Here is a 144179-nt window from a genome sequence, read left to right as displayed (position 1 = left end):
CCCTAAAGTACTCTTAATGGCATCGATTATTTTCGATTTCGAAGGAAACCCACCCATATTAAACCCGCTCAAATATGGTGAGGGAGTAGTCGCTGAAAATTAGTTTAAAACGCATTTATTGACATGTAACATGCAGATTTTAATATGACTGCGAACGATTCACAAATACAACATTAGTGTATTAGTAAACGAATAATAAGTAATGTAATGTAACACAAAACTTACTCGTTGTAGGAGTTGTGATGGGACCAGAGGTTGTGGTTATACCAATGGAATTTCCTAAGACTTTGGCAGAGTTTACGGCCGTTGAGGCAATAGCAGTTGCAGCCGTGCTCGCAGCTCCGAACACTTTTCCAGAGTGCCTCAAAGTATGCTTACGAATGACCCCTGAAAAAATAATGTTGATAATCTTAGCCAAATCGACTTAGTCTAAAAGTCCAATAAGGCTTCATAATTATCTTGTGACAGCGCCCGTGTTATTTGGTCACCGTCTCGTCAACTATCAGCTCCAAGACTTGACAGATAGACGTAAATTTAATTGATGCTCTGAATATAAAAAATCCTGTCATAATTAAAATATAGGCACCTATTTCGGTTCTCCATCAACCAATTTCACTTTAGATTTTCGTAAATTTACTTAAAACATCCGTGCTCATTAAACAAACAGAAAATACTCTACTGGGCTTTAAACTACTAGCTTCGTATGCAATATCATAATAAATAACCCAAGAAGGCTAAAGGAGATTATCGATTATTTGATCGCTATATTTTTAAAACTAATATCTAAAGCAATATCTTACCTCCAAGAACTGTCTCGCCGGACACTCCATTGGGATACTTCACATGGTAGTCGGTGATTTCTTTTAAAGATTCTAAAACCAATGTTCTTATCCATACACAGATGTTAGTTGCTACGACGTGCATTAATCCAAATCGGGCAATAACTTTGAATCGATGAATGTTTAACTGAAATATTGAGATATGATTTTAAATATTATTATTAGTCCTTATATACTCGTATGTATGTCAATATTTCTCATATTATTGTCTAAAAAAATGTACTCACTCGAGAGTTCATGAAAATAAAATACATTTGCATGAAGGTGAAAACCATCTGCAGTACCGGGTTTACCCCCTTCAAGATAAGATAGCAAGGAGAATCGAGGGGCAGCTCAAAGAAAGTTCCGAATTCTAAGCCGTTGTATATCATGGTACCCAAGCCGAAAGCTAAAACAATAATTATTATAAGTAATTGAATAACCATAAATTATATTAAAAACGGGTCACTCACGTATTTTAAGTCGAAAAACGCTCGATATGTTTCACTTCGTACCTTCGTGTCTGCGCCGGTCCGTCACCGTAAACGCAAGCTCCTGATGACACTTCTCGGTACGAAGTGAAACATGTCGAGCGTTTTTCGACTTAAAATACGTGAGTGACCCGTTTTTAATATATTTAATATGTCTGTCTCTCACGAAAGTTTTGTTATTAAAACCATAAATTATAAATAAGACGGCATTTTATTTGAAAGCCGCAATTTGTATTTAAAAAAAATTAATATATTATTGGCTTACCAATAGCTCCAATTCGTAAGAAAAAGCTACCATGACTATGCTCATTTTGAGAAGTCTTCCGTCTGCGTACTGGTCTGGCCACTGGTCCGGCTTCCATCTCCACAATATCTTGTTGCTGTTTGAAAAGAAAAAAGCATTTTTAAACACAATATATTATTATTCCAAAGATGACCCACCTAAGATACCTCCATCCAATGAAATCACAGTCCTCATAGAGAAGCATAATTTCGGTGAAACAGTGGCGCTGTACAATCGTGATAAAATTGTTGCAAATGTATTAGTATTACTACTCGATTTCGTGCCTACTGTTAATCTTTCTTACACTCGTATGTTATATATATATGTACCTACTATTATCATCGCTGGTTCAAAAGTAGAAACTCCTCAGCTCTGTTGGCTTACCAGGCGTTTTTCAAGAAAGCAAAACCATACAGCAAATAATAGACTTATTGAACACTTGCAGTGTACTACAATAGTTAAATTAATCGTCCATTGAATTCTACAATATTGATATTTGCTAAAATTACAGATTGTATTCCAGCGCAGGCATTTGAAATTATATTCCCATTTAATTCAAAAATTATATTAAAGTACTTATTCGTAGATACAAGCGATTTTAACAGCCAATTAATGATTATTTCCCAATGAATATCAACGCGTTAACTAAACACGTATGGCGTGGTGGCGCCTCATGTCTTCAATAAGCCTATAAAACGTACACTCAACACAAAAAGCACTACTGCCAACCAATGAACTACGACAGCACATCCAAAGCTCTCCGCAATGATATGATACAAGTGTCAAGCGGGATGCGATGATCCTCACCTGGTCTGACGCATACAGCGCCATTTGAATCTGTAATTGTTGTTGACGAACTTTATCACGCATCTTACGGGGATACACCTCCTGCCCAAAATGATATGAAAAAACAAAAAAAGTAGCCGGCGTAAACATAAAGGGGTTCATGCACCTGTTACGTCCATGTCAAGCGGTCACAGTGACGACGTGGTTAAACAAACGAATTGCGAAAATCATGGTGATATTCAAAAAATAATAATTCAAAACGAACATTTATAGGGTTAACCAAACGAAGCGATAACAGTGTGTGTGATACAATTGAACTGATAAAATGGATGTGCTGTTTAGTGATTTTAAGGTTCACGCACCTGGAATTGACTTTGTTTCTTGGCTTCTTTGCTTGGTTTATCTTTCCCGGCGTCCTTGTCCTTGTCTTTGCCTTTGCCTTCTTTCTTGCCATCTTTCTTTCCATCTTTGCCTTCTTTGCCGTCTTTTCCCTCTTTCGCGTCTTTGTCTTTGGTTTTCTTTTCTTTTTCCTTCTTCGGTTTCTTCTCTTTTGGGGGAGGCTTAGGTTTCGGGGGACTTCCACTACAGCAGGCGCTTTCTGTCAAATAAAATCACATGATAATTTATAACTAAAGAAATTTAGGGTATTTTTATAGTTATAGGCCCTAACGAACGTACTTTTATATGTTTTTTCTACTCCCGTACTTTTATTTGTCATTTAAAGGGTCGTGCACACACCTTTAAAACCCTACCTTACAGTTGTCAAGACAAGTCTTTAGTCTATTCCCCAAAAAAGAATTTGTGCATACACGCAGTATCTTTTTGGCGATTTTACGATACTTCGTGTAATGACCACTTAAAAAATATTGAAGAAATACAGTGTTGCCACCCTTATTTTAAATGTCATCTCTGACAAATAAGTGAACCATAGACATGTATTTTTATTTTTATTTCATTCATTCATTCATTATTTTCCCGCCCGTACCCTCCATTTTTGCTACTTCTTGCATTAAAAATATGTGTTAAATTTACAATTTTATTTCAAAGTAAGTGCTTGGTCGTAGAAAAAGTATTGTATGCCATGTTGTTTAACTGAGTCAAAAAATACTCGTGGCGTCTTTATTAACAATTTTCGGCTTCGCCTCAAATTGTTACTCACGCCACTCGCCTTTTTTGATCCCTCTTAAACAACGGTTGCATAAAATACTATTACTCTTTGATTTGCTTATAAGAACTTCTTGTGTAATAAATAACTAAATAAATAAAAAATATAACTTCCTTATTTTATTGGTAGGTACTTGATTTCACTCCTAGTGACGTTATTGTATTCTATATGCCTATCGTATATGCGTATAGGTAAATATGCAATACATTTATTTATTTAAACTTAATTGCACAGTAAAAAATATACAGTGACAAAAGGCGGACTTAATGCTACACGGGATTCTCTACCAGTCAACCTTAAGGCCAAACAGAAACATAGTTGGTGTGGGGTATGTAAAGAACACTAAAACTTGATGCTTAACATTAATAGGCACAAATATAAATGTAAAACATTGTTCAATTCTCTTAAATATAGTTTTCCATGTGTAAGATTGTGGCCTCGAATGTCCAATTTCTCGAATGTACATTTTCCTCGAATGTCCAATTCCTTGAACGTCCATTTACCTTGAAAGTCCAATTCCTTGAATGTCCTGTTGCCACAAATGTAAATGTACAAAGTACATAGTAATTGGCTCATCGCCTCATCAGGCTCCTATAGTCTTGTGTATGTCTCATATAAATGTATAACTGCCCAAAAACTTGAATTTAACAAGAGTATTTTGTCGCTATTAACATACAAAAAAAACCAGCCGACCCTTATTTAATACAAATAACCCCCTCTCATTTGGAACGCTTTCAATGGGCAACCTGAACTACTTCGTCGCTATACGCTTACTCAACCTCATATCTGCAACCATCATTTGATGGGAATGTCGCTTTTCTTTCATTCGGAATACGGGTGTTTTTGTCATCAAATGAGTGTTGCAGATACGAGGTTGAGTAAGTATAGCGGCGTTATATTTGCGCTAATTCCACTAATACTGATACAATAGTGGCACATAACAAAGTCGTTTGAACAAACGGCAAATACCTTCTTAACATAACAAGGTAGACTTAATAATCACTCACCTTGAAGTAGGAAGCAGAAAACGTACAGCAAAAACAATATGCTCATGCCATAGAGGTAGGTGAAGAATCCTTCATAGTAGTAGAGGGGCAGGTTGTGTGTGATGACATCGCTGACCACGTAGGCGATGCAAACCACCACCAGAAGTTTCGCGTAGATGAAACTTGAGATGATGAACAGGGAGGTTCTGTAACAAACAAAGGATCTTTTATGAAATTGGCGCACATGTGTGTTCCTAGAATCCAATCCATCGAACAATTACTGATTTTATTGGTTATCGCAGAAATCAGTGTTAGCGAAATATTTTAATGAGTTATGATTATAATATACAATGTCGCAGTTGTTCACCATCACAGATTAAGAACAAGCGTTGTAAAATTATTAAAAAAAAAACTTATTAATAAAATAAATCATTAACCGTAACAGAATTGTTCGCGATGGGTTAAAATGTCACCGAATCGTTTACACACACTCAACACAATGTAGGTAGTAGGTAGGTGATATGTAGGTACATATCACCATTCTGCGCAGTTGCACCTACAGAACACAAAATATATTCTTCTGTCAGCAAAATTTTTGTAAAAAAAATCTGACGACGATATTTATCTTTCAGTGGGTTTAGATATCGACAATACTTAGAACACTTCGATTTTATAGACCCAATATAAATAAATAATTACTTCTTATATTCGATTTTACATACGAATAGAAGAGTGCATACAGTTAAATCAATGTACATATCAATTTGCATTTATATGTAGAATTTTTTTTAACTATTTTAAGTACAAAGACAAATTACACACACATTTTATTGATTGTACTTAGGGCATAATTTTTATACGGATTTTATGATGAGGTATATCAAGGTTTTTTTTAAATTTCAATTCCTCAACCGATCGACATACTTTTTGGATGGCTTCGGCTGCACGCATTTCAGCTCCATTTCCTTATTAGCCGTGTTGTGTTTCTCGGCGATGGCGATGTCGCTACCCTGCTGTCGGTGCTGGCCCACCGGCAGAGTCGCCATGTTGTCCACCGCCTCCAGCTCCACTGTGGCCACCTTCACCTCAGCCTCCATCGGCTGATGCTTCTCCTTCCCCATCACGACACACTCAACGCACTTAGGCTGTATCCATAAGACTCAGGGTTAAGGATACTAGGGCAGGGCGGACTGTGCTATCAAAGCTCCGGAAGTAAGGTGCGGCGGGACACTGAGAGCCGAGTTGCGCAGTATTGGATGCTGCGCGACTGACTAGGGGTGTCGACCCTCCTGTGCGAACCCTCTTTAAATTGCACTCGGAATGGCGAGAGGGTCGTAATTCCGTTCGACTCGTGATTGCGAAGGGGAGGTGCAGAAATGCATATTTTATGCAGCTAATGCGCTATCGACTTTCAGCGATTTAAATATCTTACTTGACTTTTATTTATGTCTTTATTATACACGACGGGTTTACCAATTTTTCGAATTACATATGTGGTTCCATGCCTCAAAAGGAAAAAAAAAACGGAACCCTTTTGGATCGCTTTCTGCCAAGACCCTTTATCTCCGAAACGCGTGGAGGTATCAAGTTGAAATTAAAACCATAAACTCAGGTCTATAATCCCTTTAGGCTGTGAAAAAATCTTACTTCTACTTTAACGTAAAAAAAAGATACGGCCGTTTATACTGCTATAAAAAGTATATTTCGACACTCAGGGAATCAAAATGTATAAATAGGGTATTGACCTATAACTATGAAATTTGGCAAGTTATATCGTCTTACAGTACAAGTACCTACAGGGAAAAATCTAGAAACTATATACATTTGTAAAAAAAGTAACATTTGTACGGAACCCTCGGTGGGCGAGTCCGACTCGCACTTGTCTGCACGGGCGGTCAATTGTATGAACAACTCAAAGGTCTTTCAACCCTTTATCAGTATAGTTGATTGGGTCCAAAATTTCTCCACTCGACAACCCTAATCCGGTCGCAAGCGGTCGATAGAGACGCGTCCCGGAGCGCCGGGAGGCTGCGCGAGCGACCCACTGACCCGGCCACACACCCTTACCAAAATGCTACGCAACATGCATACTTAACTCTCAGATGCAAGTACGTGCCAACCCTAATATGCATCTACTACTCGGAGCAGTTTTATAAAGGTAAAGTTAAGTACCAATCTGATGGTAATAAAAGGATGAATAAGGTACGCATGCGCGGTCTCGATTGAATAGTGACCTACGAGCGGGGTCGACGATCCCTGCATACACTATGTTTTTGTGTATGTTCCAATGCAATCGAGGTCACTATTACGTTACCACTACTTCTTTATGTTGTATGGAACTTTTTAATGAAATTTGTTAGGATAATAAAGAGCAATTTGATTATTTATGCTTAGTTAGATTTTTCTCACGTTGCTTAAGGGCGGATTAAGACGGCGCGCGAACTCGCATGCGATTTTAGTTACATTGCGGACTGTTAGTTACGTCTAATTCAACCGACCGATCAAAACCCGCAATGTAATGAAACTCGCATTAGAGTTCTCGCATCGTCTAAATGAGCCCTGGCTGGATAATGAATGAGCAAGGTTTGATAACTAACTGTAAGCCAATTAAACGATACTTAATAATATTGTCAGGCATGTCTTACTCCGCGATTTCGTCGCTTTGCTACAGGTAGCTAAAAGTACATCCGTTCCGGCCCCAATTTTGGGGAAAGCCATAAGCCGCGCGTGGCGCTGTCGCCACCTAGCGGCCACAGCGGCCATATCTGTGCTGATCGTAACAGACGTGTTTTGTTAGAGAGTGAGTCTTCTGTACTTAGTACTATTATTTATTCTGTGATATTGTCAAGATTTTTTTGCGGAAAAGCCACTACTATGCGTACTCAGCGTACTCATTGTAGAGCATGTAGGCATCTTAATTAACTAATTGAAAAAAATAATGTGTGAGTGATAATTATTCATAATTACCTCGATGACAGCTAGAACTCGACATTGACCGTAATTTGGACGCTGTTGTCCGCCAGGAAAATGGAAAAGTGATTAATTAGGTCAGGATCACGAACTTTATTTATGCCTTGGCCTTGGATGTCCAGCCACTTTCGGACCAGCGGAGATTCCGTCCTCGCTGGACTATTTATATGTAGTACAAAGTAGAGACGGGAGGGTGTCGAGGTTCCATAATTTTAGACGCAACACTCAAAATAAATGAAAATGGGTCAATTAACATGGAAAATGTAAGTGTATAATAGGTGCTTTAGTTAAATTAGCAGTTGTGCTAGATGCATAGGTATATAATTATATGTATATTGGAGGTCATAAATATGTCTTCTATGTAAACAAGCTTATATATGGCACGCCTCATAAGTAGTCAGTAGCTTTTATAGACGCCTGCAACTGCAACTGATTTAACTTTAGTTCTCGCATCGTCTAAATGAGCCCTGGCTGGATAATGAATGAGCAAGGTTTGATAACTAACTGTAAGCCAATTAAACGATACTTAATAATATTGTCAGGCATGTCTTACTCCGCGATTTCGTCGCTTTGCTACAGGTAGCTAAAAGTACATCCGTTCCGGCCCCAATTTTGGGGAAAGCCATAAGCCGCGCGTGGCGCTGTCGCCACCTAGCGGCCACAGCGGCCATATCTGTGCTGATCGTAACAGACGCGTTTTGTTAGAGAGTGAGTCTTCTGTACTTAGTACTATTATTTATTCTGTGATATTGTCAAGATTTTTTTGCGGAAAAGCCACTACTATGCGTACTCAGCGTACTCATTGTAGAGCATGTAGGCATCTTAATTAACTAATTGAAAAAAAAAATGTGTGAGTGATAATTATTCATAATTACCTCGATGACAGCTAGAACTCGACATTGACCGTAATTTGGACGCTGTTGTCCGCCAGGAAAATGGAAAAGTGATTAATTAGGTCAGGATCACGAACTTTATTTATGCCTTGGCCTTGGATGTCCAGCCACTTTCGGACCAGCGGAGATTCCGTCCTCGCTGGACTATTTATATGTAGTACAAAGTAGAGACGGGAGGGTGTCGAGGTTCCATAATTTTAGACGCAACACTCAAAATAAATGAAAATGGGTCAATTAACATGGAAAATGTAAGTGTATAATAGGTGCTTTAGTTAAATTAGCAGTTGTGCTAGATGCATAGGTATATAATTATATGTATATTGGAGGTCATAAATATGTCTTCTATGTAAACAAGCTTATATATGGCACGCCTCATAAGTAGTCAGTAGCTTTTATAGACGCCTGCAACTGCAACTGATTTAACTTTAGTTCTCGCATCGTCTAAATGAGCCCTGGCTGGATAATGAATGAGCAAGGTTTGATAACTAACTGTAAGCCAATTAAACGATACATAATAATATTGTCAGGCATGTCTTACTCCGCGATTTCGTCGCTTTGCTACAGGTAGCTAAAAGTACATCCGTTCCGGCCCCAATTTTGGGGAAAGCCATAAGCCGCGCGTGGCGCTGTCGCCACCTAGCGGCCACAGCGGCCATATCTGTGCTGATCGTAACAGACGCGTTTTGTTAGAGAGTGAGTCTTCTGTACTTAGTACTATTATTTATTCTGTGATATTGTCAAGATTTTTTTGCGGAAAAGCCACTACTATGCGTACTCAGCGTACTCATTGTAGAGCATGTAGGCATCTTAATTAACTAATTGAAAAAAATAATGTGTGAGTGATAATTATTCATAATTACCTCGATGACAGCTAGAACTCGACATTGACCGTAATTTGGACGCTGTTGTCCGCCAGGAAAATGGAAAAGTGATTAATTAGGTCAGGATCACGAACTTTATTTATGCCTTGGCCTTGGATGTCCAGCCACTTTCGGACCAGCGGAGATTCCGTCCTCGCTGGACTATTTATATGTAGTACAAAGTAGAGACGGGAGGGTGTCGAGGTTCCATAATTTTAGACGCAACACTCAAAATAAATGAAAATGGGTCAATTAACATGGAAAATGTAAGTGTATAATAGGTGCTTTAGTTAAATTAGCAGTTGTGCTAGATGCATAGGTATATAATTATATGTATATTGGAGGTCATAAATATGTCTTCTATGTAAACAAGCTTATATATGGCACGCCTCATAAGTAGTCAGTAGCTTTTATAGACGCCTGCAACTGCAACTGATTTAACTTTAGGTATTACTGATCGGCAATTGGGACTCGTTTCAAGTAGACTACGTTACATATACTTCTAGCACCTATAATTGTAAGTTGAGACACGAGCCAAGTAATTAGTATACTGCGACGTGATCTAGGCTTGCTAGAATCGTCACTTGCATTCTAAATGGTCATTACGCAAGATCCTGCTTTGTCGCTGTCGTCATCTTGTTAGTTCCAAGGGATTAAGAACAGCTGGTGTATGCTCTTTCATTATATCTCCCAAATAAAGAAAAAGGGTAGATAATTAAAAGGGTAATTTCTAAAATATACCTACCTACTTATTTTTAGCAATTTCAGCTGCGCTAATTAGAGAGATTTTATTGTAGGTAGGAATTAATGTACCTACTTTGAAAATAACGAACAATGAAACGAATTAATTACCTACGTAATTATAATTGACTATTTGTGGATTTCCATCCTTGAACTTGAAGCATAAGGACCCTTTTGGCATAGAACGCCACATTAAGTCAGTCGGTAGAGTCGGTACTTTGTCTAAAAGTCTTCTAGAAATCTATTTTCGTACAAGTAAGTAATCTCCTATATGGATAATTTTAAACACAAATATACTTATAATATGAGAAGATAACAAGCGCGAAAATGGTGGGGGTAGTAATTAACTGTGACGTCAAAGTCCGTGGCGGTACAAATAACTTTTTTTTCTTGTAATCGCTATAATTAGCAATAAAATATCCCTCACAATGGTATAAATAATATTACAATCGAATTAATATAGGCAAAGCAGAGTTAACTAATACTTTCTGAGCAGCACACGTGTAACAAAATCCATGGATAGAAAACCACAAGTGCCATTTGCATTACTCAAATTTTTTTGTCAATATCCACTTCAGTCCCCTATTCTATTCAATTATCACACGTTATCAATTTCAATTAAGAGTTAAACTAGTGAATGACATAACGTTCGGCCTTGGTGCACACAATGCACACTTACATAATATTATGGTCGTCTGGGCCGGACCATTAATGGGTTTGCTACGAGACTAGTCTGTCACCAAGTCGATTTATTCGCCTCTTTGTTTGGCAACTATATCTTTAAACTTCAATGGTCTTCATTCAAATATAGACTATAGTAAGTCAACTTAAGGTCTATCGGCATAAACGTTGGGCTGTTATATTTTATGGAGCGTAATTGCGAATGTCTGGAGCATAACCATAGAGGTGAGTGCTCTGGCAAATAGGACTTCAAACGCTTTATAAAGCGCATAGCATTCGCAATGCGTTATTATTATAAATGTAGGTCTGAAGACGATTCGTTATAATGGCTTTGTTCAAAATAATAGCATATTAGCAATGCAACTCGAATCCAGGATTCCAACGCGTCTAGTTATTTACTTTTTAATTTGCGTACTCTTCACATAAATTCTTAAACTGATGGGCAAGTTTAGTCTTCTACACAGCAGCGCCTCCAAATAGTGATCGAGGTTTTTTAACGGTTGCTCATATATTTTGGCCAGTTTTATTTTTCTGAACAATTATTCTTTAGTCTGCCTTGGATCTTTTGCTACTGATTAGTTTCAATAACACTTACTTTTGGGTAAGTATACTGTTGAGCAGAGGCATAGAGAAATATAGTAAGACAAAAGTGCTCACTCCATACATCAGTTTTGCTACCAAAAAGACTATTAATTTCAGTGTCTACATCTAGCATCAAGTAGCAGAACTATCAGTACTGCTACATCTATTGTCAAGTAGCAGTACTGATAGTTCCGTTACTCGATGCTAGCAAAACTGATGTATGGAGTGAGCAATCTATGTATTTTTTCTCTATGGCTGAGAACTCTCTTCGAGTACGCCACTTTAAAAATGGTGGTCGGCGTTTTCGGTCACGTGACATACATATGATAATAAAACTACGATTTTAATTTTGTAATGAAAATGTCATATTTTCATAACAAAATATTATTAAATTCGTATTAATGTTGGTAAAAACTATTAAAATAACATACTTTCATAGTTTAATTTTGATTGGTAAAACTCCACGTCTCCCTCTAAAGGCTGAATTTCAAATTAGTTACGGTTACTTAGTTGATCCTCTAAAAATCAAGTTTATAAGTTTATCTATATGAAGTCAGCTTAGAATATTTTCTCATTATGAAAAATGATAAATGAAAATGACACTAATTGCTGAAAAAGTTCTACTGCTAAAACATTTAAAGTAGATTGCCAGCTGAAGTAGGTACCTAATCATAATAATCATTCTAAGTGAAAGTACAACGTACAACTAAATATTTTAAATGAGTGGTAAACAAAAGGCCCTTAAGCCCTAGGATATTACTCGTACACTATAATATGTACCTATACATTAGCTCAAAGCTTAGTTTTGCATAGGTAGGTGATCATTCATTAAAGCGCTGTCCACATCCCACAACGGATGAACGCCTTTCGACCACGCTCCAGTATTCTGATTCCCACGCTGCTCATTAATTGTAAGCTTTATCACGAAGCCAGTAAATTTAGTTTACAATGCCCAGCCTCAGCACACGTGGTCATTTAGTCACGTCTGTATGCGTAACCATTTAATCGATTGTCCATCCATGCGGCAGGGAAGTGCTTTGATTAAAGCTTCCTCCCCTTTATTTATTTTTAAATTGTCCGTGTTTTTTGTCCGAATGATGTCATTTACGTTCTTTTTAAAAAGAATAAATCAAATGCGATTGTAAAGCCATTTGATATGAACTGGGTCATTGATACATTTCAAAGAGGATTATTTACTGACACAAAAGCTTTTTTTCATCATTACAAATCAAGGGTGAACAGGCACCTTCTGGGCAGACTCGCTCCATCGTAGGCCCCGTCTTCGCCCCGGCTAGTCTGTGGCCATGAGTAAGCCCATTTTTAATAAAAAAAAAAAAAAAAAATTACTTAACGTTGTCGATGCTTTGATGAATTGCGGGTTAAGGTATAAATAATTCAATATTGGACGTTAAGACTCATACCTTATTCATGCTTCAGAGTTTTGTTACAAAGCCGACCTGCTCAGCAAACATGATTCTAGTATTCAACAGAATACAAATGCAAAATATACACGTGTGATTTTATACATGTGTTTCATGCATCCATGTACTCCTAGGTATTAACAACTCGTAGAAGGTATACAATACATTTTGACACCATTAATTTACCAGGTTCGGAAAGGTTTCGATTTTCCCAACATCCAATACATATAATGATTCACTCGTAACAAAAAATGGGGTTTTAACATAGCCCGTGACGTCATTTAAGTTTACTTACCTACCTACTTCTGTAGGTACGCTCTAGCTTTTAACAATTTACGGTACAAAATTAGTTTTGGTTTTAGTTTTGCATTTTAAATATACATAGTATTACCTATAAGTAAGTCATATGTATAACATTTGAAGAAAATAGGTACTATAAGGACCATCATTCGACGCTAAAGGTAAGAGCAAAAGAGAATCAGAGTGGATTCTTCATAAGTTTTATGTCTTTTGTGAGTAGGCAGTATAGTTACTGTCTATCTGAAGATGAATAGACTACAATTTTGGCAGTGGGTACGGCAACGGAATTTTTCTCATAGAAAGCTTAATTGATAATGGTAGAAATGTTCGAAACTTTCCTCGCAGTTGGTGCTATTGCTATCATATAAAACTCACTTGGCATTTTTGGGTTTCTTCTCTGGCTGGCAGCAAGCCCGATACCGCAGAATGGCATCGGTGGGCGACAGTGCGTCGGTCTCCTCCGGCGCGTCGCACTCGTCGGCCACGAGCGGCGCCCGCGCCGGCGACGTGTGCGACCCGTACCCGTCGGAATTCAGCTGGAACAAACTCGGATCTATAGTTCGTGAAATTATTTGAGCCGGTTATCGTTATGACAAAAATTTTCAATATGGCGCTGCTGCCGCGTTATACGAGTACCTACACTACTATTCTATGCTGCCGCGTTATGTGACTATCGGATGTCACCTACAGCTTCGAATGCTTTAATGCAATCAACGCATTTATGCGAATGTAACCGTTTTGTATCCAACTGTTTTTGTAGCGGTTTAATTCAATACAGATAACTATAGGGGAAGTTACAAATAACCAAATACCTAAAGTGTACGTGGTGAAAACATTTTGTAAAGCGCAAACAGGTGTTTTATTATCATACTGTGGCAAACAAGCAGCTCACTTTAATTTAAGTATTCATTAACTTTAATAAATAAAACATTTCGGCCGAGTATGTCGGTTTACCTTAATTAACGAATGAAAATAATTAAATAAAGGCCCACATTAAATAAAGCTATTACGCGTAAAATTTGCTTATAACTAACCGGTTTACATTAAACGACTTAACGTTTAAAATGTGGTATTTATTTCCTTTTATAAAAGTACTAACAAATTGTGTTCGTTTTGAAGTGGGGCACACGTGGTGGCCTGTTTTCGGACTTCGACTTTGAGAAAAGGTTACTTGTGTGCGTTAACTACTATTATTTTGTCATTATCAACCGGTTTTGATTACGGTATCTTATGCAATTGCGTATTGTCATTCCAAGGTAATAGCGGGTTTGGTATTCGCATGATCGATGTACCAGACAAAAGTACGCGACGTGATACTACTGGTATTTTTTTTTTTAAGATTATCAGTTTTATTTATATACCTGTAATATGTATTATGTTTTCTCGAAACCTATATTATTGTACTAAAATAAATAAAATAGTGCTCCTAATTTAAAAAATGTTAAGGCGGATTTCATTCATAACGTAATAGGTATATCATTAATCAAGTCCAAGTAGATACGGAGCTTGTTTTATGCCATTTTTTTGGCATTCAGACGATGTTTGTAACCAAAAGCGGTCATCCACTATCCTCTTAATGTAAAGTAAGGACGATGAGCACGAACAATTTCGTAGATTGACCCGCAATTTCCTAACCCTGTCGCACGCGCAGAATTACATATATTGTTGACGTCTGCATCATGGGATTTTGTCTCAATTGCTCTGAAAATAAACTTCTATTTAAAATGCGATTGTTATGATATTTTCTCCCTACCCAGTAAAAAGTTGCCTCTTTTGCTGTAGGTAAATTATAAACACGAGTTGTGCTAATCTTTCGATTACACAAAAATCGTTTGCTCACTTTGACGATGGTTCCAACTTGGGAGTCTTGAAGTTCAAGGGGGCGCTCGCGGGGAGTGTCGCGGGGGTCGGGGAGGGTGCGGGGGTCCCGAGGGCTCTCCCGCGAGTCGCCGTCGACGGTCAGGAGCCGCTCCTTCATCTCGTGGATGTAGGGGCAACGCTGCATCGCGATGTAGAACTCGCGTACGCGGACCTGTGGAACACGAGTTGTCGTTACAATGTGTCCTATTCATTTATAAGTTTTTGGCAAAAAATAAATTTTTGGTACAAGCTTTTATCACTGACTGTACTTTTCTTACGACAGACAACTAATACTCATCGAGGCAATTCTAAAAACCCCTAACACAATTAGGTTGCGTTCTTTCATCACAGAGTTCCTATAGCCACCTCCTGTCTCCATCATCAGATCAGTTCGACAGTACCATATTATTGTATTGTCATCAGAACTTCATACAGCTGCCAACTTTCATGCCGCTACGATCCTTGGAAGATGGTTAAATAAGTTACCTTAGATTCCATTACATGTTAGTTTGGTACATACAGGTCGAGAGTTCCTATGGCCACCTCCTATCTCCATCATCAGATCAGTTCGACAGTACCATATTATTGTATTGTCATCAGAACTACATACAGCTGCCAATTTTCATGACGCTATGATCCTTGGAAGGTGGTTAAATTAGTTACCTTAGATTCCATTACATAGTTACATACAGGTCGACCTAATAAAAGCTTGTTAAAAACGGCTAATTGCGTGTCACGCTGCGCATACCTAATGGACGATTCCGTGCCTACCTTCATACGATATAAAATAAAAAAAACTTTAGGTAGAGTCACTGACGTCCTTTTTTGGAAACCTTAGCCTTATTTTTAAAGACATTGATATTTACTGAAAAATCTTTTTTTTTTCCATTTTTAGTTTAGGTACATGTATGGAGTGCCTTCCTTAAAAATAGACCTATATCGTGTGTCGTGAATTAACCTATAACGTACCTCAAACCCATCAAACCGTTTAGGTAATAGAAAAAAGATGTGTATCACAAAATTAAAAATTTAAAAACATTTACTATTACTAATTGTAATTGTAATGTAATTTTATTGAGGTTGTTTTATTTTCATTTGGTCAAATTAGGTTTATCTGAGACAAGTATTACCATCACTTGACGTACGACTTACTACCAGCGCGCATTCAAGATTCTAGCAGGATATCAAAATCATGTCACTTCACTACAAGGACAAACAGACATTTTCCCTTCTTTATAAGTCAGCTAAAGTAAAACAGCAAGCAACAAATTAAGGCCAGCTTCTCGGTGCAATAGCATAAGAGAATTAATTCAGAGTTCGCAGAGGCTCAGAAAGCGGCCTGAATTCAGTACATTTTTTGTAAACGTTTCTATTATGTGAAGAATACTGGGATTACTGGGACATCGCCCGCCGTGGTACTCGTTTCGCCATATGGGGAAGCTGCTCTCGGAGACACAGGCAAGTAACGGAGAGCTTCTTGGGTATTTTTACGAGCGTTTAATTCAATTAAATGGGTTTTTAATCTTGATCATGAAGGCAAACGATTATAGCTGTCACATTTCTCTGAGTAAAAAAAACCGAGATCAACAAATCATGTTATTGTTTCAAGTAGGTACTTACACTCAGGCTGTTTCACATGTATGAATTTATTATCGTTTCGGAATTTGGCAATACGAGTAAAACCCGTGGAAATACGAGTATAACTTACCAATCAGTTAATTAATATCTTTTCATTTATTTGCGGTTTATCAGACCTTTTAGAAATTCGGGGGATGTCCTAGCTATTAGAAGCTTAAATAACCCCCAAAGTGTTTTTTCAGCTATCTAAGTTATCTTTATAAATCGTCAAAGTACCTATACCTAGTACCTAGTAGTCGTATTAACTAGTATTTAAAGAATTCTGAGAGTAAAAACTGAATCACACCCGTCAGTTATTTTGGTTTATAATTTAACCACTAAACTTGGGACAAGATTACAGAGAAACATATCTGGGGTCGTTGGGTCAATCCGTGGTGGGTGAATGGTATAAGGGCTACTAGTAAGACTGGGTGAAGACAATTAGGCTATTGAGCAAGTAATAACAATCCTGGCTTTTGTCACCAAATTTGTAGAGCCGTATGATACACCAATGTCTTCGAAATTAAATTGTTGTAAGTCATATACTAACATTTAGTTAACTAAAAATGTAAAATTAGCTTAATAAATGTCTTCCTTTTAAATCAAAATAATATGATTGGTTATTAACAACAGTGGAACTTTTCAAAGATGTATACGGTTACTCACTTTACTTTACGACAGATATACGCATCAAAAAAAATAATACCTACCTAATTGAGTCGGCCTCTTTTTTTAGCAGTCCAAGCTTAGCACATCGGAAAACTGTAATCAGGTTCTACAATCGGGTATTTTGTCAGCGTGAAAGTGTTTGTTGAAACCAATTTTAAATTCCCACCGGACGGATGCGACATCTGGACAATTGGAAAATTTGCAAACTGCGATGAACGAATGATAGCTGATGGAAAAGGTGTAATTTCGATCACTAACCATGCTAGGGCGAGTCAAAGAATATTGTTAACCAGTAGTATAATGTGTGCTCTTTCAATACATCGCTTAGAAACTGGAGGTCAAATTACACTGGGTCACTAGAAAACTTCACCTCGCAAACGCTCGGGCAGCAATCCTACTAGTACCTACTCCGCCAGAACAACTGGTAATGAAACAAAGGCCGTTACCCAGTTGGCGAGCTGCCCGCGTCCCTCGAACACTGGCGAATTGTGGGCTCGACTCAATCCAATTACCTAACTTACGCAACTGATTTGTTTACAAACAAACCGTTAGATTACTAAGGTATTATAGGCCGCTTCATTATTTTTGAGTAGGTAGTTAAAAGGTAGGCGCACTTTGATAGCGGTAGTTTTATGGTACAATCATTTTAGAGTCTGTTCGAAAAGAGAAGAGTCGTGGAATGTATGGGGCCCAATACATTCCACGACTCTTTTCTTTCCGAACAGACTCTATGTTTTGTTACACTCAGAAGTTTTTCTGGCTCTAATTTTCCTTCCGTTTCTTTGCAAGTTATGTAGTAAGTATCATTTTATAACGATGGCGTCTAGCTAGTGGTACCATAGGTATGTGCAAATCCTTACCAAATAGGTAGAGTTGAAAAATGTTTTTGTGATAAAAATGACGGATGATAGCTTTATCTTGATAAAGTCGTGTCGATTATTGTGCAAAGAAATTAGAATTATCATTAAAACATGTCTCATGTATTATACTTTCTAAAGTAACTGTCTATTGCTCTTTTTTAAGCCACTCATGCACATTAAACAGTTATAAAAGCGCTGCAGTGCACGTACTTATGGTTTGGGTCCACGCAATGTATGTGCCTAAGAGCTGCAATCGATTTCAGTAATGAGGCTAATAGGTCAGCGGACTAACTTGACACGCAACGTAACAAAGCAGGCAGTGACATGACATGGCTAATTACTGAATGTTAATCTGTTAACGTAAGGGTACTAAGGGTATTTGCATAAGACGTTTCTTTGTCCGCTTTGTTCTCCAAACCAGAAGTTAAGTAAAAAATTCAGGTCCGCATTCCGGTACAGGCTTTATTGTATATTCGTTTAGTCAGGCACATAGTAGGTGATAATCCTATTAGTACCCCTTTTTGTTTAGGGGCACTAAGTAGGTGATAATCCTATATCAGTAATTACTTATTTTCCATTATTGAGTACATTTAATTATAATCCTGTTTGTCCAAAATTATAATGCCAGCACCAAAACATGAGACTTACATGGCCATTAATTACATCACACGAATTTCTAGGTTGTTTGACCCCTCCCCCCTTCCGTGTCACACTTGGGGCCCGATTCGGATTTTGTAATAGACATCGAATAGATATCTTTTAGACATCGCCAAGATACGATAACGATATGTTTAAGATCTAACCTGTCAAATTTGACATTTCCGCGATTCTGGAGTCACTCTTGAACGATTTCCACAAGATATTACTTAGAGATCTAATTCATATCTAATAGATATCTAACACTAACATTGGGAATCTATATTGAATATCCCTTCGGTCGAGTGTATGTTAGATTTATTCAATACATTGTTAATAACGTTGTTTGATAAGCACGCACCAATAAAATCATTAACAATAAGAAAAAATCGTAACTTGCCCTGGATAACTAATACTATTAAGGTAATGATTGATAAGCGCAATGAGGCTCATTTGAAATATAGGAAGTCCAGAACAGATAGCAGTAAAAAATACTACAATGACTTAAAAAAACTTGTTGTTAAGAGCATTTTTCATGAAAAGCAATCCTATTATAATACCCAGATAAATTCTCAATGTAAGGATTCGAAGTCCCTATGGAAAAATCTTAAAAAAACGGTATTAGATGACTCTAATACCCGACAGGGTCTCTCTGATCGTTTTAATGATCCTAATATGATCAATGACCACTTTCTCAATGTTCCTGGCTGTGATAGGGTTTCGCTATCAACAATAATGGATGGAATGTAACCGATTTGGGGATTCAATTTTCAGTCTTAAACCTGTCGACGAGCAACAGGTTGGAAAATATATATTATCTGTTACAACGAATGCAGTTGGTGTTGACTCTATCTGTAGGGACATGGTTGTGCTCACATTACCCCGTACATTATCTGTGATCACTGCTATTATTAATAGGTCAATTCTTACCGGTGAGGTGCCAGCTATCTGGAAATCTGCTTTGGTTACTCCATTGCCTAAGGTGGATAATGCAAACGAACTTAAAGACCTTAGGCCAATAAGCATATTACCATTCTTATCTAAGATACTAGAAAAAGCTGTTTACGATCAATTATACCAGTATGTAGAGGACACAAATATCCTACCTCAAATGCAATCAGGCTTTCGTAAGGGAATGGGTACCATAACTGCTCTAATTGATGTCGTTGATAATGTTCTTTCTGAACAGGATTCAGGTAAGGGTACCTGTTTGGTACTTTTAGATTTTTCACGCGCTTTTGACTGCATAAATATTGCCTTGCTACTCTCAAAACTGAGTTACTATGGAGTAGACTTAAAGTCATTAGCTTGGTTTAGTAGTTATCTTGGTGAGCGAACGCAGTCTGTCAAACTGTCAAACGAAAATGGTATTCCTTCGGTTTCTGACGCCAGATCTTTAACCCGGGGAGTCCCCCAGGGCTCTATACTTGGTCCACTGTTATTTATTATTTACTGTGCAGATATAATAAAAAGTATTAATTTCTGCAAATACCACCTATATGCTGATGACGTACAACTGTACTTTTCAACCCGTCCTAGTGACCTAGCCGAATCAATTGACAAAATAAATGCGGATCTGGAAAGTATATCTACTTGGGCTGATAAAAATGGATTATTACTGAACCCTCTCAAATCAAAGTTCATAGTATTAGGTTCCAAATCACAAAGATCAAAAATTTTGGATCTTGACCCAAAGATAAAAATAGGAGATTCATTAATAGAACGAGTGGAGGAGGCTAGGAACTTAGGTCTCGTGATCGACAGCCAGTTGCGGTTCGAAAAACATGTGAGAGAGTTGGTCAAGTCGTGCTTTTTTCGCCTGAAAGTCTTATACCAAATTCGTAACCTCTTAAGTGAGGAAGTACGTAAGACTCTATGCGAATCACTAGTTCTCTCCAAACTAAATTACGGGGACATAGTGTATGGGCCACGTCTACAAGACAAAACTCGTCGTCTTATACAGCGAGTTCAGAATGCCTGTTACCGTTTTTGTTATTCAGTCCCGCCTAGGAGTCACATTACACCGCATCTAAATAAGGCTTCAATACTTAATATGACATCTCGCAGACACCTACACCTTGCAAGTCTTTTGTTTAGTGTCCTGAACGACAAAAAACCGGAATATTTATATTCGAAAATACACGTTTCTTCATTCCACAGACGACATGGTACTAGATCCACCAGACGTTGTCTTTTAGAAACACACCCACACAAAACTGTCGCTTTTACAGGCTGCTTCCGGTATCTCGCAACCAAGTGCTGGAATAATATCCCTCCACCATTAAGATGTCTTAAAACAAAACAATCGTTTAAGTTTCATTTTAAAATATACCTTTTAAATAAACAAAATATAGGAATTCCGCACGGGTATTTGGTTGCAGATTACCGGATCTAGTCTGTACCTATGTGTACAATACTTTATGTTATTGTAGGCCGTTTTCTATCCCCCATCTGATATCATACTACATATACACTAACAGGCACCACACTTTTACACAATCCGTAGCTAATTATTATTTAATAGGCAAGTTTCTAAATATTTTTGTATTTTTGTATTATTAATTTTTACTCGATAATCTGTCCGTGATCTGGGTTCTAGCAGAATTATCAGTGCTTCACCCGAAAGAGTGGAGCGTATTACTGAGCCAGAACCCTTTTGTTTTGCTGCAACGCACACAGCACATTTATTGATACATCTTGTTCCTGATTTTAGTTTTAGTTTGATATTGTTATATATTGTTTCTGTTTTTTCTGTCAATGTGTGTATTGTGGCAAGCTAATAAATGGTTTATCTATCTATCTATCTATCTAACACGATCTATCGTAAAAGTGACATTGGTTGCCCGAATTGCGCTGCAAAAGAGAACTAGTTGAAATCTAAACTCTAAAATCTAGAATGGATCTAGTACGTGTCGTCTCTTGTGAATATCTTGAAGTTCGAATACGGCAGTTGGTCACATTTGGCAGACCCCTCCCCCCCTGGTGTGACGTCACATTTTTTCAACGAAATCGTCAAATATTTATGTAATATTTTATCAAAATATTTTTTACAAAAGAAATATTAGTAATTTTACAACCCAAAACTGATTGGGACAGAAATTTAAACGAATAAAAACAATTATCGTTCCAAAAACTTGTTTTATACCGTATTAATCAACGATAAAAAATAAAATAATTTAAATATTTTTTTGTTACTGATGAAGTTAAAGTGACGTCACAAAGTTTGTGACTCACCCCTCCCACTTGTCACAGCATGTCACATTTTCTTTAATAATTTTATAAGGTAACATTTACGATCACTTGAATTCTTTTAACCTATTTTACAGATAAAATTAGTTACATTTTTATTGCTTAAACAAAACATGAGCTTTTTGTGTAGGCCATAAAAACCAAATTCTTTATTGATAGTTCATTTATACTTACTATAATTAAGTTATTAGTACTTAAATTATTTTATAGTTAATAGGTATAATATAACACGAATTATAGGTATATCGGTAAACTTTGTAACACACCATGTAACAACATGTTATTTTAGTGCACATTTATAAAAAAACATCCATTTATCGGGAGCATATGCATTTGTAAACATCCATTTATGGTAGTAATATAAACACAGGCTTTACTTTGTCAAGGCATGTCCAATGTAAAGCACTACTGTACTACATGATTCATTCAACAATCCATGCTCTACACTTATGAACTGAAATGGAAATAATAAGTAGTGTAATTATAATAAAAACAAATTAAGATAAAGTAACGACTATAATTATTTTTGTGCTGACTGCTCTAAGGAACTTACACACATGTCATGCGCATATATGTGAAGTTATCTATGAAAAGGGACCTTATTAATTGTCGATGGCGGTTACGCCATTATTAACGATGCTCCGATATAAATACAATGCCGCGCGACGCTGTGCGGCGTAAGCGCCATCGACAATAAGGTCCCTTTTCATAGATAATGCCCCATATGTGCATATGCCGATATTAGACACAAAAACGAATTTCGTACTATGACGTGTCCGCCCTGTGTTCATGCTTACGACAACTAGGCAAAGCATTTCACGAGCCACAAATGCCACAATCAAAACACGTCAAAGGAAACTGAAAGCCCATTCGGAGCGCGGAGCTCTGAAACGGGGGCCCTTGAGACGCCCTTTGTTGTGTCTCTTGACAGCTCTACAAGTGTGTAGTTATATCACTGGAGTAAACATACGGTTCAGAATAACAACACCATAGCGCGGGTCATACACAGAATTTAAAATAAACGTCACTCCTGTCAATAATTAAATTATTAGTTATAAGATGTTTAACTGTTTTAATAAAAGTCCCGCTCAGTTTCTTGCGTCGGAATTTTCTCTGGTCAGGTGAACGGTTTAAACCTGTGGTAGATTTTATGCGTGTTGCTAGTCGTAAGTACGATGTTTATCTTTTTCTTTTAACATTAAAAAGGTTGTTCTGTGAACAATCTATAAATTAGGGATGTAATGATGCCGATACAGATACGATATATCGGCATCGCCAATTTAAATAGACCCGATTTCATAACAAAATGTAAACAACCCACACACAGTAAGGTATTTTATTGGGCAAGAATATTCTTCACCTCAATTTCAACTTGATGTGTCAAAACTTACGTAATTTTTACTACGATATATCTACTTACTCAACATAACAGTGAAGCTGGTTTAATCGTGCTATTTTGCTAATAGGAATATATTTTTCTTTATTTTTGTTTTTCAGTTTTTCACACTACTTAAAATCGAGTGTCTATTAAACATAAGTATGTTTTATGCATATAAAGGATATAATTCTTTATTTATTTCATTTACTAACTAACTACCAGGCTACCGATAATTATCGGTATCGGTATCGGTATCGCCGATTATTTACTTTAAATATCGGTATCGGTATCGTATCGGCAAAATCATGTATCGTTACATCCCTACTATAAATGTATTGTACCATTAATTGCCATACAATCGTTCCTCTTTTCAAAGAAGAAGAAGTTCTCTAATTATTTAGATCTAAAGTATCTTATAGTGAATACCTCCGGCCGTATGTGTAAGTTACGAGCGCTAATAAAGGACATACCATAAGTACATTGGGGTTGTATGATATTGTTTTTCCTTTGAATCCGTTACTCTGAATCGTTTCCCTACTCCTGTGGTTGTGGCCCATTTCAACTGATCACTTTTATGCCAACCTATCTAACTTATGACGTTGTTTTGATAGTGAGCTTTATGCTATATAACTCAAGGTTGGTTTTGAATATACTATTGAGTAAGATAAGTTGTTAGTAAAGTTAAGAATCCATTTATTGTTGATATATTCACGGGCACGCGCGGAGATAGAATCTAGATACGGTTAGTCTTGTATATATGCCTATATGGTAAGGTTGTTACAAATACACCTATAATTAGAACAATTTAAAAAAATATCTAGGTATGTGTACATCCCTCCGCCCGAGACTTCGTCTGTATAGAATTGGTTAAATACTTGACCCCATTTTAAACATAGGATAGGATATTACGAATAGGTACATCAAACATCAATATCTGAGCTTCGTGGAGCTCTATAATTTTTGAAGAATATATCACAAGGTCCTTCACTGAACGGTTTTGAGCACTGTTTGTCAGTAGTCATCTCTCATCTTATCAGTAGGTATTTAAATTGCAAAGTTGTTACTTTCGTAGTTCGTAGTTTAGTTTCGTTGGTAGTTTCGTAGTTTCGTAGTTGTTGTTTCGTGTTCGAAATAGCATTACAAAATTAAATATCCCATTCCAATAGTTTATTAGCGGGTTATTTCTGAATATAGGTCAGTCATTTAGTAACCGCAAGCCGTAAACCTCCCATTGTAAACATATCGTGGCTTAATAGTATTCGTATCGTTGTAAATACATCGCCGATCGCACGCCCGATGCTTAGCGACTATCATCGACAGGTGGCGTGGTCTTTAAAAATTAAAATAACTTCGTTATTTTAACGGATGTAGAAATTCTGCCGAGGCTTGCTAGCAATAGTTTATCGTTTCGTTTGTTGCAATGCAGAGGTTGATTAAAAATACTGTCTGCTTCTTCTGTTTGGCTTTTCTTCTCAAAGTTAATGTGATCAATCCTCGATATTTACCCGTTATCCTCAAAAGTTCACCATTATTCATAAAACTCAACAAATTCTGTAAAGTTTGTCGCTTTCTAATAAACAAGCACAAACGTTAAAATGACAAATAATGATGAAAGATTGTTATTTGTTAGATTTGCCAGACGTTATGAATAACAACGCTATGCCGCCAATTTACTCTGAGGTCAAAAGAACGCCCGTATAGGTACATGTACACAGGAAATACGATGAAATGGTGACCTTATAAGTTCGAAATGACAAACGTGACTTATTTTCCACTAGTTTCATGCTCCAGCTTCTGCAAGTTATTAAAGTATTACTTATTAATTTTTGTCACGTAACATCCGCGTTAGTTTCCATATACCTACATCCGTTCATGAGTTAAATATTGCTATTCCGTAGTACCTAAACCGGTAAGTACTTTTTTAGGGTTCCGTACCCAAAGGGTAAAAACGGGACCCTTTTACTAAGACTCCGCTGTCCGTCCGTCCGTCCGTCTGTCACCAGGCTGTATCTCACAAACCGTGATAGCTAAACAGTTGAAATTTGCACAGATGATGTATTTCTGTTGCCGCTATAACAACAAATACTAAAAACCGAATAAAATAAAGATTTAAGTGGGGCTCCCATACAACAAACGTGATTTTTGACCGAAGTTAAGCAACGTCGGGCGGGGTCAGTACTTGGATGGGTGACCGTTTTTTTGCTTGTTTTGCTCTATTTTTTATTGATGGTGCGGAACCCTCCGTGCGCGAGTCCGACTCGCACTTGGCCGCTTTTTTACATTAACTCTTAGTAATTTATATTGTTGTATTAAATAGTGAAGATGTACGAATATCTAACATCTTCACTACCTACTTTGTTTATCATCATTTCCATTTTGTCGATAATCGACAGATGACATCAGACCAAAATAATTGATATGCATAAAAGTACGGACGGCTTTGGCGAAAATACCGTCTGTGTCCTTTATCAAAATACCCATATAGGTAGTTGTTTATATTACCTATAGTTTAGAGGAAAGCTTTCTTGTCAGTTGCTCCAAAATCAGTTTCCGCAAATAGCAACGAGAGCGGAAACAAAACTGGGTTTTGTTTTCAATCCATGATGAAAGAGACACCGAGCATGCTCTCTGATGTGTTTGCGTAATCCAAGTCGGTCGCGGTAAATTGGGGAATCGAAAATATGGGCTTAGTTTATTGGTTCAGTGTATGTATGTTTCCTGTTGCAGTTGTTTTACAGTTTAGGAGCACCTGCGAACGTTCAAAATGTGAAATTTATGTTTAATACGTAAAAAATAATGTAAAATGTATGGCAATTGTCGGGATTCGGGATATTTTTACAGATCTACCTTTAAATTACAACTACAGTCTTTTTCACCTTGGCACTTTCCTGGTTACATCGTGAATGATCCCTTAGCCCACATGGCAACTTAATTACCAATAATGTAAACAGGCACTACTTTTTACAAAGGTAATTTACCTTCCAACCAAGAGAGAAAACTAGGCCCTGTTAGAGTATATAGGTAGGTATGTAGTCCGATTTCCTAACGATATTTTCCATTACTGAAGAGTTACCGCAAATATTTAAAAAAAAATCTTTGCACTCGCTATGATATACATATTTACATATCCCACTGCTCATAAAAATTGCTTACGAGCAATTTAGTATACCGGAAAAGTAGGATAATATTTGGTAACACGCTGTTTTTCTCATATTTGACGACAGTTTATAAATAATGTAAAACCTCACCACCGGAAGTGGTGATTTAGGCACTCATATACCTATTTCAGTAAGCAGCGACTGTAAAAATGTCATAAACCTACTAGCTAAAAGCGCGTAATGTGTACAGTAAAATTGCAGCTGCTCTTTTCGGTGGGTTCGTTTGTAATGTACCTAATCCAAATGTGTACCCCGATTGGATATGTACATTTCTAGGGTTTCAATCCGGAAATTTGTCCGACACTGTTCTTAATTTACAATGTAAATAGTTATTCCAATAATTTTTGTGTGTAATTTCTAAGTTATGGATGTTCCCTATATAGTATGTAGGTCTTTATTTATTAAGCATTATAATATCGCCGTCTATGTAGTACTTACACTCACAGTCATCACTTTCAGTTTTCACAAGCAATACTCAGCTTAATATGTGACTAGTTCGATTTGTGTAAATCGTAACTTACTTACAGCTTACAGGTGTTTAAGGTAGGTAGGTACCATCGTAGTCTATGATTAGTACACAGTAAAATACCGCCCTGGGCCAGGGTTAAATAAAGCGGCATGGATGTGCCACAGCGCCCTAAACGATAAAAATAACGCTATAAAAGGTATTGCTCACCGTCTGGAACATACCTTTTACGCGCGCTGTATAACCCGCTTCAAAGGATTGAGCTTAGATAAAATTAACAGCATAATTATAAAAAGCTTGTTCCCAGCTCGCGTTATTACCCCGCTGCCACTGTATGATTTCAAAAGGTATATGAGCTGCAATGCAATGATGAGAGTGTGGTATTCAGAAACTTTTTCATTATTTCACCTGCCTGTTGCTTTTTGAACGTAGGCGGTGCCTATTGACTAAAATTAATATAAACCCAACTGCAATTGCAATAGAGTTGGCTTTTGTATTACGACTGCTGACTATAAGGTGATTTAAATTTCGCTGAAGCGCTAGTGCTATTGTTTCTGCTGTATTAAATCTAGCTTTTCCAGCGTTCTATTCACGAGTTAAATGGCAGAACAGTACGTATGTAGGTAATACATATTTTAATACCTACCTGATTTACTAATAATCCGTTTGGAGTTTGTTATGTAACTTATGTATGACAAGTAGGATTTCATTTTAAGGTCGTAATTTTGACAGTTTCTTCTCTCCGTAATGAACCTACGGTATCTTAATTAAAAATACGATATTTTCCTTGATCACTTGTAAAAAAAAAGATAAAAGCATACCTAAAAGGAACCTTTACTTACAGCTGGAATCAGGGCCATTATCATACCATTATCTTTATTTATCTTCTTAGGTTAGATTATTTATAATATGAATATAAAAGTAAAATATAAAAACACTTACAAAACAATAAAAATACATATAAACACATTATAAAAAAAGCTAACCTAGGGTGCCGCCAGCAGCGGGGCTAGGCCCAAGCTGCCGGTGGTCAGGGCTGCAGAGAGAGGAACCGGCGGACTATCCGCGCCGTGTCCAAGATCACCGCCTTCTGCATCTGGCCCATTATCATTATTATTGCTTATTTAGAAACTGTTAGATACCTACAACTTTGTGCCTTAATCTGTTTTGTGTTGCCCACCACAAAATTCGAAGTAGGTTTAGCCCAATAAAGTTAGGAAGGAGGACGTAGTGCTAAATGATATGAGTGCAAAGTATCCGAAGGCGATGTCGAGGACAGGGCGAAGTGGAAGCGAAAGACACGGGAAGCTGACCCCATCACCATGTGAGATACATAGCTTGGAAGAGAGAGATCATGCTTGAATGCATGTGTTTCTATTATTTATTTGCAGTTTCTCGAATACTGTCGATAGTTATCAATTTTCAAATTTGCAATATAAATAGGTACCGCATTTCTATAATGAGTACCTAATACTATTTATTTAATATAAGTATGTGTCATTTGCATAGGATGATCTCATTTTGTCATCGACGTTTCTAAGCATGATGCTGGCGATATTTCTAATGCGTGACATGGGACCGCTTGGCATGGACTCTTGCCCCAGCGAGCACATTTCGCGGTATAAATTCAATTTAAGACACGAATGTAGGTCACAATTTTCTCTTTATGAGCCGTAGACCGAGATTCGAGACAGCTTGTGGAGAGATTTCCTGGTTTCTTATTCTCGTTTTGTGTTGAACGCTTTCTGGGCGCTGACGTTAGTTTCAGATTTTAAATTAGACTTTGGTGTAGGTAAATAGTGCTATTAACTTTATGGTCATGAATCATTATTACATACTTTCATTTATAATGACGCCCTGTGTGTTTTATGATTGATGATGATATATCGTCGTAACAAGTTTTCGACGAATGTAAAGAAAAAAAAACCGTTTAAGTTTGTTAGGTACAAAAAACCGTTTGAGTTTATCAAACATCGATTTCTTGATACCGATCACAGAACAACAGAACAGAGGACATGCACATCGATAGGAATTAACAAACGATTTCACGTTTGACAGTACCGGGGCACGAGGAAATTACGAGCGCACGCCGTAATAACAGATGTCACCGGGCCCGGCGAGCAAATTTCGTATTTCGGGGGTTAGTTTTAGGTGCACTTTAGGTTCAGGGTTCACCAACCTTTTGACACTGAATTTCGGTTTCGGCGGCAGTGTTGCCTACCTCGGTCGATTCGAGGAAGGTTACGCCGCGTTTCGCGCGGCGCGCGGCGTGCGCCAGGGCGCTTGCGTCGCGGGTTTCGCGCGGCCGGTCGCGCTCGCGGGCCTAGACTGAGCGGACAGCTCCGCGCACGTTTTCCCTCCCGCGCTTTCCCGGCGTGCGCACATCAAGCCTTGCATTGTTCTGCAAATAGTGCGCAGGGTTGCCAGAATGTAGGGCGATGTCGGTTTATTGCGATATTTCGTGGAGGGGTCGACTGTTATGGGACGTGATGTCATCCTTGTTACGTGTTGGTGATCTAAGAATTCTAAGATGTTTCCTAAACATCCGTAATCACTTAATTTAAAAGGCGTTTTTGCTTGTGGCTGGAAGTCTAAAAAGTGTTATTTTTAAAACGATAATTGTAATTAAAGCGACCAAGTTCCTGGTAACCCTATAGTAAGGGTTGGGTGCGTATTCAGGCGAGATGAGCGCTGTCAGCACCGTACTATTTTCTTCACGACTATTACCGTAATAGGAACAAAAAACTCCTATCATCCAAATGCAATGGTGGTAATACTGGTAATTGTACATAAAACAGCACAGGAGAAAAATACTGATCCTTCTACAGAAGTAATCATCAAGTACCTATCACATACGCCTTGCAACAACAATTAAGCAGGTTTTTAGGGTTCCGTAGCTAAATGGCAAAAAACGGAACCCTTATAGATTCGTCATGTCTGTCTGACTGTCCGTCTGTCTGTCCGTCCGTATGTCACAGCCACTTTTCTCCGAAACTACAAGAACTGTACTGTTGAAACTTGGTAAGTAGATGTACTCTGTGAACCGCATTAAGATTTTCACACAAAAATAGAAATAAAACAATAAATTTTTGGGGTTTCGCTATACTTCGAACTGAAACTCAAAATTTTTTTTTCATCAAACCCATACGTGTGGGGTATCTATGGATAGGTCTTCAAAAATGATATTGAGGTTTCTAATATCATTTTTTTCTAAACTGAATAGTTTGCGCGAGAGACACTTCCAAAGTGGTAAAATGTGTCCCCCCCCCCCTGTAACTTCTAAAATAAGAGAATGATAAAACTAAAAAAAATATATGATGTACATTACCATGTAAACTTCCACCGAAAATTGGTTTGAACGAGATCTAGTAAGTAGTTTTTTTTTATACGTCATAAATCGCCTAAATACGGAACCCTTCATGGGCGAGTCCGACTCGCACTTGGCCGCTTTTTAGGGTTCCGTAGCCAAATGGCAAAACACGGAACCCTTATAGATTCGTCATGTCTGTCTGTCTGTCCGTCCGTCTGTCCGTCTGTCTGTCCGTCCGTATGTCACAGCCACTTTTTTCCGAAACTATAAGAACTATACTGTTGAAACTTGGTAAGTAGATGTATTATGTGAACCGCATTAAGATTTTCACACAAAAATAGAAAAAACCAATAAATTTTGGGGGTTCCCCATACTTAGAACTGAAACTCCAAATTATTTTTTTTCATCAAACCCATACGTGTGGGGGATCTATGGATAGGTCTTCAAAAATGATATTGAGGTTTCTAATATCATTTTTTTCTAAACTGAATAGTTTGCGCGAGAGACACTTCCAAAGTGGTAAAATGTGTGTCCCCCCCCCTGTAACTTCTATAATAAGAGAATGATAAAACTAAAAAAAATATATGATGTACATTACCATGCAAACTTCCACCGAAAATTGTTTTGAACGAGATCTAGTAAGTAGTTTTTTTTTTTAATACGTCATAAATTCCCTGAATACGGAACCCTTCATGGGCGAGTCCGACTCGCACTTGGCCGCTTTTTTTAAATAGCGAAACTCCTATTCATTTGGCTTAAAATCCCATGGCGACGTGCACCTGTTATTTTGCAACGGCAGAGTATAACTTCAGCTAAACGCGTGCTAACTTTTCGTTAGCAATGAGATTATGTACCTAGTCATACTCATGTCGAGGAGAGATTATATCACTTGTTGGAGTCAGAAAGAGCTGTTTGTTTGTTTTCCATTGATATTAGTATCTACGGTGTGATATAGCACTTTTTTGCTTTCTGGTTATTTTGTTACTAGCAAAAGCGGTTCATTCACTAACTATTAGGTCAGCGTTTCAACAATTGATGGCTATAGAATGATAACATTGTTTATTGACTAATAACTGTTTATAAACATACTAGGAAATGACATTCAAAAGAAGTCTCGTTTTCGAATGTTTATAAGGAAGTTACAAAAAAGCGCTGGTGGCCTAGCGGTAAGAGCGTGCGACTTTCAATCCGGAGGTCGCGGGTTCGAACCCCGGCTCGTACCAATGAGTTTTTCGGAACTTATGTACGAAATATCATTTGATATTTACCAGTCGCTTTTCGGTGAAGGAAAACATCGTGAGGAAACCGGACTAATCCCAATACGGGCCTAGTTTACCCTCTGGGTTGGAAGGTCAGATGGCAGTCGCTTTCGTAAAAACTAGTGCCCATGCCAATTACTGGGATTAGTTGCCAAGCGGACCCCAGGCTCCCATGAGCCGTGGCAAATGGCCGGGACAACGCGAGGATGATGATGATAAGGAAGTTACAAAATTCCCATTGGCACAATGCGGTATGCATGTAACAAACACGATTACAACAATGGCCTGCTACGAGTATACAAATATGATGGGAAAGCATTCCAAAAATTTGTTAATTGAATGGACAAAATCGCAAACTAGGTACATATGACAGAGGGCTAAAATTCTTGGAAATATTTGAATATATGTAATAAAAAACATACGGTCGAATTGATAACCTCCTCCTTTTTTGAAGTCGGTTAAAAATAAAACACTCTGAAGCACTTGTTCTGAGATCGTACCAAACATTGCCTGGCTTGTAAAAAAACTGATTCTCTGCAGTAGCAGAGAATCAGTTTTTTCCCGCCGCCGTTCTTTTACTATTGAGAACTAGGTTTAGATAGTAATCTAAACCTAGTTCTCAATAGTAAAAGAACGGCGACTATACAATTAATTAGCGTTGTTAAATAATGTAGACCCATTTACAATTAACTGAAGCTGAGTAGAGATGGCTGATCCGTAAACAAAACATCATTAAGCGTACCTTACATTACATTACCCGTAACATTGGGGAATCTACCTAGGTACCTACTAATGCTCTCATTTTTAAGACGGCTGTAAATTTCACTGATTTATGAACATTGGAATACAGTAACTTCTGTTGAGCTGAAATGGGAATAAGTATGACATTATAGTTAGACGAATTACTTGAATAAAAATTATAACTTGATGATGATGATGAAGTTGACATTCGGATGGCAACTGCATTACGGTTTTGGAATTACTGCTGTGGCGTTAAAGGTGATATTCGCACATGCGACTGCAGCAGTCATGTCCCCCGATTGTTGCTGCAACGCTGCAGCAGTAACCTTGCAGCACTAACGCTGACCAAAAGGTGACGTTCGGATATAAACTGCAGTTGTATTCGGTGGTGCCGTCGCTCTATCTGTCCTTTATACTCGTAAAATGAATGACGGATTGAACCTCTAATCGCGACACTAATACGGTAACTAAAAGACGTTAATCTTTTAAAGGAAATTATTGACATGTCAGCTCTCACGTAAAAACTTTTTTGTTTATTTGAGATGGAATATTTGTGTAAAATATTTTATTTTGTAAATTTTGTTATTTTTTGTAAAAGTTATAGGTAGTATTACATTACTTAAATACCTTAAAAATGTACGACTTAATTTGTAGACATAATATTAGGCAGTCATAATTATCAGTTGGGATCAGGAATCAGGATGCGTGATCATAATCCGCGATTTCGGCCCGACGTGCAGCTCTTTATGGGAAGTCTCTTCTCTAGGGATGTGACCTCTCATAAAACCTTGGGGTTTTGTTGGATCACTAAAGAAGATAAAGGCATAACATACGCAACGTAAGATCCCTTACGATTTTCGGAACGAAATAACCTAGCTTTTGGTTGTCCTCTTAAACGATAAACACACACACACAAACTTAAATTTATTGAGTGTAATAATATAATATTTCAGCTTATATATGTCCCACTGCTGGACCCAGTCCATCTCTCATGCGTGAAAGAGCTATATTCCTCGTGAACTTTACATAGGTATTAGATACGTACAGTCGTACACCTTTGAATTTTTTCGCGGATGGAAGTATGCAGATTTCCTCACGGTGTTTTCCTTCACCGGAAAGCTAGTGATAAATATCAAATGATATTCCGTAGAAAATGTAAGTTTTAAAAACAGGCTTTTTCCATCTTCAAATCCACACAAACTTTTTTGACAAAGAACAAAATACAGTCATGTTTGGTTGTAAAAGTTATATAGGCTTAAACTTCGCCTTCCTTTGCACGAATGACACCTTTATTTGCCTTTGATGAATTTCATCTCCCAATATCACAACAATTGATTCTAGGTCACAAGTCAATAACCGTCTTTTGTTATAACAAAAACATCCGCGATAGATAACTTTCACAAAATCTTCTAATCAAACCTTTCTATTTGTACACGGAACCAAACGAAAGCATTAACAGGTTAAACAAAAACAAATCAATAACACTAAAATAATTCAATGCAACAATTATTTGTTAAAATCTACTTACATATTTCTAATTGGAGTAGGCTCTTTTATCTAAAATCTATCTGCAACTATAAAATTAACACCAACCAGCAACGGACTATAAATTAAACAGCACTAGTTTCACAAATAAACCGTAAGCGAACAACTTTGTTCGTATATTTTAATAACATAAACAATATTTATCGACAGAGTTCATAGCACGTTCGACCCATCTATGGCGAGCGACTAAGTGCAACGCTTGCAATCCAAGCATGGCCACCATGTTTTCGTTAAGTGAAAGAGCGAGAGGGAACAAAAAACAACATAAACATTCGGCTAACTTCGGCGTCTTCCGTAGCGCCTGTTGGATTGTAAGGAAAGATCAGAGTGGACATGACAAATATATAAAATATGAATACAGGGTTGCAGGACTTTAGAATGACTAAGTACCTATTTAGGAAAATAATTAAGTTACTGCTTATTTAAAGTTATCTCATTAAAATTATTATTATAAAAAATTTGCGCTAATGTTTAATCTTTACTTTCGTAGTGCAATATTGTTTTTTTTTATCAAAGCTTAGGTCTAGCCATGTGAGTTTGATACATTTGTAACTGATCATAGTAAGAAATATATGTGTACCTATGTATAGTTTAGAAATGAGAAAATTATTAAAGTACCTACCACAGGTTAATAATAAAATATGCCAATATTGCCAATGCAAAGTAAACAAATAAGTGTTCGGTCAATATCTGTTTAATAAAATATTTTGTTTTGATTATAAAAAAAATGAAAAAATAACTACCTATGCACGGATGTACATAGTTATTTTTTGGAATTTTTGATGGACATCCATATACGGACGGATTTATATGGACAATGGATAGATATCCATATAAATCCGTCGTGTCTAGGCGAATGAATGGCCGTAGCGTAGGAAACAGATGGGGGCGTAGTGCGTGGGGTTCGTTCGATCCAATGTCGCCTGCTTGTCGTATCTCACACTTTCATAATGGGTGCCACCAACATCGTCGGCACTATTTATGATGCTGACGATTTAGTTTCGTCGATGAGAGATTCCTTCGACAAAGTTAATGTGTTTAGTACCATAGCGAGCTTTAATTTAAAGTCATCTCATCTTCCTCGCGTTGTCCCGGCATTTTGCCACGGCTCATGGGAGCCTGGGGTCCGCTTGGCAACTAATCCCAGGAATTGGCGTGGGCACTAGTTTTTACGAAAGCGACTGTCATCTGACCTTCCAACCCAGAGGGTAAACTAGGCCCGTATTGGGATTAGTCCGGTTTCCTCACGATGTTTTCCTTCACCGAAAAGCGACTGGTAAATATCAAATGATATTTCGTACATAAGTTCCGAAAAACTCATTGGTACGAGCCAGGGTTCGAATCCGCGACCTCCGGATTGCAAGTCGCACGCTCTTACCGCTAGACCACCAGCGCTTTTTAAATCGGCAGCTTTAATTTAAAATATTACATTTTATTTTACAATTATGTAAGTAAATTGAAAGCTTTTACATTATTTGACTTCATGTGTTAGATATGTCATTATTAATTATATTTTTCATTTGTATGCCTTAAAACTTTAATTTTGCCACCTAAATTTAAATTAGTTATCCTAAATTCCAAGTCCTTGACTGGGCTGGGATACAAACTTCTTACTCGACCTTAGTCTTTATATTTTGCAACGAATATGCCAAAAGGATGTTTAGAATAAAAATTAAATTAAATATGCCTCTTTACGAACCTTTATTTAGTTTTTTTTTTTGGAAACTAACATTTACCTACAAAAATTTATTCTTAAGAAGACACAACTATCATAACCTGAAGCGTTGTAATATAAAGCTTCGCCTTATCTCGATCTTTATTCCCTCCAAGAATGTATTCCCATTCTGAGAAGGCACATTACGCGGCTCGAAACAAACGCGCGCGCGCGCACGCTGTTTACGTGACCGACATCTGTCATAAACTCATAACACTCATAACAGTAGCTGGCCATAACATAACGGCCCCGCATTTTGGTTTGCTTTAGAAAACTTTTCGCAGTTTAGAATCCTTAAAGTTTGTCAAATATAATCTTTTACATAAAAATCTGGGGGGTCCACTGTTAAGTGATCGTGAAATATGTTAATCTTAGTTGATGACGGAACCCTAAAAATACAACTGGTTTTACGAAACATAGAATAGAAATGCCATAATATCATGATCTTCATGTTCTGCCTCACTTCAATAAGTGGTGTTTTCCGACAGAGAGAGCGAATGAGTTACTATAATAGGTACTTAACTTCAACGAAAAATAAACCCACTGTCCCGTGTTCGAAAGAAAATGTACGATATATCTATGTTTATGCATAATACAAGAAAACAAATAATCAAGGTGACAAATATATTAGGTATATAAGAAAGAATAAGAAAAATATAAAATAACAATAACGATGGGCATTTCTTTGATGCAGCCTGCAGGTATCTTTTACAAAGCAAAGAATAAGCCCTCATTTAGACGGCGCGAGAACTCGCATGCGAGTATCATTAAGTACATTGCGTCATTTGATCGGTCGGCCCAATGGTCCGCAATGTAACTAAAATCGTATACGAGTTCGCGCGCCGTCTAAATGCCCTACTATTCATAGTAGAAAAGGTATTATAGACATTATAGTATGTACACCTCTTCTACATACTTACATTAATAACTCTTTGAGACAAAGTGACATATTTTTTGTTCCCAGTGAATGTTTGAATCATAATAAGTACATATAATAACGCTATGAAATCTGTCTCTTCATACGTTTCAGAACTAACTTTCCGAATTCCGAATTTCTTTTCAAACACTTACCAGTAAGTATACCACAATTTATCTAGTGCGTTACGCTGTTTCTATTGTAACAATTGTAACCAATATAATTCTACACTTTTCTTCATAACAAGGTCGTAACAGACTCGGTTATCATACCAAAATACCACATACTGTGAGCAAGACGCGAACCGGAAACGATAAGTTCACTGGCCGGCTGGTGCATTGTGATATAAGTGTTGTAATATTAATCACTTCCTTCGTTTTGTTAAGAAAATAAGTTACTTGCACTGATACATTACATATGGGCATCAAATGTTGTGTTATCGTCTATCATACAAGAGAGACCTACGGGATTCTTGCTTAGGTAACTAAATAACGTTCAGGATTTTCTACATTTCTACCTATTAACATAGAGAAAAAAATACATAGAGTGCTCACTCCATACATCAGTTTTAGTACCAAAAAGACTTTTAGCATCTAGCATCGAGTAGCGGAACTATCAGTACTGCTACTTGACAATAGATGTAGCACCGACCGGAAAGTCTTATGCTGTTGATATAGGACTTTCCGGTCGGTGCTACATCTATTGTCAAGTAGCAGTACTGATAGTTCCGCTACTCGATGCTAGATGTAGACACTGAAATTAATAGTCTGAACTGATGTATGGAGTGAGCACTCTTGTCTTACTATATTTCTCTATGCTATTAATTATAACGACAATAAATGTCTTATAAATATGACATTTTGTAATATACTATATATTAAGAGAATGTTTATTTCTTGTTTTACTTTGGGGACGAAGTACAAAAATAAATAATTCACTTAGTAATAGTTTGTAAAAAATTTAAAAAAAAATGTAATATGGGAAATCTGAAAATGGGGTGACAGCCGACAGCGCCATATTTAAAGTTTACTGGTTCGCTGATTGTACGTGGAATCTGGTCTAAAATAATCGAGATGTGTACGTAAATACCCTTTTCTTTTCAATAGTCGGTTATAAAGTAAATTTCACCTCTCCTACGCAAAAAAAAGCTGTCGTAGATACTCTTTCCTATTGCCATAAAACATGGCGCTTATAAAAGCTATCGCATTAAAACCGAAATAGCAGTTTCAATCGCTCCGTCATTGGACGATCATTATGCAAGTTGTTATGCAAGACATTTCCCTGCATGACTTAGGCCACCGCATGTGTTACTTAAGAGTGACATTGTACGAGCAACCATGAGCCCTTGCTATACAGTTCAGTTTTCGAAAAATCCGCAAATGAAATACGAGATTTAGGAAGAGTAATTCTTCCGTTCGATCGAAGTAGTCAATCTGATGCTCATATCTTACCGGATATTACAAAAACATCCTGCAGTGCCAATGTAATCGAAAATTCGATTTTGAGTTGAATATAGATGTATCTAAAGAATATATGTTTGCCCTTTTGTACACACCTACCTGCACTAGAGTCGGTAGAGAATCGCATTCACGTTAAATTCAACTGTATATTATTTATGTAAGGCTCAAATTGCAATTGAGCTTTTAAATAAGATAAGAGGTTCTGAAAGTTTCGGTTCGTAATGTAGGTATTTCAAACGGATTGTAACATTAGTAACTCTTGCCATTCACGAATGGGCTCTGCTATTCAGACTTTTTAATCGATTTAGTCACTTAAATACCTGAGTAGCTGATAAATATTTGTAAGTTAATCATAAAAAGGCACTGGTTAATGTGGTTAATCCTGATAGAGAAAACTGACTTTGATTGAATACTTCCTGTTGTGCGATACGGTATATTTTATATCGTTCCCTTAATAGTGCGATGACTTTAGGTACAAGTACAACTAGGGTTTGCAATCCGGATCCGAAATGTATGAAATTATCCGGATCTGGATCCGGATCCGCGGATATTCCCATACATTTCGGATCCGTCGTGCAAACCCTAGGTACAACTTAAGTTAATTAATATTATAAACGCTGGTACCAGGTTACTATAATTAAACTAGCCTTACTAAAGCCACAGCTAACGCACAGTAGGTAGATAAAAATGCTTGCGCATGCCCGGACATGCGGTATCCCGCCATTCCGAAACGACCGAAGCGCAGTTTTACGTTGGGTGGCTTAGAACTTTTTATAGCAGCACAGGCAAATCACAAGGGCGCGGCAGACGACCCTCCTGGGTGAATGCCCGCCGCCAAAACAAAGAACACCTGTAGCCACTGCGATCGATAAAGACACAGTAGCCACTATAATTTACTGGTACTTAATCCTAATCATCCGAAGTGCCTAGTATTAATTAGGTAGGTATCTGTATGTAAGACACAAAACCGTTAACTTGGGACAAGGTTATGCTCTTTGCAACCGAGTGGGTGCAATGGCCTAACAGATGTTCGATTCTACGCGTCCTACGTAATCTATGCAACTTTGTTTATAATCATGCACTACATTATGAGATAGCCTTGAGCTGCAACTTGGTATAAAAATCTGGAATAACCTACCTTCATACCTATCATGTCATTAAACACAATTCGATTAAAATACCTATATAAAAATACTTAGTTTCAGATGGCTTGTCTTGAACCTAGTACATATTTAACACTCTGCTTCGGCAACAGCTGCTTAGTATAGTAACCAAATTAATACGTACGTATACGTAGTTAAGTGACACGTATTCATAATAGGTAATATACCTCTTCGAATCCTCAGGCTCAGGTGTAATACTAGCGTCATCGCATCAAATCTTACCTCCGATTAGGGAAAGAGTTTCAACTCTTCGCGTTGCCTTAACACCCTTTCTTTATAAATAAGTGTAATGTGACGGGAAAATTGATAGATTACCTAATAGACGTCGCCACGCACCACGTGACGACAGAGATTGCTTTTGAATAAAAAAACTTAATTATTTCTCTCGTGAACCCTCCACATTTAATTAGATGACTTCCTGCGATACTCACGAGCGATAGCGGCTTGCGCGTAGGGTGGCCAAGCTTTAAAAGTCAAGCTGTACAACATATAAGTATTATATGTATAGTGCATACTTGTACCTAGGTATTGTATACGTAATATCAAGCTACTCAATTAAAATAGCTAATTCGATTACGGCTGCACGAAATTCTGCTACTAAGAGATTTCTCTGTCATTGCCATTAATCCTTGCCATTTAATGTAAGTGTATCAAATTGTATCAGATAAAATCATTGTAATGGTGTCTACATACATCGGCTTATTAGCCCATATTATTCTTTTGTCGCAATAAAAAGATGCAAAGCCATATTTGTGAAGTAATATTACAGAATATTCACTATACAATCGTAGTTGCCATTGGGGTGCTGTTGCATCGCGGTCCGCAGGCATAATATCGCAATTATTATGCTTATTATGTCATTCGAGCCTTGAACTTCTGCTTCGTAATGTAATGGCGTTGGACCTCGCTGTCGCGAAGTCATAAACATGCCTTTGGAAACTCGTACAAATGATTGAGCAAATACATACACATACAGGGTGCCTCTGACCATATAATAATTATTTTACTTAATAATATATATATTTTGTGACATAATTATATGTGTAATGTGATTTTAATACATTTATTTCTCGTAAAGTTTCGTAAATCAAGATATTTTTAAAGTTCAGTTTAAAATATACAGTAATGATTGAATTGCAAACTCCATACAAGCGTATAACTTAACGCTTAAATTCCGCAAAATGGTAAATGACTAAATGTGTCTTGTTTTGTCTCTACGTCCGTGCTACTCCGAAATAAACGAAGACAAAAGATGACATGTCGATTAGAAATAGAGTATATTAGTCTCAGCCGTAACTTGATAGGCATAACCTTGAAGGTTCCAATTCAGTAAATTATACCAATATACATTGATATTACGGGCATTCACTATCTACTAGTATGTAGGTATTAAAAAAAGTACGGAACTTGATTTTTTTGTGATTATTATCTATTCCGGCACATGGTCATGGCATGAATAAAAATTGGTAAAAAAAGTCTTATAAATAATGTCTCAAATGTAAAACGTGGGGGAGCACGGATTGAATCTATCTCTTCATGGAACAGATCCCTTATTAAAATTATTCTTAAAGGTGACATTCCATTTCCAACTGCAGCTGCACTACTGCTCCGGCATTACTGCGGCGGCCTGAACGCGTCGGTGTGATTGTCAATTTCCATAGTAAATTGAATGACAATACCGACTGCATGTAATATGGTAATTTTAACGTATTTCCGACCGCAGCTGCACTACTGCTCCGACACTACTGCGGCGGCCTGAACGCGTCGGTGTGATTGTCAATTTCCATAGTAAATTGAATGACAATACCGACTGCATGTAATATGGTCATTTTAACGTATTTCCGACCGCAGCTGCACTACTGCTCCGACACTACTGCAGCGGCCTGAACGCGTCGGTCTAACTGTCAAATTCCATAGTAAAATGAATGGCAAGCCGGACTGCACGCAGCATGGTGATTTTCGCGCATTTGGTGTATTCTTGCAACTGCGGCTGCAGACCGCACGTCAAATCTGTCACTGCACTGAAATGTCTTGGTCACAGATATCAGTAGTTCTAAGCAAAGAGGATATAACCAACTACGTTCTAAAGAGTTTATAACACCCAAGAATAAACAATCCCGATAGTAGAGTCTGTTCGGAAAGAGAAGAATCGTGGAACGTATTGGGCGACATACATTTCACGACTTCTCTTTCCGCACAGATTACCTACTGTTAATTTTTTGCTAATCTATATTGAGCCATATCACAAAGCAAGGTAGGAAACCAGAAAGAGAGCGTCAAATCCGGAGAGTTAACTATAGTCTGACAAACCCAATTTGCCAGTAAATATGAACAAATAAAACTCTACTCATCGATTTCTTTTGGGTGTTAGTACTAGCCTAAGACAAATATAATATGCTTCTCTCTGTCTATGTTTGAAATGAGACAGTCCCTGGCCAAACTATATTTTGCTAGGTATTAGGGGCAAAGCTTTGTTTAAAACCAAATTGATTCACGAGAGAAGCAAATGGTTGAAAAAATTAAAATATTGACAGTTGCGGTGGTTTCAAGGCTTGAAGGTTAAATAAACTTTGCAGAGTACCTACAACACGGATCATCACACCAACACGAGGAAAATATTTATTATTCAGATTACATAATTTATTAAAAGTTATTTATATCAGCCAAAGTCAACGAAATAGCTCTCTTCATAAAGGATTTCTTGTCTTGCCCGTCAAATTTTACATGGTCTGGTCATTAACTGTTACTGTCAAGAGCGCCATCTCCCATGGTCTCCTGCAACACAAGAGCAATTATAAGATTTCAATTTGTGACTGGACTATAAAATATGAAATGTAAATTGCTCAATTATAGCACTTACAAATGCATTTATTAATTTATACCTTTAGGTACCTGAAGAAAGTAAAATTGCTTTAATATTGAACCTCAGAAAGATAAATCTGTAATATTTTGCTAATACCGAACGACGTGTCACATCGCCTTCTCCGGAACCCACGAATCACTACAGAAACCAATGAAAGACCTGATAAAAGAACCTACCTGAGGACGTTTATCGTAGACTTCTAAATCCAGCCGGCAGTGTCCGTACGTTTCTGACGGCCGAGTACCTAATCTCCACTGACTGACACTGCCGGCTGGATTTGGCTGGATCACGTACCTACGTGATGTAGGTGGATCAAGTGCACACCCCGTATACTTCACAAGCTACATGAGTCCCGCTCACGTCGGGTTGCTGTGTGCTGTTGCGGTCGTCACGCATTTAGCCAAGAAGATGGGGAAGATAATTTCAAAATGTTAGCTTACCTTAAGTAATTTTTCCTCTGCATTAATTTCATTTGGGTAATTTGGGTGTTTAGTCAATTATTAAGCCTCAAACACCGTTGAATTGCTTTTCATTTAATCGGTAATATTCCCTGAATCACAACGACAATTCAATATCAGATTTTATTGGTAGCTGTCTTCGACTGCCTCTGACTCCCGTAGAAAGGCAATCTGGTCTTCTTTTTCGTTAGCATGTAGCATTATTGTAACTTGCTTTTTCTTGTAAAATATACGAAAGTAAATTAGTATTTTTATTTATACGTCTGACACTGACATTGATTGACAAGCAACACGAACGCTGCTGCGACTGCACGACAAAACAGCAGCAGTCACCGCCGCTATCGCCGCTGCAGTAATGTCGCACCAGTAACGCCGCAGCAGTAGTGCAGCTGCAGTTGGAAATGGACTGTCACCTTAAGTATATCGGTTTCTTAAGGGTAGCGCAATCTGAATTATTCATGAAACCCTTTAAGTAAAAACTTAATCATTGTCATCAATCAATACGAATTTATCTTTCCAACATTGCAGAATGTGGGAGTTGAGATTACTCGTATAGAAAACGAAGTTGCCAAGCACAAAAACATGAAACGAAATTTTTAAAACGGCTCGTCAGTGGCCGAAGATTCAAAGAGTTATCAAAAAACTAGGCTCGCCGGTGCTTCTGAGCCCGCCACGAGTAGACATTTCGCGAGCCTCGAAATATTGAACTGTAGGTATCGTAATTGTACGATTTTTTACTCGACAATAAATTTATTAATTAACGGGAGAGGTCTTTGTTTATATATAAATGAAGATGATAGATTATGCTGATAAATAAGGAAGAAATAATGATTTGAAATAAAAATGCCCTTAACTTTGAATATGTCCACAAACATGAACCGAATTGATGTGTAAGTACCTAGTTACACATCAATTCGGTTCATGTTTGTGGACATACGCCCTATGCATTATAATTAGCCCCAAAGCATCTTGGCTTCGGGCCCGGCTTAACAATTAAACGTCCACTTACACATAAGCATGAAACCATAGTAGGTAACAGATTATTTTTTTCAAAAGTCTTACATCATTTTATGATACAATGGTAGTAGTTAGTAGTGTGGGAACATCGGTCAGACCTAGAACCGCCATTAACAATACGACATTATAAAAGCGTAAAACGTAGGCGCTGAAATTTTGAGTCAGTTTCTTGTAAAGTAAGAATTAAATAATTCTTATTGTGCAATTAAATCTTGACTTCTACATTTAAACTATCGGTTAGTAAGGCTTATAACATTATGAATCATATTTTCTAATCTACTAAAAAGCTACTACTAAATCCATCACATCACTCCATACATCAGTTAGACTATTAATTTCAGTGTCTACATCTAGCATCGAGTAGCGGAACTATCAGTACTGCTACATCTATTGTCAAGTAGCAGTACTGATAGTTCCGCTACTCGATGCTAGATGCTAATAGTCTTTTTGGTACTAAAACTGATGTATGGAGTGAGCAATCTAGGTTTTTTTTTCTATGACTGTAGGTACTTTTCTTTCAACAGTCAACTATTAATACTCATCGAGACAATTCTAGCAAACCGAAACACAACGAGGTTGAGGTGTTTTATCAGAGAGTTTCTATGGCCACCTTCGGTTTCCATCATCAGATCAACTCAATGGTAGCGTCGTCACTTTCGTAATTCATTGTCATCCAACTTGTATAAGTATGCGAATAAAGGAAAGTGGCTCTATATAAGTTTACAAGATTTGATTACAGGCATACATTTAAGGGGGCAGGTGAAACTACATAAATACAATCTTCTAAATAATGCAAACAAAACAGAATAAAATTGACCTCATGCCGGCTTTATTACATTACGTACAGTCAACGTCAAAGGTATGTTTAAATATTTCGCCGATGCAAAAGTGTTAACATATATTTGACGTCGACTGTACTTAATGTAATAAAGCCGGCAACGAGTAAGTAATACTTGTCACTTCACCTTCGAATCCCAATAAGTAGAACAACGTCCCCACTGTCTCATTTACAAAGCATTATTTCGCGACTGCTTGTTTCTAGTAAAACTTTAATTTACGAGAGATCTTGTCTGTATTCAAATTTGTAGTAATTGCCTATAAGTAACATGCAAAGATGCTAAGTCAATTTTTCATTTGAGATATGTGACAGCGTAGGTACAACATTCCTTAGTCAAGTATTTACTTCCAGAAGCGGTCTGATGCCAGCATGCGTCTAAGTGTGTAGGTAATTCTGTAATTATATCAACGTGCGGTTAAACCATCGCCGCTGGAGAAACATGCCACCAAGCTAGTTATAAGAAAGTGCGTTTAACATTAAATTCAACAAGTTTTCAATGACTGGAAGCGGCTAGGCTCAGAAAGTAGGTAAATAAAAAGCTCACAATCCTTACTTTCTCATTTTCTTGTGACGAAAATTGCTAGCAGAAAACTTCTATTGTGTCCATTCAGCGTGGTCCTATTGTAGGTAAATACGCGGGCACATAAAACGTATCCTGAGAGCGTCTTTGTCAAAAATTCACACGTCACTAAAGAAAAAACATACACTTTTGTAATAACACTTTGGTTCGATTTTTGTTTTCCCCGCAATAATTTTTTTTTTGTGCTGGATTTCGATATTCAAGCGAACGCGCGATCAAGTTCGCAGTCAGACGCCAACTCGCGAATAGCGCGCCGAGGTATACAAACACGCATAACTACGGTGCACAGTCTTCTATTGTGCGGTGGTGGTTGCCAGACACGCGAACCCTCTCGTCATAGCTATAAGCTATAAAAAGCTATATCAACCTACACCCCTCGTTCATATTTTACAATCATAACGCAGATAGGCAATTTTTAATAAGTTACGGAGGTATTCTATATTTTCCGTGTTTAATAGGTAACCGCTTCAGTATACAAATAAAAATGCGCAGAATATTCATGTTAAATGTTAAATATGGTTGACTGGTAGATAATGTTTTCTGGCATTAAGTCCGTGATTTGTACTTTCATGTAATGGTGTAAAAAATAATGTTCAGGCGGAAGTCTGGTGCACGCAATAAAAACAAGGAGGACGATACACAGCTGACAGATCATTTTCATAACCATTTCATAACACAAAAAACTGAATCGGTGTCAAGAAATATAATACACAAAAGATTTTTTTATTATCCATACCTACCTATTACTGCAACAATTGGTCTAAAGTGAAAAATATGTAGGTACCCATGTCTTTGTCTACATAATAACTAGGAAACAAATAATTTTTTTAACATTCTTTGTACTATTTTAACACTACTTTACACATTAAGCATTATAATTATCAGCCTGGGCGCTAACTAAAGGCTTTTGTCATTGTTTCATTCGTATATTATGACAACTATGTATTTCAGTTTATGTCTTTAGAATCTTCAAATACCCTATTTATCCCTACCCTATTTACCATGTTCATAGTGTTCATACCAATCTGCATTGTTGACTGTAAACAACGAAGTGGCATTCAAAACTTGGGAGTAACAAGCAAGTGGGAGATACGTGCGCGACATTTTTCTCAGTCCTCTGGGTAGTCGCGAAGTGATTCCGAAATGGACATTTGCACAAATATACTTAAACAAGTTTTTTTATTTGTTACGAATTACACATTCCATCAAATCTTTATAGTTTTGGTCATTCTTTGAAAATAAGACGAAATATTAGGTAAAATTTACCTTGAAACCTGACCAATAGGTCAAATCTACTAATAAGGCATTTTAGGTGTATTTGCGACGTAATCATTTCTTATACGGGGACCATGAAGTGACTGACTTAATGGTTGAAAATAAGTCGAATTACTAGGTAAAATTCACTTCGAACCCTGACCAATAGGTCAAATGTACTAATAAGGCATTTTAGGTGTATTTGCGACGTAATTATTTCTTATACGGGGACCATGAAGTCAGGGACTTATAGTTGAAAATAAGTCGAGCTACTAGGTAAAATTAACTTCGAACCCTGACCAATAGGTCAAATGTACTAATAAGGCATTTTAGGTAATATAGTTTAGCAAGAATCATTTGTCAGTAGAGTTTGTCTTTTTCTGATTTGAAACTTTTGTCAAATATGTCGACTGTAATTTATGTTTTGGTATCATTTTATCCTCTGCATTTAAAAGGCAATGAAATCGAATCAGTTTTTATAGAAAGTACGTACAAAAACAACTGTAGGTACCTACATTAAAGATACTACAGTAAAAAGAAATGAAATAGAATTTAAAAAATGCCTACTTATTTTTTACTTGCGTAAATAATATGTGTCTATTTAGATTGTGATAACCTTGGCGACACTACTGACGTCGCGTATCGTCCAACGCTCAAGATACTTTCTTTGCATTGGGTCTAAAAATAAGTCACTGCTGACCGCGAACTAGACATCAATGGCCAGTGAAAGTTATTGTCATATATTGGGAACACTAATGCTTATGTAACTTTTTTATAAACGGCAACATAGCAGGCCTAAGAAGTAGGAAATTACGGGATTGAATTAGTTTTTGGCATATGTTAAAATTTCACATAGCTATAACAACAAAATCTCTGTTATGAAATCTCTAAAGTTTACCAAGGATATTACGAAATTATTCTATAATATTAAAATTATCATAAATATTATGGGAACAGCATAACCATTACCTACTTACCTATTTAAGAACATTTTTTTACCCACGTACCTACCTACGTAAAACTTTCGCGGGAACGACGAAGTCGCAGTCACCCTATCAATCTTTTTCTAAAATACAGAAACGTAGATGCCAATTACGAGTAAATATACCCGTTCAGCATTTGCATTGCAATGAGGGTTGAGGAGACATATACCTAACCCTTAGTATAAATACAACCTTAGCTCAGTGCAATAAAGCCTCAATTAGAACTATAAGACAAGTTTACTTCGTAGCTGATGCACTTAAACAAAACGCACTGAACGGGGGTGATGCATAGAAATACGAGGAGTAATCTGAAAGTTTTTACAATGGTGAATACAGATGGGTAAGATAGATACTTATTTTAACCTTACTATAAAATATAACCGTCTAGTCAACCGACCTTACCTTATGTACTACACTTTGTGAGTACTGAACCCGTACTATGAGTCATTGACAGTGTCAAAACTGACATTTACTCTATCGAGAACGTAATTTACTTTCTATACATCTCATTTGCACAAATATGCAAGTCCGAGCGAGATGTATAATAGAAATTAAATTACGTTCTCGACGGCATTTATGTCAGTGCCAAACTGATGGTAACCGTACAGAGGGCCTACCGCGAACCACGTTCGAAGTGTTGCCTCTCTGTCGCACGTGTAAATTCGTACGTAAGTGTGACAGGGAGGCAACACGTCGAACGTAGTTCGCGGTAGGCCCTCTGGTCTCTGTGATACTCGCTTGCCTAGTGCGGGGTCCACCGATACCGAGGTTGCAAGGCACTTTAAGTTACTTCCTAACATAAGTTAGTAAATAAATAAATAAGTCTTAGGTATAGATTACTTAAGTTTAATTGTAACTATTTGTCTTAAATATATTATATTTATAAATTATTTTCATTTTCTATTTCAATTACTGCTAGGGACCAATCTCATCGATTATTAAATGAAAGTTTATGAAACAAAGCGATTAAAATTCTAATAATAACCTTTATTTTCTAATAACTAGTTAGGTGCCTGTATAGTTAGTGCGTGTTAGAACTACACATGTTTTTAAGATACTTAGTTTTTGTATTTGACATCGCTCGCACCAACGCTGCAATAGTATCGCTGTAACAGCAACGTTGTTGCAGGTGATATCCGAAAGTATGCTGTATGTACATGTGTAGGGTAGCGTGTACTATTCCTAAGAAATTATATTTAACACCACGTATTGTATATATGTACAATAAATACATATACAAATAATGAAAAAAGAATGCTTTACCTACCATACCAAACTCTTAAAATCTACTTCAATCTCTTCAAACGCCTGCTGTGTTCGCTCTCTTGATGACGTTAAAGATATTGCATGACACCCTTTGTTCTTACTAATTGTAGCTTGCATTAAGGGGGCTATGGGGGCACTCGCTTTGTTTTTTCTTTACCCTAATACATAAAAGGACATTCACTACGTTTGCCGAGCGCAAACGATAATTACGGAAACAATAATCGTTCCGAAAAACGCAACACTTATTGAGACGCATTTAATTATGTTATATATATATATATATATATATATATATATATATTTAATTTGTCCATGATCAATCAGGAGACAAATATAAAAATGCCAAAAAAGACCTCGAAGATCAAGATCATCCTTCAGTTGACGTTGACGTTGGTTAAATTAATAACCTATTTTCCTACTAAAGATTCAGTTTAACTGATAGCCAAAAACTACGTTTGGTATTTCGGATAAAAACTTGAGAACTCAAAAGTTTAGCAGTGACTCGAATTTTTAAACTTTGAGAACTTAGAGTTCAAGTTAAATTTTAACGTACAGGGCTCGCAGTCGCGACAAAACAGTTTGTGAATTCGGTTGGTGCAACCCCATACATAATCAGGAGGTAATGATTGACTAACGATCGATAGTCGCTACCCCTCGGGTGTCACACGCAATGTTAATACGGGTAGTTATGTGTTATGTCATACTAGCTACTTTTATTAGATTTAGAAATGTAGTAGGCGTTATAGATGGTTTTATCTACGTGATAAAGTAACCGACACTTTATATATTTTTTACTTTAAAAGATATTATAAACAAGTTTCCATATACGTTATCAGTAAAATAACTTGTCCAATATCCATATAATATATGTGTGATGTATTTTTGGTGCTTCATAATCATAAGCCACGTATTAAACAATTTTGTTTATTTAAGCAGTGTTGGTAAACAGTTTCTGAGAAAGGTATGGTACCTACTCATTACGAAACATTGTTTATAAACCTGGTTACTAAACAAATACCTACGTGGCTATATCCAACCGTTTCATACAAAACTTAGGAGATAAATTCCGGAAAAAAGTATCCTAAGTTCTTTTCCAGGTTATAAACTTATCTGTCTGTCCATCTAAATCCGTTAAGCCGATTTTGCGTGATCGAGGAACAAACATTAAAAAGTACAAACTTTCACATATTAAGTATGAATAAGTAGGATTTGTAATTTATTGAGTCTTTATTTAATGCAGAAATAAGGGCATAGCATTCCCATTCTTCGATCGGTTCTGATATGAATACATTTAGCTTCGGACGTGACGCTTTAGAAACCTCTAAGTGAATATTGTGGCTTAAAGTAGGTACGAAGAGTAAACCATTGTAGCTAAGTTGGTATAATTACTTGGTATGTACTTATAGGAAATAATTACTTCCGACAGTGAAACTGTACGGGAACCCTTCAATTCTATATGCCCTGGCCAGTATATGTCACCGCTCAACCTCAAAAAACATCTATTCTCTAAACATTTAACTAGTAAATAGGTAGCATTATTAATCAAATCACGAATGCATCTTACACATGCATCGTACATATTAACTGTCCTTAATTGTTATGTATAAGAATTATTAGATCTTTCCTGGAATCGATACTCAACATAGGTATATTTTGGACCGAGACATCTATTCACATTGCAATTTTCTTTCTAGTATATAAGTATAAAAGATTATTAAATTAAACCTGTCTTTTAGCATTCTAATGAGGCGTTCTGGATTTTTAAAATAAGTACATCCTGTGCTTCCTAAAACTTTGCGAGCACTCTCCTTAACATTAAAGCATCAGTTATCCCACAGAGACAGATTGAAAATCGTTGCCCATATTGTTTTCACTAATAGTTAGCTAGACATAAAACGAATGCTGGCTTTAAATTGCATCAAGTTTGTCAGACATTGAAGAAATACGAAATCTACGAGTACTCGTACTAGCGAAGAACAGATGAAAGTAAATCGTTTATTAAAGATTAATAAGATACCAAGTAGGTATTTTATCAACAATGAATAAGACACGAGTATAATAATATCAGGGCTTTAAAATGTTTTCATGCAAAATAAATTGACTTTTATTAATTAAATTATGAAATATGTGAATATAATTTTAATGTACTGAAATTTTATTAAGGAATAAACAAGGCTTAAATTAAATTAAATATCAGGGCTTTATACAGTTGCTGGTTAAATTTCTGTTTGTGCTTCCATTAGATTACACAAAATCCAATTAACTTAATCCCATTGGAAAAAATTTCAACGGAGTTTTCAAATAGTAGTTTATGTGACTGCTACATAATGAGAGGCATTAAAATACGAGTGTGGGTTTAAGAAACGAACGTTAGTGAGTTTCTTAAAAGGATCACACGAGTGTTTTAATGCCTAATTATGTACAGTTACATACACTACTTTATCTAAACACATACTTAAAACTAACTAAAAGATAAACTGTAGGTACGTCAAATGGCGGCGAATGAAAACTTTTTTCACGCATGTCACACATCCGTAGTTTTTTTTAATTCCTAGACAAAAGAATGAAGTCCCTATTCTCATGTCACTCGAGATCAAATATCGTGCGGTTTTAATTTAAAAAAACATACTAAATTGACGTTTCGTATCGATAACTGTTTTAATATCTATGGATACTAGAATAGAGACCCACTGCAGTTTTGACTGCTGTTCCAAATTTAAACTCATAACCTTACAAAAATCTATAACGTTACCTATGTACTCGTACATTAAAGTACAAATTTTCCTACTACCACAGATAAGAAAGTTCTCATAGTAAAATTGGTTGTAATAAAGCTTGTCATTTCCTACAGTTTCTGAACGCATTATAGAGCACTAATGACATGTGTGTAGATAAAAACATTTACGTATCATCTTATTCTCGATTTAATACACAATACACATATTTAATACCCACCTAGTCAAGGCCTAGGCTTAATGATAAATGAAGATAACAATATCGTAGCGGGATCCAAAATTTGAAGAGTTTATTTGCTTGTAAACGTTTAACATCCGAAAAGACAATCTTAAAACTATTTAGGTATAATACACAATCTCACCTAAATAAATAAATAATTCATATATATATAAAAGAAACATTAATCTAATATCACTATAATACTGTACACAACTAAGTCAGTAATAATAATAAGAGAGATTCAACAAATATTTGGTTTGAAACTGTAATGATAATGAAGCATTAAAAAGACAACAGTATTTGAGTAAGTATTACAAAATATGGTGTAGGTATATCTTAAAAATGTTATTAATTAACTTTAAAATCATCATAAGGTCGATATACCTAATTATATTTTGGATGGCTATTAGTTTTAAACGAGATGGAGAATGTGACCCTATTTTGTTAACATAAATAAAATAAACTCTGAGCCTTCTTATCTCAGTAACTTTATAACTTTACCTCGACTGCGGTTTTTTTCGTAAAGAATAAATTCTAGAGATGCCACGAATATTCGGCAACTATTCGGTATTCGACCTATTCGGCCATTTTGCCGAATATTCGGTATTCGGCCGAATGTTGCCTACTATTCGGCCGAATACCGAATATCTGTTGCACCTACTTAAAAAGAAAAATTGCACAATAAAAATAACCAAAAACTATGAGGTATATTTAGAATGTATTCTTGGAAAGTTTTTAAATACGAAGACCCTTTTTTGAGTATTTGTTGATTAAAAAACATTTTATTTTTATCATGAGTCTGTTTTTTTTGACTCTATTCATTAATGCTGTTCAGCAACAATTTATATATATCTTAGCTAACGTCATCTAACGTTGAGCTTTGTTATTAGCGATCAGTTTTCATAATAATTGTGACTCAAAATGTTCGCATGTCATACCGAATATTCGGTATTCGGCCGAGAAAGGGGCCGAATATTCGGTATTCGGTATTCGGCCAAAACCACTATTCGGGGCATCTCTAAATTAAATTCCTCCCTGGAGGTTAAACTTGGTCTGGCTACGAAAACGAATCGAATGACACCTCGTTCATTAAAAATAAACTTAGTAGTTTAGACGCTTCGCTGAAAAACATGACACAAATATACCCAGACCGTTATTTAATAGGTACATATCTAAATTCTTACTTTTTGATTTTGGCGAATATTATGTTATGAATATTATTAAATATTATGCGGCTCAGATCATTATTGCACTTAATAACAAACAAAGATAATACGACTTGTAACAGTAATGCATTATTGTGTAAAGGTAAAACACATTTAAAGCGATTGAGCTTAATATTAGTGCTTACTGTTATTTTACATTTATTTCCACTTATACACGGTCGGTACTTCATTCATTCGGGACGAAAATAGATTAGTACGATAAATATTTCATAGTACTCACACAATTTAAAGCTAACATTGTCATGCTTGAGTATTGTTTGAATCTTATATATTATTGTATGTACAACTAAATTAATACAATAAAACTGTATTAAAACTACGTCTACATATGTACCTATGTAGATATAATTAATGTATCCAATAATTTCGTTTTGTGAACTTGCTCAGTGTCAGAGCTCAAATTAACGTTGTTCTTTTATGAGATGCAATCCAATTTTACTGATCACAGTGTTTTTTTAAATTTGTACAAAAATAAAATACCTAACAAACTCTTAAACCTTCGTTTTGAAGCCACATATCAAAATAATACGCTATTGCTAAATTAACATAAATATTATATCAACGAGCTTAGGTGTTCTGAAAATCAATTATAAATATTATAATCCAACGTTATGAATATTAACTTCATAGTTCCAAATGTTTCATAAGTAAATAACCACTTTAGTAGGTTAGCTACATAATCACGGTACTTGAGCAATTAGCCAAAAATAAGATTTGCATAGAATTTCACTTATTCGGGCTAGCTGAATATCTTCCACGGGGAATACAATTGTTATGTTCTCACTGGACGTAATATCTAATTCTATAAATTACCTTTAATTATTCAAAATTAGTGTAGGAATGGAAGTCAATTCTATTATTTCATAGATTCTAAAAAATGTGAAAACACTGGACTGTATACAATACAATTATAAGCTCCAAAAATTACTTACTCCATTAATAGTAATATAAAACTTTGGTGTTACTTTTGCCTACCTACTGGGTCCTCGGTATATACTATACGTATCCCTATGGTTTAAATTTTTTCCAAAATACTGTCACTACATTTATCGCAAAAATATCGCTACAAAATGTATATATCTGATCAGACTATGTTTTTTTGGGGCCCGAAGTAATATGAAACACTTTACGTGCATAATATTGTTAAATCCGTGTTAGATACCATTTTAGATATTCACAATTGCCCCATTCGATAGATCTCAATTTTCTGGTGTCCCATTTTGAGATTGATTGTATGGTAATATTGCAAATGCGAATGAATAAGAATATAAAGTCATAAAAAGTGATCTGTAACCTATTGGAAGACTATTTCATTCTGAATACATTTTTTTGGAAAATATTCCATTGTAGGTATAGTATTTAAGATAAACAAATTGCGAAGTAAATGTATGAATTATGTGCACAATTCGAGAGAAGAAAATATTTATCTCAAACTTGTTTCAATGTTTATATCAATATGAATCTGTTAGTGATATTTAAAGCATCTAATAAAGCTACAAATAAATAACACATTAAAATATTTAAATACAATAACTTAACATTAAAGCAGTCAACTTCAAACTAACACGTATAGTAATAATTAATAAACTTTTAGTGTACACCGGAAATAAGCAATTATAAAATTGGATGAAAGCTTTGGTTGGCATTATAAGGATAGTTTGCTGTCCAAACAGCAAATAACTAACTATGCTAATCCGGTATCCACTGACGTTAAATCTATGGCACAATCTATTTTAATTACGCTTCTTTTCAAACGACTTACATATAGGTATGCGCTTTAAAAAGTGCGATAGCTTATTGTGTAAGCGAGGATCACTTAGTAGAGGGCTCGACGCTACATGTAAGCTGGCTTCATCTTGTATGCTCGCTTCCAAATTTCGCACAAACAAACTGTAGAATGGAACCTGTAGAATATGGCTAGCGGCATAGACACGTGGGTGATGATCGTCCACGCCCATAACCCGTAAAAGTGCAATTGCACCGGATGAGACTCCGCCCTAGACTTTTCAAGCGTATTTATGGCCCACATAGCCAAATTAGTTACAAGAAGGAATGTAACGATTTCTCTCCCGGGTTTTTTCCGCAGCTGATCCGGTGTTTTAGCTGACCGACGACTCGCGTCTAAGATAAACATCGTCTGGCAAGTCGTTTGCACTAGTGACGATAAGGCTGTAATCAAGATTAAAATGGTATTCTTTTCAATAGTAAAATGACCTCCGATGATTGTAAAAGTTCCATAGATAAACATGCCAGTTTGCGCTCCGACAAGCAGGATATTATCCAGCTCCAGGTTTCTGTTCCCATCATATTTGAGGTTTCGTACGCACACCATCCCTGCTAGACTTGCGAAAGTTGTCATGGCATATAACGCTAATTCACATACGTTAACCTCCACCACAGCTAATGTTGCGTAGTCTTTCTTTGAAATCAGAACAAAGAACAATATAAGAGAAATAATTGTGAGTACTAAAACCAAGATCCCAAAGAACAGGCCTTTATGAGCTCTTGCGCAGTCCACGCTATACAAGTGTGGCGATTTCTTATACGCGAGACCTTCCAACAATCGTGCTTTTGCGATGGCAGCTGCGACGTCTTTAGACGGATACTTAGATATATTCTTCCACATGACGTATAAAATAGCAGCGCATATAAGGGAATATTCGATAGTGCACGGAAAGAGGAAAGGCGAAGCGTCTTGCACTAAAGAGCCCATGATATTAGTCCGCCGACACTCGAAGATGTGATGAGGTCCCTTCAAGCCACGAGGCACCCGTAGATGAGCTGCCGCTGGGTGCGATGGAGGTACTTCGGTTGCCAATGATGTAACAAACGCTTTTTGAAACGCTGAAATGTAAAAATGATCATATTGAAATTAAACAATCTGATATTTTTGTAAAAACATAAGGCTTAGATAGAATAAGTATTACAACTATTACAAGACAGAATCCCTAGGTACTAAATAAGTGCAAACTCTGAAATTGCTTGTGAACCGAAGCTTCCAATCAATATATCATTTCATTTATGAGGCAAAGCACGTCAAACCGCCGTTCAGTTTCCAGCTTCGCCAAGAATTTAGGTCGAATACCGGCGGGTTGGAATGGGAACGCAATCGGGACGATGGCGTGGCAAGCGCCTTATTAATTAAGTACAACCCGTCTTTTGTACCGTAAATTTGGAAATAAATAAGTACCTGTAAGTAAAAAGGGATGTCCGCAGTGTTTGAATTTGAACCGATTTTGCTGACAAGTGATAAGGGTGTATTTATTAAGGATCGCCTTAAAGTTTAATGTAATAGTTTAATGTCTAATTTAGATAACGCGATTTATATAAAAAAAAGTCATTGTACCTACCTACAGTTAGTAACTCAAAAACATTGCATACATTTACAGGTAAGATGTCAATAAACTTCCAAGCTTATTCAATAATGGGGAGAAAGCATGTTACTTATTTTTAGCAGACGGGATGTAAAATTCCGTCATATTTAAGGTCAATTAATAATTAGCAACTTAGAACATACAAAGGTATTTATAACGTACCTACATATTTATGATAAAATTTGTAAAGGCTGTTATTAGTATTGTATTTGATGTGAAAACTTTCTTTATTAAAACTATCACGCTCCGCGATTGTTGCACCATTTAGGGTCATAGCTTAATTGGTTATTCAATACTTACGATATAGAATTTCCAATTTAGCAAGAACCCTAAATGGCATAACAATCCGGTGTGGTGAGAAAGCTACATACGTAGACGCAATTGGCGCAAAAAAAACCAGAGACGGCACCGTTTAAAGCCCTGAATATACATATATGTTCAATCATGCAGGAAAAGAATTTAATAATACTTATTTGTGTAAATATTAATAACAAATTAGATGTGATTCTTCAAGGCTTTAACATAGGCATCTTGTATGAATGTATGGATTCAAATCGAGATGTATGTATTATGTACCTAGGTATTAAGTAAGAAAATTACCCAGTCTGTGCGATAAGCCTATGGTCTTATTCTCCGGGTCATAGAAGGTGAGGATCTCGTGCTTGGTCTCCTGCACGAGCACGTTCAGCCACACGCTGAGGTTAGTCCCAACCATGTGCATCAGCCCGAATCTCGCCACTATCTTGTGCTTGTACACTTTCATCTGGAATTACATTGAATTTCTTTAGGTGTTGTAAAGTTCACTGATTTTTGATATCGTAATAATTTTCTTTGACACATTAAAGGCCAGAAATTAAAATAAAAGAAGCTATTAAACTTGTTTAGATATATTATTATTAGTTATCTGACAATATTTAAATTTTAAATTTCAACTAGTACCTAACTATTCAATTTAATAGCACGCACAATATATTACAACCCTTTTTTTTGTAACTCACCTCACAGTCGCTACCCGATTATTGTTCCCAGAGCAAAAGTTAGCGTGATTTAATACATTACAAACTTAATAAGTAGGTAATTCCTAATTTATGAATAGGTACTATTATTGACAAATTTTTGTGTAATCTAGACGCAGAATATAGTGGCATGTTAATTAGCAATATTTAGTTAAATTCCAATGCCAATTAGCATAAGTACATCATAATTCTATTGAAAGAAATGAATGCAAAACTAACCTCATTGTTAAGAAAGATGAAGTACATCTGGATGAAGATGAAGGCCATCCTAGTGGCCGGCGTGAGCGCCAGCAACACGTTGTGGCAGTTGGTGTTTCTCTCCAGCTCCCAATACTGGCCAAACTCCAGGCCGGAGTAGATCATAGAGCCGATGCCGAACGCTGAAAATTGTATAAAAAGGAATTAAATACACTATAAGCCCGTAGGCACAGAACAAGTTAGAATGGCGATGCGAGCAGAGTACGTGTCGCCGCCGGTTTTGAGCAAACGCTCGCATGCTACTTGCCCGCGCTGACCGAAAAACGAAGTAAACATGCCTTTTGCGCCACAATAACCTTCAGATTAAGAAGCCAGACATCAAATTCACCACGCACACAAGTTTTTACTACCGTTGCGCGAGTGTTAGTAAATGTGGAGAGGAACGAGCGGCGACACCGGTTCCGATACTAACTGCGCGCGATAGCCATTCTAACCTCTTTAATATGTTCTGTGCTCGTAGGCCTAGCGATAAGCGTGCTGCTTCCAAACCGTCTGAAACCGGCTTGGACCACTGACATTTTTGGCTCTTATGTAAGTACAAATTATGATTTGCTATTATGTACCAGCTGCTTTCTAATAAAAAAAAGCAACTACGGTTGCACTCCGGGAGTGCCGATAGAAGTGAAAACTCACCTCACTATGTTACCGACGCCCGGTAACACGAACCATACGTTTAACGGAGGTATTCTATTTATTTATTATATATTATTATCATTCTCAAATAAGATCACACTTTTTCATTGACATGTTTATTTACATACTGCCATGATAACGTCAAATTATTTGAACATAGGTAAAGAGTCTTAAAAAGGAGTCCGCAACATAAATGTCAAATAACATTGAGTTTTTCTTTATTGATTTAAATGCCATTTAAATTATGAGTGGCCACCTTACGGGGCTTACGGTCACGTGATCGCCTTACGCCCTTTACGGTCACGTGATCACTGATCGCCTTACGCTGTCTCGACTTTATAATTTTTTCCCCACCTCAAAAAGTGCCCAGCGCCGCTAAAGAAGTTTTCACTTCAAAAAAATATTATTGTGAGAAAGTCGAATTATTGCTAATAAGGTCTAAAAGGAGAATTTGCCGCTATTTTCTACTGAAAAATTTGGTTTTGTCAGACAATTGCAATCTATACTCTTGGTACTTAAGTATAAACTTTTTATTGTTGTTATTGTTTCCTGACAGCCAGACGACGATGATACATACTTTGTTAGAAGAATTATTATACTACGTTCTACTAATGTGTTAAAAAGATGACCCATTATTGAATGAATTTTAAGTGAGAATATTTAAATTTCGTTGAAAGCGCTTGTGGCCTAGCGGTTAGAGCGTGCCACTTTCAATCCGGAGGTCGCGGGTTCAAACCAAGGCTCGTACCAATAAGTTTTACGGAACTTATGTACGAAATATCATTAGATATTTACCAGTTGCTTTTCGGCGAATGAAAATATCGCGAGGAAAGCGGACTAATCCCAAAGAGGCCTAGTTTTCCCTCCGGTTGGGAGGTCAGATGGCAGTCGCTTTACTAAAAACTAGCGCCTACTTCTTGGGATATCCACTAGGGTGGAGCGTCGTTGTATGGGAAAAAATAAAAATTTGATTATCAATGTAGAACCGGTACAAAAAGTTGCAGTTTGTCATGTAGATTATAGTGATTATATCAAGTTTCAAAATAAACACTACTTTTAGCCCTCTACCCAGCCGCTAAAGAAATTAATAAAGGTAAATTTTCATCAATTATTTAAATATACTATTTCACTAATATGTGTACATTTTATTGAAATTATATAATACTTAATAAGCATTTAATAAGTTATTACCAAAATTTTTGTGCCTTTTTCAATATTTATGAAATAATAAAATTTCAAACTTTCATATTAAATAGCAATTTCATGCAAAACAAGGAAAATGCTACAGTATAAAAAAATTATATGAGTTATTTTTTTTTTGCGTTCTTGTGCCAAAGTAACGGTGTTATTGATTACGATAAGTATCATTTTACTGCAAAAAATGGGTTACTTATATGTTTAAATGAGCGTCAAATATTGCCGTTCGGCGTCGCTTACGCCCTTTTTGGGTCATGTTCACACGTATGTTAGGCATATATTTGCTTTTACTAGTAGTATTTTAATTATCTTATCACGTTCAAAATAGTTTTCACGGTTCTGTAATAAGTTGTAAACTGCAATTTGTGCACAATATCCGGGTTAAAGGGCCTTTTCCATAAAACCTCTATTTACGTGGTTTTACCATGTCATAAAAATATACGTTATAAACAAAAATAAGTATAGGAATCGAGTATATCTGTAACAAAAAGATGTTATTTAATGAATAAAACTTGTTATAAAAAAAATAAGCATAAATTAAATTTATTAAAAATATACAAATATTGCTATATATAATCGAATAGTAGAGGGCTAAAAGTATATACCAATATTTTTTTTATTATTTTTCCCTTAAACAATAAAAAATTAGACATCCTTTTAGAGGGGTTCCATTGCTATATTCAAGAATTTTGGATTTCGCTCCACCCTAATATCCACAGGCAACTAATACTCATCGAGACAATAGGGTACATAACTAATTTTTATTTATGGTATCACTCGATCGGGTTTGTTTTTAGGATCAAATGTCTATATTGGACCCATTGCATTAAAGTAACACAAAAGTTAGAAATTGTAGTCAAAGGCCGACAGTCGTACTTCACTCGCGAAACGCCCTAAACAAAAGGATAAGGGAACGTGACGTCAAGGTCTCTGGGAGCCCATCTTGTAATATGGACAAAACAAGAAAATTGCGTTTTTGTCGGTGAAATATTGCGTTTATGTATATAGTTGCTATACAATATTTTTTTGGATGAAATATAAGGAATCGAATGGTACCCTTACTTTTATCGTTTTTTGTAGTAAAAAAAAAACTTAAATTTTGAAACTTTCAGGTCCTGTATTTTTGTAATTTTTCAATATTTTATTATAATATCCACATTATTGTGATAAATTGCTCGTTTGCTATTTTACTAGATTTTGTTATAAAATTCAACATGTGTCATCATCACTATCAGGGATGTTGCGGATGCAGATTTTTTGACATCCGCGGATGCGGATGCGGATGCGGATATTTAATGGCTCACATCCGCGGATGCGGATGCGGATGCGGATGTCAAGATTAAGTACTTAGAAAACGTCAAGTATTACATTTTTAGTATTTTTTTATAAAAAAAAACGAAACGTTTAGTATTTGAGCAAGAATATAGGTGCGTTATATTTAATAAACAGTAACTTGGCCGACTTTTCTGGATCTAGACGATTTCGTTATAGGTAATGACTAAATTACCTAGCACTTACGTCGCCGCTAAGACGTTCCTGGACCGACTTGTTCGACATCCGCATCCGCATAAGCTCCGCATCGATTTTATGCGGATGCGGATGCGGATGTTCGCAACATCCCTGATCCCTATTCTAAAAACCCCAAACACAATTAGGTTGCGTTGTTTTAGCACGGAGTTCCTATGGCTACCTCGTGTCTCCATCATCAGATAAGCTCGATGGTACCATATATTGCATTGTCACCCGACTTACATATGTATGCAAATTTTCAGCTTCATTGGAAGTTGGGAAATGGGTCAAATTTAGTTTGCAAGGTTTCACTTTAACAAACGTACTAAGTACATTGCAAGTTAAATAAAAGCTTATAATAAAAATAGAAGTAAAATAAGACAACAATTATATTATTTTTTACTCTGATATATTTATATTTTTTCCTTTGTCTACTTAACACAATATTCATATATTTAGACACACAATATTGCCAAATCCACAAAGATTAATTCAAAGTTTTTGTTCCTATTGAAGTAGGTACAAATATTTATTTATCAGCGTGCATTAATTCAATTACAAATATTACAAATGCAACTACCAAACCTGTGCTTAAAATACTAAACGGTATAATAAAATCTATTAATTTTAAACGACTAATTTCAAATGAACCACCAACATTCGAATCTACATGGTCATGAATCATATGATGAGATTTAACAACTTCCACAAAACCATTATCAACTAACTGCATCATTTTAAGTTGAAAATCTTTTAGAAGTGGAAAACCGCGTTTTAGGAATATGACATAAAGAGCATTGTACAGTTTTTCTTTCATGAGATGGATTTGTGCCTTCTTCGTTGGATTTTTAGTTATCCACCAAAGGTATCTATAGTAGTTTGTTACTGTGTACTTATTTTGCGTTTTCGCCACCGTATCCATGGATAAATCTGCAGTTTCACATCCGTGGGTTTCTAGATATTCTTCATGTATAATAGGAACTTGACCAGAGTATTTCATAAACGGAGATATGTCTAGCGCGAAACACGGAGTAAAGTTGTAATCATTTAAAGACATATATTCATTCAATTGTGGCTTGCTGATTCGATATGTAGTAAAACTTGTTAGCTTACTTTGATAAAAACAATTTACTAAAAACCCAAACCATATCCAATGAACAATAATAAAGTTATTAAATCTGTATCCTTTGAGACTTAATGCAATGTTTTGTGTCAAATTCCCAAATAGATTAAGAAGTTCAGAAGATCTATCATAATTTAGTACGATGTTATTATTAGAAAGAAGAACTGAACAAAGTAAGAATATGAATAATAATAGTAGCCAGACTAGTGGTTTAAACACTATGTAAATGATTCTCCATCGTTCTAAGAGACCGGCGCTAGGAGTCACAGTAACAAAACTATCTTCATACGCAAAGTGGGACCATATAAAGTCAAAGAATAGTGCTCGTTGACTGTTCAACGCAAAGGCCCCAATCACCAAATCAACTTCATTATCATATAATTTCTTTAATATTCCAGTAACAGTAAAATTATCAGATACGTGGCCAAATTCTACATATTCGGGAAAAAATACATAATTTAAAGAAATATTTTCCAAGCTTGCTAAAATGTTTAACAAATCTATTTCTATTCCAACAGCTAATTTATTTTTCGGATCTATATCCGATATAACTATCGGTGGATAATTATGAGTTCCTACTTGTAAAACACAATTCTTAAGGACAGGAATATCATATTCACGTATCGAGTCCATTATGTCAGATTTCTTAACACTATTGCAATCACTAATTTTAATTGTATTGTTATAATTCCGGCCACAACCACCTTCTGAATATGGAAAATAGGAATATACTGATGCAGAATTATTTGTCTCTGTGACAATGATAAGCGTATTTATAATATGGTACTTCCATAATGTATGAAATATTTGTATAAAATCATTTTTTAAATCTGGCATTATTATGATGTAAAGAGCATCTGGCTTGCGGTAATAATCCTTGTTCATATAGTCAATCAGATTTTGAAAATACGATAGGTTCTGGCCATATATTATAAAACTACTGGGCGATGCAGCGACATGCACGGAACCATCCTTTACGTAAAGCTTGACATTGTTGGTTTTGTGAATCCTCCGAATCAACTCAGTGGTGACAATATCATTGTTAATGATAGCTATGTCGGAGTTAAATTGAGATTTTGATGCAATAATATCTACAATACATTGCTCTACAAATTCTTGTGGCATTTCGGCAACGCGAATATTTCCAACATGGCCATTAGTATAAACTATATTAATGAAATAATAAATCACTATTTTGTAGAGCATGACTGACTGTCGTGAGTGCGCTAATGTTACTAACAGCTAAAGCCATGTGCGACTATAATTAGTTAATGATAATAACTGTTAGATAACGTTCGTAATAACGGACCTAAATAATTGCTATAATTATGTTTTCTTTTAACTTCAAACCATTATATAATATTTATTTTACGTATCATTTACAATTTTACATCATCATTATCAATATTAGGTATCATAGTCATCAATCTAAACACTGCAGGAAAAAGGGAACCTCAAAAATAATTATGGTACAGTCAGCAGCAGAAGTTGCTAAGCGGGCGAAATGTTCAAAATTACCTTGACACGCTCTTATTCTCATAAAAATAGAGTCGCGTTAAGATCATTTTGAACTCCTGTCCTGGCCCGCTTAGCAACTTCTGCTGCTGACTGTAGCTATAGTCTCACAAGAAATTGTAGAAAATTATAGAAGGCGCCACTTTCTACGTCACTGTCACATTTTTGACGTAAAGTGCTTAAACTTGGCAACAATTAGTAGGTATGGATTTTTTTAGTTAAATTTTATTTAACTTTAATATTTTATGTCGCACTAATTAGGGTTCCGTAGCCAAATGGCAAAAAACGGAACCCTTATAGATTCGTCATGTCTATCCGTCTGTCTGTCCGTCCGTATGTCACAGCCACTTTTCTCCGAAACTATACGAACTATACTGTTGAAACTTGGTAAGTAGATGTATTCTGTGAACCGCATTAAGATTTTCACACAAAAATAGAAAAAAAAACAATAAATTTTTGGGGTTCCCCATACTTCGAACTGAAACTCAAAAATTTTTTTTTCATCAAACCCATACGTGTGGGGTATCTATGGATAGGTCTTCAAAAATGATATTGAGGTTTCTAATATCATTTTTTTCTAAACTGAATAGTTTGCGCGAGAGACACTTCCAAAGTGGTAAAATGTGTGTCCCCCCCCCCCCCCCTGTAACTTCTAAAATAAGAGAATGATAAAACTAAAAAAAATATATGTTGTACATTACCATGTAAACTTCCACCGAAAAATTGGTTTGAACGAGATCTAGTAAGTAGTTTTTTTTTAATACGTCATAAATCGCCTAAATACGGAACTCTTCATGGGCGAGTCCGACTCGCACTTGGCCGCTTTTTTTATATGTAAGGTCATGGTCCTTTGTCAGTTTTTATGTAAAGAATACGATAGAACTAGAACTAGACAGACTAGTATTCGTACAGCCACATTATTTCTACGGATATAGATCCGAAAAATAAATTATCTGTTGAAATATAAATATTATTATTTGTATGTCTTACCATATCTCGGGACCATGAGGTCCTGGACCTTTGGGAGGCATGCGTGGGGCCGAAGCCAACAGCGCAGAGCCCCTTTAAGACAAGTTTGATGTCATGTAGAACGCCTGCTGGAACCCATTCACGGGTACATCAATAGATACCCGTGAACCGGTTTCAGCAGGCATTGGGGCTATTGTAACAAAAATGGAAAGAGTTCAGGGCTATGTATGAGTTTGACTGGAGCTTAAATTGGGCTATTGTAAAGAGGTCCGGACACCTGCCATAATAATGCTGACATACGTTATCGAGGCAGGCGGTGACTCGCCACTCGCTAGATGGGCACCTGATGCGCTATCGTAAAGACGGCCAGGCGCAACACCGGCGTGAGCGGCTCAGGGGTGTCGAGAGCTGGTGTGCTGCGCTTTCTCAGAAGTCGCTCGCGGCGTTATGCCCTTTAACACTTCCACCCCTGGAGCATTAGCTCTAACGACTCCTCTCTGAACGGCCAATTAAAGCAAGCCAGAGCAGAGAGTCCTGCGGGTCCCCTTGGGGTTCCAATCCGACCGACGAAGACACGCCGGAAACTGAGACCCTGACCGACTCTCTGGAGCACTCAGGTCCATGGGGTCGTTACTCCCCAACAGCTCGCCACAATGATTATTATTATTGGGGTGTTTTGGGCCTTTGGAATGCCACTTCGACCAAGTACTAATATCCGTTGAATCCAGTAAGTTCCAGATTCTTTGGGCCGTAATGCTTTGTACCTGTGTCGCCCTAGGTAGGTACTTCTTTTTGACATTAGTGGTCCACAAGAGCAGAGAATATGCATAGCAGTCTCCTCTGACTCCTGGCAGAACCTGCATGTCGCATCTTGTTTTTTTCCGATTTGAAACAAGTGTTTGTTCAACTTACAGTGTCCAGTCAATATTCTAGTCACTGCGCAGGTTTTGTGTCTTTTGTGCCCTAGAAGCTCCTTAGCAGTTCTGCTGTTGAAATATAAATAACTTTGTTAAACATTTTATCAAGCATGGAAAATACTTCTTTAAATGATGTATTTCTTCCCGAATCTCTAGAATTTGGCCACGTACTCGTATCTGATATGCTATATACATGTACCATTTTATTAACAACTGTTACTAAGCAGACGTTTAAGAATCATGTTTATTTAAGGACTGAAAACCCACTTTACTTTCTTCTCTGTGTGTGCGAAAACTCAATAGTAAATATGAAGCATGAAAAGATTAAGCCGGAAATAAGGATAACAAACGGTATAGTTAGATCTTCTAATTTAAGAACACGTATCTCGAATGATTTATTTATAGCCGCTGAGGTCCTTGAATACTTACGTAGATGGTGAAAACTTTTAATAGCTTCAATAAAACCATATTCAGCAAGATACCATATATGTCTTTCGAACGTTTCCAGAAGAGGAAATCCACGTTTGAAATATATACCATAGAGCACATTATAAAAGTTGTTTTTCATCAAATATATTTTCCGTGATTCTCGTGGATGCCGGGTAATCCACCACTGATACCTTAAATAATTTGTCACTGTGTACTTGGTCTGTGTTTTTGCTACTTGGTCCAGAGCTAGATCTCCAGTCTCGCAACCTTGATATTCTAAATATTTTTCATTTATTATAGGGATATCGCCAGAGTTTTTCAAAAACGGCCCTATATCAGTAGCTAAACAAGGGCTTAAATTATAGTTGCGTAAATTCATGTATTCATTTACTTGAGGCTTATACAATCTATATGTTGTGTAAGTCGTTAATTGCGTTTGATAGAAAGTGTTTAGTAAGAACATATACCACATCCAATGTATTATAAGTACGTTTTTATAAATATTGTTTGTTAGACCCAAGGCCATATTATGGGTGGCGTTTCCAATAAGCTTGAATAACACTGAACAATAATAATTCCTTTTTTGAGTCCCACTCGAATTATTAAAAAATGATAAAATTATAGCACAGACAAAGCATAGTAACAGTATTATTGACCAACCTAATGTACTAAATATAATATAAACAATTTTCCACCTTTCTAATAAATCAGCTCTAGGAGATATGGCCACAAAACTATCTTCAACGGTCAAGTGCGCGCAAATGTAACTAAAAAATGCTGATCGTCTATTATTTAGCGCAAAACCCCCGAAAACGGCGTCAACTTCATTTTCGTATAACTTGCTGAGAACCCCAGTTACTGTGAAGTTATCAGAAATGTTTCCGAATTCATTCGTTTCAGGGAAAAATGTATAATTTAATGTTATGTTCTCTCGCGCAAAAAACATTTCTACCAAATATCGCTCAATACCAGTAGCAAATATATTTTCAGGGTTCGGGTTTTCTAAAACCAATGGAGGGTAGTTGTGAGTGGCAACACGTAGGGTGCAATTCCTTAATACAGGTTTATCCAGATACGCAATTATTAGAAAGACGTCCCATTCTTTAGATGCTTCACATTCGCATACCTTGATAATATTGTTGTAGCCCAAACCACACCGTCCCTCTTCGTAAGGAAAATAGGTATATATTGATGCTGTATCATCCACGTCACCAGTAATAATGAGCGCGCGTATTATATGGTATTCCCACAACATGTGAAAGATCGCTAAACGGTCCTGTTTAGCTGTTTCTGTTAAAATAATTATATGCAGGGATTCCGGTTTTCGGTTCCAATCTCGGTCTAATTCACTAATTACAACTTTTAAAGCGGCATAGTCTTTAACGTGTATTATAACCACGTCAGGTGATGTGTTGTTCACTAACTTGTTGTAGTCTTTGATATATAGCTTGACATTGTTCGTCGCATGAATACGACGAATCAAATTGTTGGTCATCTCATCGTTGTTAACTATAGCCAATTCAGCCCTAAAGTGGACTCTGGATATCGTATTTACGAGACAAGTCTCTAAATCGTTTTTATGTTCATCAATCAATGTAAAATATTTTACACTGTGCACAATGTGAAATTGGCCAATGATGTAAAACAGTAATTTACGATTAAAATACATGTCTATTTCATTTCAACCTTCAAATAAAAGTGTTATCGTGAATACATTCATTGACCATAAAGGTAAGTCTTTTTCCAGAAATTAGGTATCTGCTTTTTGATACATTATAGAGAACATTAATTTTCTTGTTTATTGACAAATAAAATTACCTTTATATAAACTCAACTTGACAATTGAGTAATGATTTAGAAATAAAAAAGAAACATTTAAATATAGTCCAAACAAACATAGAGTCCATACAAATCTGCCCATCCTCTTTTATATATCTTAAATATACCTAGATTAAATAAAAAATATTTATGATTATCTGGAAAACTAAATACAAATAGCAAGATCTTGGTAGGTATAACAAGATATCACAGGGTTCAACAAATTCTTTGTTAAATTCATAATGTAACGTGACATTCAATTACATTGGCTGAGGGATAGCCAAAAATTTAATGCCTAGAATTATTAATATTAACCACAATTGTTTGCTTCGAATGTCTATAAATTAACAGTATATGATTGTTGTCGTTATAATTATAATATGTATTTGTATTGCACCTACCTAATGTCACCTGACAAATGGTTGTTCAATTTTTTATTCTTATCGTTTAGTAATCTGTTATGCTTCACGTTATAAATGATAACACTCCATCACAACCGGAAACAATTTTACTCAGTCATCGTTAAGCCAAGAATATGAAGTTTGGTTATTAAATATCATTAGTAACAGTCTTAAAAAAGTAAGTAATTTAAAAAAAAGGATGTATGGATAATTCCGAATTGTTCAAATGTAAGTTATCGAATGCAAAATTTTAAGGGTGCAGCGAAAAATATAGCTTCTGAATCTATTAACTTTGCAATGTCTGCAGGAAAGAGGCGAACGAATTAAGCATACAATAAAATGTATCTGACCTGTTTACTTTCAAGTTACATACCAGTACCAGCGCTTTTGATTCGACCATCTAATAATTAAACGGCATTTATTGTTCACTTTGCCCTTGGGTTGGAATGATAGGTATTTCAACTTACCGACAGCGCCCATTCTGAGGTAGAAGCTTCCGTAGTGGTGAGTTCTCGTGCTGAGAGCGAACCCGAGGGACAGCCGCTTCGCAGCGTTCGACGGCATCTGGTAGTGCGGGTGCGGCGCGGTGGCGGCGCTGCGGTCCGTACGCGAAGAACACGAGTCCGACTCGGAGGGAGACGAACTTGAGTCTGATTCTAAATCATGAAAATAATCTTATAATATTATTATTTTTACAAAAATACTTTTACCCAGAATAAAGTGTTCAAATTGATTTGTAAAGTCAAATTGTTTTGGTGTGACCTGGCAGCAGAAATTATACTTACTACCAACGACAGGGGAATCAGCGCCCGACCTCGAGCGGTCCCTGAGCAGCGCCGCGTACATGTAGAGCAGGAACACCATGCTGCCGATGTACAGGTACAAGTAGAAGCCCTGGACGCCACAAGATATGTTAGTGGAAAGGCATATTTTATGCACATGAAGCTGGTCAAGCAGATCTTGTCAGTAGAAAAAGGCGACAAATTTGAAAAATGTAGGCGCGAAGGGATATTGTTCCATAGAAAATTTGAATTTCGCGCCTTTTTTTTGACGACAAGTTTTGGTTGACCAACTATATATGACCGAACGATCATGACTATCACGTTTTATAATATTTTAATCTTCTAATTTCCTGGATTTACACCCTCTCTTAAAACAAGAGTACTTAGGTAAAGCCTAAAAAAATTACTTACATATTAACCTAAAAATTAAAAGTCTTCATAATATTCTTACCTCATAAAAGGAGGGTGGAATGTAGGTAGAGATTACTTCGGCCATTGGGAAGGCGACGCCCATGACGACCAGAAGCTTGCCATACAGCGCTGAGAGGGTGGTGGCTAGTGCATCGCCTCTGTAACAAAATAGTAACTGGGGACACATAGAACTGAAACTGGGGTTAAAATGAGAGATTAATGTTTGCCTTATACTTCATACGAGTATATCCACCAACATTTACGACAAAGTTGTGTTATAATAATAAAATGAATTACAGATTAACTTTTTCAAGTAAAATAAAGTACATTCATTACTTATTAACACATTATAAGAAACTGTAAAAATATGATAAATAAAAGCATTCGTTAGAATTACGTATGCCACTTTATTTCAGCTCCGTTGGGTACTCCGACTAACGTATACTAGGTATGTTGACGGATGTCGATATTTTATACACAGTTAAATCAGAAACAATGTGACATTACATAAATACATACGATACAAACGTACAATAGGTGGAACATGATGCGAATGGCTTTAATAAAATCTGTCGCAGCATTTATTTAATCCGCACAGCTCTGTTTCTGTCACAACGTTTTTTCAAGTGGGAATTGGTATCGTTAAAATTTAATTAAGAGAAACTTCCATGAGTCTGATAATGACACCGCAAATTATATCTCATTATCTGAGTACGATTAAGTGCCTATTCCTTACAGTAGGTACATTTCAAGAAAGTTTTATACTCGTACGACCCAACTTTAAGTAGTAACACTAATTTTATTAACATACTTATGTAAAGAGTACGTAATTAACACCACAATTTGTATAAAACAATCAGCGGGTCTTGTTCCTCCCAATAAAAAAAGGTAGGTATGTACATCAATGAAGAATCATCTTAATATTTCTTACCTTATCATTCTCGCTTTTTTTTTTTCGTTTTTGTTAAGAGTGTTGTGTTTAGAGGGGCGTAAAGCCAAGTAATTAGAAAGTAACAAAATATATAGCGCGTCGTGCGAAACTTGCGACGGAAGATTTGGCAATGGTTTTTACATTTATCATCAATCATTAAAAATGTTTAAAACCAAACTGAAAAAATATATCAGTGATAATGTATATTAATTATTATCATCGATATCTGGATGTCTGTAATTGTAAACCATGCATGAAATTCTTTATAGTTTAAGCTCATTGTAAGTGAACTTTTGTTCTTTATGAGTAATAAAAATCTTTAAACCCATCTAATCAATTACTCTAAAAGTATACTTCTGTTTAAAATTTTGCTTGTCAAATACCTCGGCTATATTACTAGCTATTGTATACTCGTATTTAAATTATATGGCTGTGGTATTTAGGGGAAACGATACAGTGGCGTAGCTAGAGGATATGGCGCCCGGGGCAGGCACCAAATTTGCGCCCCCCCAAACGAAATGAACTAACGAAAGGGTTACTTTTTAGGGTTCCGTAGCCAAATGGCAAAAAACGGAACCCTTATAGATTCGTCATGTCTGTCTGTCTGTCCGTCTGTCTGTCCGTCTGTCTGTCCGTCCGTATGTCACAGCCACTTTTCTCCGAAACTATAAGAACTATACTGTTGAAACTTGGTAAGTAGATGTATTCTGTGAACCGCATTAAGATTTTCACACAAAAATAGAAAAAAAAAAAAAAAATTTTTGGGGTTCCCCATACTTCGAACTGAAACTCAAAATTTTTTTTTATCAAACCCATACGTGTGGGGTATCTATGGATAGGTCTTCAAAAATGATATTGAGGTTTCTAATATCATTTTTTAGGGTTCCGTAGCCAAATGGCAAAAAACGGAACCCTTATAGATTCGTCATGTCTGTCTGTCTGTCTGTCTGTCCGTCTGTCTGTCCGTCTGTCTGTCCGTCCGTATGTCACAGCCACTTTTCTCCGAAACTATAAGAACTATACTGTTGAAACTTGGTAAGTAGATGTATTCTGTGAACCGCATTAAGATTTTCACACAAAAATAGAAAAAAAACAATTAATTTTTGGGGTTCCCCATACTTCGAACTGAAACTCAAATTTTTTTTTTTCATCAAACCCATACGTGTGGGGTATCTATGGATAGGTCTTCAAAAATGATATTGAGGTTCCTAATATCATTTTTTTCTAAACTGAATAGTTTGCGCGAGAGACACTTCCAAAGTGGTAAAATGTGTGTCCCCCCCCCCCCTAACTTCTAAAATAAGAGAATGATAAAACTAAAAAAAATATATGATGTACATTACTATGTAAACTTCCACCGAAAATTGGTTTGAACGAGATCTAGTAAGTAGTTTTTTTTTATACGTCATAAATCGCCTAAATACGGAACCCTTCATGGGCGAGTCCGACTCGCACTTGGCCGCTTTTACTTATTAAAGTTCACTCTTGATTTAGACAAATAAGTTTTTTTAGTCCATCGGTGGCTTACGACTCACCTGATGGTAAGCGGTCACCGCATCCTATGGACGTCTACACTCCAGGGGCGTTATATGCGCGTTGCCGACCATTTTAAAACTTAATATACACTTCTTTTTTGGAGATCTCCTTAGACTTGAAGATTCAATATCGCTTGTAAGTTTGGGATCATAGACTATTCATAGCGCGCCTTTGGACTGATTTGAAGGGACCAAGGTGGCATCTAGGTGCTCCTGCCCAAAGGTGACAGCAGTACTCATGCATTATTTGGGATCTGTCCATCATGGTCGTACGCAGCATTTTTTAAGGGGTGGGGCAGAAGTAGGGGAGGCTGGGGACGTTGTAATAGGGTACGGTTGAAACAGAGATTCTTAGCTTATGGTCAGAGACCAGGGTGGGACAACTGCCCCACCTTGCCCCACCGTGGGCACGCCTATGGATCTGTCTGCCCCAGAGTAAAGTATCGCCTCCCTTTACGACCGGTCTGGCCTAGTGGGTAGTGACCCTGCCTGTTAAGCCGCGGTCCTGGGTTCGAATCCTGGTAAGGGCATTTATTTGTGTGATTATAACAGATATTTGTTCCTGAGTCTTGGGTGTTTTCTATGTATTTATGTATTTGTATATTATATATATCGTTGTCTGAGTACCCTCAACACAAGCCTTCTTGAGCTTACTGTGGGACTTAGTCAATCTGTGTAAGAATGTCACTGTGATGCTAGTATATTTAGTAAAGCCGATGTACTGTATTTAGTTCATCAAAATATCCAAGGATTTACCTGTAAGGAACTTGAAATTGATCTGTTTTTACAGTCCACGAATGTTGACATTCTCTGTGTTACTGAGCACTGGCTTAAAGGTCATGAATTTATGTTTAATTTTAATAATCATAGTGTAGTAAGTTCTTTTTTTAGGAGATCCTGCAATCGCGGCGGGTCATTGATATTAGTGAAACATAATTTAAAATGTAAGGAGCGTAGAGACATTGTTGACATGTCTGTGGAACGGCATATAGAACTTTCCTGTGTTGAGTTGGAACAATTTATAATTGTATGCGTGTACAGGCCCCCTTCGGCGGACTATAACTTATTTGAATCTGTGATAGATGAAGTACTTAGTAGTGTTTTTAGAACTCAGAAAATTATAATTGTTTGTGGCGATTTTAATATTAACTTGCTTGAAAATTCGCCAACTTGTGGAAGGTTACTAAATACTTTCAAATCTTTTAATTTAGATAACTTATTTTGTGAGCCCACTCGAATCACAGCAACCAGTGCTACATGTATAGATAACATCTTTAGTAACAGGGATGCGATTAGTAAATCTGTTATTAACAACCTAAGTTCTGACCACTGTGGACTAAAAGCTTCTTTCAGCGGGAAAACTGAAGAAATTCCTCAAGATACTATGTGCAGGCCGATTTCCGAAAGGCGCCTAGATTTATTCAATCGTAATATCACTAAACAATTATGTTATCTTTCATGTACTCAGGAAGACCCCGATTGTTTGAGTTCCGAGTTGTTTAACTGTATTAAAAAGGAATTTGATGCCTGTTTCATTCAGAAGAAGGTTCAAGGTAAGGCCAAGACTAAATTTAGCGACTGGGCTACGCCGGATATTCACGAGAAAAGACGCCGACTCTACGACTTATATGATTTAAAAGCAACTGATAAAAGGCCGGAATTTCTGGAGTACGTTAAGAATTTTTCTAAATCTTTTAAGATGATGTGTGTCGCCGCGAAAGCTGATTTTTTGTCCAAAAAGATCCTAAATTCTAGTGATAAAGTTAAAACTGTATGGCAAGTAATCAGCAATGAAACTGGAAAACGTAAAATGAAGGATCCGCACTACAACCTACGAATTGCTGACACTTTAGTAAGTTCCGATCGTGAAGTGGCAGATCATTTTGAGCGGTTTTTCTCGAATATACCGGTAGAAACGACAAAGGCTCTTAATTCATCGCCAGACGTCGCTGAAGAAATTTTGAAGACAAATGTGGCGGCATGTACAGAAATCTTCAAATTTTCATATGTCACTCCGAACACTGTTCTTAAGACTTTTAGGTCATTAAATTTAAAGAAAACAGAAGATCTTTGGGGCCTGTCAGTCAAAGTATTACATTCCATTATTGAATCGATTACACCATACTTGGCTGAGATTTTCAACAGATGCATTGATGCTGGTATTTTTCCAGATATTATGAAACATAGTAAAATCATCCCGCTGTTTAAATCAGGAACGAAAACAGATCCAGCGAACTTTAGACCAATTTCAATACTACCGGCATTAAGCAAAGTGTTCGAGAAACTTATTCTGAATCAACTATTGTCACATTTCAACAGAAATAAACTGCTGGATAGCAATCAATTTGGTTTTACCAGAGGTCGATCTACTACTGACGCCGGTGCGGTACTTCTAAAACACATCTTTGACGCTTGGGAAAAAGCTCAAGATGCTGTGGGAATTTTCTGTGATCTGTCAAAGGCATTTGATTGCGTTGATCACGAAAATTTAAAGAGAAAATTAAGCCGCTATGGGATAAAGGCTAGTGCCCTTGACCTAGTCTCATCGTACCTTTCGGATAGAACTCAGCGAGTAGTTATTAATGGAGCTCAATCAGCGGGGTCCCCGGTAGCCCTCGGAGTGCCTCAAGGTTCAATTCTTGGTCCCTTCCTGTTTTTGGTATACATTAATGATTTACCAAAAGTTGTGCAAGATAGACATGATATAGTGTTATTCGCAGATGACACTTCCCTTATATTTAAAGTGGACAGAAAGGAAAATAGCTTCGATAGCATTAATGAAGCGCTATCTACCGTAGTAAACTGGTTTACGGCAAACAATTTGCTTTTGAACGCCAAGAAAACCAAATGCATCAAGTTTACGCTACCTAACGTCAAGCAGGTAACTAACAGCAAGATTAAAATAAAAGGTGATACGCTGGAATTTGAAGATCGAACTGTTTTCCTGGGAGTCACTTTAGACTCAAAACTGCAATGGCATGCACATATAGCCACTCTAGCCGGCAAACTCAGTTCAGCAGCCTATGCAGTGAGGAGAATCAGACAGCTAACAAACGTAGAGACGGCCAGGCTGGTATACTTTAGTTATTTCCATAGTGTTATGTCGTATGGAATTCTGTTGTGGGGAAAAGCGGCAGACATTCAGACAATATTTGTGCTGCAAAAACGAGCTGTACGTTCCATCTATGGACTGGGCGCTCGAGTATCTCTGAGAGAGAAATTCAAAGAGGTTAACATTCTTACCATTGCATCTCAATACATACTTGAGAATATTATGTATGTTCGGAAAAACATCCACGAATTCAAGCTTAACAGTGACATCCATAACTATAACACTAGAAACAAACATAAACTTGCTGTGCCCGCCCACCGCCTCCGTAAGGTTAGTACGTCTTTCGTCGGGAACTGTACACGTTTTTATAACAAAGTCCCTACTGACATAGCGAATTTACCACTTACCAAATTTAAGTCACACATTAAGCGCTCCTTGTTAAGTAAGGCGTACTACACTGTAAATGATTTTATACACGATAGAGATGCCTTTAAGCCTGTAGCTTGATTTCGATAGTATGATAAGAGTTCAATAAATATTGTTTTTTCATTGTAAATTAAATATGCTAGTGTCCAGTAGAATTGACACATGAGACAATCATGTTCTCGCTTGATTATATTGTTTAATTTAATTTTAGTTTTGGACACTTGGAGACCATATACATCTCTAAGTAATTATTTATTTTATTTTTAATGATTCTGACACTTGGAGACCTTTACATCCCTAAGTATTTATTCATTTTATTATTTTTATTTTATTGTACATACTTATATTTTTAATGATTCGGACACTTAGAGACCTTTACATCTCTAAGTCAATTTAGGCTAGTAATTATGTGAAGCTATACCGTCTTTTATGTAACATACGAGCACAAAATGCTGTGTCTCACAGCTAAGTGTTATCACTATTTTAATATTAATATAGGCCGGTAGCTTGAACATGTCATGCTCGCTTAAAAGTCTTTGCTTACGGTGGCGTCGTTGATCGGGTCACCACTTTCCCGAATGAAGGTTGAGGGAGGCGATGGCTGAGATACGCGTCGTACTCGTGAACGGGTGCTGTTTGTGGAGACGGGTCTGTTTAAGCTAACACGAATATATTTAGTAACTTTATTTTTTAATTTAATTGCAGTGAGACGCCTCATTCGGTTCTCGTATGTTTTTTTTTTCTTCTCGTAATGTGTTAATCATACAGGATTGTGACTCTTGGAGACCCTATACATCTCTAAGGATAATTTGATAAACTATGTTATTTTTTAGTTCTGACACTTAGAGACATTTACACCTCTAAATAAGTTTAGATTTTTTTTCCATGTATCTGTTTTGTTTTTATTTTAATATTATTATTATAGTTTTTTTATGTAATTCGACATTAAGAGACCTTATACATCTCTAAGTAATTGTATTACGTTAGTTTGATTTGGTAGTTGTAGTTGTATTTAATAATTGTTGATGTATAATTATTATTATTTTGCTTTTATGTAAATTCAATGTTGACGTGTAAAAGTGCCCTTGTGGCCTATTTGCTGAATAAATGTTGAAGTTGAAGTTGAAGTTGAAGTTGTCCTATAATATTTATTTATTTATTTTTATTTATATAGCAATTTATTTATAATGCAATAAAATATATGAGTATGAGTATGAGTATAGCACAGCGAGTTTTTTGGATACGAGCGCAGCCTACCCAGCAAGGTGGCTACGAAATTATTGGACGTCACTGATGGAGATGTCAACACCGACGCTCCCAATACTCCCTGACATGGGAAGGGTTGTGCCTTAAAATATGAGGTTTTCTTAGCGGTAAACGCGCAAAATTGAGCCTTGGTGGGAATGAATTGGACTAAATTCTCCCGATCCCACACCGAAACTCTGGATAGAATGCTCTCAATACCTGACACAGGTTTTTCACGGCATTCTAGTATCACAGAATGAGCGATGTTGGCAAGGCATGTGTTATACAGGTTGGTCCAAACCTTGCCGTCCAAAAATATTTTTTAGATTCCTCACGCTGTGGGCTATCAGAATATGTAGGTATGTTAGCCGACTTTTCGTAGTTTTCGAATTATGATTTTTATTTTTATTACTTTTAACTTTTGTTGAGAAATTCCGGGGTGAAGCAATTATTTATTAAAAAAAACTATTGAACTTTTTTGAATATATTTTTTTGTAACATAATCCTTCACAAACGGCTCAGTTGCTAAAAAAAAATCAGCATCCTCACTTGATTGAGTTGGGAAAAAAAGAAAAACTTTTACGTTCAAGCATGTCAAGCTTAGATGTTGCCCTTACCTAAATAAATAAAAAATACAAGCGATTTCAAGGACTTTTGGTTAGGTAGTATTTTAGAAACTGTGTCAAAAAAGTGATACTTAATAGTCATAATTTGTCCGAGTCGCCGGTCAAAGGAACAGGTGGAAAGTTTCCAAATTCATTCATTCATTACAAAAATCCTCTTTTGTTATTTCTACTATTATTTTATGGGGTCACTTCCCCATCGCTATTTCATGTTATCAGTGCAAATGCCACGAACCATTATTAAAAGGCATAAATGTAACGCAAAGCTTCACCCCGGAATTTCTTAACAAAAGTTAAAAGTTAAACTCGAAAACTACGAAAAATCGGCTAACATACATGGGGTATATTCTGATAACCAACGACGAGTATTCTAAACCATATGAGAACCCAGTCCCCCAGTCGCGAAAAAAAAATTTGACTGCTTCCTACATTTTGGCTGGTCCATTTTCTATCGGAGGTCTTTTGCCCATTTTGGCGCCCCCCCCTTGGACGGCGCCCGGGGCACGTGTCCCCCCAACCCCCCAGCCCCCCCCCCCCCCTAGTTACGCCACTGAAACGATATAAAATTTAAAATTAATGAAAAGCGTTGGTTTTACTATCGAGTCAACTTCAGCTTTTTGGTTTAGAGTATGCTGTTATTAATTTTTATAGTCTAGTTTCAACTACTTAAATAATGCATGACCCGTACTAAGTCAAAACCTAAATTCAAGGGGGATATCGTGCCATTCAATGCTGCCATCAGTCGTTTATAACAAGAGTGTTTCAGAAGTAACGTAGACCAAAGAACACTAAATAATGAGTGTCCAAAATAAGAAGAGCCCTCTTAATTCTCTGCAGAAGTATAATTCAAACTTACGGTGAAGGAATTTTACTGTTTTGGTTTTCTCTCCCTCGGGGTCGGCTCCCCTCTCGAGCGAATCACCATGACAACGGCGTGCTGTTGGCTCCCCACTGCGCTGCCAACGATACCTACTTACAGGAACTCAACCTGTTTCGGGACAATGATATTGCACCAATTTCCATTCAAACTTTGGATTACGATGTCGCTAGCAATATAGATGTTGAAAAGGGGCTTCAGAAGCTTAAAAGTGAATCAACCTGTCAACTGTAATATTTGTGCCGCAGATATTACGATATAATTTTAGATGGTAAGTGTTCATGAATTAAACTAAAATTAAAATAGATACCTACGTAGATATTAGAACAGCATCACATATGAAACCATTTAAGAATGCATAACATATGTATTAAACCGATTGCTATCGCTTTTATATGGATAAAACATTAGACCGGAAATTGTCTAAAATAAAAATCGTCTTTCCATATTTAAGCGACGTAACAAGATGAAGAGTTATCAAACCTATTCTGCGGGCTCAGCACGGTTCCATTTTTATCCACTATCACTATGCCCGTCACTTTCGCACTTACATACTTGTTAGAACGTGACAGGCATGGTGATAAATGATAAAAATGCGACCGTGCTACTAGGGCAGATGTTATAAAAAAAAAACAAACATTTTTAACTAAATTTTGTTTTAATTCGGTTTGGAAAAGTGACAGATAGACGTGAAAATCTGAAAAATATCTTAATCACGAAACATTTAATAGGAAACATGGAGTAGGTAAGTAATGTAATGTTTGATATTTCACTGCGGTATTTGAAATTATGCGGTATTTGCATTTGAAAGGTATCCTTTCAAATTTCTACCGCTCACCATTACAATTCTAAGTGTGTTTATCATACTTAATTAGTAAACTGTAATTTAGCAAGGATGTAAATATGAATACCCATTGTGGTAGGTGTCCTACTTAGTATACTTATACAATTTTGTAATAATAAATTAATGATATATAAATTTGCTAGCTTTGTAATTTGCTAGTTATGAAAAACGCTAACCTAAACAAATTTGAACTTGGATTGTTTTTTTTTCTTTTTATTAAATATGGAAAATGCCCAATATAAAGAGGGGGCAAAATTTCAAAGTCTAGTTACTAGGTCGAGAGGGATATCATTTGAAAGAGCTCAAGAATTCAAGAATTGACGTAACTTTTTGCATTAAAATTGGCGCAGCGAAAGTGTTAATGTTAATCGTGTATCGTTACTTAACAAATATGTTCTAAGTTTCTCTTTATCCCCGTACATCTGACGGTCTAGCATGAGTTGCGTTCTCGCGCGCGACTCCATACTTGAAGTCGCGCCAGCCGCGTGTCGCGCGCGAGAATGCAACTCATGCTAGACCGCCTGGTGTGATATTGATTGGAGTCCACATGAATAATTTATCGTGTTGGAAACAAGTGACTTGTGTTTGAAGCAAATGTCAAACACAGCTAACCCGGCTGGGCCAACACATAATTAGTAAAGTTTATCAGTCCACGACAAAGGACCGGTGCGGTTGTGGTCTCACAAGGACTTCGCTGACTTTGGGTGTAATCTGATTTTACAGCTTGATTCCGCTTTTTGAAGTCTATATACCATTTATTTACTAACAAATACCACAGACAGACAATAAAAGTTGGTTATGTAAAACTGTTTTATAGTTTAAACACCGCAGTGAACACCAGGAAGTCTATACAGTAAGGCATATTAAGAGTACCTGTATTCTACTCACAGTATAACCTAACGTGTTACCCGAGTCATAGACTAGGAATCCTCTAGACTGAGCATAGTAACGCTACCCCCTCTGCCACTTATACGGTAGTTTTACTCCATCTTCGAGTCAATCCCATACCGTGATTGGTCCGTGTCTTTGAACGGACCAATCACGACACGGGATTCGCTCACCTCGTCCCCCCGCACCCCCGTATTTTTGGCAGCATCGGTTTCATGAAATAATTGCTCTAAACTCAGTCTAGAGGATTCCTAGTCTATGTACCCGAGTGAATATACATCACTCTCACGTCACGTCACGGGACGGGAGACGTAAGTAGAACTATTGTATATTTAAGTAACACAAGCACGCTTTTTCCTTTTTTAGGGTTCCGTACCTCAAAAGGAAAAAACTGGACCCTTATAATAATCACACGTACGTCTATCTGTCCATCTGTCACAGGCGTCACAGCCTAATTTTGTTCCGAAACTACTAGACCAATTAAGTTGAAATGGGTATGTAAGTCTGCGACCCAAAGCCAAAAATGTAACTTAAATAAATGAACTTTGGGGTGTAAATGGAATAAATAATAAAAAAAAATGCTAATTATATAATTTTAAAATAAATAGTAGTTAGGTATAAAGTTATTTAAGAAATGTGCAACAAATAACCAAAATAATGAAAATAATCCCCAAAACAGTATTTCTAACTTTCGGTGCCAAAGAAAGGTACCAATATTAATTGTTTATCCGATATGACGTCATGATTTTCCCCTCAAGGAATGGTGACGTGATATGACTGGATTCTGAGAAAACAGAGCGGTGAATCAGCTCCAAACTATTCATACTAACTAAAACTTTTTTCAACTTTCCTAATTACCCAGTTATTAAACAATAGGAAACTCGTAACTTAAGTATTAGTTTCAGTGGAAACCCGTGGGATTCATTGTTAATGTTCATCATTATTCCCGAGTTGGCTGTTTTGTTTGCACAAAGTAAACGGAAATAAGGTTCTCGAGATGGCGGTACCTAGATATTACACGGAACGAGTAGGTACCTATTCGGTGTCGACGTTCAAACGATAAGCGAAAGAACATTTGAATTTTCTCGCTATCGAAAGTTAAAAGTTCTTTGGTTTTTTCGTTAGATAATGTGAAAAAATTGATCTCAACAAATTTAATCACATAAAGTATCTTAAAGCAATAAAGACAATTATCTATTTTAATGTTTACTTACATAACCATCACTATCATAGTACATTTTATTGTGGTGTTACAAGTACATAATATCCAGCCAGAGATGATTTTTGTGAGCTCGTAAAAATCATTATAATATTATCAATAAATCTATAACCGTTCCAAAAACCCATAGGTTACGCATAGTTTTTGCTATTAGGGGCCCAATTTGACTACAAAACGTAGACGGAGCAAGTGTAGCAACTGCCAAATTTTAAAAGACGAGAGGGGCCATTTATTTCTCCATAACAGAATTTACAGAATACAACCATTGCAAAACCCGTTTGATTTTTTTGCGCAAGAATAAGGGAAACAATTTAATGAGTTTTCCAATTTCCAACAACAAAAATAAAATTAAAAGTTCGGTCGTGATATCGCAACTACACAAATGTAGCGATTTTGTTAAATATAGCCTGGCCAACCCAATTTGTCAGTTAATAAGAAGAAAATAAAACTACACTCATCCCTATTTTTGGGGGTTAGACAGTATGATTCTCTCTATTTTTGAAATGATACAGTCCCTGGCCAAACTATAGGCATGATCTACCTATGGTAATGGTATTTAAGTTTCTTTACGAACATGTGGCGACTTAAAGTACTCACGATACGTAAGTACCCTCCACACGATCAACCGCTGTCCGCTCCACACGTACTCCAGGGCTAATTCCAAGTGCGCTAGTCTACACAGTGACACCGCTGAGAGCTTTTCATTAGAGTGCATATTCAGACGGGAAAATGCAATTTCCCCGCCAAGTGCAAATTGTGCCGCTAGGGATGGGACTGTTGTACCATTATTTGTGGGACCGGAAAGCAAGACAACATTGTATTCGTACACATTCAAGACTCAAATTAAATTCTTACCTTAAGGAGGTAAGAATTTCAATTACGTGTATTTTAACGGTTTCTTCACTTCGTATATGTTATACATCAAAAGTATCTGCCACCCTGGAATACTGTTCCAAATAGGGATATATTTCTACAATTTGGGTTCCCTTGTTCTTATTTTACATATAGGTATAGAGAATATATAGATGTCGTAGCTAGAGCTTAAAATTGATCAGTTCATGATGTGGTAATCCTTTCATGAAATGATCGGTTGGTCGCATCATTTGATACCAGTAATTTAAAGGCTTATTTCAAAAGGATGTAGTTTCAACAAAACAGTAGGAAACTATAGCAACCAACACCACTTTCAAGTGAAAAATGACGTTCAATGAGACGGGAAACCGCTGGCTAGTATTGCAATAAAGCGCCCACGGTCGATTAGATTAAATTTTTCCCCACTCTGAAGTGCCTGCGAGAAGGGGCGAACACTTTAGGTTGGAAGCTTTTACGTACTCCTGCAGTAAGTAATTTATTACGGCGCCGTGCGCTCAGCGATCACAAGTTTCACTATGGCAATTTTTATCCAGCCAATCATTGGCCGGAGTCTATTTATTGGGCTAGTTCTTATCTGCTGCCTCATTTATTACAAGCTCAATGAGACGTGTATGAAAGCGACCGCCATTGAAAGGAAAGCGTTTATTTCCCCCTTTCAGTTTACAGAGTTTACTCTGTCTATGGCTTCTGGGATAGCAAATAAGGATTAATCTAATAATGAATTTGGTCGGGCGCAATACTACTTAGGGCCGATACAGACGGACTGCAACTTGTATGGGAACTACATGGTGCAAGGTGCAGTCGGGTTGCAGTCCGTCTGTACCGGCCCTTAACAGAGCCGGACTAGTATTTGAATTCAAACGCAAACTAATAAAATGCAAATAACGTCGCGTTGGTGTATTTGAAAAGTAAATGATGAAAATGATACAGCAAAAATTTCTATTAACATTTGAAAGCATGATGCGAGTAAATATACTAAACGAGAGCTTGGTTTGATATTTAATTGAAAATTTACATAATATACCTACAATTTTATAGGCGGTTTTATACTTAGATAGGTCAGCCTCCATCATATAATATCCCTTTTTAAAGCTAAATGATAGGAATATAACTTTAAAAAGAGAAACGTATAAAATATGTAGTTTAAAGTTAAAACATAGTGAATCATCATCATCTTCCTCGCGTTGTCCCGGCATTTTGCCACGGCTCATGGGAGCCTGGGGTCCGCTTGGTAACTAATCCCAGTAATTGGCGTGGGCACTAGTTTTTAAGAAAGCTACTGCCATCTGACCTATATATAAAAAAATATATATCAAAAAATAGTGAATACTAAACTGAATTAAGGCCGATATGTGTGCTCACCTTCGACACAGAATAAGTAATAGTATTATCATCCTTCGATCCTTCAGTTCAGTCCTCCGCTCCGCTTCGCGTTCAAGAAACATGAGTCATGAACAATGAGCCATGTGCGATATCTGTCCTCCTGCAGCGGAAGATAGTTTCGCAAGGCCGCTACGTTCCTTTGACCATATGTGAAGCTCGATGTATGTATAATAGTTTCTCATAGAACTTTCGACTAAACAGGCTTAAAATGAAATAACCTACATAAAAGTATCTAGATGCAATCTGCACCAATTAATTACATAAGTTATTTGTGAGTGCTCTAGAAGCCGCTCTCACAGAGGCTTGTCGCAATCAGCGGCGTAAAGAGGCATCGTCTCGTCGAGGTCGCAATATATGAGCAAGAAGAGGTTCTGAAATGAAGCGACGGCCTGCTGCTATAAATCGAAAATAACAACAGCTTCCTCAAAGGATTATGAGCATTCAACTGCATTGTTTTAGTGGAAACGTTTATGACAGTTTTTTGGGAGTGCTACTGCACTTTTTCTGACCGTAAACTATTATTAACATAATGTATCACTGTATGTGCCTAAGTGACGTTTTCAAAAAAGTTGACCATAGGTTTTACCTACATTTTATTTATCAAAAAATTGTCAAACGGATTTTTAAAAGGTGTCCACTCACGCGCTTATGAGATGCACATGCGGTATGGTGGGCGAGGGGCGGGTGTGGCGCATGGGGGGCAGCGGGGCATGCGCCGAGCCCGCGGGGTACAGCACCGGCTGCAGAGACAGCGAGCCTCCGAGGGACAGCGATGGGGGGGTTGAACACCTGTAAACAACTCATTATATGTATGTATTTGTCAATAATGGATAGGTATGAAGGTATATTTCGAATTACGTAAGGGCCACTTGCGCCATCCGGGGTTAGCAACTTGGAATTACCAGTACGATTTTAATCAATTTATAAATAAATATAATATTATATATATTAATATATTAAATGAAAATAAAGTACTGTAATTGACTTGGAATTGATTACCGCGGTTTCAGTTCGCGCCCTTTTTATTAAAACGAAGGAGAATGGACGAGTTTTGCCGGTAACCGATACCGTCCGAGCGCCATTCTGTTCTTGGATTGCAAAGTGTGAGCAAGTGAAGTGAGCTAAATATAATCGAGTTGTGAAAGCGAAAACTGTGGTTTGATTAACTATCCCGTGAAATTTAGTTTTGTGTGGTAGTTTACATTATTGACCCCTCCATAAATTATGCTTATTGTTTTACCTGCATTATGCAAAATTTTAAATTACTTAATACTTTTGATCCATGTTTGTTTACAGGGGAACTGACAGAAGGAGGATCTTAATAAAATTATTGCCATAGTCAGATCACTTACTTCAGCGGCGACTCCATATGGACTCGATGAGATGAACAAGAAGGCGCGGGCTGCGAGTGAGGTGGCAGAGGCGGCGGACTGCTGTGCCGGCTCAGCGTCTCCGGCGACACCAGCGCAGCGCCCGCCGACGCCGGGCTCGGCAGCGGCGGCGCCGAGCCGCGACCCGGCTCGGACTCGCGGCTGGACTCGAACGTCGTGCGCGACACGTGAGACCCTCCCGACATGTTGTTTGCAGGGATCGAGTAGCAACTGTAACAAATGAATGGACGACGCTTAATCTTGCTGTCAATACCGCAACTCGACATCTGAGTAATGGTCTTGTGATAACTAATGATGTTTTCAGTAAGCCTTTGCGTTGTGAAGGTGCCCATTTATTAATGGATATTTTTGTAGGCATAACGATTGCAAAATTAAAAAAAAAACCGTGTTCGAATTCCATTTACGGCGCACGACGAAATAAACCTTTTTTAGTTAGATAAAATATTTGAATAAGTCAGGTATTTTGTCAATAACATTCCAAGACAATTTAGGCTTAAAAGAATAGGAACACCACTTTTTAAGGCTTTTAGCAGCATGCAGCTTCGCCAATTGATATCGACAACTTACCCGACTGCGGTCAAATCTAAAAGTAGGGTAATGAGTTTAAGATCTGTTGATTTAATACACTCTGTATATACTAGAGAGATGCATCAAGCGATTGTTCCATCGAGATATACTCGTAAATTATGGAAACATTTCGTCAAAAAGAAAAATTACCTGTTTCCTACCTGTCCTGACATTCCACATATATGTACTCGTACTAACATATTTAGGTGTCGAAATAGACTTACGTCTTATTTGTGCATGTAAATAGACCTGTCACCGTCAGATCAGCAAATTGCACATTTACGTGACGTGTTGACAGCTTTACGTTCTCATAATGGGGTGATTTTACAATGCAAAATTTATAAATTTTTCCCAGCCCGTGGCAAACCTACCTAAGGTCAAGTGAGGTAAATGCAACTATGGGGTTATTGCGTCTCTCCGTTCTTTCTCGAATACGATTGGTCGAAACGCCCTCTACTATACTATAGTAATAAAGCCTGAGCTACTTGGAAATGAAACGTTGCATAGTAGAGGGCGTTTCGACCAATCGTATTCGAGAAAGAACGGAGAGACGCAATAACCCCATAGTTGCATTTACCTCACTTGACCTTACTCTTTTCACGAATGGTGCCTTTAAATATTTAAAAACCCCCATGTAATAACTTCTTCCATTAGACAATTTGAAATTCGGTCGAAAAGACTTTTAGGAGTACGGTTGTTATAACAACGAAACAGACAAAGACTTCGCTCGCTAAATTTTATATTATAAAATTGACACTTATGTATATTTCGTAACTTCTTTTTTATCAAGAAAAGCAATGATGTTAAAAATTACTGGTTACCCTTTAGAACAGCTAGCTTCGTTGTTTTAAATTAAATAAATAGATTGAAAACCGGGCTTATCCGGGCTGTACAAGAAGGATGCTGACCCAAGAATCTGCGAAAAATTCATAAAAGAAAATTGGCTTCATGAAAGCCAGCAAGCAAGATTGAACGAGACACAGGCCAATTCGAACGTACTTACACTGACATCAGAATGATATTTGAATCATGTTACATATTTAGTTATCGTGTATTTCGTGCGTTATTGTCCGTACATGTATCGGCTCGGGCGAGACGCACGATAGCTAAATATTTAACATGATTCAAATATTATCCTGATGTTATTTAGTAATCGTGCGATAAACTAAATAACATAACTTAGATATCATTCTGATGTCAGCCTACGTTCGAATTGGCCTACAGACCGCCAGTGTATTTTAAGGGTTTACTTTTGGCTAATAGCTAACTAAGCTAACATATTTAAATCATAAAGGTACATTTTTGTGGATAGTTAGTTAGGAACGGGTAGCGTAATGAGCTTTCTATCATTGTAACAATTCAAATTATGGAATTGGCGGCTTAGTAGTTAACCATAGACTATGAATTTGGCATTTTACTCGTAGTTTAATGCAATATTTTATGCAATATTATATAATAGGAAGTAAGTCTAGAACACGCAGTGTAATTTACTATAATTCAACAAAGATTCAATCATTAAAGAATTGAATAAAGAATTTCTAACGCAACGAAGATCCACAAATCGAATCGCAGACGCCGTCGAACGTCATTTCCTCGTCCAATATCGTCTGGTTCCTTTCTCAACCCTGTATTTACGGCACTCGATTGCGAAATGTGGGCTTTATTTTATTCAGAGCTAGGTTGCGTTTAGGGGATCAGAATTTAGTGAAATACGAGTTTGTGAAAAGCAGCAGTGCAATATGGCGTTCGATTTCCGGGCCCGACGAGTAAACGGTTTATGTCGGATTACATGCAACGTTTATTTTAATCAGCCAATGCTGAATCGCTCTTTGGACAGAGCTCATGGGATCAAGCCGTGATCGCTTTGTGATGCGAACAACAAACAAAATTACTCTTCAGGTGAGGGATTGTTACCAGTGTAATTAAGTCTGCGAGCAATTCAGTTTAATTTAAAATAGATTTGTTTTTTTCTGGCCATTTCATTCTTCAACATTGTATTTAAATAAATACTATAAACAAACCCCATTTTATATAAAAAAAATATCGAATCATATAATAAATATCGTGTACCCATTCGATTTGTAGACGCACCCCGCTTGCCGTTACATGCTACGCTAGGCGTACGGCATAGAGTCTGTCTTCGGAGCCCGTGCGCAGGTTGTTAGAAGACAATAGATATTATTCAGTAGAATTATAAATAGGTACTGATATTGCAGACCTCGGAAACAAATATCCGTGCTCATCAAATAAATGCGTATACCGGTATTCGAAATCAGGATCACCAGCTTCGCAGGCATTGTACGCACACATTACCAACTTGGCTATAGTAACGGCACCAATCATGATACATACTTACACACTACACAGGAGCTGTCGCTTTTGTTTTGAATTTTGTGTACGTATGTCCCACCATCTTTTGTGTGGAGGATGCTTCCGTGGGCAACTTTGTTATCTATTCAGCATAGCGTCAAGACCAACCGTCTTGCAACACTAAGTTTTGGTATAGTTATGTTTATCGCTACATAGTTTTACGCGGCGTTAAAACATAAGTACCTAATTCATGTTTCAGCAAGACGAAGCTCGTACGAAACTACCCGTTATTCTATAAAAAAGCAACGCGGCCTTCAGTATCATTAAGTAATCTATCCAGAATAATCTCGTGAAGTTTTTAATCGATCTTCTTGCAGTTTTCATTGTAAGCGCGTCACGTAACTAGAATCCCCTAATTACAGGAATCACGTCCACTCGCCGTGTCATAACACAAATTGGATGAGGCATCTACCCTCTTGAAATGCGAGTATACTTCACTTTTCTTTTCCTGCCGATTTTTTTTGCTTCGAGGTCTACTTGAATGTGTGTACGAGTTGTATTTTATAAAATCTGTAGGCGCGTAACTCTCAACACAATTATAATACCATACATAAAATATTAAAAATAGTTTTAATTACGATTCGTATGTTTTGTGTGCCTGGCTAAATGTTTTTTGGTAAATGTAAAAAATACTGACTGACTTAAGGAAGGAAGCGGGTCTATATGGCGTTTAAAACGATTGTGAGTTCGCTGTGATAATGTTTAAACCGATAGCTAAATAAACAAATAAGAGTGTTTTACAAGCGTCACACCCGCTCGCTCTGGCACTCGACCCGGCCCGTAGTCTGGTGTCGTAGCGCTCGCTTTCGTTGGCACGCCGCCGCCGCCGTGATCAATGAGCGGCTACGTCTGCAGGGCTGTTGTTGCCACACCTTACAGGACTTTTGGCTTTGAAAACGAGGAGCGGCTTTCCAAAGTCAAAAATCCAACTTAGATTAGTTAGACGTTACGTTACTAAAATCGAAATAACAATGGGGTGTTTGAATGACGAGTCAAAACTTTTTTTTATAGTCCAAGCTAATTCCGCATGTCATTTGCAATGACAAAGTGTGGCGATGTCATCATCAATTACTAATTTCTATAAAAATATGTTATTTTGAAGTCGGTGTCACAGAATAAGTAATAGTATTATCATACAGAACGGCCACGCACCGCCCCGCCCCGACTCGCATTACCTCGCCCCGCGACATGAATCTGGTGGACTTCTGGCGTGCTCTCAGTAAAAAGCGACTTACACACACATACACAATGACGCGTGTACAGACATGCCGTGCACACATATAAACGCAAATAATTTTTGATGTATGGCGTGTCCGCCCTGTGTCGGTGTCTAGTTCAAATGTATCCCAGGCATACGTACGTATGTATGTGGTGTATGTAAGTATGTGGCCTGTAACAGGAGCAATAAATTGAACAATACTTATTTGTTCAGCCATTTTAAAGTTTATTCCAAAACGTAATGTATTATGTTTGTAGCGTAAGTAATAAGCGACGTCAATTACACTGATTTTAGCGTACGTTGGAAAATAATATTTCATTTGTATGAAAATAAAAAAATAAAAAAACTTCATATTTTTTTATGTTGTCCGGCTGGGACTATTTGGTCGGTAAGCAGTGAGAATACATTACAGTCTACGTTCAACGTGGAGTGAGAATTCTTTGTTTTCTCTCCAGATTCACTGCTGGCTGGTTAGGAATCTTGTTTTGAAACGTCCTTCGTTTATTTTTTTTCTTACTTTGCTTTGATTTTGTTTTACGAGCGGTAGCTGACATAACTGGCTTTTGTTCCTCTTTCGTTTGTTTTATTTAACCAATAAAATGCCGAGATATTTTATGCACGAACTAAAGTAGAGAATTATCGATAAAACTTAGAACACCTTATTTTAAGACAGTAATTATATTTAATTCGTCAAAAATAATTTCAAAATATACGTAATTACATATTAACATTCCTAGATAAAAACCTTAACTAATATAGATATAATTCGGACCTAACCTTGAATCAATTTTGCAGCGACAGAGTGTGAAAGTGTCACCAATGTACAAATCACAGAATTCATTACTAAAATAATATATAGAAATCGTCGTTGAGAATGCCAAATCCGGTATGTGCGTGATTTATATGACTTCAATACATTAAGTCTAACTTAAGTGGACTAAGTGTACCTACCTAGAAATTAATATCTGCCTTAATTGGTGAATATAAAAAAATGTACCTATCGTAAAAAATAGAAGTAATTAATTATCTAGTATTTTTTTTTAATCTGGTAATCTACGACTTTGTCTAGACAGAGCAGGTAGTATATTTAGTATATTTATTCCATTCATCTTCAGAACTAGATTCCCAACTTATTAAACTCAGGTGATGATCATCACCTCTGGCTTAGGTATATATAGCGTCGCATCACTCGTTATCTTAGGATTTTCCACAAAACAAAAGCCTCTAAAAAGTGTTGTTTTTACCACGTGAAATATCCACATATTCTCACTTTTACTTCAGCATTCCGGCGAGATACCGACGCCTTGTTTGTCTTGGAGGCGCACAAAGGCTTTGCTTGAAACAAAACAGTCCGAATGAACATTCTCCAGTTCTTCTGAGAATTTCTAATAAAAAAGTCTACACAAGAAACTTGAAACCACAAGGTCATTTGTTCTCATTTGCTGGTCAGTTGGCGACGAGAAGACAAAGAATATTTGGGAGACGAAACTTGTTAACCATTGTCTCTATTTAAGGAATTTAAAAATTTAGAATTGTTAAACTTTAAAAGTTTGGTATTTTGTGTACCTACATTATAATTTTAACAACAATAAAAGCTCGTTATGAAGCGCGAAACAAGTATGTACATAAGTATTTACAGGGTAAAAAATAGTAATTTTTTGTGTTTTACAAGGGGGCAAAATGGTTGTTTATTGTTTAATATTAATAGATAGTGCTAATATTAATAGATACAGTCAGCATCAAAAGTAGCGAATCAGAATATGCCTCAAAATATCTACCCGTCCAAGGCAAAAATTCCAAAATTGAACCCCAAGCGTAGGGAAAGTGTAATCTTAGGCGTTGCGAGAGTTTCAAGGCATGGGTACCTAAAACAAATTTTACTACTTACCAAGTAAACAAAAATATGCACCACACCAATGCTAGGAAAATACTAACTATAAAACGATACAAATCAAATCCAAATGCACGCTACTTAATTTTCAACATTCAAAATCATCACTTAAAAGTCAAATCTATTGGCCAACATAAGGAAACAACTCAACAATGATTATTTGGTCAGTCTTGTGGATGAAATGCAACTTTTTCATCAGTTTTTGAAGAATAAAGAAAGCTTTTAGATAGATAGATAGATAAAGCATTTATTGCCACAACAAGGATTTTAAATTACAATTATTTTTACGAGTTGGTATGGTTAAAAACAATTTTCGTTACTATACCTGTAGCTGAACAACACCTTTTGTGAACCGTAATTATGTCTCCATTAGGCACATTTGCGTAGCTTTATACGCGTTAGTGTCGCTGCAATTTGCCTACAAAATAATGCGCATTTTTAGCCCTTTGCCTCTGAAGTTTGTGAGCGTTATGAGTAGGACGGATCCGAAATGTATGGGAAGATCCGCGGATCCGGATCCAGATCCGGATAATTTCATACATTTCGGATCCGGATTGCAAACCCTAGTTATGAGTATACTGAGCACAGCTTATGTTAATGGAAGCATACCATTGTTTTTGTAGGAGACGGTCGCCTACAGAGACATCTACGATAGCTCAAGGTTCAAGGGTTCAAATTCAAAAGGGATCTGATTGTATCTGTTATAATAATGGTTCTTATGGAAATTACAATGATCACTGTAACTTAGGTTCGCGACAACACTAACTTAGGTCTAAGCTTGGGTTCTAGCCTAGGATCGGATCACTTAGATTCGCGTTTTAATCGTTCGGGTCCTGAATAACAACTAAACTGTTCGGTTTGGGTCCTGGTCACAACTAACTCGAATTTTACAGGCCCGCTCGTATTTATACGTTTGCGAGTGTAGACTTTTAGCCAATGACAATCGCAAGTTCGCGGCTCTCTCCATGGTAACTTACAGAGACCAGGATAGTTTACACACACATACAAACCAAGGGACGCGTTCGATCTAGCGACTGTGATTGGCTTATGCGATTTCGGTAAAAATGCACAAGTTCAGACTTATTTGCTTGAATTTTCTCTTTCAATTTGGTATGAACCTAGGTTTCCTACTTCGAGCTAAATCGTTCAGCTATACTATTATATGTTATTAGATGCGTCTACTTACGCTCTATAGACTGGCAATAGTCTAAACAAGTGCATGATTACGGTCTAGCTACAAGGTTCAGATTAATGAGCCAAAATCTGCCAAGAATGACAAATGCTAGGCACGCTTTCTCGCCCTACGGTTCGAGGAGAGATGTGAGAGTCTAGATTTTACCTAGATCAACACCGTTACCTTTTTCTACAATGATAATCATACGTACTTCTAGCTATAGTTCTAAGCCTGAAGTAGGAATGAGTATCAAAGTGTTTCTCCAAAATAATTAGAGAAAATTACCATTTTTATACCTGTCTAGCTCACACACTCTCTCGCTCTACTGGTGACCAATTAGAGAGCGAAAAAGCTGGCTTTCGCCGTGGTATCGGCGACCACGTAAATATAAATGGAATGCAGGCATAATCGGGCTCATTATTATTATGACTGGGATAGAGACAAGGTTCTAGTACTCATTTTTAAAACTAACGGTTCAGTTAGGTCTTAACTCATTACAACTTAGGCATAATACATGGTCTACCTAGGTCTTAGGCTACCTACGTTGATCAAGATCTTTATTTTTTTTAGCTATTACAACTTAAGTAAGGAATTGAAATTATATCTTAGGGTCATCTATGTAATAATAATAGGTACGGTCGTGGTCAGCGGGTCGGCTGTCGCCCACACTCCCCTCGTCGACTTGCTATGTCGACTCTGGATCGACCGGCAAGACAGCCAGCCTGGTAGTGGGTCTTCGGAAGACGCCGCCCTTGGTCCGCACCTCCGCGCTGCGAACACCGCCGTCTGGTCCCGGGTAGACTCGTTCGACCACGCCGCGTGGCCATACGTTGCGTGGCAGTGAGGGGTCGACGACGATGACTAGGTCGCCGACCGCTAGTGGCCGCTCGCCCGTCGCTGAGGATCGTCGCGGGGCGAGGGTGGGTAGGATCTCGCGCACCCAGCGACGCCAGAAGGAGTCAGCGAGTGCCTGGCTGACTTTCCAGGCCCGTCGGTTGACCTCGCCACAGGGACCAGTGAGAGGGGTCCCCGTGGGGCCGTTGAGCAGGAAATGGTTCGGTGTCAGCGCCTCGGGATCGCGTGGATCAACCGAGACATGTGTGAGAGGCCGAGCGTTGACGCACGCCTCGGCCTCGGCCAGTAAAGTCGCAAGCACCTCTTCCTTGGGCGCTCGCGAGTGTAGCGTGGCCATGAGAGCAGTCTTCACAGAGCGGACCATCCGCTCCCAGGCGCCGCCTTGGTTTGGGGCACCGGGGGGAATGAACCGCCAGTCCATGCGATACTGCAGACCGTACTGCTGCAGTGCGGGCAGCCATTCTTCGTAGGCAGCCCGTAGCTCCGCCGTAGCGCCACGGAAGTTGGTTCCGTTGTCGCTGCACATCGTGCGGGGCCAGCCTCGTCGCGCGGCCATGCGACGAAGTGACATGATGGCGGAGTCAGTGCTGAGGGAGTGCACCAGCTCCAGGTGCACCGCCCGGGTCGTCAGGCAGGTGTAGAGCGCCACCCAGCGCTTCTCGTGTCGCCTCCCGATGGTAACTGTAATGTGACCGAATAGATCTACACCAGTGTTCGTAAAGGGTCTACAAAATGGCTCTATGCGCGACAGCGGCAAATCTCCCATAGGCGGGGCGCGTGGATTCGCTCTTCTAATTCGACAGAGTTGACAAGCGCTAGCGATCGCACGCACAGTCGGTCTTAGGCGCAATATCCAATATTCTTGTCTAACATCGTTTACAACGCGTTCATTGTTAGCGTGCGCCGCTCTTCTATGCATTCTAAATATAATAAGTCTGGCCAACCGGTTACGTCCGTGTAGAATGGCCGGCCTCTTGTTGATAGGCACGGGCGCGGCGTCGATGCGCCCCCGCATGCGGAGCACGTTGTCGGCTGCGAGCTCGGGGTCCAGCTCGAAGAGCGCGCTGCCTTTGGTCAGAGGCTCGCCGCGGCGGAGGCTCCGAAGCTCGTCGGCGAAGTCCTCGCTCTGCGCTCTCTGCAATAGTAAACGTTCAGCGGCCAGTATATGTTTGGTTTGTAAGTTCATCTTAGTTTTAGATTTTAGAATGTCAATAAATTGCAACATTCGTGCAGTGGCTCCCAGTAAACGGTCGTAACTTGAAAACCGGCTTATATCTGGCAGCGGTGGCGAGGCAGCCTCGCGGCTCGCAAGGCATTGTTTGACCTCCAGTACTTCTAGCTCTGGTTCTGGCTGGTTAGATGGTTCTTGTGGCCATTCTGTTGCTGGTAGCCGTAAGAAGGCGGGTCCTTGGAACCATCTATGTGTTATGTCAAACTCACGTGTACTGTCCGCTCGAGTGGCGTCATCTGCGACGTTCTGGCGTGTCGGCACCCAACGCCACTGTTCTGGTTCCGTGAGCTCGGCGATCTCGCCCAGGCGGTGCGAGACATAGGCGCTGTAGCGGCGAGCGTTTTCTCTTACCCAATGGAGTGTCGTTCGGCTGTCAGACCACATGACGACTTCCGCTACCTCGTACCTGTGTTGTTCTAGAATAGTCTTCTTCAGTCGAGCTCCGATCAAGGCCGACTGTAGCTCCGCTCGTGGTATCGAAATGGATCGTGTTGGCCCCACTTTAGCCTTTGCCGCGATCAGGGTGACGTCAACCTCCCCTCGTCTTTCGATACGCCAATAAGCGACCGCTGCGTATGCTTGTGAGGACGCGTCAACAAAAATATGGAGGGTTCGTCTCACCATTTCCATAGGTCCGTAGTGGCGGGGGATGCGCAGTCCACCGACGTGTTCCAGTGCTCGCAGCCATGTCTGGAACTCCTCGCACTCGTCTGGTGGCAGCGGAGCGTTCCAATCCAAACCCAGGCTCCAGAGTCGCTGTAGCTGGATCTTTACTGTAATTGAGAAATATGAGATTATTCCCAACGGATCATAAATACTCATTACTGCGCTTAGAGTCTCTCTTTTCGTCGGAGCCCTTTTAAGCTCCTTCACCTCTCTTGGGACTCTGATCATGGTCGTGTTGAAGCCGAGATGGTCCGTTCTTGCATCCCAGGTTAGACCCAATACCTTCTGTTCCTTATCGCCGATCGGCGCGGGTGTGTGTGTGTTGGCTCGTAGCTCCTCTGGGATCCGTTCTATGAGAAGTGTCGAGTTACTAGACCACCCACGGAGATGAAATCCAGCCTGCTGGTGGCAAGCGGAGACCTCTTCGGCGCATGCAATAGCATCTGCTTCGTTTTCATAACTAGAAACGTAATCGTCCATATAGTGGTTCCTTACTATGTCTTCTAGGGCCCTCGGGTAGCGGTTCTCCTGAGCGTAAGCATTGTAATTTCTTACCGAATGTGCGAGGAACGGTGAGCTCGCGATTCCAAACACCATTGACTTCATTCTGTACACATCAGGGGCGCCGCTTCGGCGCGCCGCTCGCCACAGGAACATCTGCGAGTTTCTGTCTTCTTCACGGATCTGGACTCTCAGGAACATCTCTTCTACATCTGCAGTCACAGCAAATGCACCTTCCCTGAAGCGTAACATTATACCGATAAGTGATTGTAACATATCCGGTCCTTCAAGAATGAAGTCGTTCAGGCTCTGTCCTTGATTTAATGCTGCGGCATCAAAGACCAGACGGATCTTCTTTGGTTTGTTCGGATTAGTGACAGAAAAGTGAGGGAGATAGTATGACCCTGGATCTGGGCCTGGTTCACTTACTCTCTCGGCGTACCCCTTGTTCAGTAAATTATCCACTTGGGCGGTGTATTTCGCGGCGAAGCTCGGGTCCCTATCCATCTTCCGTTCTATTCCGCGCAGTCTCGTTAGGGCCATGTTGTAGCTAGGCGGTAGTCTAGGGTCATCATCACGCCATAGTTGCCCTACTTCGTATCTTGGGCCTTCTGGTGTACTCACTTGCTTTACAGTATCGTTGAACAACCTTTGGGCTCGCTCGTCCTGCGGGCGCACCTTATCAATCAGCTTTATACCGAGTGAGTCAATTTCAAAATATCGCTGCAATTGTTTGTTCAACTCACCGTCTCGTTCGCTCGCTTGTGAGAGGTGTAGCACTCGTTCAGCTCGTCGCGGGGTCTGCGGCGCGCGTCCATATATTACCCAGCCAAGATCTATCTTAACTGCTGCGGGTTCATTTCTTGCTCCGACTCGGGTCTCAAGCGGTAATATCATGTGCCAGTTGTCCGATCCGATGAGCACTCGAGGCGTGGCGGTGTCATACGTGGCCTCCCGTAGGCCCCTCAGGTGCTTGTAGCGGTCGATCAAAGTTCTTGGCACTTGTTGAGAGTTAATACCTAAGTCTTTTACCGTTCTAAGTTGGACGAGATGCGTATGTCCCTCGGTCAGACCGCGTATCTGTACCGTCACGCGTCGGCTGGGCTCAATTGATGTCATCGGACCAATCCCGTTGATGTGTAGTGGCGCTTCGACACCCACTGCACCCACAGCGTTGGCCAGCGACTCCTCGCACAGACTAATAGTCGATCCGTCGTCACAAAGTGCGTAGCATTTGATCTCGCCTGTCGGTCCAGATAAAAGTATAGGTATTACCTTAAGTAAAACGTCTGACGGCTCCTGGTGCTCCGTGTTCAGCACGAAGTGGTGCGCTGGTGGCGCCCTCTCTCGTTCCGGTCGTTCCGCCATCATCAACGTGTGCTCCCTCTGTGCGCGCTCTGGCTCGATGGGCGCGCTGGCAGGCATCGCTGAGGCCGCTTCGTCAGCATGCCGTGAAGACTGTAGTTCCCTTCGTAGGAGTGTAGATTCATCATGTAGCAGCCGGTGATGCGGATGCTGGCATCCTTGCTCTCCGCACACACCTGCCTTGCAGCTGCCACGCCTGTGTTTCCTGTTAAGACATTTAAAACAAATTTTGTTATTCTTCGCCCATTCCCATCGAGCCGCGACACTCATACTTAACACACGCCTACACTCTGTGGCAGTGTGCACGGCACCACAACAAAGACAAGGTTCTGTTTTGTCAGTTGTATATGTTTGCACACGATTTGAGTTATTGTTATTATACTTGCGGACCGCTCCACCACTTGACAGCTGATTCGATGCCGGAGGTCGTCGACCTCCGCGCGCGTCTTCACGCGAAGGCGCCGGCGCACCGCGACGAATGCCGCCTCCGCGCGCATGGCTGTACTGTAGTTCTTTATCACTTATGTCAAGCAGGAAGTTAACCATAAGCGTGAGCTCGGATTCGGCCTCCTCGAGCTTATCTTCTGCATATTCACACCACCGCGATCGCACGTGGGGTGACAGGCGTTCCGTGATTTCTCGTATAAGGAAGGGATTATTTGCGTACGCACGTCGATCTAAACTTGCAAGTGTCGTCACAATGTTCACTACTTTAATGGCAAAGTCATTTAGGTCCACCGCACTGGGCCCTAGGTTCGGTAATTTACGTAGTTCGTTCAACGCTTTATCTATCAAAAGGTCGGATCTGCCAAAGTTTTTCTTCAAAACTCTTAATATTAACTCTGGATCAGCTGACGACGCTAACATATGCAGGACGCAATCTCTAGCTTCGCCCTTAAGACAATGTCTTAGCCGGGATAGGTTCTCCCAATTGGTAAATTTATAGCGGCTGCTAGATTCTGTATAAGCAGTATAAAATGTAATCCACTCACTGGGTAGTCCTGTAAATATGGGCAAGTCCCATACTTGCTTCGACGACGTCGGTCTGCTGATCAGGGCCACTAGCTGTGTCATAACTTGTTCTAGACTTGCCGTCGCACCCGATGACTGCTCCCGTGAACCACATCTGCAGTAATCGGCACATTGCACTTTATTATTACATACTTCGTACTGTCGGCGTTCGCACGTACGGTCGCGTACCTCTGCCGGCCGCGCGGGCGGCGTGCGCACGCGCCGGGTACCCGGGGTTGACTGCAATGGCGGCCGCGCAGGCTGCGCAAGCCGCGCGCGCTCGGCCTCAGCTCGCGGCGCATGCGCGATCGTAGGCACGGCGTGGCGCGGTGGGCGCGGAGCAGACGCGCGGGGCCCCCCGCCGTCCGCGTCCGGACTTGTTTCGTTATTATCACTCACGTTCACATTGGTATGATTTTCTTCCAGCCAATCATTTATAGTGATATTAACCATCGATTTGTTAGACGAACTCGATCCAGTCTCTTTCCTTTCAATTTCGAGCTGACTCAGCTCGATTTGATGATATAGCTCTAAAAGCTCGCGTTCAATTTGAAGTTCGCGCCGAGAAATCTCAATTAGCTTCCGTTGAGATTCTTGTTGTGCGATCTGTCTACGTAGCTCCACGATAGACGTACGCGATGCTACAGATGCTCGTGAGGATCGACGGCGTTCTTTTAGCACTGGAGCAGAACTCGGCGGCGTTGCGCGGGGTTCGTGGTTCAAGGTCAGGATCGCATCCGCGCGCGCTGGTGAACCGGGGAGTGAGGCCGCTCCGGGATCAGGGAGCGGGGCCGACGGGCCAGGTTCTTGTCCTCGGGCTAACCTTTCTGGTGCCCTCCTCGGTGTTCTCGGCATTAGCAATACCGATTGGGGCGTGTCCTCTCGATCGTCGGTTGGACGGGTCTGCTCGGAGCGCGGAGCACCTCCGCCAGCCGCGGCGCGTGTCGCTGCGGCTGCGGCCTGGGCCTCGCGCTGTTGTTCTAGCTGCTGGCGTTCCATTTCAGCTCGTCTGTCGCCGCTCGGGGACCGGTTCGTTACGCCCATTTTAACATTACTCGTAATACACTGAATTTACGGATCATAAAATTACACTGCACTACTGACTGTTCATGAAATAATTTTAACCGGCGATTTAACGGATCACAACTTATATCCGGCTTCGCGAAGGACCACAACTGTAGGAGACGGTCGCCTACAGAGACATCTACGATAGCTCAAGGTTCAAGGGTTCAAATTCAAAAGGGATCTGATTGTATCTGTTATAATAATGGTTCTTATGGAAATTACAATGATCACTGTAACTTAGGTTCGCGACAACACTAACTTAGGTCTAAGCTTGGGTTCTAGCCTAGGATCGGATCACTTAGATTCGCGTTTTAATCGTTCGGGTCCTGAATAACAACTAAACTGTTCGGTTTGGGTCCTGGTCACAACTAACTCGAATTTTACAGGCCCGCTCGTATTTATACGTTTGCGAGTGTAGACTTTTAGCCAATGACAATCGCAAGTTCGCGGCTCTCTCCATGGTAACTTACAGAGACCAGGATAGTTTACACACACATACAAACCAAGGGACGCGTTCGATCTAGCGACTGTGATTGGCTTATGCGATTTCGGTAAAAATGCACAAGTTCAGACTTATTTGCTTGAATTTTCTCTTTCAATTTGGTATGAACCTAGGTTTCCTACTTCGAGCTAAATCGTTCAGCTATACTATTATATGTTATTAGATGCGTCTACTTACGCTCTATAGACTGGCAATAGTCTAAACAAGTGCATGATTACGGTCTAGCTACAAGGTTCAGATTAATGAGCCAAAATCTGCCAAGAATGACAAATGCTAGGCACGCTTTCTCGCCCTACGGTTCGAGGAGAGATGTGAGAGTCTAGATTTTACCTAGATCAACACCGTTACCTTTTTCTACAATGATAATCATACGTACTTCTAGCTATAGTTCTAAGCCTGAAGTAGGAATGAGTATCAAAGTGTTTCTCCAAAATAATTAGAGAAAATTACCATTTTTATACCTGTCTAGCTCACACACTCTCTCGCTCTACTGGTGACCAATTAGAGAGCGAAAAAGCTGGCTTTCGCCGTGGTATCGGCGACCACGTAAATATAAATGGAATGCAGGCATAATCGGGCTCATTATTATTATGACTGGGATAGAGACAAGGTTCTAGTACTCATTTTTAAAACTAACGGTTCAGTTAGGTCTTAACTCATTACAACTTAGGCATAATACATGGTCTACCTAGGTCTTAGGCTACCTACGTTGATCAAGATCTTTATTTTTTTTAGCTATTACAACTTAAGTAAGGAATTGAAATTATATCTTAGGGTCATCTATGTAATAATAATAGGTACGGTCGTGGTCAGCGGGTCGGCTGTCGCCCACAGTTTTCTTCTTGAAATTAATTTGCACAGTTCCTTGAAAACGCTACGAATGGATCATGACCTAAGCAATAAGCACCAATAAGAGGGTAAAACCACATTAGAACAGTAAGTAGGTAATAGAGTCAAGGCTTAAGTTAAGTCTGAATCGACTTTAACAGAACAAAGAGTGAAAGTCTTATTTTCATATAAATTGAACGGTTATGGTTAATACCTCCACCATATTACTGCAGACTCTATGCAGAGTTAGCTTGGTCTGACTCTAAAAATATAACATTATTTTTCCACCGTGTTTATGCCCATTAAATTCATTACGTATAGGTACTTATGTCCTATCATTGCGAAATGCAGGAAGGGATTCAATTGGTTATGTCAGGTAGCTATACGCCGTGTAACACGAAAAATTACCGCCTACGAGCCGGACGAGAACACCATTTATTTCATTACCATAGGAATGGCCCGTCGCGTGAACAAGTCACATTTTGTTGAATTTTATAATAATTAATCGCGGCCACCCCTGTCAGCGCGTTGTAAGGTAGCGGTCGACGACCCCGGATTTAGGACGACCCAGTATTTACAAATGTACAAAATACAGGAAGTAGGGCGAGGGACGCCCTCACCTCACTAACGAATCATTTCGCACCGATCTGTCACTTTCCTGAATGATTACACCTTGTCATTCCCCTGTTAATGTCATTTTCATTTACGGAGGGCGGAAAAGCAACAAGTTTATGTAAATAAGCTTTGTGTCGCGTTGTACCTATGCATAGCAAAAATGTCAACCGTTAGTAATTTATCATACTTACTCGCCCAGTATAGTGAAGTTTGATACGAATTTGATGAATTTATAAATCATTAGTTAAAGAAAAATACGAGTAATGAATAAAAAAACTCAACCTTTCGTCGGGTGGCACTTCATTGTCGATTGCTATGGACTCGGTGATCTTCATTACGAAACACTTGAGTTTGCACACACACTCACATAGTTAAATACTATAACTATATTTTATCTGTGCGTTATAGAAAAGCCGCAAGAACGCAGACTGACCGTGAATTCAAAGTTTACTTTGAATTGTTTTCCGCAAGCACCACGCGCCGCGACCCGGGGGGAAGCACTGATCTAATACAATGATACCACGGCTCTGGATTGATGCAATTTCATACTGTGATAGTAGGCATGGGGGCGGGCTAAAGAGGAGACTGGCTCTCAAGCGAAATTGGAAAATAACCACTTAATGACAGCGCATTGACGATGCTCCCAAATCATAGTCTAGCTTAGCAATGTCATCAAAATACAGATGACCATTTTCTCATTTGTATTTTGATAATATTGCTCATCCAAATCTGATTTTCTTGTGGGTACATCACATCACTGTATCTTTTTTTTTTACCATTTGGACGCCAATGGTCGACATATCCGCACCGTAGTTTCAACGCCAAAGACCGATTAATCGGTCACATATCACAGAGCAACATAGACCTACGTGCATATGCATAAAGTTCAATTTCAGTTTTGACACTTCGGTGACGTGGCGTCAGCGTGACAGCTTTTGTGTTTGACACGGCGTCGACAAGGTTAATGTATTACATAATTACTGTAGCTGCAAAATGCTAGCTAAAATATCACAGCCATCACAGGCTAGAAAGCTCGAGAAGACGCAGAGATAATGTATTTATTATGTCTATTCCCTGTAACACTACTCTGTCCGTACCTACAAACATATAGCATAGATTTATTGGACTTTAATGGGCTTGCGAGACGCGTTAGGGGAACGTTGATAGGATGTCACCGATATCCCGGATAACATGGCACTGCGCAGTTTTTTGCAGCAAACCTTTTTGATTAAGTTCTACGTTCACATTTTATTGCTCAGAAATAAATGGGTTACCACTGCGCAAAATGCAAAAGGATTATAATTACTACAAATTAAATATTTTTAAATACTATTTTTTAAGTGTTAATGTATCTTAGTAAATGTACATCAGTACCGTAAGTCTATTGTTAAGATGAATAAACATTTAGAAAATTTGTTGAAAGGAAGGTAAACATTTGTTGTGCTCCCAACAAATTGAAAAGTATAGCGCCCTGCAAACAAAGCGCTGCTCGCCAGCATCAAGATGGGTAATATGTATAAGATTTCATACGAGAACGAGACTATTCTCAGCGCAAGAGCTAGATTGGCGTTAAATCACGTCCTTTCAGTTGCAGGAAGAGTCCCCTGCATGGCAGTTGCTTCGTAAATACGCGGGTGCGATTAGTGTCAATTTATGTTATACGGTAGTCCTGCCAGTCACGTGCGTCCGTAATAGACACAGAGCACGCTCCCGGGAAAATGTATACAATTATGAAAACAATGTATACTTACAATGTAGTACAGTCAGCAGCAGAAGTTGCTAAGCGGGCGAGGTGTTCACAATTACCTTGACACGCTCTTATACCCTTAACAATAAAGTCGCGTCAAGATCATTTTGAACACCGCGGCCGCGCCCGCTTAGCAACTTCTGCTGCTGACTGTACTATCCTGATTAGGTACTAGCTTAGCTTAAGCTTACTGACGAACGTGCGTACTTAAATACGTACTGGTGTCTAGCCACTAGCCGGTTTTTTGTCCATCAATTCATTGCTATGGTTAAGTTGTCCACCTGTAAACAGCTGCCCGATCAAGTAGGTAATTAAAGGTAGAGAAAAAGCAAACTAACTCGTCGGGTTTCTTTTTGCTGTTAAAATCTAATCTATAATATCTTTTTCGTCGCTAGCTCTCCGTCTATAACTCGTGATTGATCAACATCATGGAGAGTAAACGATATATAGACCGTATACACAAGTGTATGCGTATAGGTCGATTCACGAAAACTAGCGCGAATTTAATATGAGAACTATGTCGATAAACTTTCGTGAGTCATATTTTAAACTTTAGACGACAACGGTTTCACTCACTTGAATTTTTAGTCGCTATTGAACTCGAGCCTGAGGAAGGACCCCCGAAGGGGCCGAAACATGTCGCCAATAGCGACTAAAAATTCAAGTGAGTGAAACCGTTGTCGTCTAAACAGTTTATGAGAACTATGTATTAAAAAATTTCAAATTCCTCACTAAAAAACATTAATTCCCAATACAACCTTAACACCACCTTCAAACCCACATAAACTGTCCAAAACGCTGTAAATTATTTTCTTCTTTTTAATACTGTGTTTTTGGTACTGTGTATTTTTACAAAGTTTTCAATTAAAATACTACAAAAAACCACATACTTACAAACTTTCATCCCCTTTTTAGGGTTCCGTAGCCAAATGGCAAAAAACGGAACCCTTATAGATTCGTCATGTCTGACTGTCTGTCTGTCTGTCCGTCTGTCCGTCTGTCTGTCCGTCCGTATGTCACAGCCACTTTTCTCCGAAACTATAAGAACTATACTGTTGAAACTTGGTAAGTAGATGTATTCTGTGAACCGCATTAAGATTTTCACACAAAAATAGAAAAAAAAACAATAAATTTTTGAGGTTCCCCATACTTCGAACTAAAACTCAAAAAAAATTTTTTCATCAAACCCATACGTGTGGGGTATTAGGGTACGGGGGGGTGGGGTAGGTCTTCAAAAATGATATTGAGGTTTCTAATATCATTTTTTTCTAAACTGAATAATTTGCGCGAGAGACACTTCCAAAGTGGTAAAATGTGTGTCCCCCCCCCCCCCCCCCTGTAACTTCTAAAATAAGAGAATGATAAAACTAAAAAAAATATATGATGTACATTACCATGTAAACTTCCACCGAAAATTGGTTTGAACGAGATCTAGTAAGTAGTTTTTTTTTATACGTCTAAAATCGCCTAAATACGGAACCCTTCATGGGCGAGTCCGACTCGCACTTGGCCGCTTTTTAACCCGTTGTTGTGGTTGAATTTTTACAAATTTGTTCTTAGTTGCTTACGTTATATGAACAGCCTATTGATTTGAGTCAGTCAGTCAGTCTGTACTCTTACGTTATGGGAAAACTAGGATGGACACTGAAACCATCCTGCAACGATAAAGTAAATATTATGCGTTCATTATTTTTTCTGGAATCGTTAAAATGTATTTTCTTAAACTTAATTGTTATAAATATTCGGTAATAAGTAGAAAAGAGACTATTTATTCCGATTCGAATTCGAATAAACGTTTAAGGCATGAAAATATTGAATTGGAACGAGAGCTCGACACTGACAGCAATAAACAAGTCAAGAACTCCACCTCCGATTTTAAATTAAATTCCTAACGTCGTCATATCTCGGAATTAGATTGCAGTGTCAAGAGCAAAAGGTTTTGTTTTTTATTTACAGCTAATTTATCAAATTTTATTTACTTTAGTTATTTGGTATTTGTATTTAAAAGAGCAACAGTTTCAATACCTAAATATATACCTAATATCAGCCCTTCATTAGAAAGCCGTAAAATAACTAAAGCGCTTTCAATTATTTTCAATCAACGAAATTTCATTGTAACCTTGTGTAGGTACTTCATAGTCACAAATTCATAAGCTACTTATTGATTTGACTAGTAGGTATTTGGGTAATATATTTTTACAAGTGATCAACGAAATTTCATTGTAATTTTGTGTAGGTACTTCATAGTAACAAATTCGTAAGGTACTTAGTGATTTGGCTGGTATTTGGGTAATATATTTTTGCAAGTGATTTTATTGAAAGAGCAGTAAGGATGTGATGGTTGTAATTTTATCATATGTCATCACTCTCACTCTTGTTAGAGTCTGTGCGGCAAGAGAAGAGTCGTAGATTGTATGGGGCCCAATACATTTCACGACTCTTCTCTTTTCGAACAGACTCTGACAGGCGATAAAACCGCGACCTTCTTACTGCGGCTAATATTTAAACACGAGAATTCGGAAGAAAACTGTTATGGGTTGGTAAAGTACGTTTGAAAGCATTTATCGGTTAGGTCGGTGGCCAACAGGCGACACGCAGTCTCGTGCCAAGTCCGCCTACGCTCTCGAACCACACATTTTTACTTACCGAGAATGCAACACGTATTCCTTCAGGATAAGGCACGTTTTAGTTTGAGTTTTATAGGAACATACGTTTGCGAAGATCTACATAAATCGCACAATTTAGTATCTAGATCTTGAAACAAACGGAAATTTGGCTACGGATACGATCCTTTACACAATGTCCTTTTAGACTAGATCCTATTAGAAGTACCTATAGGCGTCCTTTTGTCAATCTACTTGTTGTGTTTTTGAAATCACCTTTGAACTAAGTGTTTTGGCACTATTAGAGAGAACTTACGTAGATATATGAATACCGTATTTCTGTTTGGACTCTGTGCTTGCTTCGCTAGGCTGGTTGGCTACATCTCAAACTATTTATCCTGGCTGAAATCATCCCTTCAATAGGGTATTTGTCATTTTTTATTAATGGTATCAGTCAATCAGGTTTGTTTTGAGGATCAAATGTCTGTATGGGACTCATTGTCTTAAAGCAATAGAAAAGTCCGCCTGTTCCACCTATCCCTACCGGGTTATCTCCACTGGTAGGGATGCATGGATTTTTTTTCAATTTTTCCCTACGGGTAGTGATAGGTGGAAAAAAAGTTCATGTATCTCTACTAAGCTATCCCCCTTGGTAGGGATAGGTGTACTTATTTTCCATTATTCGCTACCAGGAGGGCTAAGTGGACATTTTACTTCATCAATCTCTACTACCTATAATTTGTTTTTATTAAATTAAGTGACTGTTATGTATTGTGTCGATAATGTAATAAATAAAAAAAACGATATTGCATTAATTGCATACCTTGTAATTTTTTGGTAGTTTTGGAAGATTGTTCATCGGGGTTGATTAGATTATTTTAGTATAGTCAAAATCAAAGAATAGACATATCATATGGTAAAACCCTTACCGGCGAGCTAGCGTATTTTAATTAATTTGTATATTTCATTTACATCTCCAAAATATTGCCATATGAAGCTCATTTTACTGAGAGTCATTTGTACTTTCAACATGAAAAAGGTGACCCAAAATGTTGTATGATTTTTGTTCCCAGAGCGTAACGTTACGCTCATAAAAAACGTACGTTCATAAAAAAAATTAAAAGTCAATACAAAAATCAGACGGTCTGGAATTGAGTTTTTGGGGCACATTTTTTCTTGTACGAGGCGTGAAAGTATCATATCTATCATATCATATTTTTGTATTATATCTAGACACTCATATCAAGAAAACACTTCATGTTTAGTAGAGATGAGTGGAAATATTTTGTCTAACTATCCCTACCAGTAAAGATACAAAGCCATAATATTTCCACCTATCCCCACTAAAAATAGGAGCGTCTAAATAGGTTCCACCTATCCCTACTAGTGGGGAAAGACGGAAAAAAAATCCATGCATCCCTACCAATGGAGAGAACCCGGTAGGGATAGGTGGAACACAGGCGGAAAAGTCACATATGATGGTCAAAGTCTGGCACCCGCACTTTACTGACGAAACGCTCCTAAGAAAATGGCAATACATGAAATACATCGTCACGTCACCATGTAACGTTAGAAACCGTTTCAATGTATGGAAAACGAGGAAATTGCGATTTTGTCGGTGAAATATTGCGTTTATGTATGTAGGTATATGGTGGCTATACAATATTTTATTAAATAAAATGTAAGGTATCAAATGGTATCATAATTTTTTTCCTATTTGGAAGTTGTTTTTTTATTATTTTTTTACTTTAAGGCCTTGTATTTTTTTATTATTCCCATATATTTTATAAATTTCCAATGTATTCTGATAAATTGCTAATTTTCTATCTATTTAACTAGTTTTGTTATATAATATTCAACATGTGTCAAATACCCTATTGTAATTATAGCAAGGGTTGGTAAGCCACACACCCGTCAACTAGTGTAAAGCTAAGCAATAAGCTGCGTAGCGCACAAGTGAAGTGGGCCCGGAGACATCTGTAGAGCCCTCGGAACACAATCAGGCTGTGCTAGACTGACTGCTACATTGAGGATATGCTGTTTATCCGTCTAGATAGGCTAATTGGAAGTGGTGCTTACGTGTTAAGTATTTTCACCCCGCTCAAGTTAGGGTGTGTCGGCAAAAGATGCGATTAAATCGCATAGCTGTATCAAAGATTTCGATAGAGTTACACCAAACTAAGTTGACAGCGATTTTGATAGCCTAGATCATAAAGTAATATAAGTAAAGAAAGAGTGGTAACTCCATAAGTAGGTACATCAGTTTTCTTGCCAAAACGAGAGTTATTACGAAGTCGACATCTAACGTCAAGTACTGGTACCGATGTGCACGTTCAAATTGGCCTGTAGGTCGAACTATGTAAAATTTACCTATACCTAATATGTACCTATTTATTTAATATCTCTTTTTATATGAAGGGTCCACGGAAAGAACATGTCTAATCACATTTTTCGAAAAATGAGATTTTTATCTCAAAATGAAGAGCTCTTAATGAACTATTAGTTATATAATATCTTTTGCTACCACTGTGTAATAAATGTAACACAACTTTATTTTTAGTTAAATAATACCTGGTCACGGAATTACCATACGTTTTGACATTGTTCCAAATTTTAAAAACGCGATAACTCAAAATGTCACTAGTGTGACTAGACATATATTATGTTCTTTCCGTGTGTGGTGTGGGACGTTAATTAAGACAACCAATCGGTTATAAGTATGTCTTTATTCTGGATAATGTTCCTAAGTGCTAGCGTATATATAATAATAAGGCTACGTAAGAGTGTGCGTGGAGTAGCGCACACTACACCTCCCTTTTGGAAGGAAAAAAAAAAGATTAGAATACAAGTAGCTAATAGTCTTTTTTTTTTACCTACTCATATTAAACAAAAACATCAAAACACAACTGATACAAAAAAAAAGGTAAAATTTTAGAGTATATTAATCAATAATATTTTTTATTTGATTATCTGATTACCATAAAATGTAATACTAGATTTTTATATTTAAATGTTATATTATACCTACATTATAAAGTCAAGTTAGGAATCATAACAATAATGAAACATTACCATTAAAAAAATATTGTTAGTAAAAATACACGCAATGATGACGAAACAAAACTCTAAAACTATTTTCAATGTAAATGTGTATGTTAGTTAATAAAGATGAAATTAAATAATTAATATAAACTAATCGCGAACAATCTTATAAAAATAAAGATTAATTAACCTTGGTCGTACATTTCAGTCAGTTTCAAAAATTTTCATTTTCGTTTAATATTCCGTGAATGAGGTACCTCGACGTATTCAGTGGCTTTGTTTACCTATTTTATTCATTATAAATTCATTTGTATGACGTCCCTTTTGATATAATACATATTTCCATTTACATACTTGCATCTAAAGCGTGCATATCTCTTTCGGCAAGGGTACACAACGCATTCACATACATGGTCGGCCGACCTTACTATAATTATTTATTTATTTGCTCAGGATACAAGGGTATTTATTTTTAAGCGCGCACACATACTATTTATTTATTCATACAGGCAGTTCTTTTAACACATCCATACACAATATCATTCCGTGTGTCCAAGGGTCTCCACGATTGATGCTCGATCGAATCATGGTCAGACGCCAAGGATTCCGTGCCTGCCTTGTATCCTGGCGTACCCTTGCTAAATACCTAATCACTCAAGGCCGCCTCTCGGGCCACCGAAGATGTGATAGGCATATTTATTTTATTCCTATTTATTTTCTTCCATAATTCCCTCTCAAAACACAACATTCAAAAACAGACCACAACACAAGACCATGAAACTTCAACAAATAAGAATTTCAACAACTCTTAGGTGATCAGGCTAATCGTCCTTTGAAAAACTTATCTGTTTAGTTTTCTCACGCACTTTTCCGACAGCAACCAAATTCCGTTTTACTAATACGCAATCTAAAACCAAACATACCATTACTTCACATTCCATACCTTTCCGAAACTTTCATAAACATTCAATTTCATTCATTACATACTAACTTGCGATCCGTCGATCGTACTTACAAAAACTGGTCCCACACTAACTTAATTCAATTCGGTTCTTTACAACACCTATCAATACTATTAAAGGTCATGTCCGTCATTATAATATTTTGTAATTATTTCGTTTGTTAAACATGTTACAATCGTGTAAAAAAATGTCTAGTCCGATACAATAGTAAATTGCTATTATTAAAAAAAAACAGTAGATAAAAATAATCTAAACTTCTAATACATGTATATGTACCTATATTTAAAAGTAAAACGTTAATCTAGTAGGTATATGGTTAGAAGTCGGTAAATATTGAGGCATAGGTACATTGAATTTTTGAAATGTATGTAGTACTCTTTAATTTAATTACAACAAACTTTAAACGATCTAAAACCCGGCAAGAAGACTATGAAATGTGAGATGAAATAACAGACGACGCCTGCTAATCCATACATGGATTGCACGCGCCGCCGTCATGTCCATATATTCTAGGAATTGATGAAAGTATGTCATGTACCTATGTCATGTTCTATTCTAACCGAAAATGAAGTAATTTATAAAACTATAATTTAATATGTTAAAGTACTTAATTGAAATTCATTGGTAATAGTAAAATAATCTAATTATTTTTCTCGGTAATCTAGTAATAAAATATTGAATCCAATTTGAATGTAATTGATAACCACCCTTTTAACCATACCTAATATGCATTTCGTCATCACGCTGCATTTGAATTACATCAAAACATAAAAATAAATCAAATATGCTGGCTTTAAAAATATTACAAGATAAAAATCAATCTAAAAAATAAGTATACAAAAAAAACATGTGTCATTTTCTCCACACAAAAAATACAGAAATTTTCGGCTTATTGGACATAAATATAATTTGTTTTTATTACAATTTTGCTTATTGGATACATATATGGCGTGACACTAATTTTGTAAATACGTACTTCCGTAATGACTTATCTACTGTATCTACACTAATGAAAATATATAGTTCTTAACAACTTTAAAAATAATTAAGTACGTTAAACACAACGACACAAAGTAAGTCCGTATTTATATTTTTATGTATAAGCATGTATTGTTCCACGTATCATAAGCATGTACAAATGCCATGTCATCACACACCATCGAATTCAATATCGAACAAACGCTGTTGATCCTCCTGTTCTGGAACTTAGCGACATCACCAAGGTCGACATCCACGCCCAAGGACATCAGCAACCCGGCTCTAACAACGACGACACCCATTCTTCATAGTAAATGGCAGTCCTTTACTGGTTAGTTCAGGTATTATTTAAGTTTCCGTCTATCACAGCCGATTTGTCCATTTTTTTAAATTTTGTTTATTTGCGAAATGTTCACTCTTTATTTGCAGTGTCTGTTTTCACTTTCTTTAATCCACTATTGTTTCCAAACTACCAATTTACTATGTTTGTATTTTAAAGTCTCACTGGCTAGCGTTTCAAAATGTTCTTTAAACAAGCGAGGTCACGCACAAATTTTACAAGAGGCCACACACGAAGTCCTTTTTCTGGCGGACGCAGCGCGCCGCCAGTGCAGCACGAGGCCGCACTGGCAGGATCGCCATGTGGTGTGGGACGTTAATTAAGACAACCAATCGGTTATAAGTATGTCTTTATTCTGGATAATGTTCCTAAGTGCTAGCGTATATATAATAATAAGGCTACGTAAGAGTGTGCGTGGAGTAGCGCACACTACACGTGGACCCTTGATGTACCTACATAAACCATTTTCTATGCAAACTAACATAATTATTGACGCAATAACTTCAGTCTTTCGTCTCGACTGCCTCGAGAAATAAGTTGGTTAGAAATACTCTTAGACGCAAAACCAACCCTCCTAATGTTTCCCGACAGCTATCATCAATAACAGAGGAATTGCATTAGGGTATTAATAGCAGCTTTATGAGGTGCCGACTTCATTGTCTTGCCGGATTTATATCTAAGAGAGCTTTTATATTACTTACGTCTGTTACATTAACAATTGTGACATTTAGTTATTGTTCCTAAACCAGTTTTAGGCATTGTTTCAAAAAAGCGTAACAGGTTTAATACGATATTTTGTGTGTATGATAGTTATTGTTGTAAAATTTAAAATATATCTTTTATTAACAATTAAATGATGTACCTATATCTATCAATATGATTTATTATTATCATAGACAAAGAAATACCTTATTATTTTTGTTATTATTAACCACATTTACCACAAACTCGACAAAGTAATAAAATGGCACTGTGAGCTAAATTTCGATTTCTTTCGATACAAACAGCCCTAGTTTATTATTATTACCGATACACGAGAATTGAAAATGTTGTCTACGAAATTGTTTCATATGTAGGTTTTCTCACCCCCCTGGAGCGAGGCGTTGCCTTTCACAGGATACAATAAGCAGCTCATTAGTCGCAAATTAGTCTGGCTTTGAGTTCTGTATGACTCCACATTAGGCCGTTTTCTATTGGGAAACAGTATGACATTTTGGGGTACAGCAATGCCATTTGGTACGAATGTTATACACGTCCACCTAAGCCCAAAACGCCCGGTAGCCAAGTTGAACTCCATGTCTGGGGGGAGGGGGGCTCAAAGTACAGAGCTCCCGGCGGTCAGAAAAAAAATTCTGGCGGATTAGTTTGGGTCAACCTTTGAGTCAAGTTTGGAGTCGTTTTCGGGCAACTAGATAATGCTCGATTCGATTTTAAGGATTGCGTCTAATTTTGCTACGGAACCCTAAAAAACTGGTATGGGGGTAATGAATGGACATTATCTAGTTACCCGAAAACGACACCAAACTTGACTGAAAGGACCTTTCATCTTTCGTGAAAGGTCCATACTAATCCGCCAGATTTTTTTTTCTGACCGTCGCCCCCCCTCCTCCCCCCAGACACGGAGTTCAACTTGGCTACCGGGCGTTTTGGGCTTAGGTGGATGTGTATAACATTCGTACCAAATGGCATTGCTGTACTCAAAAATGTATACCTCTCCATACAAGCATTTCCAATAGAAAACGGACTACATAGCCTGTGTACAAACACGCGGGGAAGTCTCAGATACTTCATTTAATAAATGTAGCCAAATAAAAGTGGATCATAAAGAAAACGTGAGAGAATTCTTTGTTTCTTTATTACCCAATTATTTTATAGGTATAATATACAAGAACGGTACTTATTTCGGTTTAATTTTACCTTCCTTATGAAACAATCTTTTTTTACGCTCTCCTGCTCAAAAGTCCTGTTTAATTAGTCATAAGATTTTTCACAGACGTCATATTTATTTGTCTATATTAATATCAATATTATAATCCCTATCAATAAATAAAAAAAAAAACCTTGACATTAAATTTGCAAGTTTTTAACTTCTCGTATGTTTGTCTCTATTGTTTAGTTAGAATGTTTACTGAAATATTGCACACAAGTAGGTATATCAGGCCCTTTCTACCACTTCCGTTGCAATGACACTCAGCGACGGACACATATTTGTTGATCCAGCTCCCAAAATAGCCGTATCTATGTGTCTTACACTCCATTAACGTTATCTCCTTGCCCTATTCTGGGGCGTTAAGTCATGGCGCGTTTCCATGCGTGCTTTCAGAATCCACAAAAGTGTTGGTATGGAATATAGAAGGTATGGAAGCATGGAGAGGCACCGTCAATATTTTTCGACAAAGCGGGAAAGAATCAGTAACTGGAGTGTTGTCTACAATCTACGTCACCAAAAAAGGTGCGAAATATAAAAATGTAGGAGTGGAAATTGAGCCTTAGTATATATTTTGAAGCGCTTACGTATATACGATACGTTACGTACGACACGGAGCCTGAGATCTTTTACTTATATTAAGTACGTACGGGTGCCTCAGAAACGATGAAGTAAAAATTTTAAGGAATGGTTATGAAATCTACAAAACTGTATATACTGGTAGAAACTTGCAGTCATCATGATTGTTCTCCTATAAGTGTCAACCAGTATAGTTGGTTGGGTGTTATTATTACATCCCTAGACTCGGTACTTTTAACACATTCTCGAGTAGAATTCCCTATCTTCTCACGTGACAGGATGGCACATCTGCCAGCCTATTATGGATAGCTTTATCCATCTTTATCCACGTGATAAAATAACTGTCACTGTTTAACACCGTGGGAAAGAAAGTGACGGACACCGTTTTATCACGCTGTCACGTAGACAAGAACGACCATCATATCCGTACTGCTCCCCATTAATCAGCGTGTCTGTAAAGTTTTGTTTAACTTCTGTGACAAACGTAGAGATTTAATTAAGGCGTGAAAGTAATTAGCGTTACTTTATTCGATTGGCTAGGTTTTTGAGACACAACATTTGTGTTGTTTTTTTAGTGAGTGAAGAAGTGAGTAATTTATTGACAGTATGTTAACCACGAATAAAATTACAACCAAATGATTTAAAACTTAAAATTGTTCAAATGGTGTACTTAATGCTTTATGTCATTCTCTACCAGTCAATCATTGGGTTAAACACGTTAAACAGAGACTTGTAGTCAGTGCAGGATTGTACAAAAAAAAGGACAATTAGATCGAGTTTAAGCAAATTTTAAAACAATATTTCGCAGTCAAATTATTTCCCTTAAAATACTCGATCACCTCTTCTTATTAGGATACGATCGAACTACAGTAATATAATCATATGATCCGATGGATAACTTAAATAAGGAATTAAACTATTAAGCAACTGCCATAACTCGTTTCCTTGCCCGAAGCAAAATAAATAGTTTACTTTTAACTTCATCTAGCCTAGCCTAGAGGTATATTCCGCAGGCGGTTTACGTTGATTTTATATTGAAATGACCGACAAAACTCGCCTATTTTTTTTTTTTCAAGAATTTAACCTCATATGAGTTCTATCCTAGTGCCATTTTTTGCTTCGTGATCCCTATATTGTACCAACATTATTGTTTATTTTATTTCTTGGTTCATTGTTTGTGAAAAATAAACAACGTGTGGTTTCCTGTGCTTTAATTCGGTCGCCTACAACCTCGCCAGAAGATTAGCGACGAGCCTGTCCAGCCGACAGCGCAGGCTGGTCGATCAGTGTCAGATTATCTTCTTCATTCTTTATGTGCCTAGGTATATTTTTCTTGCGGTTGAGTTTCCAGGCGATCTACAAGTAGAAAACCATTGTTCTACAATTACTTAGTGAAGAGATAATTAATAATCGCAATAATTCACTTGGTTTTCTTCCTCCTAAATATAAATAAAATTACTAACCGACAACCAGATAAATTGGAAAGTCATGGGCGAGTAAACCGATGTTAAGTCTGAAAACAACAGCTACATGTCGGGCGGGTCGGTTTCCGGGACAATAAAATGCAAGCGGGCGTCGTATCGATCCGCAACGCATACTCGTGTAATTTAGGAATGCGAAGATTTGCTCCATTCCGTGATAAAAAGGGGAAAAAAGTAAAAGGAACACGTTTTTTTAACAACGACAATCATTCGCATTTAGTCATAGTAAATAAATGCCTAATAGTTCGGTAGGTAGGTACGTAATGACGCTACAAGGTACCTGATTATTATTTATTATATTTAAGGTTTCCACGATAATTTGAAGGGTCCACGGAAAGAACATGTCTAGTCACATTTTTCGGAAAATAAGATTTTTATCTCAAAATGAAGAGCTCTTAATGAACTATTAGTTATATCTTTTGCTACCACTGTATAATAAATGTAACACAACTTTATTTTTAGTTAAATAATACCTGGTCACGGAATTACCATAAGTTTTGACAGTGTTCCAAATTTTAAAACCGCGATTACTCAAAATGTCACTAGTGTGACTAGACATGTTCTTTCCGTGGACCCTTCATTTGTTTCTCTTACGACTTGCAGCTTTAGAAGCTCAGTTGTGACGAAACAGTATTTAGCTAAAGCGTAAGCGACATTAAGAGCCAACAGGAGTGGTCATTTCTCCATACAAACGTACTCGACTGTTTCCTCCGTGGATTTTGAAGCTAGAGCAATGATTTTTTTAACACAGATTAATATTGTCAATATCTGTGTCGGACCGTTTTGCTTTTTTTGATATTTTTGTTTTTTAAGGCGCTAGAGCCCTTCAAAAATGGCCAAAATGGCCTAATTGACTATGCCGCAATGAGAGGCGTGGTATTCAAAACTGATATCCATTACACAAAAAAGCAAAACGGTCCGACACAGATAATTTCATAATCATTTAGATTTCCAAATTTGGTTACGATTGGTTAAGTTTTGGAGGAGGAAACAGTCGAGTACGAAACCTCGATATTTGAGATTTTTACGCAGGATTTTTCGCCTTGTCCTTATCGCACTAGTTTTAGGAGCCGCTTCCGTTAGCGAGACGGGTATATTTACCTAAAATATTTAAATCTCAGCTCCTGTTGGCTCTTAAGAAGAAATCCAAGGCATTAGCCCCTCCACGGAGCTAAATTAAATCTACAAAGAGTTTAATCTCTCGAAAGTCCTCCAGGCACTCGGACATTAATTTTATAAATCAACGTTGCAACTTCTATGATTATCCTTGTTGTTAGGAAAGTACCTTTTCTCCAATATGCTCGGAAATGTTCACCTTATTGTAGCAAAAATAGTACGGGAAGTTCTACGTTATTGTCAAACTCTAATTTAAAAAAATCAAACTATCGCTGTCCTGTTCTAGCGGACGGGAATGAAAAAAACACTACAGTAATAACTTATTACTGTAGTGTTTTTTACTTTTTAAAAATAAAAAACGCAACAGCCAATTATTATAGCCGCGAGCCGCGTCTACACGACCCGATCAGCTATCATTTCAAGCTATAGGATAGAGTGAGATAGTAAGATAAACGACCTTACTTGTCTCGTTCTTACAAGACCGTTGTGCTCGTGTATGATCGTGAGAATACTGCTTAATAAAATCAAAGATTATTTTTATATTTTTTTAATGATCTCATCCGTGTACATAAAGTTTAAGTATATAGTTTGTCAAAGGACTTTCTCATTTCAAACATAGACAGAGAGAATCATACTATCTTTGTCTTACACTAGTACTAGCACCCAAAAGAAAAGGATGGGTATAGTTTTCCTGGTTCTTACTGACTGACAAATTGGTTTGACCAACTATATTGCACAATTATATTGAATGAACGAATATTGAATGGTACTGAATGGCAGAATAAGTTAGTGCCCTAAACTTTTAAAAATTAATTTTAGAGGGAAATTGTTTTTGACATTTTTAATGTGAAGGTTCGATTTGAGTGATGCTGGATGCTTAAATAATTATTATTTTACCTTATTTCTTCGCATGTTTGGAGAAAAGCACTATATATACCTCGGCAGGAATAGCAATTCGTGGATTCGTCTTCTTTGTCGGACTCCGCTTCGCGTCGTCCGACAAAATCGAAACTCATCCACGAATTGCCCTTTCCCGGCCTCTGCAATAATGTACTATTAAACTGCAAAAACAGTTTCCAATTATCGGTGACGTTTTTTATTTCTCAAACTTATAGATACGAGTATTATAATTTTCAGGCTGATAAATTTAGAGACTGATTTTACCCAGCCACTTTAGTAAAAATAGAGCATTCCCCTATTTAAACCCAGGTAGTGTTGCGATGTTATACCGCAAAATGGTTTATGATTATGAAGCATGAAATAAAGAGAGATATTTCATGCGCGGCAAAAGTTAGGGAATGTCTGCGGGCTATACAGATTATGGCTACTTAGCAAAAACGACTTCAGTAACATTGAAATATCTAAGAGTAGGTATAAGTATAAGTACTATTTCTTAAGCTGAAAAGCTTAGCGTATAAGTAGGTATAGGTGAACCAGGATCTATTGAGGGTGCGCCATGTTGCGGAATTTCACTGGAACTAATTTTTTCATACTACACTGAATTGTCACTCTATACATGAGAATATCAGCGCCCTCTTGACAATTATCATATATTACTGGTCAGGCTATACGAAGTTTTCTGGTTGTTATACAGTGAATAGGTATATATATATATGGAACTCTTTGAGATAATTAGTCATTGGAATGTAGTTGCCAGGCTTGGAGCCGCTTTTTGGGCTTGAGACAAGCGTTTTAAATATAAGTATTTTACCTTACAAACTCTTAAAGGCTCCCTAAGTATTTAATAACAATTGCATCTTATTTTCTAGAAGGTAGAGTAACTAGAATATTTAAAATTCTAACATAACTATCACGAGCCTAACTTTTAAAATTATTAAAGGTACCTAAATGTTTTAAAATATATGTTGTTATGATAAATGTGTGACGCTCTTTAAAAATTCATAACCCACGTCAATGATCCAATTTATTTAGTGTATTTGTTTTCATATACATTTATATGTTGTTGTAAAAGTGTTTGTTTTATTTGGCACCCTTACACTTGTTTTGCTCTTATTATTGAGCTCTCTGAGTAACTAATAACAAATAAATAGTGTGACAGAGAACGAAGCCTAGCAAAAAATAAATGTCTCAGTAATCTCTAAAAAAGCCTCTGAGATTTTACGGGCGCATTAACTCCCAGAGCACGGAGAGCCTTCGGATTACCGGAGAAATTGATGCCTCGACCTAAAAAAAACCTCAGAATCACTTTTTATTCAGTCCCTATAAGATACTATGGGCATTACAACATAAGTAAGCTTAGGGTTGCCAGATGGTCGGGATTCGGCGGGATTCTCCCGATTTTTAGCATGTGTTCCCGATTCCCAACAAAGTGAAAATTGTCCCGAAAAACAGCTTCACGTTATAAAACAATAATTTCAAGTTCCGAACTGTCGTGGAGCGAGCGAGCGACCAGCGTCGAGCCCGTCAGCGCTCGATCGGGGCGCGCGTGCTGAGATTGGGCAGAGCAGCTGACGTAGTGCCAATAATGTAAAATATCGTTGTTTTTAATACAATTACTTTAATTTGAATGTTTTTTCCCGGCTTAAGTCCCAAAATCCCGAAAATATTATTTTTTTTCCCGATAATAGCGCCATTCGATCTGGCAACCCTAAGTAAGCTACACAACACCAGCACCCCTAGCACATGATTGGCGCGACAGTATCTCGCGGCGAGATAGACTACCAGTCTTTTGCTAAGTATGTTAATAAAAGAGGGACGGGTAATCTATCTCGCCGCGCGATACTGTCGCGCCAATCATGTGCTAGCCCGGCAGGCCCGGATTTAGCGACCTTGGACCCCTATAGGCACTATTGGTATGGTTAGAAGTACAAAGTGGTTTGTATGTATACATTTCTGCTGCCGACTTTTAAAAACCAGGTATTTAAGTATCTACATTCATTACAAAGAAGAAATATACCGGTCTACACCTTATCTATAAGTTCCCAAGGTGCCAAAATCTACTTACATTACATTTAGCTTCTGGAGAGCCTTTATCTTTATTAAGCCACAAGGAGCAATGAATTAACTGTGTACCTTCAGCGTCCTATGAGAAACTTCTAATACCTTCAGCGTCCTAGGTAACTTCTAGATACCCGAGCTGTTACCGCGTTCCTGGGTCATTTTCAGCCCTCCTTGTGTCTAGACAAAACAAATGGATACGAATAAGTTCTATTTGAAATTAGATGTTTATTGAGTTATCAAAAAAGCCGCTGCTGTCTGTGTGAATTTCATTTCTGTTGATATTTTACCTCCTCTGTACGGATATGATGGTCGTTCTTGTCTACGTGACAGCGTGATAAAACGGTGTCCGTCACTTTCTTTCCCACGGTGTTAAACAGTGACAGTTATTTTATCACGTGGATAAAGATGGATAAAGCTATCCATAATAGGCTGGCTGGACAGAAAGTGGATTAAAAACTAATGGCGTTATTCATAAACGTCTTGTCAAATCGATCGTTTGTCCCTATCCATCATTTTTAGGGTTCCGTTCCTCAAAAGTAAAAAACGGAAACCTTATAGGATAAAAAACGAAAAATACCAGTAGGTACACGCAGAGTGATAAAGGCTAAAGAAGATATGTCGATATTGGTATGTCGGGACAGTAGACAGTAACCGGTTGAACCAACACGACGTCCAGACAGCAACAGCTGCAGGGTCTGCAGGCTTAACGAAATGCCGACTAACGTAAACGGATTCAAATGTATGGAGGTAGCGTGGATTTATTTAAATACCGACAAATCTAGCCAGAGCAATTATTTAAAATCTTAACCGTCGCCGAACCACCGAACTTAATGGACCTGCTTAAAATTCGGACTCGTTGCGACTCATTTTACGTAAAGTGAATTTTAAGATTGAAAGTTAAGAGGCAGCGGTTGAGAACATTAACATTCAAGGAATTATTTTATATTTGGAGTCCAATGAAACATTTTTTGGCCAAATAGTTAAGACTTAACACTAGCTAGCTAGGTACGTTCTGTGGTGTGGATGTAACTTTCCAAATTCATAATACACCTAATAATACAAAAAAAACCGGCCAAGTGCGAGTCGGACTCGCGCACGGAGGGTTCCGCACCATCAGCAGAAAATAGAGCAAAACAAGCAAAAAAACCGGCCAAGTGCGAGTCGGACTCGCGCACGGAGGGTTCCGCACCATCAACAAAAAATAGAGCAAAACAAGCAAAAAAACGGTCACCCATCCAAGTACTGACCCCGCCCGACGTTGCTTAACTTCAGTCAAAAATCACGTTTGTTGTATGGGAGCCCCACTTAAATCTTTATTTTATTCTGTGTTTAGTATTTGTTGTTATAGCGGCAACAGAAATACATCATCTGTGAAAATTTCAACTGTCTAGCTATCACGGTTCGTGAGATACAGCCTGGTGACAGACGGACGGACGGACGGACAGCGGAGTCTTAGTAACAGGGTCCCGTTTTTACCCTTTGGGTACGGAACCCTAAAAACGGTCACCCATCCAAGTACTGACCCCGCCCGACGTTGCTTAACTTCGGTCAAAAATCACGTTTGTTGTATGGGAGCCCCACTTAAATCTTTATTTTATTCTGTTTTTAGTATTTGTTGTTATAACGGCAACAGGAATACATCATCTGTGAAAATTTCAACTGTCTAGCTATCACGGTTCGTGAGATACAGCCTGGTGACAGACGGACGGACAGCGGAGTCTTAGTAATAGGGTCCCGTTTTTACCCTTTGGGTACGGAACCCTAAAAATACCTCTTTCAAATAATAAAATAAAAGGTTGTCCTCATGCACCAAGTTTTTATATGTACGCTTAATGGAATAGTAAGTATTACTTAGGTGTTGTTATGGATCAATTTTAACATGTGATATAATTAATTATTTGCTATTCCAGCCAATCAACTCGTTTCATTGAGTAAACCTTGAATCAACAGTGGTAATTTGGATAATGATTGTCAATTATTACCGTCCATTTTATCCACAGTTGCGGCTGGCTTAGCAAATTTAATCAATTCGTCAAATAAATTTCACATTGGCGGCGGAAAACTTATTTAGCATTATGTCACGCAATGTAATTAACTAGGTACCTAGTTACCTAGGTAATTTCAAGTGCGTGTGCATAGGTATGCAAATAATAACGGGCTGGCCACGTAGCCAACATGCCAATCGCTTACGCTCCGTAGCGATCGATACGCAACTGTCACTGTCGCACTAATATGAAAGAGTGATAGAGAGACACAAAGCGTTTCGTTGTCGAAGCGATAGCAATTGTAACCTTGGCTAGGCCGGCTGTTTCGACGACGGACGATGACATCGGTCATAAGTACATATTGGATATTGAAGCGTGTTATTCATCAAGTCGCTCACGTAAGCTGTCGCTTACAAATCTTGATGTAGCAATGTTAAAAACATTGGTGGTATAATATATTGAAATCGAAACCAACCATAAGCCCTCTCTGAGGGAGCCCATATGCGGGGCTTCCCACAGGTTCAACCGTAATAAAACACCTTGCATTTGCAATTTTTTGCCACGTTTCTTTGCGTTAGAAAAGGGGTATAAAAATTGCGGTAACTGCGGGAACAATTTCGCTTAATTTAGACCTTTCCTATGGAGTCATTATGTATATGCAAAAAGTATTGTAGCCCTAAAGTCATAATTTTAAATTCACTTTATATTGCGCAATGTACGGATTGCTGTTTATTTTGTTAATTTAATAGACTTGTTTCGCCTTTTTACTACCTGGGTATTTTAGTTTAAACAGTATCAAATTTAAGTTACCCAAATGTTAGGCTGCTAAAATAGTTACACCACTCACACCTATACCCAAATAACATTTTGCTTGGACCACAAATGAGTTAGAATTATTGGAGGGATGTTTTACGCATGTTATACGGAACCTACAGTAAATACCACCTAAGCCAATGCTGCAGCGCCATGTTCAGTTTAATTAACCCCCGTAGACAGACTGGCTATCACAGTGTTGTATAATTTGGGAAACGCATTTGCGCCGACGAGCAACGGGCGTGAAATTATTGTCGCATGTTGCCTTCAAAACTCCAAAATGCGTGTACGTTACCTGCAATAATTTAGTGTTATATCTAATATCTACGACGTGTCATAAGAAAATGTGAGCGCGCCACTTTACTTTCGCGAAAAAACGATACGAGCGATGCGTTCATTTGTTCAGTGTTTTACTCGATTTTGCTTTGAATATGAGTTTTTTTTTAAATACTTAATTTATTTTTTATTTTTGTTATGTTATGCATTAGGCATTATTTACCTACACATCAAAAATACAAAAAAATACGTAGCACGCAACAGATAACTTCTTGGTGTCGTGTTAGTAGTAGGGGAGCCCAAGAGGGGATTTTTGTGTTTACTCGAGCGCGTCAGATTAAGATAAGAGTGATATCTTGCTACCCCGTGTAGTCTACCTTTACCCCTTTTAGCCATCTATGTTGAGCCCTTGGTTGGTGGGGGGTTCAACAAATTGGATTTGGTCATATTAGTCCAAATTAACGCTATAATTGTGCTATTACTAAATCTGATAATTATTTGCATGCATTTCCTTAATCTGACAGTTACAATGTAAAAATTAGGCGTCAAACTTGTGTTCGTCAGATTAAAAAAATGCCTACAAATAAGTTTTATATTAAGTTATAGAAAAAATATAGGATTAACGTAGACAAAAACGACCAAACCCACAAACTGCTTAACGATTTTTTTAACCCTCCACCAACCTCCCGAAATTAAAAAAAAATTGTAGACGCTTTCCGGCTCGCTAGACAAAAAACTTTATATAACTTTTTTTTCTTCTTATCATCTAATATTTCGATTCCAAAGTTTTTTAATATAAAGAATTATCTGAATGTTTCTAATTTTTATTTAATATTCTATGCCAACTTGTAGCAGTAGTCGTAACTTTCTAAATTAAAAAAAAGTCAGGTTGCCTTTTTTCCATTAGTAGGTACCTATGTACTTGTTTCTAGCAGCAAAGTTGTGTTAAAAAGAGTGTGTTAGCTACTAAGATAAAATATACATTCTCGAACGTTGAATGACCTGAATTATGAAAAATCGATTCAAATTATTGATTGATTCAACGACCCTCATTTCTAAGACATCAATAGCAAATCTATTTTTCATGTAGTACAACTACTAGTAGTCGTAATTATAGAGACATTTCTTTGTGTTCTATTAGGTACCATAAACTATGGATGGATAAGTAGTAGTGTACCTTAGTTGTATACATACGTACTCCCTAATTGGCTACAGTTTCCCAAAGAGATGTGACATCAGACACCATTAACGTTAAATCAAGCTCGACAGAATTTTCACTGTCAATTACTTACCATCCAAGTTAATGATGCCAGGGGGTGAGATATTCGTCAACATAATTATTTAAACTTCATATAGTACGCGGTTATACCACACTGTTGCGTATCCGCACAGCGCCCCGAGGTGTGAGCGACACAGCACTATATGAACGTATTATATCAATTTCTCTCACACCGGAGCGGCGAGCGGATGAGCTTTGATGCACATCACAATTTTTGACGCTAAGGGCCATCCCACACTAGCGTCTTTTCAGCGTCGGCGTTTAGTCAGCGCTATGGAAAATAGCGTCGCTATGCATTTGCGCCAACGTTGCGTCGAGCAGCAGCCATAGAGTTCACTAGACGCCGACGCTCGGGAGGCGCTTGTGGGGTGGCCGGTAAAGCTAAATATTTAAAAATTTTGGAAGCCAATGTATAATACATATCACTACACCTTATAAAACATAGTCCCCCGCTGCGTCTGTCTGTATGTTCGCGATAAACTCAAAAACTACTGAACGGATTTTCATGCAGTTTTCAGTTAATAAATAGTGTGATTTTTGAGGAAAGTTTAGGTGTATAAAGTGTTAAGGTTTTGTGTACCCGGGCGAAGCGGGGGCGGGTCGTTAGCTAACGATAAAGTTAGATATTTATGTAACAATTCTGCTTATAAGCATGAGTACGCTCGCAAGCAGTTCCGGAGTATGTTAAAAATAGGATTAAAATTCCTGGAGCAAGTAGCATTAATAAAAACATGGTATCAAACAAAAAGTAGACCTCTTCTTTCTAGACCTAAAAAACCTCGTTCTAGACCTAAAAAAGGCTTTTGACACCGTCTCTATCCCTACCCTTATTCAAAAACTTGAAAAGATGGGGGTTAGGGGAACTGCTTTGTCCTTATTTAAAAGTTACCTTTCGGACAGGAAGCAACGAGTTAAACTGGATGTGCAGGTTAGCAACGATGAGCATGTATCGTATGGAGTTCCGCAGGGTAGCGTCTTAGGACCAACACTGTTCTTGGCCTACATAAACGATCTTTGTGACATGGCAATAACAAATGCTAAAGTATTCTCATACGCTGACGATAAAGCCATAGTCTTCTCCAGTAAAACCTGGATGGAAGCAAAAACAAGTGCTGAAAAGGGTCTTGCTCAGATTTCTAGACGGTTAAAACTAAATCTGTTAACGCTTAACACAGATAAAACAAAATATATGTGTTTCAGCATCACGAATTTCACCCAACCTAACTTTGATGTAAATCTCAAAATCCACACTTGTGACAGTACGAATCTCAACAATTGTAGCTGTCCAATCATTGAAAAAGTATCAACAATTAAATACCTAGGAGTCACCTTAGACGAGCACCTAAACTGGTACAATCACATTGACCAGCTAATCAACAGGGTCCGTAAGCTGCACTGGGTTTTCAGGACACTAAGGCATATTGTACCAGGTAGATCACAAACAACCCCGTCAAAACAACGGAATATACTAACAGAGATTTACACATCCCTGGTACAGTCTCTCTTGGTGTACTGTATACCTGTCTGGGGTGGGGCGGCTAAAACGCGACTCATTAGTCTGGAAAGAGCTCAGCGTGCACTCTTAAAAACAATGTATTTTTAAAAAAATCCGTTACCCTACAGAATCATTATACCAACTAAGCGACGTATTATCAATAAGAAAACTATATATTCTACAAATTACTTTAAAAAAACATAAAACCCTTTCCTACAGTGCCGACTATTTTTCTAGAAGGACAATAAAAAACGTTGCTAATATAACTAAAACTAAAACCAAGTTTGCACGCTCACAATACAATTTGAAGTCTAGTCACATTTACAACAAAGTCAATAGGTGCCTAAATATTTACCCAAAACTTTACTATGATTGCAAATCAACAATTACAAAATGGTTTAAATCAAAAAGCTACAATGAAATAGAAGACTTACAAAACTAACCAGACACTATAACTAACTAGAGATTCACACATCAACTTTATAAACTAAGTATATGCATACAATCCATCCATACATATACAGCCACAAAGACACACACACACACACACACACACACACACACACACACACACACACACACACACACTTACTGGCTCCTTTATTCCTTTATTTATTACTGCATGTCTGTACAACCCAGATATTTACCTAGTTCTATAAACAATTGTTATATATGATCTTAATTGTATACATATGTTATACTATTACACTTACTTAAACTAGTACCTACTTGAAATTTTCGTGTAACAATCTGTTAATTAAGGAAGAGCGGTGTTGCCCAACACAGGCAAATTTTGCTTACCGGGCAGCACTATCCCCTACTTTATAAACACTTGTATATTTTACGAAAATAAATAATTTTAATTTTAATTTAATTTAAAAAGTATTTCATTTGTTTTTCGGTAAAATTTAGTGCAGCCGCCGCTTTTTTAAGGGTTCCGTGCCCAAAGGGTAAAAATGCGACCCTATTAAATACTAAGACTTCCTCTGTCCGTCTGTCTGTCTATCACCAGACTGTATCTCATGAACGGTGATAACTAGACAGTTGAAATTTTCACAGATGATGTACATATGTCTGTTGCCGCTATAACAACAAATAGGTACTAAAAAGTACGGAACCCTCGGTGGGCGACTCCGACTCGCACTTGTCCAGTTTTTCTTGTTGCTATTTGCTTGTTCAGTGAATCTCATATCTACAAATTTAAACATCAAATTAATAATATTGTCTAATATGATCTTATAAATCAGAGTTCTCTAAAACTAAATCTAGCTCGGTGAAAGGAAGGTTCTTTGAATCATTTCACAAGGCTGCTGCTTACCTGTCTCAAGTTGATATCATGAATAGAAACAGAGAGGCAATACATTTAGTCTTTTTAGGGTTCCGTACCCAAAGGGTAAAAACGGGACCCTATTACTAAGACTCCGCTGTCCGTCCGTCCGTCCGTCCGTCCGTCCGTCTGTCACCAGGCTGTATCTCACGAACCGTGATAGCTAGACAGTTGAAATTTTCACAGATGATGTATTTCTGTTGCCGCTATAACAACAAATACTAAAAACAGAATAAAATAAAGATTTAAGTGGGGCTCCCTTACAACAAACGTGATTTTTGACCGAAGTTAAGCAACGTCGGGCGGGGTCAGTACTTGGATGGGTGACCGTTTTTTTGCTTGTTTTTCTCTATTTTTTGTTGATGGTGCGGAACCCTCCGTGCGCGAGTCTGACTCGCACTTGGCCGGTTTTTTTTTTTTTTTTACTTTCAAGTATAAATAGACGATTTAAGTAGTACTAACTTTAATTTTGCAAACATATTGAAGCATGAATTACAAGTACAAAGAATAAATAAAAATTTGTTTGATCGTATTAGTTTCGTAGGCTTAGGCTATATTATACCTAACTATATGTATTATTAACTCGATATTGAATATGAAAACATAAGCTACCTACTCCTACGACGTTTCTTCTTTAGGTTTTACTCAGTAAAGTAATACCTGGGCCATTTTATTTAAGGTTGTCCCCTACAATTTTTTTTTTATTTGTGAATTTGTATGTTATTTTTACTCAGAATCACGAGCTCTTTCTATCCTAATAGGAGAAAAAAGTGACCCAGGGTTTTTATTTCCATTCCGTTACCATTTTTCATAGACTTTGTATGGCGGTCTCGGAATGGAAAGATCGAAAAATGTATGGAAATTTTGGGACACTTTTTTTCTCCTATTAGGATCAAAAGAGCTCGTGATTCTGAGTAGAAATAACGTAAAATTCACAAATTTAAAAAAAAGTGTAGGGGACAACTTTAAATAAAATGGCCCTACTACCTACTCAATCATTCAAGCGTCATAGGCGCGGGTAAACTAACTAAACTACCGCTTCAAGCAGGCTGACAGGCCACAAATAGCAAACACCGTAACACCGCATCCGTAACTAAGTTATTGAGGAACACAAATAAGTTCTCTAACTGGGATTCCACTCTAATTGCTTACCATTCAGGCAGTAGTGGGGTCTCTGATTACCCTTAGTTCTTACGAATATTGAGGTCATAATTAGGATGGTTTTCCTGGGCGTTGGACTCACCTGCTATCGGTGAACAATCAGAATACACGTCCTGATTGAGCTCAACTAACTAATACTAACAGCTTCAAACTAAATAATACTACAATCAGCGATCTATGTTGAACAAAATGTCTTAATTAATTATATTTTTATGAGTTACCTAATATGTATATTTAAGATATTTTTCGCAACTTAAATCCGTCTCCTAAATTGTAACAACTTATTGTAACCCATATTCCGCAAATAAACAATCATTCATTCATTCATTCATTCATTCATTCCTCTTAGATAAAGAAACTATTATGAAACCGCTATAATTATGTCCTCTTTAAGTTTAGGTATCTAGGTACCTATTGACTGATTTATTTACTTAAATTTGTAATTTATTATATTGAGATATACCTAAGCATTCTATTTTAGTGGTTTAATTAAACCGGATTTATATTTAGTTTTATATTCTTATGTAGGTAATCTACATACGGCCCAATTCCAACAATGCTTCTAAGATATCACTGCGGTACGATACCGATCTGTCAGTGTCAAAAGTGACGTTTTCGGTTGAAGAAATGTCACTTTTGACACTGACAGACCGTTATCGTACCGCCGTGATCTTAGAAGCATAGCAAGCAGATATAGTTAAATCAATCTTCTACTTCATCCATAACGTTAGCATTTTAATAACAAAAGTTAACGTGAAGCCGGCACCAAATAAATGTTATTCTTTTCTGCTGACTTGCTCGAGCAAGCCTCGCGGTGGCAGGCGGTTTTGCAGTATCATCCTAACTAAACACGCATTTTCCCTGCTTTAAAACATCCCTCCGTGTTATGCTTCTGATTTATGGGGAGTGATATGTAGTAAAATCGCCCCTTGGAACACCATGATTGATCTATGGCTATGGGATTTGAATAAACCGCTGGCGGTCCGGACATGTCTATACTTAAGGTGACTAAGTAATAGGAGGATTCATGATTTTCTTTTTATACAAATACTATTTTGTTTTTTAACTAACTTTAAAACATGAATTTACCTATTATGTACTAATTTAAAAAAAGGATAATGATTTAAGGTTGAGGTCAACCGCTAAAATGATTAAATATTTCTCGTGGTTCCTCTCCCTCTTGCTCATGAAAGTAAGCTCCTGTCCAACAGCGACTACAGCGAGACATACCTAGATAGCCGAACGGTGATGAGACATGAAGCGACGAAGATTTTTCTATATCGAACATCCGACATAACATAACTGAACATAAAAACTAGCTTTGTACTTAACTACAAAACAAAGGACTGAGCGTGCTCCGAGCGTTGTTAGAAGTCAAGATCGTTGAGTATTAGTGTCCCTTCCAAAAAGTCGTAAACTATAAACAAAAGAGCCAGCTGCACCATAATTTTATACCTTCCTTATGCTTGAAAAGGCGCATTGCCTAATTTGAAGTGTCGTCAAAATTATCGTATCATAGATAGGTAGGTAGTAGGTACACGTAACAACTAACAACGTACCAACTATACCGTAAATTACGATCGTTCATTTTAATTCTAGAGGTACCTATGTATTAGCAGTGCCAGCAACCTTCTATAGTTCAATTTTGGACTGATATAAAAATATTTTTAATTGATACTAATCATACCATGCATTTATGCCTAAGTTCACGTGGGTTTTCTGATTCGCGACTTGCACAATCGCGAGTAAGGTATTGTTGCTCGGAATTTGAGAAGATGTGAACCTAGAATGTTTTGAGAATATCACCCATTATTATTACGCTGCACAAACTTCTTCAATGATAATTTTAACTTGTAGTACGTGCTTTATCATGTAGCCTGTTCCATGAATGTTACAGAGAGGCAAAGCCAAAATTAAAAATATGTATCTGATTTATGAACATAACTCCTACGTTGAACGATTCCCGCGCTGTCAACTGTCAATGTCATTGTGTTTATTCATGTTAGCCTAGACCATTAGGGCTTAATAAAATATAACTTTTTTAACAGGAAATAATAGTAAATATATAATAAATATGTGAAAAAATAAAATATTAGTGTACGACAGTCCGACCAATTACAAAATTGGAAGAAAATACAAGAAGACTTAAGAAGAAAATGCTACTTTCGCGACCAAGGTCAAAGGCGGCGTCGTTTCGTGGATAGCATGACTATCCACCCGGACATGTTGCATATCAAAATAAGAATCTAGCAGGGCATGGACGTAGGTACCTACTTTTTATTTTAGGTCTGCATCATCATCTCCATCTCCGCCAGCGGCGTAGAGAAAAAAGCGATTTTCGCGTGGCGTATAAAAAGCAATCTGTGCCCTCCTCGCTCGCCAGCGACCGAATGTTTAATACGTATCTAAAATTCCGAAAGGGAAATAAACGCAAAGTAGGAAATACAGTGGACCCAGTATCAAGTGCTTATTTGTTCATGATTTTCGACGTTTGTGCTACTTGTGCATTCTGGATTTTTTGGAACACTATTCTAGCTAGGTGTATATCTGTCCGCTAACTGCACATGGTGACTGAGCTGTGCACTGCATTCTGGAGCACTATTCTAGGTGCGTCTGTCTGCTAACTGCACACGGTGGTTGTGCTGTGCACTGTGCATTCTGGAGCACTATTCTAGGTGCATCTGTCTGCTAACCGCACACGGTGGTTGCGCTGTGCACTGTGCATTCTGGAGCACTATTCTAGGTGCCTCTGTCTGCTAACTGCACACGGTGGTTGTGCTGTGCACTGTGCATTCTGGGCCACTATTATAGGTGTGTCTGTCTGCTAACTGCACATGGTGACTGAGCTATGCACTGCAATCTGGAGCACTATTCTAGGTGCATCTGTTTGTAAAATGGCTATACTAAGCTTTTTGGAGTACTAACCTAGGTATCTCTGATGATATTTGAACTTGGCAATCTTTCACATACTAATACTAGGTGTGTTCAATGCCAGTATATTTGGGACATTGTGGTGTTGTCACTTATTCCTTACTAACAGCACTGAGATATGGCTCATATCCTACCTGCCAATGGCAGTGGACTTAAGGCCACAAGTCTTGCTAGAACTGGGTTTTGTGGCCCCATGAGTTAATCAATGTGGTATGCCAAATTAGGCCGTCTATTGATATGTACTCATCTTCAAGTAGGTGAATTAAAATATTTATTCTTATTTCAGCAAGCAAGGAATTAAGCGAGTAAATCTTGACATCGTGAGACGGAGGCACCAGAAATCTGGATATGGAAAAATCCTAATAAGACAACCTCGTTGTTTGTTTTTTCAGATGTATAATTAAGAACATTACAAAACCAGTATGACCCAAACAAGATTATGCAAAAATAATCTGCGCTGTAAAATTTTATTGGCAGCGACTTGAACTGCGGCTGGTGAGATGCTTGTCAGTAATGAATAAGGCTAAGTATTTGTTTGCTAACTGTGATGATTTAGCTCTCAATCAATTTTGTGCTGCAACCGGCTGTCGCTTTTAAGTGACTGACTTTCATTTGTGTGACTATCATCACTGAGAATCTTCGCTAAGGCAGCGGTCCTTTAAATACTATTAAAGCACAATAAATGGCATTAGAGATTTCTTTAAAACATGCTGTCGACAAGTGATATTATAAGAAAATCTAACAGAAAAACTAATAGCTTACGGCCCGGTACTTCAACTTCAAGGGCTCGATTATCAATCATATTTTCCAATGTATGTTTTGCTGTTACTATTTGTTTCATATAATAAAGTGTTCATTTAACATTACAACATACAAAAAACCCTGGTCAAAAGCAGCGATAAGGAAGCGGAGCAACACTTTCCTCTCTGCAGTCACAATGTGGTCGCACTCAAGTGACATTACAACAGCCTGTGTTCATTTAGAACAAATTCTCAAAAGCTGTGGTTTATTTAAATACACTTCTTTAATTGCAGTGACATCATATTTACAAGGATTCTGTCATACAAAATTAAATTTTTGTCTGTGCTAATACCTAGAGGTATTCCGAAATATGATCAATTCTGTAAAATTGATAGTCAAATACTAGAAAACTATGTGACTGTGATATATACTGTGTGTATATGCCTATGATGTCCTTATAAAATAATGTACACTTTATACAGTTTAATATTGACTTCAATATTTTCTCTACCAAATCCTAAGAGAAATAAATACAGATACCTATAGAAGAAGTAAATTTATTGCAACTAAGCAGTTTAAGTCAACAGGGAATTGGAACTGTTATGAAACTAATGAAGTAATGACATAAGTCCTTTTATTAGACTATTAGACTAGGTGTCGATATGTGTCAGACCTTTCATGAAGTGTCTAAGATCTAGAGGTCACATAATGAGCAATTGTTTAGATTATATATCTATTGTTGAAGCTTATTATTATAAATGTTATTTATACCATGTAGGTGCATACATATACAAGATACACTTAATTAGTCTTGATACCATTACCTATATGGAGCTATAATCAAATGAAATTAGCTCCTTAGTACTTACCTCAGAAAGCTGGGTAATACTACAATTATTTCTTTAGCCGATAAGGATAAATACAAACTTAAACAACAGATAAAGTCCTTTATATATTGGTCACATTGTAATTAGTTTTAATGAACTTTGCTCATATAAATGGGTTGTTGTACCTATAACTACAAGTTATAGGTACCTATAACTACAAGTTATAGATATTTAAGTTTGGCTAATGAATATGGTTATGTGTGTATTTAAAGAGCTGAATAGATAAAAGTACCTATACTGAATTTCGTATATTTTAAAGAAATACAATGCCAATATATCACCTAGTGTGACATAATTTGGTGGCTAATTAAAATAAAGGGTTATAAATATATATTTTTTCCAGATATTTAATTACTTACGGTAATACTTACACCCGTGTGGAAATTATTAAATAAGCCTAATAGAATGAATTAGGTACATTAATTTTGTTCAGGTTATGGTGGTCTTTTTTATGTTTAAAGACCCTCTTTTCCGGTTTACCACACTGAGATACATCTGAGAGAAGACAACACAGCTATCGCAATTATTTATAAACCGGTGAAATGAAATACAGTATTTTTTATGTCTAGGAACATTAGCAGTGGTGTGAAAAGAGAAATTACAATATTCTACTTAAATGCTATATGTGCTTTAAGTGTCATAAGCTGATTGAGAGAAAATAATGTAAGATTTCAGATTTAACGCAAATTAAATTTGAAATTCTTACAACATTTTGGAAATCCATATACCTCACGAGTTATTGGTTATTATATAAATATCCTGGTGAAGTAACCCAGATGTTTTTTCTACATAAGTAGATGCTTTTGCAAAAAATATTTTATCTATGTTTTCCTTCCAACTGAAACGAAATCTAAGGTATTAAAATTTAGGAAAAGTAGAAGGCATCAAGGCACGGTCATTGTAACTACTCAGTTTACAAAATATTTACACGCATATGTACATATAATTGTATAAGATTTGCGCCCCAACTCTCATTTATAAAAACATATTTTATTAACTGGTTTCAAGTTTCAACAGCGGTTACCCCATTATCCATTATCCTGGTTACCCCAGTGTTATCCAGGAAGTGCCATCAGCCATCACTGAAGGAGAAGAGGAAGAGGAGAAAGGAGTACAGTACGGTGTAATCCCTTGCGCCCAACACCGTCAAGCACACACACACACACAGTACACACTTGAAATACTGGTGTATGTTATGTAAAAATAATTACATTAATTATTTTATGGCATCTGTTTCAGAAGTGCTTGCCGTTTTTAATAGCATTATGTAATGAGGGTATAGATGTGTAAATAATTGTAAATCTGCTCTTGTGCTTTTATTGGGGAATAGGCTCTCCTCAAATGATAGAATTGAACACTTTATGAAGAACGTTTTTTCGATTACACCAAACTCAACCTTAAAGTGTGACCTAGTACCCTTAATCGGTCTTAAATTATTTATTAACAATGTCACCAACTAATGAAAATCATTCATTACAGGATTAAGAAAAAGTAAAAAATTACGTTATCACTTTTATTAGCTGTTGTGATTGTACCTATACAACGTGCAAACCCTGTCCTTGAAAAAATATCAAACTTTACTGTTATTCTGATTGATAAATTTCAGCAACCCTTGCTATCCATAGCATTAATTTTTTCAGGGAAAACACTAATTTCAAATTGAATGAGGTGTAAAACATTGATTACCTGTATATATAAATAACGAACAATAATATTCGTGATGGTAGTTAACTTGTTAGTGATTATTTATTGCCCTCAGAATCATGAAAAAATCACTTCCCAAACGATTTGTAGAGGGATTACATAAGTCAACTCTTAAAGATTTGTATTGATATATTTTTATTTTCATCACCTATTTAACCTGTTATGTGTTGTGTCAACCGTAAATCGTTTAGGAGTTGGTGGAAGAAAAACATCAAGGTGGAGTGATTCTTGTAATGATTTTTCTCAATTTCATAATCATGGTTCCATCCAATAATTTTGGTAAATCCTTACTATGATAAATGAGAAAATAAGTGTTACTTAAAGGTGTAACCAACAATAACACACTGCCAAGAGTTGCTTATAGTTGTTGTATTCGCCAACAGATGCATCTCATGCTATCCTTTGATTTCTTTCCTATAATAATTAAGTTGTATGTGGTATTTGGTGGTATAAATGAAAATACTTACCTATTAATAAATAAGGATCAAATTATTTTTGTTTCAACTATCTATACTATACGATAGACAGTTTGATGAAATGATATCACTAGATCTCTAAATAATGTTGTAAACTAAATATACATACCTATATTTTGAAAATAGTTAATGATAACTAAAAAGGTACCTAATTTAAAATGAAATAATAAATCATTGTTAATCAATGATTTCATTGTTGTAATACAAAGCCAAAACAAACTTTGAATACTTATCTCTAAACATCTACAAGTTAAAATTATCATTGAAGAAGTTTGTGCAGCGTAATAATAATTGGAAATTAAACGAACTTACCTGTAAGTGAAGTTCATTTCAATTATATTAGCTGCACAAACTTCGAAATGATAACCCATCCCACCCAGTACCCACGTTGTCCTGAGACAACCAGGGATTCGTGTACCTATAATCCCTGTCAAAGTTATGGCAATATTGGCTTTGCTGAATTGGGGGCCAAGTTGTTCCATCTATTGGCATATTCACTGCCAGCGTGAGCTAAAAGCATAGCGGATACCATATGTTTTTTCCGCTTTGTAGCGATAAGTACCTAAGAATAGAGAATCCTAGCGGGCTACTGGCAGTGAAAGTGTTATGTCTTGGCTTGTTACTCTAAACTAAATGACATTGACAGTTGACAGCGCGGGAATCGTTCAACGTAGGAGTTATGTTCATAAATCAGATACATATTTTTAATTTTGGCTTTGCCTCTCTGTAACATTCATGGAACAGGCTACATGATAAAGCACGTACTACAAGTTAAAATTATCATTTCGAAGTTTGTGCAGCTAATATAATTGAAATGAACTTCACTTACAGGTAAGTTCGTTTAATTTCCAATTATGTTAGGTAAAGGATAGAAAAGCTCAGTACTGAAATGGAGTGACTCTAAATACTAATATATACCTAACTACATGGTAAAGGATAGAAAAGCTCAGTACTGAAATGGAGTGACTCTAAATACTAATATATACCTACCTACATCATCTAGATGATGGGTGAGGGCAAAGGTGGACAATGGACATCGAACTATAATAGCCAGACGCTATTTTGCAACGGAATTCCTTTAAATTTGAATACAGCTGCACAGTCATATCAAGTCATATCAATCAGTGACCGCGCGGTCACTGATTGATATGCCGCGGAGTATTTATGCCTAGCCGGCTTTTATTTGTGCTGTCAATATCGAATGGTACTCGTACCTAGAGTCTGGCTAATGAAAGTTGAGCCTGAGATAACGCGGGAATTTCAATAAAAACCGCACCTGGCAATAAAATTACTATGAAATTAAATGACAGCTTGAAACTGACAGCTTATTTGATAGGAAAAAAAGTTGCCATATAAAAAGTTTTAAATAAATCTCAGGTTCAACTTTCATTAGCCAGACTTCTACATGCGCGGATGTGCTTTTCCTGCGCCGGCAGTCCATTGTCGAATTTTATCACACCTGAATACATAACAGGAATTTAATCCTTTGACTGTGCAGCTGTATTCAAATTTAAAGGAATTCCGTTGCAAAATAGCGTCTGGCTATTATAGTTCGATGTCCATTGTCCACCTTTGCCCTCACCCATCATCTAGATGATGTAGGTAGGTATATATTAGTATTTAGAGTCACTCCATTTCAGTACTGAGCTTTTCTATCCTTTACCATGTAGTTAGGTATATATTAGTATTTAGAGTCACTCCATTTCAGTACTGAGCTTTTCTATCCTTTACCTAACATAATGGGTGATATTCTCAAAACATTCTAGGTTCACATCTTCTCAAATTCCGAGCAACAATACCTTACTCGCGATTGTGCAAGTCGCGAATCAGAAAACCCACGTGAACTTAGGCATAAATGCATGGTATGATTAGTATCAATTAAAAATATTTTTATATCAGTCCAAAATTGAACTATAGAAGGTTGCTGGCACTGCTAATACATAGGTACCTCTAGAATTAAAATGAACGATCGTAATTTACGGTATAGTTGGTACGTTGTTAGTTGTTACGTGTACCTACTACCTACCTATCTATGATACGATAATTTTGACGACACTTCAAATTAGGCAATGCGCCTTTTCAAGCATAAGGAAGGTATAAAATTATGGTGCAGCTGGCTCTTTTGTTTATAGTTTACGACTTTTTGGAAGGGACACTAATACTCAACGATCTTGACTTCTAACAACGCTCGGAGGAAAGCACATCCGCGCATGTAGAAGTCTGGCTAATGAAAGTTGAACCTGAGATTTATTTAAAACTTTTTATATGGCAACTTTTTTTCCTATCAAATAAGCTGTCAGTTTCAAGCTGTCATTTAATTTCATAGTAATTTTATTGCCAGGTGCGGTTTTTATTGAAATTCCCGCGTTATCTCAGGCTCAACTTTCATTAGCCAGACTCTAGGTACGAGTACCATTCGATATTGACAGCACAAATAAAAGCCGGCTAGGCATAAATACTCCGCGGCATATCAATCAGTGACCGCGCGGTTACTCTGACCCCTGGCTGGAGAAAGTCACTGGAGCCGAGGTGGAACCCGTCCGGCGGGTGCGATGGCACACATTTGTCGCGAGTCCCGATTCCCACCGCTGTGTACTTTGTACTACTATCACAAACAGGGTATTGTTCTTTTATGTGGCTCAGTAGGTTCAATTCGGCAGTGCAATTAGTAATAAAATAAATAATAAAATAAATATTATAGGACATTTTTCCACGGTAAGCTCAAGAAATCTTGTATTGTGGGTGTACTCAGACAACGATGTATATAATATACAAATACTTAAATACATAGAAAACAACCATGACTCAGAAACAAAATAAATATCTGTGCTCATCACACAAATAAATGCCCTTACCGGGATTTGAACCCAGGTGTGTTAAGAAGATATCATTTCAAGTGAAGAATTCATTTTAGATCAATTAACACTAAAACTTTGAAAACCTAAAATTGCAAAGTTCACTAAACATACGTTGATAAAACGCCTAAAATAAATAGGTTTGTTTGAATAATGTTTCTTGTGTAAGTAGGTAAGTAATCTGTATTTTTCGCAGATCTAAGGTAACGACGTGCTTGAGAGAGGTACCTACTCGTACTTCTCCTTTAAAAGCTGCCCTTTACTCTAAGTGAAGTGTCTTTAACTATTATATATTTTTATTTTTTAAAGAACTTATAGTAACGGCACCAGTCATGGGACATTTAAGAGGAAATTTGGAGTATTTGTGATATTTCCCTGATACATGTAAAAGTTCTACCGCTTAGCTTGTTAAAAGATGAATATCCTATCCTTCTTTCATGTTTCAGGCGTGTTGTATCAAAGATACTGCAGTTAGTTTCCACATAATTAATAAATTAAAAGTATGTTTTTTTTCTCCAGTCATGGACACCAAAGCTCCAGTAATGGAACCCCGGTAATGGACGTGGATCCAGTAATGGGCCCCCTATAATGGGCATACCCTATCAGTATAAGATATTGGAATAGGGAATAAGTTTTTGGCAAAAAACTAGTTATTAGTCATTTTTGTCACCCGATTGCATTGTCATCCGATTTGCATACGTATCCAAAATTTCAACTCAATCGGAAATCCGAAAGTGGCTCAAATGCCATTTCCAAGATTTGAACCACACTAACTAATACAGGGTGGATTTTCTTTTTGGGTCAGTGAGGGCAGCTACCAGATCCCGTGCTGCTACGAAAAACGGTCTTAGAAGACCTTCCCTCGATTTCAAATTAATGAAGATTGGCTTTTACAGATTTTGGAAAAAACATACAGGGTGCGAGGAAAAGGTAATTTTTGACAAACTTTTTTTTTGATGCCAATCGATCCCATTCCTATTGAGGATCAAAAGCTTGTATGGAACAAAAAAAAATCCGGCTAGAAAAGCCACAAATCGAGGAAAACATTTCCCATACAATTTGTATGAAAATGAAAACTTATATTTTTCACATGCTATTTTTGTATGCCAATCGATTCCATTCCTATTAGTGTCCGACCGAAACATGTTTTTTTGCCGAAACCGAAACCGAAACCGAAGGTTCGGCTTTGGCCCCAGTTTCGGCCGAAACCGAAACCGAAACCGAACCTTTTGTAGACTTGTGAAAATCGTTGAAAATATGTCACTAAACCGCTTTTTAGAGAAGAGGCCAATTCATAGAAATTACCTTATTTACGATTTTCGTAGGAAGGTTTATACCGGATTGGATTAAAGCAAAGGGGGTGCAGTACTTAAAAAAAATTCATCAGAGTGATGTTATTATGACGCCTCTTTTTCATGATCTTATCCTAGAGAATACGCTTTTGATTTTAGACAAAAGTTATTCCTTAAACATACTTATTTTAGCGTATTCTCTACGATAACACAATAAAAAATAGGTGTTATAATGACACAACATTCATCGAAATTTTTACTGTCCTAGATTGTCCCAACTTTCCGGTCAAATATCTTGGCAATTTTCGATTTTAGAGAATAGTTTTTCCTACAAAACATGCTTATTTTAGCGTTTTGATTAAATTTTTTTAAAGTTTTTTACGATTCCTATACATTTTGCACTTTTGGTCAAAAAATCTGACTTTTTTGTGCACCCCCTTTAGGCCGACCGAAAACATCCAAAAATTACACATTGCAGAGTTGATTAAGAACTGCTCTACACTGATAACTACTGAATGGATTATTCTAAAATACATACCAAGTGAAGTGACTGTGAATATCCTCTATATAATGTTCAAAAATAATTAGCCAGAAATATTAAAAAAATAAGAGAAATAGGTACATCAATTAGAATAACAGTATAATTTACTGTTATGGGAAACTTCTAAAATACATTTTTTTTACTGTAAACATACCAAGTGAGGTATTAAATGATTTATGAGTAAATTACAAATAAATATATAATATAACATACTATACCATTTCCACTATTTGGGCGTTTAAAATATATTTGTAATCAGCTGACAAAGCACTTTCTTTTCATACCCCACATGGTATGTTTTCAGTAAAAAAAATAGTATTTAGTAGTCTACTGTAACAGTTTATATTATTATTCAACTTGATGTACTTTTCTTATTTTTGGATATATTTGGTTAATTATTTTTAGACATAGTATAGAGAATAGTCGCAGTCATTTTGTATAAAAGTTGGACTAATCCATTCAGCCATTTTCAATTTAGAGCAGTTCCAATCCAACTCTGGATTGTCCAAATTTTGAAAGTATTCTAATAATTTGTTAGACCAAGTGGTGAACATGTTAAACTATGTTGTGTATTTGGAACCTACTCACTAAGCCCTTTCATTTGGTACCACACATGGTATGTTTAAAAGAAAAAAGTTTACAACTTTGTACTGCTGACTTTATGACGTCATATAAACTTATTCCACCACTTTATGAAGCGACAACATGCATTTTGATAATCAGTACCATGCTGATTCCAACAATACCACTTGTTGGTACGAGTATAAACCTTTTTAGTCCTACGAAAGTTGCTATTCTTCAACTTGGCCACTCCACTAGTACACATACACATTAAGACTGCGTCGCCCGTCCAGTGGCGCCTTGATTAGGGGAATTTTATAATAAAGCAATTAATTTATGTATACATTAATCAGCATATTAATATTGTTGTCCTACTTGTTCCCCAACTTTTGATCTTTGTCACATGTTTAGTTTCATAGTACGAAGTACCATTTCGTAAGTTTCGGCCCGGCCGAAAGGTTCGGCCGTTTTTTGGCCGAAACCGAAACTACAGCCGAAACATGATTTTTTGGCCGAAACTGGCCGAAACCGAAACCGAAACCGAACCTTCGGTCGGACACTAATTCCTATCCAGTATCAATAGTTTTTTTGGGGTCAATGGAAAAAGTTTTTATTAATTTGTGGCTTTTTAGTACATTATCGTAAGTTGACCCCAAAGAAACTATTGATACTAGATAAGAATGGAATCAATTGTCATAGAAAAATAGCATGTGAAAAATAAAAGTTTTGATTTTCATACAAATTGTATGGGAAAAGTTTTCCTCGATTTGTGGCTTTTCTAGCCGGAATTTTTTTTTAGCTCCATACAAGCTTTTGATCCTCAATAGGAATGGGATCGATTGGCATCAAAAAAAAGATTGTCAAAAATTACCTTTTTCTCGCACCCTGTATGTTTTTTCCAAAATCTGTAAAAGCCAATCTTCATTAATTTGAAATCGAGGGAAGGTTTTCTAAGACCGTTTTCTCGTCGCAGCACGGGATCTGGTAGCTGCCCTCACTGACCCAAAAAGAAAATCCACCCTGTATACAAACTAACAGGGCAAGTTAAATAAAATTTTGTAAAAACGATATTAATTTATCCGAAGTCCGAGAAGACCTCCTGACATAGTTCGTACGAGTAACTACATTATACTTCTGTATTGTTTAAACATGAAATTACGCCATGGCAAGCATCATTATGTAAATTATCCCATCATAGGAGGTATGCAGTTTTACAGCTCCTATAATGGGATTGGGCAAAATACTACTATTTTTTATACATCTCCAGAGTCACAACATAATGTGTTGTATACCTTATCTCATGGTAAATGCAATTAACAAAACACATTCTAGTTTACACCAAGTAATAATTAATTACAATTTAATATATGAACTCACCTCTCTTAGCGAAGTTGTTAAGAATTCTTACTGGTTATTTTTTCCAGTGACACGACAACTTTTGGGTTGGCGCCAATTTCTTAAAAATTAACCGAAATTAATAAAAAGTCAAACTTAAACAGCTCTATGACTCTTATTTATGGTAAAATATTGCCAGTGTTTATAAACTACTTTTACATACTTATTTTAGAGGATTTGTGGTTTTATGTCCCATTACCGGTTCCACGTCCATTATAGGGTCCATTACGTTATCGCTTTTTATCCAAAAATCAACAACAAGCAAAACTTAATTAAATAAGTTGTGTTTACTCGTGTTTATAGAATTATCCAAATACCTTTCGGTTGGATTAAGTGCGCCATTCATTAATTATGCTGGCCCTAACCCAATTAAAAATGTTTTACGTTTTCACCATGTCTGCTTGCCTGCATATTAATTTACGGCAGCATGATTTATTTACTTCCAATGTACGTGCACCGGATATTAAATAAGTAAGTACATAACATAACGTGAACGACGCGACGAACTAGTGCCGAGGTAAACATGCTGAAAATTCAAGCTGGTTAACGGTGGCTTTTAACTTCAGTTTGAAGCCTTATTTATAAGTAACTAGAAGTTGGACTTGACTTGACCGGCGATTTTTCAGCGAGCAGAAAGCTGGTGGCCTAAAACGTGACTCGCCGAAGGAAGAAAGTCTTTTTAAGTTACTTCCGAATGACAAGGATTTTCCAATTTGATAAAGATTTCATCTTTTTTTGATACGAACACGTGTCATTTGGCATCTCACGCGTACCAACAAGTGCGAGCGAGATGGCTAATAATGAGACAACTGATTGCATTTCGCGACCAATATGAGAACCTTAACAAATTGTTAAAACAGAATCGGGCCCAAAGCTCTAAACAGGTTATATTAGATAATTTTGTGCATTTCATTTTCGGAAAACGTGTCGTATCAGATCGAAAAGGAGTTTATTCGTTACAAGCCATTCCACAGTTGACATACGTAGGATGGACACAGCGGATAAACCTTGTGGTATATTTTATTGGTGTTATTCATAAACGGTTGCTATCATAATCAGTTGATGATCGTCGTTTGTCCCTGTCTTTATGTCAAAGAGAGGGACAAACGACGATCATCAGCTGATTAACTTGGCAGATTTTATGAATAACGGTAAATCTTTTGCTTACAAGATTTAAAGTATGTAACTCACCATGGCGGAAACTCCTTGGTCTCCTCAAGCCCGGACGGCGTGGCCAGGGTGTCCGCGTCACCCTCGGACCTGCCTCCCGGGTGCTCGGGTATCACTCGCTCGATCGTCGTCACCTCCTCGATATCCGAGTCGATCCCCTGAGCGAAGTCCATGTAGAACGACTCTCGCGAGTCACTCGAGCCTCGCCGCAGCTTGAGAGACAAATCTGGCGAGCTGTCATCCATCTTTGCGGCACTATTTCATGTCACTAGTAAAACTTGTATTTCATAGTTTATGGTAAGGTCCATATTATATCTTGTTCATCCATTTTGGAGAGCGGGATTTAAGATATTAACCCATTGTGTTACACTCGAATCTGAATTGAAATTAATTTGAGTTTAAGTGTCAATGGAATCTTTGTTTTTGAGCATTATTGAAGAAAATGAAAATGAAAATATAATAGTAGCGGGTATTATTTGATTTTTCGCTTCACTCTGTCTATTTTTAGTGTGTCTAAGGACTACCTACCTGTCCTACCTATATATATGCCCAATGGAAATAGACAAAAAACAAACCAAATCAAATCATGAGAAGGATATCGAGGAATTAATAGAAGTGTAAAGAACAGGTGTAAGGGGGATTAAAGCAGACACGAAACTCGTCATTCAGTAAACGATTAGTTAAAGTAAGTATGTACTTTAAAGTACCGACACAAACATTTAACGAGCGTATAAAACGCATCCGACCTGTTAACAAAAAGCGGTCCGGCCAGGAACAATGAGATGGCCATTTATCTTCAGCACAAAAAGAGTGAATCGACGTAAAGGAACAATGACCTGTCCATTCGTAGCTTAACCTTCCCTAAAATCGACGCGGCTTCCTGTGGCGTTAATAGCTCACACGAACACACACAGACATGCATACACGCACATGCAAGTGCGCTCTTAGACAGAGTGACTCGTAGCGATTACCGAATCCAAGTAACAAGTTACCTATGTATTCACATTGCGTAGGTATTTGGAGACTTCAATGTCAGCCAACAAATATATGAGCTGTGTATTATAATTAATCATTGTTATTATAACTACAATCCATCATAAATAAAATAATATATTCAAAACACAGTTGGTAACAAACAAATATTTGTTCCTTAAAAGCAACACCTATCTCATATAAATTAACCAACCGTCCTTCCAACCGGATAAGTGGATAAACTGCACTTTACAGTGCTGTATTTTCACTTGTATAATATTGTACTTACCTATACTAAAACGTATACAAGAATCTAATAAGAAGTGACAACAACAAATTATAAACCTACGATGTATTAGCAAATGAATAATTATGAAATATCCACAGGACCATCCAGAAACACAAAGGACATGAATATTAAAACCACATTCACCGGCGATATTAATCGCCGGTCTCCCTGGAACAACAATAATGCCCAAGAACAAACATGCTAATTTACACACGTCGCACAATCCGATTCGTATGCTAGGCACGCACAGCGTATTGACACGGAACACTCACACAGGGGTAGTATCGTAGTAAGCACGTGCGTTACGAGCGCGTCAGGGTCAGGCGGAGCTGGCGCCCTCCCGCGGCTAAAGTTGGCGCGCGATTGCGGCCGCCAGCCGCGGCGCGCGAGCGGGAAGGGTGGGGGATGCACCCTCCGGGATCAATCTAACCTGCTCCGCTCCCGGTCGACACTCCGTGCCGCGACATTTGGGAAGCATCGATAGATTTATCACAAAAGATCCCACGCTCAGTCGGATCATATTTTCTTTTAATAAAATGTTAGTTCATTTTTAAATAATTTACTTTTAAACTTCCTTTGTTTCAAAATCGAACTCGACCGAGCTTCGACGAGACTTAACGAAGAAGCAGATTCGACTTGTTTCAATGACACCTTGTGAAATTATTTGAAAAACTGAGCCATGTCTCCGGTGGATTTAGAACTTTGCTACATGTTATTCGCTGAATGCTCTGTTATTATACTTTTTATAACCCAACTACTGAGATGAATGTTTGACTGGCTGTATTGAGATGACAGGTGACACGCGCACATTGCTAGACTTTAACTACCTAAATGCACCCGATTAATTGAACTGGAATTACATTTTTATTTTTATTTGAAGTCAATATTGTTCATGCAATAGTTGAACTGAACTTGAAGCTTCTTCATTAGAGAGAAAAACATGAATGACAAGAAACTACCAGGAAATTCGAAAAATTGTAGGCCTCACTTGCTCCCTACGCCCCGTCTGGTGCGACGCACACCTCATTTCCTCATCTCGAAATTCCTTAAAGTTCGTACACGAACTGCAGTTCTATTACTTACCTACCTATCCGAATATGATCTATGTTTCAAAGGGCCACTTGCACCACTCCCACTAACCCGGGGTTAAACCGTTAACCCAGTGTTAGATTGTACTGGTAACATGGTCTCCGGGTTTAATTGGTTAAGCCCGGGTTAGTGAATGGCGCAAGTGGCCCTTAGAGTTTTAACAATATTATGAAACGAATGGCTGTACCCGAAGTAGGCATATAATATATCAAGACTTGCCACAAATAGTTTTTATTAAGTCAATTTTATATACCCCCTTGTTTCTTTATCAAAAATCATTATAGAATTGAAAAATGTGCTTTTTCTGGACTATTTTAACATGGTTGTCGGATGTTAGAAATGAAACATTGGTGTAGTGATAACCTATACAAGTTTATAACATATTTTTACAATGTAAACAAGTCATTTTTACTTATAACATATACTTCATATCACAATACTTTATAGTCTATTCAAACATAATTATACAATTTGGAATAAAATAGTTCGGATATAAAAAATTAAACAGCGCAGACTTATTCACAAGCTCACAGCACTAATCCATACATATTTATAGTAAATATAATTTATTATAGGTCTACTACTTAACCCAGCCGATTTATAGGTTCATCTGTAATGCTAATGACAGTTTTGAATGATTCACGGTTAGTTTCACTAGACTTATATCGACCGGGATATGAACCGTAATTACCTTTTGTATTGTTTTCGAGCTCCCGATATTTCGACGCAGTTACAAAAGTGGGTTAGTTCGAAAACAATACAAAAGGTAATCACGGTTCATATCCCGGTCGATATAAGTCTAGTAATCTGTAGTGGTTCCATAGTAAAGTTTGGGCCTAAGTCAATTTAAGTGTTACATTTTTATTCACTTACTTCTTTCTTACCACTTTGAACGCCATGCCTATACGCGCCAAGCATAACGCGTCATCGTAAAAACCATTGCAATGCATGAAAGTTAATATGACATTGTAACCGTGTGCGTCTGTGGCCGTCTTTAGCGGACGAAGGGTTAAGTATCTTGTTACGTACCTGCTCAGTTAAGTGGTAGATCTATATCTTATTTTATGTACCGATATGCATAACTATTTATTGTTTATCTATGAGGGTTTATGACTATTTTACAAGCAAAATTAATTTGGCTTTATTTTCACGTACCTATGCTTTTTTATAGTTTTTACAGCTTTATGAAGGTTATTTTTACCGTAAGGGTTAGCCGATATTGAAAGGCAGCGTTTGGCTGCTATTGTTAACGGATGTCTATCAAAGATGTCGTGTATTATTCAATTA

At 37.5% G+C, this 144179-nt stretch overlaps 4 protein-coding genes across 13 annotated transcripts in view; all 4 read right to left on the bottom strand.

Moving 5' to 3' along the window:
- LOC134662488 (proton channel OtopLc) overlaps nucleotides 1-44812 on the bottom strand; it is a 49878-nt gene extending 5066 nt beyond the window's left edge. For 3 of the 9 annotated variants that reach the window (XM_063518725.1, XM_063518728.1, XM_063518729.1), the window contains exons 1-11: nucleotides 44708-44812; nucleotides 14818-15009; nucleotides 13353-13513; nucleotides 4551-4735; nucleotides 2741-2976; nucleotides 2400-2480; nucleotides 1575-1689; nucleotides 1067-1227; nucleotides 801-966; nucleotides 226-387; nucleotides 1-92 (exon numbers count right to left, since the gene is read on the bottom strand). The exon at nucleotides 1-92 is cut by the window's left edge and continues 274 nt beyond it. In XM_063518725.1, coding sequence (XP_063374795.1) covers nucleotides 1-92; nucleotides 226-387; nucleotides 801-966; nucleotides 1067-1227; nucleotides 1575-1689; nucleotides 2400-2480; nucleotides 2741-2976; nucleotides 4551-4735; nucleotides 13353-13513; nucleotides 14818-14982 — 1524 coding nt within the window. In that variant the 5' untranslated portion in view covers nucleotides 14983-15009; nucleotides 44708-44812. Of the gene's footprint in view, nucleotides 93-225; nucleotides 388-800; nucleotides 967-1066; nucleotides 1228-1574; nucleotides 1690-2399; nucleotides 2481-2740; nucleotides 2977-4550; nucleotides 4736-5453; nucleotides 5740-13352; nucleotides 13514-14817; nucleotides 15010-28931; nucleotides 29207-44707 lie in introns of those variants that run through there. The other 6 variants (XM_063518726.1, XM_063518727.1, XM_063518730.1 and 3 more) reach the window with 6 other exon arrangements.
- Nucleotides 44813-53843: 9031 nt separating this feature from the next.
- LOC134662495 (proton channel OtopLc-like) lies at nucleotides 53844-140916 on the bottom strand. 2 transcript variants are annotated; one of them, XM_063518741.1, is made up of 9 exons: nucleotides 140564-140916; nucleotides 84019-84267; nucleotides 83309-83455; nucleotides 68811-68928; nucleotides 68363-68471; nucleotides 68045-68233; nucleotides 57028-57188; nucleotides 56393-56555; nucleotides 53844-55262 (listed from the first exon to the last, which is right to left on the bottom strand). In XM_063518741.1, exons 1-9 carry the CDS (start codon nucleotides 140785-140787, stop codon nucleotides 54253-54255), a joined length of 2370 nt encoding a protein of 789 aa, XP_063374811.1. In that variant the 5' UTR covers nucleotides 140788-140916; the 3' UTR covers nucleotides 53844-54252. The 2 variants fall into 2 exon arrangements, with proteins under 2 accessions (XP_063374811.1, XP_063374812.1); XM_063518742.1 differs by lacking the exon at nucleotides 140564-140916 and adding an exon at nucleotides 100200-100268 and having other exon boundaries at nucleotides 53845-55262.
- LOC134662502 (uncharacterized) lies at nucleotides 60887-62795 on the bottom strand. Its single transcript, XM_063518748.1, has one exon. It carries the CDS (start codon nucleotides 62732-62734, stop codon nucleotides 60935-60937), a length of 1800 nt encoding a protein of 599 aa, XP_063374818.1. The 5' UTR covers nucleotides 62735-62795; the 3' UTR covers nucleotides 60887-60934.
- On the bottom strand, nucleotides 92615-93382 carry LOC134662526 (uncharacterized). The gene is made up of 2 exons (XM_063518786.1): nucleotides 93078-93382; nucleotides 92615-92814 (listed from the first exon to the last, which is right to left on the bottom strand). Exons 1-2 carry the CDS (start codon nucleotides 93356-93358, stop codon nucleotides 92715-92717), a joined length of 381 nt encoding a protein of 126 aa, XP_063374856.1. The 5' UTR covers nucleotides 93359-93382; the 3' UTR covers nucleotides 92615-92714.
- Nucleotides 140917-144179: the final 3263 nt, after the last annotated feature.

This window comes from Cydia amplana, chromosome 3 (genome assembly GCF_948474715.1).
Source record: "Cydia amplana chromosome 3, ilCydAmpl1.1, whole genome shotgun sequence".
Lineage (NCBI taxonomy): Eukaryota > Metazoa > Arthropoda > Insecta > Lepidoptera > Tortricidae > Cydia > Cydia amplana.
The sequence above is the reverse complement of the archived record's forward strand: the minus strand, read 5'-3'. Positions and strand labels throughout refer to the sequence as shown.

Coding starts and splice junctions, on each gene's coding strand:
- LOC134662502 (XM_063518748.1), bottom strand. CDS start 62,734: ATGCTCTACAAAATAGTGATTTATTATTTCATTAATATAGTTTATACT.
- LOC134662526 (XM_063518786.1), bottom strand. CDS start 93,358: ATGTTGCAATTTATTGACATTCTAAAATCTAAAACTAAGATGAACTTA. Junction 92,815..93,077: donor ATTCTACACGGACGTAACCG/GTTGGCCAGACT, acceptor GTCACATTACAG/TTACCATCGGGAGGCGACAC.
- LOC134662495 (XM_063518741.1), bottom strand. CDS start 140,787: ATGGATGACAGCTCGCCAGATTTGTCTCTCAAGCTGCGGCGAGGCTCG. Junction 83,456..84,018: donor CATATGGAGTCGCCGCTGAA/GTAAGTGATCTG, acceptor AGTTGTTTACAG/GTGTTCAACCCCCCCATCGC. Junction 68,929..83,308: donor CATGTGCATCTCATAAGCGC/GTGAGTGGACAC, acceptor ATTTTGTTACAG/AGGCGATGCACTAGCCACCA.